Below are 143,671 nucleotides of genomic sequence, written 5' to 3' on the forward strand. Positions count from 1 at the left end.
ACAGTCGACTGGCTTGGGCTCTCTGTCCAAGCCAGAAACCTTTGTTATCATTCTTTTCTATTCCATTCTTAGCTAGCCTTCTGATGAAACCTTTTCTTCTATTCTTTTAGTATAGTTTTAATGTAATATATATTATAAAATAACAAATCAGCCTTCTGTAATATGGAGTCAGATCCTCGTCTCTTCCCTCATCCTGGGACCCCTCTGAACACAGTCACACAAAACCATCTCACCCTGACCCCACACACCTCCTGTCAGACCTGCATTCAAGCACCTGCAGGTAAATTCTGCTGCTGGCTCACCCTGAGCAGCTTGTGTTCATTTGAAACAAACAATATTCTGGAACCTCATCTCACTCTTGTGTGTAAACCTGGGTGGAGAGCTTTAAAGGCAAGAGAAACCCAGAGCTGTCACCCCAAGGTGCAGAATCAAGCCTCACCCAATAGCTCAATTCCTCCTCCCTGCAGAAGATGAGTGCAGAAGCGTTTTCCTTGGAGGGAGGTGAGGGTTTGGCAGTGTGTGGGAAACCCAAACACCTCATCTGCGTTGGGATCCCTGCTCAGCCAGAGCTGTCAGACTGCTCCCACCTCCCCTCCAGGATGAGCATCCCAGCAGCACCAAAAATAGACACTAGCGCTTAGGTTTTATGCAAATGACAGCTGGAATAAGACAGGGTTTAAACACAGAACTTTAGATCTGCCAGAGGAGAGGAAATGCAGTGAGAGGATCCCATTTACCCCAGTCAGGGCACCCCTGCTAAGCTGGGCCTTTCCCATGTGTTATTTAATTCTATGGCCTTTAGAGCAGGTGTCTGTTGCAGACATCTTTTATGGAAAATCCTTTCCTTAGGATTTTTCCTCCTGAGAAGCTGGAGACCTCAGGAACAAAATGTAAACAACGGTTATCTGCTGCTGTGAAATACAACAGGTGCATCTGGGATTGGTCTCATGTGGTTGTTTCTAATTAATGGCCAATCACAGTCAGCTGGCTCGGACAGAGAGTCCGAGCCACAAGCCTTTGTTATCATTCTTTCCTATTCTATTCTTAGCCAGCCTTCTGATGAAATCCTTCCTTCTATTCTTTTAGTATAGTTTTAATGTAATATATATCATAAAATAATAAATCAGCCTTCTGAAACATGGAGTCAGATCCTCATCCCTTCCCTCATCCTGGGACCCCTGTGAACACCACCACAGGTGTTTTCTGCTCTCACCCAGCCACAGCAGAGCCTGAATCCTTCCAGCACCCCCCATGCTGCATTCCTGCTCCTGTGTGCATTTGTAGGGGTGGAACAGCTCATTGCTTCAGCTATTACCATTCTATACCGACCAGATTCTGAACTGAGATCTGCTTTGCTTGGACAATTTGTGCATCACTGGCTGGGAGAAGAAAGCTGGGCCACCCCAGCAGTGACAGCTGTGGCTCCCAGCCCCACTGAGCCAGCTGGGCACCCCTGCCACGCCTGGATCCCCAGGGATCACCCCAAATCTCACAGCATTGGGCAGTGCCATGGGGCTGCCCAGGGGTCAGATGGAGGAGCCCCCCTGCCCTGCCCAGGACACCCTCACTGCCCCAGGGAATTTCTGCCCCTACAAACAGCTGGGAAAACTGAGAGGAATGAAGGATTTGTTTTTCCAAACAAGCTGTGGGGCTGCTGATAAGTAAAACCAGCACTGGGAGATAAAAGAAACAATGGGAAGGATTCCACTGATTGATGAATGGAAAAAGAGATTTGCCTTTACAAATAAACTTTAGATTTGCTGATAAATGAAATTAGACATTGAAAGATGAAAGAAACAATGGGGAAGAAAAACCCCTAACTTCAGTAAGAATTAAAAATTAAAAGGGAGGGTTATACATTAGAGGGGAATCTGGTATCAGGTGTTCTGGGAAGTCTGAACCTCTCAAGTACCTCAGAAATGGGGAAAGAGAGAAAGAGGGAAATGCAGCAGGGAAATTGGGATAAAAAGGAGGCTGCGTTCCCCAAAAAACTGAGAGACCCCAGGGGATGCCCCATGGCCTCTGCCTTTATTGGAGCAAAGTCAAAGGACTCCTCTGTCTCCTTTTTGGACATAAACCTCTGATGTTTGTGGATTAATTTTCCTGACAGCACCAACCAAAGGAAAGGAAAAACATCACAAAAGTAACAAATCACACAAACTCTGCATAGGAGCAATCAGTGCAGCAGTGACCAGGGTCAGGGATGCTCCATTGCACCCATCAGCACAGGGCTGGCACCTCGGCCTCTCTCCCACCCTGTGTCAGAACAGCAGACATTCTTCTCACTGCAATAAGCTGTGCCAGCCTTTGTGTCTCATTCCTCAGCTCCATTCCCTGAGCCATGGCCAGCCTGGAGCCAGCCCAGCCTCCCCTCCAAGCTCACAAAGCCACTGCCAGCACCATGCCCTGCTTCCCTCTGTGCTCCTGCAGGGGATGCTGAGTGGATAAACACTGATCTGCTTTTGACCTTGCAGGCGTGCAGGAGCACAGGGAGTCCTTCTCCCTGGATTTTGAGTCCTTCTTCTCTAGCTGTAGGATTGACGGGGGGTAGGACAGTGGGGATGGACAGAGATGAGGGATCTCTGCAGCTAGGTTGTGGAACTTGGGGTTTATTGCGCAGGGCCTGGGTGCAGGGCCCTGCTGGGATTTGGGGTTTATTGCACAGGGCCTGGGTGCAGGGCCCTGCTGGGATTTGGGGTTTATTGCACAGGGCCTGGGTGCAGGGCCCTGCTGGAGCTGCCAAACACAGCTGGAGCAGGACTGGGAGAAGAGAGGGGCAGAGAGGGTGAGAGGGTGAGAGAGTAAAAGGGTAAGAGAACTAAGTTCCGGTTACAATACCCTAAATCTTCTTCTATGTTGAATATTCTAATTCTCACTAACCAATCCAGTACAAGATACAAATCCTATAGCATTTACATACAGCCTATAAGAATCATTACATTACCACACTGTGTTACATTTCAAACCCTAAAAACTCCTCTTTGGGCCCTTCTGCCAAGCTGTAGGGTCTGCTCTGACCCTTGGGCCTGTCTGCAAGCAGAGGGTGTTGTTCCATCACAAGGGGATCACCTTCAGCTGGCCACACCATTGTTTTCCAGGTGTTCAGTGACTGAGGGATCTGAGAGCTTGCTTTCATTTCAGCTCACTTATAGTTTCCATATTCTCAAAATCTTTTGCCAGGCAACCATATTGATAAGGCTTTCCTGTTTCATCTAGCCCCAGCAAGGTGAAGCTTCACTGAGCTGGAGCCATGGGCAGAGGGAGGTCCCCCCAGCTCATGATGAGGATGTGCTGATGCAGTGCCAGGGGCAGAAGCTGCTGGGGATGGGGAGGAAAGCAGCAGCAGGGCTGCTATGAATCACTGCCAATTGCCAGGGTATCTAAAATTACACAAAACATCTACACAGAGTCTGGAGAATCACAGCACCAGGCAGTTCTCTCCCTGCTGCCAGCAAGTTACAGATGAGCTGGTTTGGTTTTATCCTTTCCAAGGAAAATATATTGTGGTTGCTGTGCCTGGGTTGTGACAGCAAAAGCCTCTCCAGGCTGTGGCCACCAGCCTGGGACAGGGACAGAGGTTTCTGTCACAGGGTTCTTCCTCTGCATTCACTCCTTTTCCTTGGGCCACCCTCATGGTTCTCCCTGGTGTGATAGAAATGTCTTTGCTGAGCATCCAGGTGCCTTTTTTGAGCCTGTGTTTTGGGGTCTAATGCAGACAGACTATTCTCTGATCTGGTGAACCCATGAACTGCCCTCACTGGCAAAGAGCACCCTCAGACCTGACCAGAAATGCAGATTTTTCATATTGGCATTCACAGCTGCTCCCTGGGCAGTGCCCAGCCCTTTTGCCAGAGAATTCCAGATTAGGGCTATAATAATTTGCCCCACCCTCAGAAACAATTCCACAATAATGAGACAAAGAAGAACCTGTTTAATAAAATAGCATCTCTTTGCCAAGGAGAAGAAACACCAGTGTTTAACATGCAAAATCAATTACACCATGGAAATAGCAAAGCTTCTGACTGCAGTGTTGTTAAGAAGTGTTTTCACATACCATGTGAAGTAACTGCAAAAGCAGATTGTGAGTTTTTAGCAACATGGTTCTTAGCAGATGAAATCTCAGCCAGTAGCAGGCAAGAGCCAAGAAGTAGGAGCATTACCACCATCAACCCTAATTTAGGAAAACATGCTTGAAAGAATTGCTCCAGCCAAATGTTCATAACATTTGACTGCGACTGAAATCTCACCTAAACCAATATGTCACAGGCAAGGCAAGGCAAGGCAGGGTGGAGCTGGAGATCTTTGGTCTGAAAACAACGGAGCAGGAGCTGCTCTCAGGCAGGCAGGCACCCTCCGTGGCTGCAGGAGGAGATGGTGGGAGCTGAGTGAGCTGGGCTGGGCTGGGGGTCCATGGGCCATTTGGGCCCTGGTTCTTCTCCAAGGCAGGCTCAGGGATCTGGTCCTGTGTTGAGTTTGTAAGGGTCCCCAGGATGAGGTGAGAGATGAGAATCTGACTCCATGTTCTCAGAAGGCTGAATTATATTATATTATATTATATTATATTATATTATATTATATTATATTATATTATATTATATTATATTATATTATACATTAATATATAATGAAATATTACATTTTATTCTATTATATTCTATTATGCTATACTAAAACTATACTAAAGAAAGAGAAGGATACAGACAAAAGGCTTGACAAGAATGAATAATAAAAACTCATGACTCACTCCTCAGAGTCCGATGCAGCTGATGGTGATTGGTCATTGAGTTAAAACAATTCACATGAAACCAATGAAACAATCCCCAGACCACATTCCAAAGCAGCAAATACTGGAGAAGCAATCAGATAATTATTATTTACATTTTTCTCTGAGGCTTCCCAGCAGAATTAATCCTGGCGAAGGGAATTTTCAGAAAATGTGACAGTGAGAGCCCTGCTGAGTCCCTCCAGCCTAAGAGGGGTTCTGTTCCCAAAGTCCCTGCTCTGCTGAGTCCCCCAGCCCAGCTCTGTGCCCTGCACCCTCAGCAGAGGCTGCCTTGGCTCAGGCTTCCCCATGGCTCCTTCTGGCTTCCAGCTCCAGCTTTGAGAGCTTCCAGCAGCTTTCATAGCTCCAGGACAAATTTAGAATTTTTTTTTTCGTGCTTTGCCACATTGCAGAGCAATTAAACATTAAACATCAGCAGTATGGCAAAGGCAAATCTCCAGCTTCTGTCTTGGGCACAGACAGCATTTCCCCACCATTCCAAGATGTTTTGCCACACATGGCTCCTTCCCAGGAAAACAGCTCTGTGCTGCAGCCCAGCCTTTGGGGCACAGGGGGCATTTCCCATCCCATCCCATCCCATCCCATCCCATCCCATCCCATCCCATCCCATCCCATCCCGTCCCGTCCCATCCCATCCCATTATCCCATCCCGTCCCATCCCATCCCGTCCCGTCCCATCCCATCCCATCCCGTCCCATCCCATCCCATCCCATCCCATCCCATCCCATCCCATCCCATCCCATCCCATCCCATCCCATCCCATCCCATTATCCCATCCCATTATCCCATCCCATCCCATCCCATCCCATCCCATCCCATTATCCCATCCCATCCATCCTATCCCATCCCATCCCATCCCATCCCACCCCATCCCGTCCCATCCCATCCCATCCCATCCCATCCCGTCCCGTCCCATCCCATCCCATCCCATCCCATCCCATCCCGTCCCGTCCCATCCCATCCCATCCCATCCCATCCCATCCCATCCCATTGCAGCCCACCCCATCCCACCCCATCCCGTCCCATCCCATCCCATTATCCCATCCCATCCCGTCCCATCCCATCCCATCCCACCCCATCCCGTCCCATCCCATCCCATTATCCCATCCCATCCCATCCCATCCCATCCCGTCCTGTCCCATCCCATCCCGTCCCATCCCATCCCTGTGCACACCCCACAGCTGCTGCTCCTCCATTGACTGTCCCAAGGAGAGACACAGGGTTAATACAGCCGTGGGGTCAGGGACAAAATTCTCCAGGGCAATGAGAAAATTTTGTGGCACAAAAGTGTTTATGGCAATTCTTACCAACAATTATGCATGAGAGTCACACACATATGGGGATCAGAGAATGCCAGAACTTCACCTCCACCAAAACCATGGGCTGGTTACGTCACCCTTTCATGTTTGGTTCTGCCTATCATTTTTGACTTAAAAATACATCATATCCCTGTAGCTCAAAAGAACTCTCAAATCAGGGGAGGAAGCAGGTTCTAAAGTGTTAATACATAGGGAGCTCTTTGTGACATATAATTATCAATTTGTGCAGTGACTGCATAATTAATATGTGGTCTCATCTCATTCTCTTTTAAATGTATTCCCACACTGCCTAGAAGTTGTTGGCTAATGAATTAAACAGTTTGATGTTGATGAATCACAATTTTGCCTATCAATATTAAAATATTGCCAGAGGTATGTTTTCAGTTTGGGTCATGAAAGTTTAAATTGTAATATTGTCAGAAATGCAGCATCCTGTCTTCCCAAGCTTTGCTGCAAAATCAGAAGAGTCCAAGTTTTGTTTTCAGATTTGAGGGTTTGAGCTATCTTTATTTGCTTTCTTCCATTGAAGAAATGACAGGAACATAAGGTATCTTGCAAAACTTCAGACTTATCAATAACAGCATCTAAAACAGAGAAATCCAGTTACTCAGGAAACCTCAGCTCCAAACAAGTTTGTTCCTTGGACTATGATTAATGTGGTAAGTGAGACCAGATGGTGAGCACTTTGAGAAGCCTCCATGCTCCCTAGAAGTGTTAATTACCTCCAGAGCTGCAGCAAAAGGATAATGGGGAAGAGCAGAGCCCAGCCTTGCACCAGAGGGACGGGGAGCTACGGGTGCCTTGGCAAGGGACTCAGAGGGCAGGGATGGGTGGGACATTGGGAATTGGGACATTGGGAATTGGGAATTGTTCCCTGGCAGGGTGGACAGGCCCTGGCACAGGTGTGGCTGCCCCTGGATCCCTGGCAGTGCCCAAGGCCAGGCTGGACACTGGGGACACTGGGACAGTGGGAGGAACAGGAGGGTGTGTAAGGTCACTTTCAAACCAAACCATGATTCTACTAAAATACCCCCATTCCCATGTGGGGGAGCAGAGCCCTGCTCACCTCCCAGCCGTGGTCACTGCAGGGACAGGGACAGGACCCTGAGTGCAGGGACAGGACCTTGAGCACAGGGACAGGACCCTGAGTGCAGGGACAGGACCCTGAGCACAGGGACAGGACCCTGAGCAGCAGGGACAGGGACAGGACCCTGAGCACAGGGACAGGACCCTGAGCAGCAGGGACAGGGACAGGAGCCTCAGCACAGGGACAGGACCCTGAGCACAGGGACAGGACCCTCACTGCAGGGACAGCATCCTCATCTGCAGCCACCCCTCCTGCACTGCTCTGCCATGTCCCAGCCCTGGCTGTCACAGCACCAGCTCTCCCTTTGTTCTGGTGCCTAACAAAGACATTTCTTGCACACTCACAGGTCACACGAGATCAGACAGAGCTTCTGAGGCCCTGTGGATGGTGAAATGCCCAGGAGAAATCCTCTGTGATCACAGAGCTGTGCTCAGAGCCCTTGGGAGGGAAGGAGGGGAGCCAACTCAGGCAGCAGCTGGGGAGGGCAGGGCTGCACTGCACAGCTCTGGGATAACAAATGCAGGGTTGCAGCTGGCTGGGCTCAGAGCAAGGGCCTCATTCAGGGCAGGGGTAAAGGCAGAACATCCACGGTGGGCAGGAAACTGGCTCCATGGAGATCCCAGCAGGCTGCAAGGGAGGATGGAGGAGTGGGAGCAGCTCATGGCACCTGGGGTGAGAAAAACATGGTGTGGGTGAGCTGAGATTCCCTCCTGCCTCTGTGGCCCCTGGGGGCACAAGCCTGGCTCAGGGTCAATATTCCACAAGATCAGGTCTCCCAAAAGGCTTGTGTCTCTGTGCCTCATTCTATGGGATAAATGAAAAGAAAACAAACCCCAAGACAAGATAAAGGACGTTGAGAACATGATCACTGCCCCTCGGAGCAGCGCTGGTGTTGTGTCAGATGGAAACTTCCCAGAGGTACCAAATGAGCAGCCCAAAAGTAAAGGTTGCCCAAGGTAAAGCAGATTGCAGCTCCACAGCACTGAGATTTTGCTGTTTCACCATGGATTTCCTGTAAGAGAAAGGAAACACAGAACCCAACAGCCTCGTGAGGTATCACAAATAAACCACGGGCAATAAACGTGAGCTGTGAGGCCTCGTGAGTTACCACAAATAAACCACAATAAACGTGAGCTGTGAGCACTCAGCTGCCCTGACAGCAGCTCTGGCTGCCCCAAGGGTGGCCCATGGCACCTCCAGGCCCAGGTCAGACACTGTCTGCCTCTGCAGATCCATCAGCAATGGGCAATAAACATGAGCTGTGAGGCCTCATGAGTTACCACAAATAAACCACGGGCATTAAACATGAGCTGTGAGGCCTCGTGAGTTACCACAAATAAACCACAATAAGCATGAGCTGTGAGCACTCAGCTGCCCTGACAGCAGCCCTGGCTGCCCTGTGATGCCCCACAGCACCAAGGGCACCTCCAGGCCCAGGTCAGACACCAAATGTCCCTGCAGATCCATCAGCTCACAGCCCCCAGGCAGCCAGGGAGCTCCTTGCAGTGATTTAAGACAGAAAATGAAGAGTTACTTGGGTTATTTTACAAGCAAAAAGAATAAGTCTTAAGAAGCAAGTGTGATGAGAGCTGTGCTGCTTCGGTAATTTCTCAGCTGGAAAGGTCACATTGCAGAAAAGGCAGTTCTTTTAAAAACCCCTTCAGAGGTGAGTCTGGAGAGAGTGCCCAAGGAAAGTGGCTGTTAATGTACACTTAACCTCTGCACAGCTGAGGAGGTAATACCTGAGAGCAGCTGCACCACCAGCAGCCTTAGAAACATGAATTCAGCTCCACGAAATGTCACTGGAAACTGGAACAGTCCAATCAGCACCGCTGGGGCTGCAGGACTGCCCAAAACCTGTGAAAGGAAAAGCTCTGCAGGAAGGAGGGAGGTTTTGCAAGGGCAAGCAAGCCACATGACAAGGGGAAATAGCTCTGAACTGAAAGAGAGGAGATTTAGATGGGATATTGGGAAGAAATTCTTCCCTGGGAGGGTGAATCACAATTCTGCCTATCAATATTAAAATATTACCAGAGGTATGTTTTCGGTTTGGGTCATGAATGTTTAAATTGTAATACTGTCAGGGGAGGCCCTGGCACAGGGGCCCAGGGAAGCTGTGTCTACCCCATCTCTGGCAGTGCCCAAGGCCAGGCTGGACAGGGTTTGAAGCAGCCTGGGACAGTGGAAGGTGTCCCTGCCAGGGCTGGGACAGGCAGGAAAGAACCCCCATGCCAGGACCAGGACAGACAGGAGCAAACACCCATGCCAGGCTGGGAGAGGCTGCTCCAGACTCCAGCTGGGGGCTGCTCCCAGGGACCCTCACCAAGCCCAGCTCTGGAGGCAGAGCCCATTTCATGCTGGAAGTAGCAGCAGGGCAGCTGCATCTCCTGGACAAGCAGAGGAGGGAATGGTGGTGCCTCATGGCACTGGAGAACCTTTGGCATGGGCACCCCAACCACACATCCTGCCAGTCCTGACCCCTAGCAGGGCAGGAGCTCTCCTAAAGCCCTAGAGATTTCCCACATAATTAATCTCACAAGGAGTTTTACCAGTCATGGATGAGGGATCACTGAACAGTTTGTTCTGATGCACGTTTCAGCTATCATTCAAAGATATCCTCAGCACTAATTATTGTATACTATAATGCTGTATACAGTAGATATAATCTAGTATTGTAGCATATATAGTGTATATAGCTTGAATTGTATTATACAATTAGTATTGTATAATACAATTGTATTAAAAATAGATACTAATTGTATTATACAATTAGCATTGTATAATACTAATACTCATTATTGATCCCTTAACCCAAGGAGAGAAGGGAACAGTGAAAAGCAAAGTACAGATTCCTCTACTGACCTTTCACAGTTCAGTATCATTAATTCATAACCATTAATTCAGAATCATTAACTTTGGAAAAAAGCCTCTAAGGTCACCAACATAGTCCCACCACCACCACGCTCACCACCAAACCACGTCCTCAAATTTGGGTCCCAACAGCCCTGAACCCCACAGAAATGACATCCCAGCCATCCACCCAGCTCTGCCTGTGCTCTCCTGCCTGGGTCCGTCAGCTTTGAGCCCTCACTGGCTGGCTTCTCTAGACTTTATTTCTGCTGGATTAAAAGAGCTGTTAGGAGCTGTTTGTATTTCTGGCTGCCAGCTCTGCAAACCTCTCCAAGGCTCTGACAACTGAGCCAAGTCTTTTCCTGGGAATAGGGGAAGCATGAGCTCCAAATAATAGACTTCATATGCTAAACTTAATCTTCAGTGACACCTGTGCAAACAAAATGCCTTTGAAGGCATTGCTAAAGTATAATTGACCAGCCAGATGAGCAGAAACCCCTGGAGATGCAGGAGACAGCTCAGCTGGCTGCTCCCGCTGTGGCAGGGCTGCAGGAGGAAAAAGGAGCTCAGAAAGGTTTTGTGTCACTCAGACATCAGGACACTCCTCACAGGAAATAAATAACTCTAAAAATGCCATTTCTAGCGTGCAATTCCCTGCTCAAGTGGTGATCCACAGCCAGCAAGAGGTGGGACCAGCACTGAACATGGGGTGTGCAGAGGATGATGCAGCAGCAGTGTCACTGGAGAAGCAGGGGACAGGTGTAGGAGAGACAGGGGGTCACACAGTCAGTACGGACGGACATGAGAGATCTCAGCAGCCAGGTCAGGAATTTGGGGTTTATTGCACAGGGCCTGGGTGCAGGGCCCTGCTGGGATTTGGGGTTTATTGCACAGGGCCTGGGTGCAGGGCCCTGCTGGGATTTGGGGTTTATTGCACAGGGCCTGGGTGCAGGGCCCTGCTGGGATTTGGGGTTTATTGCACAGGGCCTGGGTGCAGGGCCCTGCTGGGATTTCGGGTTCATTGCACAGGGCCTGGGTGCAGGGCCCTGCTGGGATTTGGGGTTTATTGCACAGGGCCTGGGTGCAGGGCCCTGCTGGGATTTGGGGTTCATTGCACAGGGCCTGGGTGCAGGGCCCTGCTGGGATTTGGGGTTCATTGCACAGGGCCTGGGTGCAGGGCCCTGCTGGGATTTGGGGTTCATTGCACAGGGCCTGGGTGCAGGGCCCTGCTGGGATTTGGGGTTCATTGCACAGGGCCTGGGTGCAGGGCCCTGCTGGGATTTGGGGTTTATTGCACAGGGCCTGGGTGCAGGGCCCTGCTGGGATTTGGGGTTTATTGCACAGGGCCTGGGTGCAGGGCCCTGCTGGGATTTGGGGTTTATTGCACAGGGCCTGGGTGCAGGGCCCTGCTGGGATTTGGGGTTCATTGCACAGGGCCTGGGTGCAGGGCCCTGCTGGGATTTGGGGTTTATTGCACAGGGCCTGGGTGCAGGGCCCTGCTGGGATTTGGGGTTTATTGCACAGGGCCTGGGTGCAGGGCCCTGCTGGGATTTGGGGTTTATTGCACAGGGCCTGGGTGCAGGGCCCTGCTGGGATTTGGGGTTTATTGCACAGGGCCTGGGTGCAGGGCCCCGCTGGGATTTGGGGTTTATTGCACAGGGCCTGGGTGCAGGGCCCCGCTGGGATTTGGGGTTCATTGCACAGGGCCTGGGTGCAGGGCCCTGCTGGGATTTGGGGTTCATTGCACAGGGCCTGGGTGCAGGGCCCTGCTGGGATTTGGGGTTCATTGCACAGGGCCTGGGTGCAGGGCCCTGCTGGGATTTGGGGTTTATTGCACAGGGCCTGGGTGCAGGGCCCTGCTGGGATTTGGGGTTTATTGCACAGGGCCTGGGTGCAGGGCCCTGCTGGGATTTGGGGTTTATTGCACAGGGCCTGGGTGCAGGGCCCTGCTGGGATTTGGGGTTTATTGCACAGGGCCTGGGTGCAGGGCCCTGCTGGGATTTGGGGTTCATTGCACAGGGCCTGGGTGCAGGGTCTGCTGGGAGGTGCAGCCACAGCTCAGAGCAGGTCTGAGAGAAGAGAGGGGGAGAGAGGATGAGAGGGTGAGAGAGTAAAAGGGGTAAGAGTGTAAAAGGCAAGAGCTAAGAGACAAGAGCTAAGAGTAAGACAGCGAGGTTCCCATTACAATACCCTAAATCTTCTGTGTTGAACGTTCTAATTCTCACTAACCAATCCAGTACAAGATACAAATCCTGCAGCATTTACATACAGCCTATAAGAATCATTACATTACCACACTGTGTTACATTTTAAACCCTAAAAACTCCTTTTTGGGCCCTTCTGCCAAGCTGTAGGGTCTGCTCTGACCCTTGGGCCTGTCTGCAAGCAGAGGGTGTTGTTCCATCACAAGGGGATCACCTTCAGCTGGCCACACCATTGTTTTCCAGGTGTTCAGTAACTGAGGGATCTCAAAGCTTGCTTTCATTTCAATCTCGCTTATAGTTTCCATATTCTCCAAATCTTTTGCCAGGCAATCATATTTGTAAGGCTTTCCTGTTTCCTCTTCCCCAACAGACAGAGTCCCATGGAAGGCCCTGCCAGGGAGATTCCCCACACTCCTCACACCCAGGTTGGCCCTGGCAGCTGGCAGACAACCCCGGCAGTGCCAGGGTGCCCCAGTGGGCTCACAGCTCCACTGCAGCACCACTGCAGCACTCGAGGCATCAGTCCCACACTGGATCCCAGGATTACCCAGGAAAGTGCAGTGTGGCCAATTATTCTGTGGCTGTGGCTGTGTGAAACACTGCTTAATTGACAAATTGACCAGAAAAACAAGCAAGGAAATTGTCCCCTTCCCACACCTCCCAGCACCAGCTGGAGCTCTCCCGAGCAGGGAGAGCAGCCTGTGAACAGGGAGTGAAGTCTCACCTGCTCCTAGGAGAAATCTTAATTGGATATGAGAAAAGATTGTGTATATTGAGTGTAAAGGAGACTGAGCCACTTAGAGAGGGATCAGACAAATCCTCTGAAGTGGGTCAGTGTCATCTGAGCAGCACTTGGGTGACACTCAGCAGAGATCTCCCCTTTGGCTGGGAAGGAGGGGATGCAGGGACACAGAGGGACAGCAGGGACACAGCAGGGACAGCAGGGACAGCAGGGACACAGTAGGGACACAGCAGGGACACAGCAGGGACAGCAGGGACAGCAGGGACACCGAGGGACACAGCAGGGACAGCAGGGACAGCAGGGACACAGCAGGGACAGCAGGGACACAGCAGGGACACAACAGGGACAGCAGGGACAGCAGGAACACCGAGGGACACAGCAGGGACAGCAGGGACACAGAGGGACACAGCAGGGACAGCAGGGACAACAGGGACAACAGGGACACAGTAGGGACACAGCAGGGACAGCAGGGACAGCAGGGACAACAGAGACACAGTAGGGACACAGCAGGGACAGCAGGGACAGCAGGGACACAGCAGGGACACAGCAGGGACACAGTAGGGACACAGCAGGGACACAGCAGGGACACAGCAGGGACAGCAGGGACACCGAGGGACACAGCAGGGACAGCAGGGACACGGCAGGGACACAGCAGGGACACAGCAGGCACAGCAGGGACACAGAGGGACACAGAGGGACACAGCAGGGACACAGCAGGGACACAGTAGGGACACAGCAGGGACACAGCAGGGACACAGCAGGGACAGCAGGGACACAGCAGGGACAGCAGGGACACAGAGGGACACAGAGGGACACAGCAGGGACAGCAGGGACACAGCAAGGACACAGCAGGGACAGCAGGGACACCGAGGGACACAGCAGGGACAGCAGGGACACAGAGGGACACAGCAGGGACACAGCAGGGACAGCAGCTCCAGCCCAGCATCCCTTGGGAACAGCTGCAGAGCCACCAACTTCTGTGCCAGCCACTGTTCCTCAGCATCATCCCTACAGGGGCTGCTGCCAGGGCCAGAGCAGGGAGAGGGGTCCCAGGGCAGCAGGAGGGTCCCAGAGCAGAGCTGAACCCAGCAGGGCAGCCCTGTGACATTGCTGTGGGACACAGCCACCCTCCCATGGCCCCTTTTCTTTCACTCCATTGCCCATCCTGACCATTCCACAGTCCCTGCATGTGCCAGCCCCACACTGTGCCCAGGGCAGGGCAGGGGAGCACAGCTCCTACAGCCAGCCCATAAACCCATTTGTCCTCCCTGTGCTTGGCACCAGAGCTCTGCTGCTCGCTGGGCCTCTCCTGTGCTCTGGGCAGACATGGGGAGCGCTGATCCATGGCAGCTTTGGTGCAGCCTGATCACAGGGTTTACATCCACAGCAGTGGAAAGATTTACAGGGTTTGCAAAACATTGGTTCATTTGTTTGGCTGTGTCTGCTTCTTACATGTTCTCTGCTTTGCATTTGTTTTCCAATCAAAAACCTTCCACAAAACCAGGGTGAAACACCCCCAAATGACAAATTACTTCTCTAAGGGCTTAGTCTTTACTTAAGTCAATGTAAATCAGGTAGTCAATATGATTATTCATACCCTTAAAATGTGCTGTATTTTAAATTCTTTCTTTGCTGAAATGCCAACAAGAAGAAAAAAAATAGAAGTGCCATCTCAAAGAGCTGTGCCCCCGGTACAGCTGTCACACCAGCCTCTGAAGCAAATTCCAGTTTTTGTTTGTTTATTCCACGAGTATAAATTTACATTAATGTTTACACAATGCTTTCGGTGGAGGGTGTGTGGATTCCAAACCAAAGCTGCTGTGGGCTGAGGAGAATTGTCCTTCTAGGGAGTGCTGGGGCCACGCGGCTGGGGAGTCCCTGCAGCTCTCTGGGTACCTGGCACAGACATCTTTTATGGAAAATCCTTTCCTTAGGATTTGTCCTCCTGAGAAGCTGGAGACCTCAGGAACAAAATGCAAACAATGGTTATCTGCTGCTGTGGAATGCAACAGGTGCATCTGGGATTCGTCTCATGTGGTTGTTTGTAATTAATGGCCAATCACAGTCAGCTGGCTCAGACAGAGAATCCAAGACAGAAGCTTTTGTCATCATTCTTTCCAATCCTATTCTTAGCCAGCCTTCTGATGAAACCTTTTCTTCTATTCTTTTAGTACAGTTTTAATGTAATATATATATCATAAAACAATAAATCAGCCTTCTGAAACATGGAGTCAGATCCTCGTCTCTTCCCCAGTCCAAGAACCCCTGTGAACACGGTCACAGGTACCTGTCCCAGGTGTCCCCAAGCCAGGACAGTCCCCAAGGGCCAGTGGAGGTGGTTGTCACCAGGAGCAGTGAGAGGAGACAGCAGTGACAGCAGTGACACTCTCACCCCAGCAGCAGGAGCAGGGCAGGAATGCCACAGAGCAGCCCTGGGTGTGCAGTGAGGATGTCTGGCAGGGTCCTGCCATGAGCAGTCACTTTCCATGCCTAAAAATGCTCATCACTTCCAATAACAGCAGAGTTTTCTCAGTAATGAATGCAAGGACAATTAGGCGGGCTCACCCAGTGAAACCCAAGGTACCTCAGAGGAGGTGTTATGGCTTGGCATGAAAGCACATCCAGGAAATTGTCACACTGAGGGGGTCAGGGCAGTGCAGTGCTGGGTTGGGTTTGCTGCTGCTCCCATGAGTGTTTTACCAGCCCCACTGAAGTCAGAGCAGCAGTTATCATTAGTCCAGTTACAGCAGCACTAACATTACACTCCACACTAGCTAACCATTATTTAAAAGTGATTAAAACACAGCTGAAATCCCCCCAGGTGAATTCCCTGGTGTTTCTGGGAGCAGGAGCTCCTGGGGCTGGGGACTGGGGCTGCTGACCCCTCCTGCACTGTTTCTCCACGTCCCACTGGCATGGACTGGGGGTCACAGAGGGGTCCCAGCACTCAGCAGAGCTCCTCATTAGCATCAGTGAGTCTGTCATTAAAGGGAGTTAACTACAGCCAAAGCAAACCGTGGCAGCAGGGGTTGTTCTGCCCCAGGGCAAGGCACTGCCCTCAGCTCAGAGCTGACACTGGGATAGACCTCCTGATGGGCACAGAGCCCACAGAGCTCTCCTAGCAACAGCAACATTAAAACTGATGAGATATTGGGTAGCTCATCTGGTGAGGAAAAATATCCAAACCAGCTGAGCCATTATAAAATACTGGGGAGGACGCTCAGGGAGCGGGAGGCACCCTGGCAGCAATGGCCAGAGGTACCAGAGCCATGCCCATCATCCCATGAACTCACTGTCACTGCTCCATGGACACTGCTGGGGTGAGGGCAGGCCCTTCCAGCTCCCCACATCTGCTCCTCAGTGACAGCAGAGAGGGACAGAGCACAGCTGTCTGTAGGAGCGTTGTGGGGTAGGACAGTGGGGACAGAGATGAGAGATCTCTGCAGCCAGGGCTTGGAAGTTGGGGTTTATTGCACAGGGCCTGGGTGCAGGGCCCTGCTGGGATTTGGGGTTTATTGCACAGGGCCTGGGTGCAGGGCCCTGCTGGGATTTGGGGTTTATTGCAAAGGGCCTGGGTGCAGGGCCCTGCTGGGATTTGGGGTTCATTGCACAGGGCCTGGGTGCAGGGCCCTGCTGGGATTTGGGGTTTATTGCACAGGGCCTGGGTGCAGGGCCCTGCTGGGATTTGGGGTTTATTGCACAGGGCCTGGGTGCAGGGCCCTGCTGGGATTTGGGGTTTATTGCACAGGGCCTGGGTGCAGGGCCCTGCTGGGATTTGGGGTTTATTGCACAGGGCCTGGGTGCAGGGCCCTGCTTGAGCTGCCAAACACAGCTGGAGCAGGACTGAGAGAAGTAAAACAAATGGTAAAGAGAGAGAAGGCAAGAGCGTGGTACAGAGGATGAGAGAGTAAAGGAGGCTAAGAGATCAAGCTTCCAGTTACAATACCATAAATCTTCTTCTGTGTTGAATATTCTAATTCTCACTAACCAACCCAGGATAAGATACAAATCCTATAGCATTTACATACAGCCTATAAGAATCATTACATTACCACGCTGTGTTACATTTTAAACCCTAAAAACTCCTCTTTGGGCCCTTCTGCCAAGCTGTAGGGTCTGCTCTGACCCTTGGGCCTGTCTGCAAGCAGAGGGTGTTGTTCCATCACAAGGGGATCACCTTCAGCTGGCCACACCATTGTTTTCCAGGTGTTCAGTAACTGAGGGATCTCAAAGCTTGCTTTCATTTCAATCTCGCTTATAGTTTCCATATTCTCCAAATCTTTTGCCAGGCAATCATATTGGTAAGGCTTTTCTGGTCCATCATCCCCAGCAGCTGTCCCCTGTCACTACACACGCCAGTACACAGCCCCTGGCACGGGGGCGAGGCTGGGGCAGCACAGGGAACAGGGATGTCCCTGGCTGGGCAGTGCCCTGCTCTAGGGCTTTACCCACCCTTGGTGGTGGAGAACAGTCCCACAGGTGAGCAGCAGGAACAAGGATGTCCCTGGCTGGCCTCTCCCTGGGCTTTACCCACATTTGATGGAGGAGAACAGTCCCACAGCCAGCCCAGCCTCGTGGTGTGAGCAGCAGGAGCTCCCACAGCTCCTCGCGAGCCCGCAGTGCTGCAGGGCTGGATCTCACCCCGAGCTCATGGCTGGAATCTGCAGGAGTTCCCTTTGCTTTAGAACCTTCCAAATGCAGCAGCACACTCGCATTTCTGGCCCAGCTGTCTCCCAGCAGCTTTTCAAAGGACAGTCTCTGTGCAAAACAAGTTGTCACATGCCAGCACAGCCCCCAGAGCTGCCCAGAGGAACCTGCTCCAGCCCCAGCTCCAGCTGCCAGCCTGGCTCTGGGCTACCCACAAACGCTGGGCAAATTCAAATTTCGTCTTTTAAGAAATTCATACTGTCTTGTACCATTGATATCAAAGCAACTGGATGCAAATTTGATACTCAGTACACATTTTCTTATAGAAAACAGCTCCAAAGGGATGACTAAATTACTTCTCATTCCAGCTTGGATTTATGATTTTCTTAAACATCACATGGATGCATTTGCCTGCCTTGTTTTTCACCTTTCCAAGGTCAGGAAACTTCCTTAGCCTAAGTTTATGGGCAAGCAGCCAAGAATGCAGCATGTTCAGTGTTTTACAGCAAAATCTCCATAACAAACAGCAGGACTGCCCAGAGTGTCTGAGCAAAACTGAAAGTAGAATACTGAAGGGATTCATCACAATCAGTTTGCAGCTCAGAGCATTCAACCCAAGCCCTCAAGAGGCTGCAGGCCAGTGGATGACCCAGGCCCTGCCCCAGCTGAGCCTGGCACCAAGGATGCACCAGGGGCTCCTCTGCACTCACCTGCCCTGACACTGGCACCAGGGGGAAACCTGGGGTTCATTATTGGACTCGAATGCAGCAGGATGGGCTGAAGCTGTGCAGAAAACAGCTCCAGGAGCCATGGCTGGCTGTGTCCCTGTGCTGGAACATTGAAATAAACTGGTGATTTCCTCAGGAACTATCAGAACTCAGTGCATCCCTCTGGGTGTCCAGAGTTGCCAAGGACCCCGCCGGGGGGCTCAGAGACCCTGGCACACAGCCCAGAGCACCTGGGGATTTCATTATGACCCGTGGAACAAATTACCAGCTTTGCGTGAGGACCTGAAAGCCACAGAAGTTTAAATAGTATAATAATAAAATTTCCACAGGGTGAAAATGTAGATTTTAGGATTTTTTGTATGGGGGTTATGGGGACAAGATGAAAGAATCTGGGCATGCCCAGCCTTTCTTTCTTCTTCTTCTTCTTGTTCTCCATTTTCTGCAGTGATGTTGGCACTTTGGGATTGATTTAGAGTGGAAGTGCACTGTCTAACATGGGTGACAGGTATTGGGAATTAAGTGTAAATGTGTTATACATAGTTTGTAGTATAAAAGGACAACAAAGAGTGCTCATGGCTGCCCTGCTGAGCAGATCTCTGCTGGGCAGAAAGAAAATTTTATAGATAAGAATTAATAAACAACCTCAAGACCAAAAAGTGAAGAGCTCTGACTCGTTCTTCAGACGTGCGGGCTGAAACAGAGACGCCCTGCACATCTCAGGGCAGCAATTAACAACCAAAACCCAAGAAGGGCTGATGAGCAGCCCCAGCAGCCATGGCCTGGTTGTGTCCCTGTGTTAGGACATTGAAATAAACTGGTGATTTCCTCAGGAACCACGGACAGCAGCTGGTGAGCAGCCCCAGCAGGCAGGCTGCATTCCCTGCCCAGGTCCCGCTGCTCAGGGATGTCCATTTCCCTAGCCCCTGAGTGGCCCTGGCAGGGCAGGTGACAATGCAGCACCCACAGGGTTCCCTCTCTCCCATCCATCACCGCTTTTCCTGGCCTGAGTCCCCTCTGCCCGGGGAAGGAGCAGGGGAACACCTCACACCCCTTAATGGAACTGCAAAGGGAAACCTCACACGAACAACCCTTCCAGAGGTGATTTGTTTCCTTAGCACATTTGGATGGGGAAAATGTATCTGAAATTACTTTGGTACTGGCAAGGACAACAGTGGGAAATGTATGAGAATTCAAGAAGTTCCAGCCACAAGAGGGACAGGAGAAAAAGCAAGTTCTTAAAAAACTATACAAAACCAAAACCAAAATAAACAAAAAGCCCTCATAACAACAAAAACCTAAAGAAAAGTAAAATCAAACCACCCCCCAAAAAACCAAACCAAAACCAAACCAACCAAAACACACCGGCACTCTGAGGGCACTGCTAAAACACACATTCTTTCTCATGCAAATCCTCCTTTTGCACCACTTCATTGATTCTGAATAGGGTAAAGACAAATGGCACTAAGACTAAATGTAAAGCAAAGGCAGAGATACTAGATAGTGAAAAGTAAACAAACTTTTTTTGGGAGGATGGGGGAAACCAACAACAAATAGATGAGACGAAAAGGAGCCCTTAAAGACAATGTTTTTGCCCAAGCCAGTTACACTCTTGTAGCCGTACAAAAGATAATTTGGAACAGCGAGGGGGAACAGCAGCTCCCCCCATCACTCCCTGTGTTAACTCCAGGTGTTTTTATTGCCCTTCATCACTCCCTGTGTTAACTCCAGGTGTTTTTATTGCCCCCATCACTCCCTGTGTTAACTCCAGGTGTTTTTATTGCCCCCATCACTCCCTGTGTTAACTCCAGGTGTTTTCATTGCCCCCATCACTCCCTGTGTTAACTCCAGGTGTTTTCATTGCCCCACTGTCACTCCCTGTGTTAACTCCAGGTGTTTTTATTGCCCCCATCACTCCCTGTGTTAACTCCAGGTGTTTTCATTGCCCCCATCACTACCTGTGTTAACTCCAGGTGTTTTCATTGCCCCCATCACTCCCAGTGTTAACTCCAGGTGTTTTCATTGCCCCACTGTCACTCCCTGTGTTAACTCCAGGTGTTTTCATTGCCCCACTGTCACCCCCTGTGTTAACTCCAGGCGTTTTTATTGCTCCGGACACAGACTCACAGCCCGGGACAGGGGAAGGGGCTCCATGTGGGGCTGCAGCTGCGGGTGAGCAGGACCCGGGAGGGGCTGGTCCAGCCCCGGACACAGCTGGGCACAGCTGGGCACTGCTCAAAGGGGGTGGGCGCTGTCCCCACCGCCCAAAGGGCCAAGGGCAGCACCGCGGCCCCGGGGATGCTCCAGGGCAGCATCCAGCGGGGCTGGGGCTGGTCCTGCCCCGCACACCCTCGGGACACCCCTGAGACACGGAGATATAAATGAATCACCCTGCTAATCACCCTGCTAATCAGCCACCCCGCAGCGCTCGGGCCGGAGCTGGCCGGGCACCGGGGGGACCCAGACCCCCAGGCCCTCCCAGCCTCCCCCATCCCGTGCTCCTCCTCGGGGCTTTGCTGTGCTCCAGAGCACCCAGCTGTGCACAGCTGGCGCATGCAGCGCTATCACACCCCCGCTGGGATAAAGATAATGAAGATTTAATGTGAAACCCTGTTAAATGTGTTGCGGATTCCCTTCCCCTCCCCTTTTTTTCCTTTCTTCAAAGCATCAGTACATGCTTGGGAACTACAAAGGTTTGCCTGGATCTGATCAGGGCTGGGTTTTATTATTTCACAATGCAAAGATGAAATCCAACAGAAAAAAAAAATAAAACCAAACCAAAACAAAAACAACAACAAAAAAAAAAAAAACTCTAAAGCATATCTTGCTGTATCTCTAATTCCTCTAAATAAAAAAAAAATACCAGCATAGAAACATCTGCTCAGCTCTGTTCCACTCCTTCCTTAATTCACCTTGTGTTTTTTTGTTTTGTTAAAGGAATCGTGGGGGTTTGTGTTTCCCAAGGCCCCCTCCACCCCAGCCAGCTCAGGAGAGGGAAGGCAGAGGAAGGCAGGTCCTGGGGGTACCCTGCCAGCACCAGGCTCTGGCAGAGCTGGAGATGCAACAAGCCTCAGATCCTTTTAAGGCAGTTTTCAGGGAGTTTGTTAACAGAAGCGCCCTCAGCACTGTAAATCTGCTGAGTGACAGCACAGCCTGCCCTGGATGGGGTACCCACCCAGCACCAACTGCTGTGGGTCTATCCACCATGGCCAGTGCTGCTGTGGATGGCAAATTTCAGCAATGACAGGGATTAAACTATAGGGATTACACATCAAATCAACTATCAAATTACAGGGATTTTGTCCTCAGTCACTGGCCCTTGCTCCATGCCACGAATGCGCCGAAGGAAGGAAGCAGAAGTGCCTGAAGAGCAGCATGTGCCTTTGGAGCAGATTCCCACAGGACCCTGCCAAGGACAGTGTGCTGGCTCTGCAGCTGTCACTGCCATCAGAACCGAGTGGAAAGAGAGACTGGGGCACAGCAGCCCCTCCCCAGTGCATGCCAGGGCCAGGGGCTGACCCAGTGCGAGCCAGGGAACGCCAGGAACCCACACCCACCCTGCACCCGTCCTGTACCCACCTGCCCTGCCCAACACTCCTGCAGCCACCCTGCAGCCACCCTGCAGCCACCCTGCACCTACCCGGCACCCAGCCACCCTGCACCCAGCCACCCTGCACCCTCCCTGCCTGGTTCTTCCTGGGCAGCAACCCCAACCCAGCACACCCTGACCGCAGGAGCAGAGCCTCCTCTCTCCACTGGTATCATGTTCTGGATCTTATTTAAGCATCTACATTCAGATCTCTGATCAGTAAAGACAGGAAAGAAACACACGATCTGCCATTAACTACCTGGCACAGGGATATGTGGGGATATCCCTTACTTACAAGGGATAAGTAAGTTTTTTGCAATGAAGAGGGAGACGCCCTGATGCAGGTGCCCAGAGCAGCTGTGGCTGCCCCTGGATCCCTGGCAGTGCCCCAGGCCAGGTTGGACAGGGCTGGGAGCCCTTGGGATGGGATGAGCTATAAGGTCCCTTCCAGCCCAAACCCCTCTGTGATCCCAGGAACACAACCTTTGCCACCTGCTGCAATCGATGATGAACCAGGGGGTGCCCTCTGAACCCCAGCACCCTCCTCCCTCCCCTGTCCCTATCCAGGACAGCCTTTGGGGAGCAGTGCCAAGGCTGCCAGGAGTTTGGACCCAGGGCAGGCACTCCCACCAGCACAGCCCAGGCACACCATGTGCCTCTGCAATGTCGGTGCACCATCAATAACCTTCCTCTGCGTCCAAATGAGAAACAGAGCCCCAGCTCTCACATAGTGCAGGAATCTTTTGGAGCTCTGTTTATTGCAACCTGTCAAGATGCTCTCTGCAATTTGTACCCTGCTGCATCACTCCACAGCAAAAGCAGCAGCCTCCCAGCCAAGCTCCACCAGTCATTTGTTCAGTTAATGTGAGGCAGTAATGGGGACAGAAAGGACACTTGTGCACCACATTTATCCACTGCATCAGCAGAAATCACAGACAGATCTCAGCCCTGTTGGAGAAGCAGCACTGAGGCTGCACAGAGCTCCAGACAGGAGTTTACCCTGCACAGTAAGCATGCAGCACGGGTTCGAACAGCAGTGTTCCCTCTATGCTCCTGCAGCACCAATTTCCACCAGACACCTTTTACTGTATAGTGTCAGATACAGTCACTGTGTGAGGAGCTCAAAACCCCCCAGCACTGCTGGCCAAGCCTGTGGAGCATCCCAGGGGGACTGTCACCATCCCATGGGAACCGTCACCATCCCATGGGGATTGTCACCACCCCATGGGAACTGCCACCATCCCATGGGGATTGTCACCACCCCATGGGGACTGTCACTGCACCATGGGGACTGTCACCATCCCATGGGACCGTCACCATCTCACAGGGACGGTCACCATCCCATGGGGACTGTCACCACTTCACAGGGACTGTCACCATCCCATGGGACCGTCACCATCTCACAGGGACGGTCACCATCCCATGGGGACTGTCACCACTTCACAGGGACTGTCACCGCACCATGGGGACTGTCACCATCCTACAGGGACCGTCAACACCCCATGGGACTGTCACCACCCCACAGGGACCGTCACCATCGCATGGGGACGGTCACCATCCCACAGGCACCATCACCACTCCAAGGGACTGTCACCATCCCATGGGACTGTAACATCCCAGGGAGACTACCACCATCCCATGGGACTGTCACCACCCCACAGGTACCGTCACCACCCCATGGGGACTGTCACCACCCCATGGAGACTGTCACCGCCCCATGGGGACTGTCACCACCCCAAGAGCCACACACTCCTCAGGTGCCCCCCTCCTCTGTCCTGTGACACTGGTGACCCCCTGAGCCCCGACCTTCAGGGCAGCCCCAGCCCAGGTTTGGACATGTTACAGCAAGAGCCTCCTGGAACAGTTACACCTGACTCCTTTCTCTTCACAGAATGGCTTTTATTGTAACTACAAAATAAATGCTCTCTAAGGGTTTGCCTTCCACCTTCTTCTGTAAGAGGTTTCAACTCTACAAAAACACTAGACAAACATGCTTGGCTTTAAATTTTCTCTGGTTTCACTGAAGTGCACAACAAGCAGCACACTTGCAGGGAGGATGTTCCATTGGAGGCTGATCTCACACACACGCGCACACACACACACACACACACACACACACACACATCCCCACCTCTGCACACAGCAGAGCCACCCTCCAGCCCAGCTGCCATCCCTCCCTGGCACAGCAGAACTGCTGCAGGGCCCCCAGCCCTTACCCCAAAGGAGAAGCCATCCCAGCCACTCTTTCTCTTCTTACAGCTGCCCTTTGATCCCAGCAAAGCAGGGAAATCTCTGCCTGTCACTGCTGTGGGGTCATCCTGCTGCCCCTCCTGGAGCAGCTGCACCCCGAAACCCAGGAGCAGCCCCTCGTCCCTCTCTGCTCCCCCAGTGCCTGCCAGCCCCAGCTGGGGCAGCCCCACACCGTGGCTGCTGTGCTGGGCTGGGCTGAGCTGGGCTGGGCAGTGCAGCTGGTTCCCTGTACCCTCATCTCCCCTGCTCCTCAGCTGGCACTGGCTCCATCACCCTGGATGTGGCACGGGAGCATGGAACACCTGGAGAGAAAGGAGAGGCAGTTTGGCATCTGGCAGGTAACTCCAGTGCCACCTGAGCCCCTGAGCTCCCACAGGCAGTGCCATTCCTGTTCTGCAGGGTTTGGGTGAACCCCCATTGCCATGCTCCATGCTGAATCCAAGACACATGGCCTGCCTTGCTCCATGCTCAATCCCAAACACAGCCTGCCTTGCTCCATGCTCAATCCCACAAACATGGCCTGCCTGGCTCCATGCTCAATCCCACAAACATGGCCTGCCTCGCTCTATGCTCAATCCCACAAACATGGCCTGCCTTGCTCCATGCTCAATCCCACAAACATGGCCTGCCTCGCTCTATGCTCAATCCCACAAACATGGCCTGCCTTGCTCCATGCTCAATCCCACAAACATGGCCTGCCTTGCTCCATGCTCAATCCCACAAACATGGCCTGCCTTGCTCCATGCTCAATCCCACAAACATGGCCTGCCTGGCTCCATGCTCAATCCCACAAACATGGCCTGCCTGGCTCTATGCTCAATCCCACAAACATGGCCTGCCTTGCTCTATGCTGGATCCCAAACATGGCCTGCCTTGCTCCATGCTCAATCCCAAACATGGCCTGCCTTGCTCCATGCTCAATCCCAGACACATGGCCTGCCTTGCTCCATGCTCAATCCCAGACACATGGCCTGCCTTGCTCCATGCTCAATCCCACAAACATGGCCTGCCTTGCTCCATGCTCAGTCCCACAAACATGGCCTGCCTTGCTCCATGCTCAATCCCAAACATGGCCTGCCTTGCTCCATGCTCAATCCCAGACACATGGCCTGCCTTGCTCCATGCTCAATCCCAGACACATGGCCTGCCTTGCTCTATGCTGGATCCCAAACATGGCCTGCCTTGCTCCATGCTGAATCCCACAAACATGGCCTGCCTTGCTCCATGCTCAATCCCAAACATGGCCTGCCTTGCTCTATGCTCAATCCCAAACATGGTCTGCCTTGCTCCATGCTCAATCCCAAACATGGCCTGCCTTGCTCCATGCTCAATCCCAAACACGGCCTGCCTTGCTCCATGCTCAATCCCAAACATGGCCTGCCTGGCTCCATGCTGGATCGCAGCAACATAGCCTGCCTTGCTCCATGCTCAATGCCACAAACATGGCCTGCCTGGCTCCATGCTGGATCGCAGCAACATGGCCTGCCTTGCTCCATGCTCAATCTCACAAACACGGCCTGCCTTGCTCCATGCTCAGTCCCACAAACACGGCCTGCCTGGCTCCATGCTGGATCGCAGCAACATGGCCTGCCTTGCTCCATGCTCAATCCCACAAACATGGCCTGCCTTGCTCTATGCTCAATCCCAAACATGGCCTGCCTTGCTCCATGCTCAATGCCACAAACATGGCCTGCATGGGGGATCCCCGGGGTCCCTGCCCTGGTCCCTGCTCAGAGCAGAGCCATTCCTGGGCTCAGCCAGCTCACTCACAGCTTTACCCCCTTGGCTCCCACAAGCCCCCATGGACAGAGCAGCCCCACACTGCCCTCCCTGCTCCTAGCACCCACCCTGAGCAGCAGCTGGAGAGCAGCAGCACCAGAGTCCTGATTCTCCCCTGCCTCCTCAGCAGCCCTGGCACAACATGCTGAGGCACAGAAAACTGTTCATGTCCCTAATGTCCAGGGAAGGTTCCAGCCCAGCACTGAATTACCCACACTGTCCCTCTGAGACACTGCCAGGAAGGCAGCCCAGATACAGATTAGATTCCATCCATTTCAAATTTCAGCAGGGCTGTAGGACTTCGGGAGTCAGAACATTTTTCAGGGATGAACACTCCTAAGTAATGAAGACGAATATGAGGCCACTCAGAATGAATGTTTCTGAGCAGTGCAGTCACTGCCCCTCAGCAGCATGAGCTCACACGTGGTAGCACATATTGCAGCCTGAAATCACTCTGCAGGACTGGGCTGTTCCCAGTGTTACTGGGAAAAGGGATTGCTGTGCCTTTAGGCACACAGCGCTGTGCTGCCATCCTCCTTATCTCACCCAGCTTTTCCTGCCTGGTAGCAGTGGCCCCACAGACCCTGGGGCAGATGCTCCATGTCCATCCAGTGACGAATGCCATGCTGAGGGGCACTGCAAGGGGAAAGCCAAGGCTTTGGTCAGGATTGGATCATTGCTCTTTTCCTCTGGAAGCCTGAGCAGTGATGTCCTGCACTGCACACAGCCTGGGTTGGTTGTGGATTACAGGGAGCACCAGGAGAGCCCATCTGGGCAGCCCATCCTGGTGACAGGACACACACACCAGAGCTGGGATCTGAAGTCAGGTCAAGGCTGGGTGATTCACTGTTCTGAGAAAGCTCTAATTATATCTGTGAGCCAGATGGAAGGCTGACAAGGGAGAAAAGGGAAAAAAATCCCAAAAACCCCTTTGGTCTTGTCAGAGAAGCAAGGCAAGGCTGTGTGGATGGAGGGACTGGGGCAGTGTGAGAGTGCCAGGCCAGTTCCCAGCTGTCCCCCCAGCCCAGGCTGTCCTGTTAGGGCTGACAGTGCCCCAGAGCCCCTGGCACAGGGCTAGAGCAGCCTGCAGTGCCCCTGGCACCCTGTGCTGTGTGCTCTGCCTGCCCCATAGCACCATGGGATCCCTGTGGGCACAAACCCCGGGCACCATGGGGTGCCTGTGTGGGCACAGACCCCGGGCACTATGGGGTCCATGTGTGGGCACAAACCCCGGGCACCATGGGTGCCTGTGTGGGCACAGACCCCGGGCACCATGGGATCCCTGTGGGCACAAACCCCGGGCACCATGGGGTCCATGTGTGGGCACAGATCCCGGGCACCATGGGGTGCCTGTGTGGGCACAGACCCTGGGCACCATGAGGTGCCTGTGTGGGCACAGACCCTGGGCACCATGGGGTTCCTGTGGGTACAGACCCCGGGCACCATGGGGTTCCTGTGGGTACAGACCCCGGGCACCATGGGGTCCATGTGTGCGCACCGACCCCGGGCACCATGGGGTGCCTGTGGGCACAGACCCCGGGCACCATGGGGTCCATGTGTGGGCACAGACCCCGGGCACCATGGGGTTCCTATATAGGCACAGACCCCGGGCACCATGGGGTCCCTCCGTGGGCACAGACCCCAGGCACCATGGGGTCCATGTGTGGGCACAAACCCCGGGCACCATGGGGTGCCTGTGTGGGCACAGACCCTGGGCACCATGGGGTTCCTGTGGGTACAGACCCCGGGCACCATGGGGTCCATGTGTGGGCACAGACCCCAGGCACCATGGGGTCCCTCCATGGGCACAGACTCCGGGCACCATGGGGTTCCTATATAGGCACAGACCCCAGCACCATGGGGTCCGTCTGGATCACCCATCCTGCCAGGCACAACCCCTGGATCAAGCACCATGCCCATGCCGTCGTAGTAAAACATTTATTTGTTCAGGTGATTGAAGCTACCATGTTTACAGCTCGTGAGCTCACCACTGGTGACATGGAACATGACTGGGACCAGCTGCTGCCACCAGATTCTTCGTCGTCATTTTCAGTTATAAAAAACCTGGACACCAGAAAAAACAGGAATTTCAGACTTGGAGTGGCAGATGGGAATCCTGTGAGGGGAAGACAGTTCCTCGAGGCAGCTGGCCTGGGGGGCCTGGGCTGCAGCTTCAAGTAGAGGTTCCGCAGGGAGAGCCAGAGGTCAGTCCTGGGAGAGGCTGAACCGGAGCGACTTCTGCCGAGGAGCAGCGTCTGTGGCAGTGTGTTCAGGGAGGGCACTGGGGCTGGTGTCCTGCAGAGGGGCCCCGGCTTCTGCACAGAGAGAACACACACAGTGAGGGCACGGCGAGCAGCAGCACCCGGCACGGTGCCCTGGCCTCTGCACAGAGAGAACACACACAGTGAGGGCACGGCGAGCAGCAGCACCCGGCACGGTGCCCTGGCCTCTGCACAGAGAGAACACACACAGTGAGGGCACGGTGAGCAGCAGCACCCGGCACGGTGCCCTGGCCTCTGCACAGAGACACAACACACAGTGAGGGCACAGCGAGCAGCACCTGCCCTGCCATGGCCCAGGTGACACTGATGTGGGACCTCAGCAGGAGCTGCCCTGGGGCCAGCATGGGCACTGCACCCACCAGGAGCTGCCCTGGGGCCAGCATGGGCAGGAAGCAGCAGCAAACCCTGCCCTCAGCCCTGGCACCCCCTGACTTGGTGCCATGTGCCCCGCAGGGGCTGGGCAGCACAGCATGGCAGGGGACAGGGGACTGGGCTAACAGGGGACTGGGTTGAGACTGGGATAACAGGAGGCTGGGATAAGAGGAGACAGGGCTAACAGGAGACAGGGATAATGTCCCAATGTCCCCACCCACACCTCTGCCACAAGTTGTGTCACCATCAGGGAGTGCAGCACAGCACTGCTGCTGCTTCTGCTTCAGGGAAAATCCCACAAGACAACACCCAGAACGCCCAGCAGAACCAGCAAAGCTCATTGTTCCAGAACCAGAGAGTTCTCCACTTTCTAGATTTGCTGCTGCCATTGCACAGGCCAAGCCTTTGCCCAGGGCAGGGTCCCCAGCTCTGCACACTGCCAGGGGGTCACACAGAGCTGGGGACACCAGGGCACAGCAAAGGGGGACACAGACACAGCACCCACCTTCCTGAGGTCACTGCAACCAGGGTGTGCCACATGCCACTGTGCTGCCCAGAGCACATGGACAGCCCATGGGACAGCTGTGCCACCTCCTGGCACCCAGCACAGTCCCACTTACCTGGGGGATGGCAGGTGTGCCACTGCCATGTGCCAACACCAACCAGGCACCACCCAAACTCCTCTGTGGGTGTTGTGGGTCACAGCCCCTGTAGGGGACACAGTATGGGTAATGCAGAAAGTGATCTTATCTCCTCTGTGGGTGCTGTGGGTCACAGCCCCTGTAGGGGACACAGTATTGGGTAAATGAAGGTAATGTAGAATGCAATCTTATCCCCCAACGAGCTGCAGCTGGACCCTATTACTAAGTATTGGGAGCAGGCTGGATGATAACAAGCAGCACCTGTAGCCAATAAGAACAGTATTATAAAAGACTGGATTGGTGGGATCTGGAGTTAGAGGGTTGCTGCAAGGACTGGGAACAGTCAGTGCTCAGAGTTTGCCTGTAACAAACATTGAGGAGGTATGAGACTCTGAGGATATGGAACCCTTGCACTACAATGATAATAGAACTCTTGATGTATAAGACACCATATAATGATGATAGAACTGTTGTGATGCATAAGACAACAAGCCCCCACAGCACAGACTGGCCCCAGGCCAGGCGGGGTCCCTGTGTGCCCATGAGGGGCTGGGCTCCAGCCTGGCTGGATTTCCTCATTCCCAGGGCAATTTCCCTGCAGAGGAGGTGGCACAGCTTGCACACAGCACCAGAGCAGCAGCCTGGCACTGCAGGAGCAAAACCAGCCTGCACCAAGGCAGGCACAGCAGCCTGGGCTCAGCCCTCACCTTCCTGACCCAGACCCTGCTGAAGTGCAGCTCTGCAGCCACCTGGGGTGACACAGCAATCCAGCACAGCGGGGTCGGGCAGCCCAGGCTGTGCCCCAGGCCCGGCACACAGCCAGGACACATTTGCAAAGGGCAAACAGCAGAACCACGTTATTGGTGAGCAGGATCCTAAGGACTGGCCAGTTTGGTGCTGTTAAACCAGAACTCTGACCAACATTAGCATCACTGCCAGGAGAAGGCACTGTGCAACTGGGGTCGGCTGCTGGTGCAGCTTTTTGGCAGTGATGGTGCCCCTGAGGGGCAGCAGCAGCTTTTTGGCAGTGATGGTGCCCCTGAGGGGCAGCAGCACCAGGAGCAGGGAGGTGAACATTCCTCAGTGACCACAGGGCTGACAGACAGCTGTGCCCACGTGTGAGTGGCACTGCTCAGGCTCCAGTGCCCCAAAGCCCCAGCGTGGCTCAGGCTCTGCCCTTATGGCTGATGGGCAGAGAGGTGACTGTGGTGCCGGTGCAGCCTTTATTCCTGGTTTGAAGCCACTCCCAAGGCAGCAGCGTGCCCCTCTCTGTGCTGGTGCCCACCGTGGCTTCGGGCACGCTCTGCCATGGCACAAGGGCCCTCCTGCCCTTCTTGGAGGGCACACACAGCTGCTCAGGCCTGCCCACGGACCACAGCTCCGTGCCACTCTGCTGGTCTGCGGCACTCCCAGAGCAATGCCAGCAGGGCTGTCATGGTCCCAGCAGGCAGGAGCACCCTGTGCTGGTCTGGGGCACTCCCAGAGCCCAGCCCAGCACAGCCCCAGCAGGGCCATTCTGCAGAGAGGGCCTGGGCACACGCTGTGCTCCAGCCACTGCAGACAGAGCTCAGAACTTCCTGCAGCAGTTCCTCCTCCACCAGGGCCTGTGAACAGAGACCCTGTCATGGCTAAAATCCCGATAATCCATGGCTGAGCAGCAGCACACAGAGCCCAGCCGGGCAGGCCATGGCCCAGGGCAGGGAGGCTCCCTGGGCTCAGCCCCTGCACCGCCCTCCATGGCTGAGGTGATGCTGGGCCACAGCACATCACCCATCCCATCACCTGTGCTGAGCAGTTATTGCAGCCTGGGGGAAATAACCTGGAGTTATTCTGACCCAGGGGCATCTCAGCACTTTCTGTCTCACAGTTGGCAACATATGGTTTTTGCAGAACAGAAAGGACAGAGAATTCCCTCCTCCATGGGGCTTCCCACACTTCGAATTGAGCCTGAATAAACCCAGCGTCCTACTGCACAGTTATTCCAGTGGGAACAGCTGATTCCATGCCCAGGGCACTCCCAAGGGATGAATGTCCTGTCAGCCAGGAGAGAAGCTGGCATGGGAGGAGCCCCTGGCTGCCCAGATCCCCTTTCCTGCATGCCAGCAGAAAGGAACCAAACACAGGGCCATGAGGTCCCTGCACACAGAGGCACCGTGGACAGAACATCAGCTGCAGTGCTTAGAAAACTATTCCTCTGAGTGAAAAATTACAAATATATAAAAATAAACCTCCTTAAACCACAAGACACCATTAGTATTTTAGCACTTTGACAAAACATCACACAGATTTAGGTCCAGTTTTAGACAACATAGAAAAGCATTTTCATTGGGTGTTTTGAAAATGCATGATCAAACCCAGCCACTCCACAGCAAACCTGTGACACCCTCCTGTACCCCAGAATGAGGATAAGGTGCTTCTGCCAGCACAGCCCCTCACTGGGGCTCAGACCTTCATGTTTGACCCACACTGGGCAAAGCCCTTGGCATCAGAGTGCCAGGCCCTGGACAGGCACCCCTGTCACCCACAGCATGTTATTTAATAGCTCCCTTCTGTTCATGCACTGCTGATGGGCTGCCAGCGCAACCCAAAGAGGGATTTATTGCATTTTTTTAAACTTTTCCAGCAGGAAGCAGGGTTTCTCATTTTGAGGCTTTGTTTCCTATTTGGTCTCTGCATTTCCTGAGGGAAGCAAAAAGGGTTCCTAAAAAAGAAGCAGCCTCTTCCTTTTAGGTCCTTTACACCACCCTCATTGACTTTGTCCTTCCGTGACAGGCAATAGAATCACCCAGAGCAGCCCACTGCAGAGCCCCAGGGACACAGACGGGTGCCAGGGGCTGTGCCCCACTGTGACACGTGCTCGCAAAGTGCCCTGGGGCTGGCTGCAGCCAGGCTGGCCTCAGGCACCTGCCTGAGTTACTGTGCCCCAAGAACAAGCACAGGGTATTAAATTTAATTGTTCTCTCTCTTTTATGGCCACAAAGCCCATCATGAACCTGTTATTTGGCATCTGAGAATGCACAGTACTCAGATATTCAGAGTTAAGCTGTCTCTAATTTGAATATGATGACCATGTGAGTTTAATTAATATTAACTGCATGCTTCCCTTTACAGTGAGCAGAGCAGCTGCCATCCATACAACGAAATCTGCACCTGCTGTCCCCTGCTGCTGTGGGTTCTGTCCCTGCAGAGTGGCCCAGAAGCACTCCATGCCACAGGCACAGCAATTAGGAACAGCTCAAAGGTGAGACCACCATCTTTGCGGCCTCAATGCACTCAGGGACTGAGGAGAACCGGACCAAACCATAAAGTTCTGAGGAAATATGGCTCAGGAGTCTAGGACAGCAGGAGATGGCCATCATCACCCAACCAGCCGAGGTGCTGAATGGCCACAACCCTGCTGGCTGCAGCCCTGCCTGCCCACTGCCTGCCCACCTGCCTAGACACCTGCCTGCTCATCTGATTGCCTACCTGCCAACATGCCTGCCCACCTGCCGGATACCTGCCCACCTGCCTGCCCACTTGCCTGCCCACCTGCCCACCTGATTGTCCACCTGCCGGCCCACCTGATTGCCCATCTGCCCGCCTGCCTGCCCACCCGCCTGCTCACCTGCCCACCTGCCTGCCCACCTGATTGTCCACCTGCCTGCCCACCTGATTGCCCATCTGCCTGCCTGCATGCCCACCTGCCTGCCCACCTGCTAGCCCTGCCCACCTGCCTGACCACCTGTTTGCCCATCTGCCCACCTGCCTGCCCACCTGCCTGCCCACCTGCTCACCTGATTGACCACCTACCTGGTGACCTGCCTGCCCACCTGTCTGCCCACTGCTTGCCCACCTGCCTGCCCACCTGATTGCCCACCTGCCCACTGCCTGCTCACCTGCTTGCACACCTGCCTGCCCACCTGCCTGCTCACCTGCCCACCTGTCTGCCCACCTGCTCACCTGCCTTCCCACCTTCCCACCTGCCCACCTCTCTACCCACCTGCTTGCCCACCTGCCTGCCCGCCTGCTGTCCCTGCTCACAGCCCTGCTCAGCTGTGCCAGCACCCTGAGGTGCCCCAGCCCCGCTCCCTGCCCAGGGCTGCAGGACAGGGCACTGCCTGCACCAGGTCTGGGTGCGGGATCCCAGCTCGGGCTGTGGGATCCCAGCTCAGGCACCTCTCGGGGAGAGCCACTGCAGGCTCCCAGTGCTCCCCAGCCCAGCCCCAGCCAGCCAGAGCCAGCACAGGGGAATGGCCCCGTGCCCTGGTGCCTCCTGGTGCTCCCGGTGCCCCGTGGCAGGAGCTCTGCAGCAGCACCGAGGCCCAGCCCGGCAGGGCAGTAACCCGAGGCTGGCTGGCGTACCGAGTGAATATTTTATTTTACACAACATAACAACACAGCGTTGTTGCTCCTGTACAGCATCTGCCTAAAAACAAAGGCAACACCATTGTCACGGAAAAGAAATGTACAGTCTGACCGGTTTAAAAAATATCATTTTACTGATTGATCCAGAAGTGGTTATTTGTTAGCTTGGAGGAAATTGCATTTCCTTTATAAAAGGCTTTTTCTGTGAAAACTCTCTCTTTTGTTTTCTGCTACCGCAGAACCAGGAAGCCAGTCCTAGAGCAGGGAAGGCACTGGTGCTGTTTCGTGCTTTTTTTCGCCCCTTAATCTTTTTTTCCTTTTTTTTTTTTTTTTAATCTCTGAATGTTGCCTTCGGTTTTGATATTAAATAAAACCAAACGAAAACTAAATAAACCCCCGTGTGCACTGGGTGGCTTATACAGAACCCCGCATGAACAAGCCATTAATCAGCGAGACAGCAGTGGACATCCAAATCCAATTCCCTGGGAAAGGGAGTTTCACACAACGTTTGGTGGTTTTAGTTAAAACAAAACTTAAAAAAAAAAAAAAAAGAAAAAAGAAAAAAAAAAGCAGGTCACACAGTGCTTTCCAATATCCACTCAGAACTGGAGAAAGGTGCCGTTCCGCCCTGGGCGCAGTCTGCCTGCAGCAGCATCCCGTTCATGGACATGCTGCGCTTGGAGCGCAGGCCGGCGGGGCCGCGGGGCTCCAGCAGCTCTCCGCCCAGCGAGCGCCGCCGCTTGGCGCGGCTGGCCTCGGCCGGCAGCGTCAGGAACTTACTTGGCTTGGATTGTGCTCTTTTGTACGTGGGGGCCGCCTCGGGGCCGCGCCCGGCCAGCGCCAGGGCCGTGGAGTTGTTCCTGTTGGAGTTCTGGGGCTCGGCGCCGCCACCCGCCTCGCCCTGCGCCTCGCTGCCGGCCTTGGGCCCCGACTTGCGCTTCTGCTTCTGCGGCAGGGGAGAGCTGGAAGTCCAGGCGGGAGGCAAAGCCGAGGTAGTGGTGGCCGAGTCCTGGCCGGAGCCGGCGTCCGGCGACTGCGCGGCGCCGTCGGCCGCGGCTTTGCAGCACTGGACGCCCTCCTCGTGCCCGAGAGCCTGCTTGGACATGGACTGCGACAGCGCTCCGCCGCAGCCCTGGATCTGAGCCCCGTTGGTCTGCGAGTACACGTTGCTGACCTTGGTGGCCTTCTGCTGCCCGTTGTTGTTACACACCTTGTAGCGGATCATGAGGATGATGATGAACACGAGCACAGACGCCACAATGATCCCACCGATGATGATGATCATGGTCCCGCCCAGGAACTGGGACTGCATGAAGTGGCAGCGCACGTAATCCTGCTCGGTGGTGAACTGCGTGCAGCCCACCACCCTGGTGGCCGTCAGCGAGGTGATCCCGTCGTCGTAGATGGCCAGCACACACAGGTCGTACATCGTCCCCGCGGCCAGGTTGTTCACCAGAAAGGTTTTGCTCGTGGGAGGTATCATTCTGGGGGATAAGGAAACCAGTGTGAATGAACCTGCGGACAGAGCGGTGTCTTCCCACACTGCGGGGCAGCCCAGGCCGTGCTGGGCACCACCACGGCTTGTCCACTGTCCCCGTGGGGCTCATCTCCATCCCCAGCAGCTCCTGTCCGGCCTTCCATGTAGCAGCAGTCACTGCCAAGGCCCCTGGCACGGCTCAGCATGGCACAGCCCCCCATTAGAACCACCACACCAAAAACATGGAATCCCAGGATCACAGAATGGCCTGGGTTGGAAGCAACATGTAAAGACCATCTAGTTCACCCTCCTGTCATGGGCAGGAACACCTTCCACCAGACAAGGCAGCTCCAAGCCCTGTCCAGCCTGGCCTTGGACACTTCCGTGGATGAGGTACCCATAACTTCTCTGAAGCTGTGCCAGGATCTCACTGTCCTCATAGGGAAGAATTTTTTTCAGTTACCTGATCTACATCTACCCTCTTTCCGTTTAAAGCCAGCACCCCTTGTCCTAGTAATGGATAAAGAAATGCACAGAAGAAATGACCGAGCAAAGCCAGTGCTGAAGGGTGCAACAGCTATACCTGGCAGCACAGAGCCCCCCTGCACTTCCCCAGCACGGGCATCACCAGAAAGTGCTGTGAGGAACATGCTCACACTGTCTTTCCTGTGCTTCTACAAAGCTGAGCACATTAGGCACCATTTAATCCATCTACCTTCACAACCTTTCTCAGATCAGTTCAGAGGATTAGAAGTCCACTTGGATTACCTAAAAATAACACTGTTCTAGGTAATTTTCCCGTTTGTGAGTAGAAATGGCATGAGTCCTCCCTGAGGCTCCCACCACGAGCTGCTGGGGCTGGGCTGTGCTCAGCTGGCACGGCATGGCGCAGGAACTGCGGCACAGGGGTGCCCGGGTCAGGGCCACACGGCAGCACCACACACCCAGCACGGTCCCACCCAGGTAGGCTGGGGCTGCCTTACCTGTAAACAAGGGAGTCATCGTAAGTACCATTGTACTGGATTTGGAACATACGGATCCCAGGTATATTCCTCTGGAAATTGAATTTCAGCAGAGCCGTGGAGGACGTCGCTTCCGCGACAACCACCTTCTTATCCTGGCTGACTTTAGTATCCCCGTTGCTACTGCTGGCGTTGGAGCCCGACTTGGTGGATGTGGAGATATCCGAGGAGCCCGGGTCAGGCTCGTGGATGTGGTTTGTGCTGTTGAGCAGGTGGGGCAGTTTGATGATGTGCAGGTCCACGGTCTGCGTGGCCTCCCCCGCGGGGTTGGAGGCGATGCAGGTGAAGGAGCCCGTGTCCTTCACCGTGGTGATGAGGATGTCGAGCGTGCCGTTGTCGTACACCGTGGACCTGGTGGCGTTGGAGATCAGCTTGCCCTCGGGCGAGATCCAGTGGATGGCCGGCTCGGGGTCGCCGCGGGCCTTGCAGCGCAGGGCTGCGCGCTGCCCCTCCAGCACGCGCAGCTCGTGCGTGTGCCGCGTGATGAGCGGCGGCTCGCACAGGAACTCCTCCTCGGGGATGGACCAGAAGTACCGGCCCGACAGCAGCGTAGGGGAGGCACAGGTCTCCAGGTCGTCCTCCCTGGAAAGGCGCCTCAGCCACAAGAGCTCACAGTTGCAATGCAAGGGGTTCCCACCAAAGCTCAGTGCGAACGTCGAGGGGCTGATAATTCCTGAGGTTGCCAGCACCTGAGCGCGCTGGAAGAGCGGGTCAGGCGGCAGCTTCTGCAGTTTGTTGGACGTGACGTCCAGCCTGGTCATCTTGTGCAGGTGGGAGAAGGTCCCCTTAGGAATATGGTCAATCATGTTGTGGTCAAGACTGAGAGTGTGCAAACTGACCATTTTCTCCACGGCATCCCAAGGGATGGTTTCCAGATTGTTGTAAGACAAATCCAATTCCTCGAGAGCTAAAACATCGTCAAAAGCTGTGGAAGAAATTAAAGTCAGCTGGTTGTTGTTCAGTATCAAGTGGTGGAGATTGGAGAGCCCACTGAACATGTCGTTAGTGATCTTAGTCAATCGGTTGCTGTTCAAATGCAGAGCCCGCAAATTGCGCAGGTCGGCAAACGCGTGAGGTGTGATAAAACTGATTGTATTCCGGGACAGCGTCAGGTCCACCAGGCTGGTCATGTTGGCAAAGTCTTTCCTTTTAATGTTTGTAACAAAGTTGTCTGCCAGCCGCAGCTCCACGGTCCTCCTGTCAATGTTGGGAGGAACAAACAAGAGCCCTTTCTTGGCACACAGGGTGGCGAGGTTGGGAGACAAGATCTGACAGACGCAGCGCTTGGGGCAGATCTGAGCTCGCACCGCTATGCCAATGAACAGCAGAAACAAAAGCAGTTTTTCCATTGTAGAACAGATTCAAGAGCCTGCAAGGGAGAGCACACAGCAGTTAGTCTCTGTGAGTTAAGACAGGCATAATAAAAGAGCCAAGACAGACAGTCTGAGGTTGAACCATGGAACTGAAGTTCAGGTGGCAACGAGCTACCCTCCCTGTGTTACCTGGTCCTTCTCCATCCCCCCATCCCGACACAGGAGTGCCTGCCAGGAGTGCAGCTGAGAGTCAGGGATGTTTGCAGCTCCATGGGTACACACTGACACTCATACAAATGACAAAGCCACTGGGAAGCTGCCCCTCGAGCCCCTCCTGCTCGAGCCCATCCTGCTGCCCAGCACAGCTCCACATCCCAGCAGAGCCCCTGCCCTCCCAGGCTGCTGGCCATAGTGACAAATGTCCAGGTACACAAAATGAGGAGTGGCTCATGTGTGCTTCCCTTGCCAAGCTGAAACTCTCAGCGGCCTTGAAATCGCAGCAGCTCAATGGGTTTACAGCCATCTCCACTGAACATTTAAGCTCTTAATGCTATTTTCAGAATAAACTCAGAAGGAGCTGATTTTATGTCATTCAAACCCCAAAAATGCAAATAAAACAAAATGAAACAAAAAAACCCACCCAAAAAACAAAACAAAACAAAACAAAAAACCAAGAAAAGCCCCCACAACAGAGATCTAAATAAAAACGGATCTTGGGCTAATTTTAGCTGATCACAGCTTTCCGGCTCCCCCTGGAAAGCCCAGCGGTTCAATCAGCTTTATTGCTCACACTGCCAGCCCTGCTCCTCGTGGTGAGTGGGAGCAGGGCTGCCAGCAGCAGTGCCCACGCAGCCCAGCGAGGTCACCCAGCAGAGACTGTGCCAAGGGCTCCCAGCGTGGGCGGGAGGCTGGGGATGGGAGGCTAGGGCAGGTGAACAGGTGGGAGGCTCAGGGTGCCCCTCCCTGGGGCAGGTGGGAGGCTCAGGGTGCCCCTCCCTGGGGCAGGTGGGAGGCTCAGGGTGCTCCTCCCTGGAGCAGGAACAGGTGGGAGGCTCAGGGTGCTCCTCCCTGGCACAGGTGGGAGGCTCAGGGTGCTCCTCCCTGGAGCAGGAACAGGTGGGAGGCTCAGGGTGCCCCTCCCTGGCACAGGTGGGAGGCTCAGGGTGCCCCTCCCTGGCACAGGTGGGAGGCTCAGGGTGCCCCTCCCTGGCACAGGTGGGAGGCTCAGGGTGCTCCTCCCTGGGACAGGTGGGAGGCTCAGGGTGCTCCTCCCTGGAACAGCAGGAGCAGGGTCCCTGGAGAAGCACCCAGCACGTGTCTGAGGGAATTGTGCAATGGCTTCAGGCTCAGAGGGGCTCCACGCTGAGACTGAAGCACTCAGCTCCCTTTGGGACTGGCACAGTTATACGTGCTCAGATCAGATTACTCAGACCCATTACCACCCCAGAGATGCATTAATGAAGCTCAGCTGAAATGCAGTTTCACAGCTAGCCAGAACCAGAGCTCCTGCATCGTCATTGATATTTAAAGACATTTAACGTCAGAACAACAACAATTGCTCCTGTTATCCAGCCCATCCTTAAACCACACCAAATCTGTGGTGCCGTGCAAGCAGAGGCAACAAAATGATTAGTGAAAATGCCAGCCCTAAACCTGCTTTGCAGCACAATCAATGTACTTTTTCCTGATACTTCTGGGGACTGCAAGTATTCAGGACTACTCCAGCTTTTGAGTTCCCACTGGAGAAACCAAAGCCTGCTGCTGTGGGCCAAAGCAGGGTGTGCTGCCATGGGCAGTGCTTGGAGCTGCTCCCAAACCACCATAACCAGCACCATTCTCACTGCCATGACCTGCAGCAGAAAGCAAAGTGCCATGCAGCATTCTGTTATGCTCTGTGCACTCATTTCATGACAGCACTGCAAATCAGAGTGGCCCTGCAGGTGACAAGGACCTGGAGGAGAATGGCAATGCCAAGCAGTGAAGGACACTGCCTGCTGCAGCCCCCAGACCCACTGGTGTCACCCACCAGCCACCTCCCAGCCCAGCAGCTGCATTCATGGCCAGGGACTGTCACCTGTCCTTTCCAGGTGGCCTCTGCTCCTTTTATGCACATCTGGTAGGGACTGGATGGGAATGGGAACGGGCTCAGCAGCTCAGGGCACCTGCACACAGCCATGGGGTGCATGGACTGCCTTGCCTGGGGACCCCACACTCATTAAATTGGGTAACCTAAGGCTGCCAGTTTAGGTTCATGGCCATGAATAAACTCATGTGCCTGGATTCAGCCAAGTCCATTGCTACAGCCACCCAGGACTAACACAGGTCTGAACCCAAATCTGCAAGTTCATGAGTTTGGAAATACCATTGCAAGATGAAATGACTTAAACAGCAGCTGGGATGACAAGGTTCCCACAAAGTTACCTAGCAGCAGAGGTGGGTTTTTGGATGTTAAGAGTTTTGGATGTCGTCTGTGCCAATATCCTGAGGCTAAATAGCCAGGGCTGGATGCAAGGCCATCAGTGAACATCAGGCTCAAACGGCTGCAGTAAATGGGGCAAGAGCAGGCCCCTGGCAAGGCCAGTCCCCAGCACTGTGCCCCACGCCCTGGGCTTAGGGACAGTCCTGGCCTGTGACCCTCCCAGTGACCTGGGCAGGGAGGCGAGTGCACCCCACACACACCTGCAATGACACTGAACAGGAGGAGGGACTGAGCCCTCAGAGCCTGGGGTGCTGATGGAGAGGGGCTGGTGATCAGAGCTGAGCACCCCCAGCCCTGACTGACACGAGGACCAGTGAGGATTTGGCACCTGGATGCCCCAAGCGATGGAAACAGCAAAGGCACACCTGGATCTGCATGTGGCAGCTGGTGGCCCAGGCTGTGCAGGGATGGGGACAGCCCATCCTCCCCATGGGCATCATCCCTGGCTGCAGGGAAACATTTCACCTCCTTGCTGAGAAAACACAGAGCAATTCCTCCCAGAGTGCTCAGTGCCCCACCAGAGACATTCACCAAAATCCACAGCTGCTGAAAGTCAGCCTGCACAGGTGTCCCCTCCTCTCCCAGCACACCTTATCCCCCACACAGATAATTTTATAGAGATAGCAGTGCTGACATGGCTGAGAGGTCATTGCAGAAAACACCTTTTGGACTAATGAAAGCAATGTGTGATTCCCATTACTTGCTGGGAAGATAACAAAACAGAAAGGAAACTGCCTTCATACATAAAACAAATGCCAGCTTCCTGGGAAGGTGGGCACTGCTCAGGACAAGGGTAGCAAGCTCTTTATGTGACATTTGTGATTCACAAAAAAAGCCTCTCACACATACTGCTCTTTGCATCCATCCTGTTGCTACATTTGATCACTTTGAGTTATTCATGTCTGCAAAACCTAAGCTGGAGTTGCTGTGGGCTGCGTGGTCACACAGGGTGGGAACTGTGTCTCCAAATAGAGAAACCTGTGAGCCCCAGCACACTGTGGGAGCTGGGAGCCCCCCTGTTCTCCCATCAGCTGCAGGGGACAGACTGGAGTCCCCAGGCTCTGCTCCTGTCTCTGAGCAGAGGAAGATGAGGAAGACTTTTCCTCCCCCATTTCTCAGGTGTGGAGCAGGCCTGACAGTGTTGGGCAGGGCCAGGGCTCATGGAGGCAGGGACCCCTCCAGCCCTGCCACCCCTGCCCTCCTTCCCCTGGCCACTCTGAGGTGAGATGTCCCCTCACAGTGGGTGACACTCCCATGGTCCTTCCCCTGCCAGGTGTGTTCCACAGGTCTTCTGGCCTTCACATCACCCACAGCCCAGCCCTGGAACACAGAGCCCCATTCCAGCCCATCTATGGAACACAGACTTCCATTCCATTCCAGCCCAGATCTAGAACACAGACCCCCATTCCAGCCCAGCCCATCCGAGCTCTGGAACACACAGCTCCATTCCATTCCATTCCATTCCATTCCATTCCATTCCATTCCATTCCATTCCATTCCATTCCATTCCATTCCATTCCAGCCCATCCATGGAACACACACCTCCATTCCCGCCCAGCCCAGCTCTGGAGTACAGACCTCCATCCCATCTCATCCCATCCCATCCCATCCCATCCCATCCCATCCCATCCCATCCCATCCCATCCCATCCCATCCCAGCTCCCTTCCCAGGGATGCCAGGCTCATGCCAGCCCCAGCCCTGGCAGCTGCAGAACAGCCATCCCTGCACAGAGGAGGCTCCCTGAGCTGGCCTGGGACCGAGCCCACGCACGGGCAGGGTGCAGGGACAGCTGGGGCACTCTCCAGCTCCAGCGCCACACAGGGCTCTGTGACACCCACTAGAGGATCTCCAGCACTTCCAGAGGAGCCACCTGCTCCTGGTGACACCCCAACAGCCCCTGGTGCACCCTGGGCACACACAGACCCAGCGGCCAGCATTCCTCAGGGCAGACTGCCACCACAGAGCTGTGGCAGGTGCTGGGAATGGCAGAGTGAGCCCAGCCCGGTGGGCACAGCTGCTCTGAGCCCCCAGCAGCACTGCCAGGGCCAGCAGCGGGCACAGACTGGCACCCAGTCAGCTGCAGGCTGTGGGGACGGCTGCCCACCTGTTCCAGCAGCACACAGAGGCCAGGGAAAGTGCTAATGAACTCAAAATCCCTGCCTGGAATGGATCCAAGGAACCCAGGACTGAAATGCCACATAACGTGATGGCTCCTTGTGCCCAGCATACTGCATGCTGGGGCTTTGCCTCCTCCTCTTTGGGACACAAAGTGCAGCATCTGCCAGTGCTCCAAAGGGTCGTTTACACACCGTGGATCACACAACACATGGGAGCAGAGGAATCCCTAGCACAGCCATTAATTAACAAACAACATCCAGTTCCTGTTTGCATGGCCAGCATGGCAGGGATGCCCAGCGGGCACACCGGGGGCTGCTGGAGCAGCTGCCAGCTCAGGGCCTGCCTCAGACATCACCTGGCACTGCTGAGGCCATCACAGAGCTCCTGGCTGCCCTTCCAGGAGGATGGGTGGGAAGGAATCCACCCAGGGCTCTCAAAGTCTCTGCAAATTCAGTGTCGTGATGGAGGAAAAAATAGTCTGGGAGCTGATGATGTTCATCTGCTGGGGATGGAGGAAGGGAAATCTCAGCCCAGCCACCACAAGCACCCCACAGCCATGCCAGAATATGTGAAAGGAGATTCTGGGATCTGGGGCACTCCAGCTGCTGGGAACAGTGAAGTGGAGAACAAGGAGCTTCAGTTTCACCAAGGTCAGTGGTTTGCAAACAGGTCGGGGGTTTTGCTGAATTGAAAACAAAGTACCCGAGAAAAAACCATTTGAATCAAAGACACCCACCCGGAGGTTTGGTCTGGGGCTGTGCCAGCACCCCAGTGCTGAGCTGGCCAGGAGCACCAGGCAGGAGCACCAGGCAGGAGCACCAGGCAGCTCCACAATGCCACCACGTCTGACCCTTGCTATAGGACTGGAGAGGTGAATGCCCACGGGGAGCCACGAGACTGGGAAATCCTGAACCCTGGTCCCAGTTAGAGGGCTCCAAACAGCCACAAAGCCCCAGAGCCCAGGGGAGCGCAGAAGCAGGAGCAAGGGGCCCAAAGTGAGGGCCAGGGGCAGCGCTGCCAGCTCACACATCTCCTGACATCACGGATGCTCCTTCCTCAAAGGCTCCATTTCTGGGTTTGTGCTGGCTTTCCCCTGTCCTCTACACAACAAACAGCTCCAGCATTGCCCTTGCAACACACAGCTTAAAAACATGCCCATAAAGTTCAGAAATCGAGGAGAAAAATAGAATATCCTTTTTAAAGCACTTTATTTTAGAATTGCTCCATATTGTCTGCAGCAGACAGCAGTAACAATGCCAAGTGCTCAGAAAGGTAAAAATCCCACAGGGCTCCTGCAGCAGGGCACATGTCCCAGCAGAGTGTTTCTGTGGGACATGGGCACATCCTGGGCATTGCCCTCACTGCTGCTGGCACAGCAGACTGTTTCTGTGGGACATGGACACATCCTGGGCATTGCCCCTCACTGCTGCTGGCACAGCAGAGTGTTTCTGTGGGACATGGGCACATCCCGGGCATTGCCCCATTGCTGCTGGCACAGCAGAGTGTTTCTGTGGGACATGAACACATCCCGGGCATTGCCCCTCACTGCTGCTGACACAGCAGAGTGCTTCCCTCTGCAGCAGCCCCACAGCCACATTGAGGGCTCCTGCCATGCCATGCCATGCCGTGCCATGCCCTGGGGCAAAGGCAGAGGGAGCAGAGCCCAGGGGCTCCCTCACTGCAGGGCTGCAGTGCAGGCAGCTCGCCAAGGCTCTGGTACCTCACACAGAGCCCAGAGTGATCCAGGGGATGAGTCAAGCAGCAGAGCAGAGCACGACTGCAGCTCGGTGAGGTATTAATAGATGTGCGTGCGGAAACAGCCGGGCTGGGGCACCTGCTGCTGCTCCAGGGATGGGGAGAGGGGCCTGAGCTCGGCACTGAGACAAGGACTGAGACAAGGACTGAGCCCAGCACTGAGCCCAGCATTGGAACAAGATGGACTTTAAGGGCCCCTTCCCAACCAAACCATTCTGGGATTCTATGAGTCTGTGAATAAAATTGTTCTTAGGGTTTCCTTTGCCTACAGATGCCACCATTTTAAAGCACCAACACTCTCATTCCCCAGTGGGAACTGGAGAGGGATGAGGGTGAAGGGGGAGCCAGACACTGGCCAGGGCACTGTGGGCAAAAGCAGCATGCCCACCAGACACACACAGTTTAACTGGGGGCAATCAGAAGCAGAGGAACCAGCACTGTGGGCAAACCCAGCATGCCCACCAGACACACACGGTATAACTGGGGGCAATCAGAAACCAAGGAACCACAGGGCACTGTGGGCAAACCCAGCATGCCCACCAGACACACACGGTATAACTGGGGGCAATCAGAAACCAAGGAACCACAGGGCACTGTGGGCAAATCCAGCATGCCCACCAGACACACACAGTTTAACTGGGGGCAATCAGAAACCAAGGAACCACAGGGCACTGTGGGCAAATCCAGCATGCCCACCAGACACACACAGTTTAACTGGGGGCAATCAGAAACCAAGGAACCACAGGGCACTGTGGGCAAATCCAGCATGCCCACCAGACACACACAGTTTAACTGGGGGCAATCAGAAACCAAGGAACCACAGGGCACTGCGGGCAAACCCAGCATGCCCACCAGACACACACAGTTTAACTGGGGGCAATCAGAAGCAGAGGAACCAGCACTGTGGGCAAACCCAGCATGCCCACCAGACACACAGTTTAACTGGGGGCAATCAGAAACCAAGGAACCACAGGGCATCGTGGGCAAACCCAGCATGCCCACCAAACCCAGCATGCCAACCAGACACACAGGTTTAACTGGGGGAAATCAGAAGCAGAAGAACCAGCTCTGTGAAGGGTGACACTGCAGCACGACACAGCAGAGAAAACAGGGATTAACCATAAGCAGATTGCCAAGCCTCAACAGTCCGCAGGTTTTATCAAGCACTGTAAACATAACTTACTTCTTCCATGGCCTTGCTTCTGCACAGCCCACCAAATGAAATGAAAAGTAAACTAACAATGATTTACTGCAGATGGACATTTATTATCTGCGTAATGATATCCTGCAATCGTCACAGCATTAACTGAGCCAATTCTGTTCTTAGTCACCGTACCCTTACATAAACATATAGTAAATTAAACACTATCTAAAACCAGGCATTTATTAGGGTTGTCTCTACACTTGCCTGAACATCACTTGAGGATGTGAGTCATAAAACAAGCTGGATTTTGAGTTCCAAAGTTTAATTTAATGTCAAGGAGTACTGGGTACAAACTGTAGATCGCTCTCATGGAAGAACACCTATTTAGTATTTAGGTCTGCCTTGTTAACTGGTAAATCAAACAGATGTGGCCAAATTAGCTGCTGAGATGATCTAAGATGTGCCATGTCTGCAGCAGCCCTGCCACTTCAAAGGCAGACCCCGGGAATCTCAAGGAGATAAAAGACTTCCATCACAATAACGGGTGACACGCGCCGGCAGGATACATGTAATAGAGGAAGGACAACAAGAGATGAAATGGAAATTTGTTTTGCAGAAGCCAAGAATAGAACATGATTTATATGCACTTATTTTAATTTATTTCAGGCTGAATGCAATTTATCTAAAGTCATCAAAAATTAATAGGCCATACAGAAAGTAGTAGTAATAAATCCAAACTCGGGGCACACAGCAAGCACATCTCTTTTCAATTGCTATTAGCACTTCACTATCTAATTAATCCACCGAGTTATCTCGTCTGGAAAGCCAGGCAATGCAGCCTGGCAGGACAGGCACTGGCTGCTGTGGGTGGCCCCTGGCGTGCTGTGGAACATTTAAAATACCGAGGCTAAAGCTGAGACCAGCCCAGAGAGGGAGCCCAGCAGAACCCACTGCCCTGCCCTGGGACTGGGCACCCCAAAGCTGAGACCAGCCCAGAGAGGGAGCCCAGCAGAACCCAGGCACCCCAAAGCTGCTGCTGCTGCAGCCCCCAGGGTCCCACAGCACGGTGCCACAGCCAGAGCACCCTGTGCCCCAGCAGGGAGCTCCCCAAGGGTGACCAGAGCACCCCAAGGGTGACCAGAGCACCCCAAGGGTGACCAGAGCACCGTGCCCCAGCAGGGAGCTCCCCAGGGAGTGACATGAGGTGACACTGCCTCACAGGTGAGCCCCTCCAGAGGCTCTTCCCCGACCCAGAGAACATTCCAAGCCCTTCCACCAGCACCCACAGGCTGTGTCCAGCACCCACAGCACCAGGGTCAGGGCCAGGGCAGTGCCAGCCCATCCCCAGCCTGTCCCCACGGGCTGGCCACGCAGCAGGCAGGAGGAGCAGCACTGCCCTACCCAGGGCCCTGCTCTGTGGCACCCGGGGGACACTGGCGGTGAGGCAGGAGCAGGGGCTGCCTCCAGTCCCAACCAAAGAGGGGCAGAGCCCCCTCTCTCCCCCTGAACATTCTGCATGTCCGTGCTGAAGGGGCTCAGAGCCAGCACAGGCAGGGACAGGCAGGGTGTGAGCCCAGCACAGGCAGGGACAGGCAGGGTGTGAGCCCAGCACAGGCAGGGACAGGCTCTGGGCAGGGTGTGAGCCCAGCACAGGCAGGGACAGGCTCTGGGCAGGGTGTGAGCCCAGCACAGGCAGGGACAGGCAGGGTGTGAGCCCAGCACAGGCAGGGACAGGCTCTGGGCAGGGTGTGAGCCCAGCACAGGCAGGGACAGGCAGGGTGTGAGCCCAGCACAGGCAGGGACAGGCTCTGGGCAGGGTGTGAGCCCAGCACAGGCAGGGACAGGCAGGGTGTGAGCCCAGCACAGGCAGGGACAGGCTCTGGGCAGGGTGTGAGCCCAGCACAGGCAGGGACAGGCAGGGTGTGAGCCCAGCACAGGCAGGGACAGGCTCTGGGCAGGGTGTGAGCCCAGCACAGGCAGGGACAGGCAGGGTGTGAGCCCAGCACAGGCAGGGACAGGCTCTGGGCAGGGTGTGAGCCCAGCACAGGCAGGGACAGGCAGGGTGTGAGCCCAGCACAGGCAGGGACAGGCTCTGGGCAGGGTGTGAGCCCAGCACAGGCAGGGACAGGCAGGGTGTGAGCCCAGCACAGGCAGGGACAGGCTCTGGGCAGCCCCTCCACCTGCCCCAGCAGCTCAGGGCACAGTCTGAGCACAGAGCCAGCCTGGAACAGCTGCTCAGCACCTGCACAGATCTCTCTGACCACAGAGCTGCAGCAGGAACCCGACAGACCTCAGCCCCTATTTAGATCCAAAGGAAATCAATGGCCATACCAAAAGGAATATTTTCCTTTACCAAGAATGACAGTTTAAGTGAAATACTGGGACTCATATTTTTTAAAACTTCAGATACATCTGTCAGGGTTGGGCAATTTCGCCTAAAAGGGAAACTTTCAATGTGCCATAAGGGAGAAACTATTTTTGCAATCTTCCCTTTGGCTCAAAATCTGCTGCTGGGATTTTTCAGGAGGCAGCACTCCACACGCTCGAAAAAACTGACGGCTCTAAAATACATATTTATGGTTTCCTGATATAGGGAATAAGAACAGAGGAAAGTAATGGCAAGCTGCAGGAAACATTACAGAGCCTGGCAGCAGGACAGACAGCAAGCTGGGATCAGCAGCAGAGTCAGGGGAGGACAGGAGTAAAGGGAGGTGAAGTGGAGACCAGGCACTGCCCAGGGACCCTGGCCAAGGATGGCACAGGCTCAGGCACGGGCTGCTCAACCCCAGTCAGACACAGCTGGAGATGGAACCAGGCCTCCATGTTCAGGGAAACATGTGGGGAAAGCTGGGCTGGGTGGGATGGAGACGGGAGAACCTCAGAATCCTGTGAAAGGATTGCACAGCCCTGGGATGGGGCTGGTGAGTCAGGATCAGGAACACCCACCTGGCTCTGGTGCCTGTGACCGTGTTCACAGGGGTTCTTGGATGGGGGAACAGTGGGCATCTGACTCCATGGTTCAGAAGGCTGATTCATTATTTTATGTGATATGTTACATTAAAACTATGCTAAAAGAATAGAAGAAAAGATTCCATCAGAAGGCCAGCTGAGAATAGAATAGAAAAGAATGATCACAAAGGTTTGTGGCTCAGCTCTCTGTCCGAGCCAGCTGACTGTGATTGGCCATTAATTAGAAACAACCACATGAGACCAATCCCAGATGCACCTGTTGCATCCCACAGCAGCAGATAACCATTGTTTACATTTTGTCCCTGAGGCCTCCCAGCTTCTCAGGAGGACAAACCCTAAGGAAAGGATTTTCCATACAAGATGTCAGTGGCAGGTGTCCCCACGCTCAGGGACAGAACTGCTCAATTGCTGGTCAGCCCCCATCACGCAGTCACACCCCACAGCTGGCCAGCTGGCACTGCCAGGCTGGGCACACCCGGGGCTGTGGCACTGCCATGGAACCAGGCTCCAGCAGCAGCATTGCCGCACAGCCTCTGGTGGCATCAGCACCAAACGTGCCAGGACAGGCTGGAGAGAGGCTGGCACGGCTGTGCTGTGCCAGCAACACCCAACAGCAGCAGGCAGGACAGGAGACGTCGCTGCTTTATTGTCCACGAATGCAGGAAGAGCCAGTGGCGCAAACAGTGAGGGAGGGGAGTGGCAGAGGGATCCAGCCCAGGAGGAGCAGATGGCACAATTCCCCCTAGACTAAATCATATTTAATTTTTCTATCAATTTTCATTAGCCTTTTCCCATGCCTCTGGTTCATCTTCAGCATTTCAGGATTTGTTAAAAATAAACCATTACTGTCTCAGGGAGCTCCTCGGCCAATTATTTTAATACTCCTGGGTACCAGTTATACAGCTCTGCCACTTTTAAACTGCCTTACTTAAACTTTTTAACCTTTTTCTTAGCTCCTGCAGCAGTAGAAAACAGCTGCCATGAGTCTGCACTTTGCTACTCCTTTGCAAATGGGAAACAGAAATAATCATAGAAAACTTTTGTATCACCCCAAAGTATTTCCTGCTTTGCTTTGTGAGGTGCAGCCCTTAACAGGCTTGTGTTTGTATCGCGGGTGTAGTTCTCCTCCTGCTCCTGGTACCTGACCTGAGGATGCTGAATGTGTTCATAACAAAACTCCCACCAATCTCAGAATACAGATATTTAGGCACAAAAAAGGCCCTCAGTGTGCAGATGCATTTCTGGGCAGTGGGGCAAAGAATTAAACCCTTGGGCATAGGAGGAATTTCTTCATGGAAAGGGTTGTCAGCCACTGACGGGGGGCCCAGGGAGGCAGGGAGTGCCCATCCCTGGAGGAGTCCCAGGCATTCCTGGAGGTGGCACTCAGGGCTCTGGGCTGGGACACGACTCGAGGCTCTTGGGAAGCTCCTGCAGCCCCGCTGGTTCTGTAATTCAGTGTCTGGCAGGATGTGGGCATGAGAGGGTGGTCAAAGGGCAGCTGCAGCAGAAACTCGGCCCCTGAAACCCCCCTGCAGCCCCCCTGCAGCCCCCCTGCAGCCCCCTTGCAGACCCCTGCAGCCCCCCAGCCCAGTGCTGCTGGCTCCCAGCAGGTGCTCCCCACCCACAGCTTTGAACAAGGTGCCAGCAGGACACTAACAAGCACGTGCCTCATTATTTCACCTGTTAATTGGCCACTTCTCCACCCCTGTCACCTCACATTGCTAAGGCCTGCAGTCAGGGCCTCTGGGGCAATGCTGGCACTGGTGTTTGCAGTTGTTGGGATGGAAGCTCTGGCCAGAGAGCACTGCTCAGAGCTGAGCTACTCCCATCAATGAACCACAGATCCCAGACTTGCATGGATTAGTGGGGCACAGCATCACTGCCACCAGGAGAAGCTGGACCAGGACTGTCTGTGACCTCACCTACATCAGAATGACAGCTGTGAAAAGCCTGTGAACAGCGGGGCAATGATGGTGTGAACTGCTCAGGCCAGGGCTGACACAGTGCCACTGTGTCCTCTCCTCTGCTCCCAACACCTTGTGGAACAGAAAAAGTGACATAAGCAAATAAAACAGGTTTCCCTTCAGCTGGACGAGATCAAACCACTTTACACAGATTTCTGGAAAAAGAAAAGACAGCCACTTCCAAAACTTCTAGCCCTGAGAAATTATTCTGAAAGGTAATTTTCCTCCTCTACATCTCAGTGCATGAAGCAGACACCATCAGATCTGCCACATGCGATCCCATCAGTTTGCAGGATTTATCTCCTTTGTCTGTGCCAGAAAATTTAATGGGTCTCTTGGTCCTAATGTTCTTCACTCAGCAAAGAGTCTGAGCGTTTCAGATAAGAGACATACTTAAGGCTTTGGCAAAGAAATTTAGATTTTAATTGCTGCTTCAAAATGTGATCAATCGTGCTGCTATGGCAAGAATTACACAGAGCTCAAGAAACGGGTGCCAACAGATGGCCACCCACAGCCCAAACAATCCAGCTGCACAGCTGGGGCTGGTCCTGCAGCGATGCCTCACAAGGGCTGCAGGTGTGCTGTTCACACCCAATCCAGCTGTGGCCAGCTGTGCAGGAGCTGCTCAGGACCACGCCAGGCTCTGCCCATTGTGCTACATGCCTGCAGCCCTGCTGGAGGAGCCTTCATCTGGCATTCCAGCCGTGGCCTGGAGAAGGCAAAGATCTTGGGAGGTCCTGGTGACCTTTTCCCATATTGACCCTCCCAAACCCCCTCCCCAGGGCTCTCAGGAGCAGCGTTCTCCTCTGAACCAACCCAAGAGGCAGCTCAGAGTTACACCCACCAGGTGCAGGCAGCACTGGCCAGGACTGCCCAGCAGCCTGCAGTGTGCCCATGTGGGACACCAGAACCCTTCACCCTTCAGCAAAAGGGAACCCAGCACCGCAGCTCCCCCTGGGCACTGCCAGCTCCAGCACCGCCTCCTCCAGCCCTTCTGGCCAGGAATGGAGCTTGGGATGGAGCCTGCAGGGGCAGCACCTTCCCCCTGCCCTTGGGCTGCCCTGCCCAGCACCAGCACAGCAGGGCAGCAGCAGGAGCCCTGCTCTGAGCATCAGGGGCAGCACTGGCACAGGGTCAGCAGCTCTGAGCATCAGGGTCAGCACACAGGGTCAGCACACAGCTCCAGAACACAGGTGTGGCACTCAGAACTGTCACACAGCTCCAGCACACAGCCCACAGCTCCAGCACACACAGCTCTGGCACACAGCACACAGCACACAGCACGCACAGCTCTGGCACACAGCATCTCCTCACTCACCCCCAGCGCTCCCACCACGAGGGGATGGAGCCCATGGGGTGCCCCACTTGGGCATGCACAGACCCACTCCAGCTCATGGTGCCCCAGCACAGCTGTGCCCTGCGTGCCCCCCTGTGTGACCAGACCCACCTCAGACCCACTCCAGCCCTGAGTGCCCCAGCACAGCTGTGCCCTGAGTGCCCCCCTCTGTGAGCCTTCCCCAAACATCACATTTCCAAAGGCAAACCAAGCCCAGGTGGATCCAAGCGGCACCACAGCCAGACCCCTCAGCCCCACAGCTGCTCCCACAGAAGCCCCTGCTGGGCTGCCAGGCCAGGCACTGCCATCTGGAGCTTGGGCATGTTCTACACTTATTTATTTCCCTTTTAATACATTTTGGCATAATTGTCTCTTATCTTAATTAATATCAGGAGAATTACACAGTTTCCCTCTCACAAGAGGAGGCAGGGCAGCATCGTGCAGGGAAATGCGTGTAGAAACAAAACAAGGAACCTCAAACTCTTACCCTGAGTAAATCAGCATGACTTTACTGCAGCTAATTGAGTTATCTTCAAATTATGCCCAGAAATCAAAGCAGAGAGGGAGAGACACTTTGCCCTCCACACAATGTCCTCTTTAAAAATATATCACTGCTCCTCATCTGGGATAATTCACTAGTGGGGAGTTCTGAGTAAGTTAGAGACAGGACCTCTGAGTCGTTTTGGATGATGTGGTTTAGTTTTGGTTTATTTTCTTATCTTCTACGCAGGCAGGAAGAGTAAGTTCAGCTCACATCTTCACTGCATGGCTCAGAAGGTCACAAGAGTCTTAGTTACAAGACTTTTTAATGAGTTATTGACCAAAAGAACACTGCCAACAAGGATATTTATGTTTTTAACCCAATACTTAAATATTTTGTCTTATGGACCCGTGCTACACTGTGAGCTTCCTTAGCACCTATGTTATGGCACACAAACCCACAGTGCTGCATTCTAAACTCCTTGTTTACCTCTGGAACTACTTTTATTTTTATATCTTAAACTCTAAAACTCTAAACTTCCCTTTCCTTAGCTCGGTGTGCCTCTGCTTTAAACTATAAATCCACATTCCCACTTCTAGCAGTGCCACATTTTCTGAAAAATCCTCTTTGCCCAGGATTTTCTCCTGGGAATCTGAGAAGCCTCAGAGAAAAAGGAAAACAATTCTTATCTGATTTGCTGCTCCTGTGTTTTGCTGCTCTGGAATGTGGTTGGACATTGTTTATCCAGCAGGTGATTGCTTCATTGTTTTGACCTAATGACCAATCACAGTCAAGCTGTGTTGGGACTCTGGAAAGAGTCAGGAGTTTTTCCTTAGTATCTTTTTAGCCCTCTGTATCCTTTCTTTAATATATAATATAATATAATATAATATAATATAATATAATATAATATAATATAATATAATATATAATATAATATAATATAATATAAGCCTTCCAAGAACATGGAGTCAGATCCATCATTTCCTTTCTTCAGTGGAGGTCCTCAGAAAATACCACATAGCACCTCAGTTTGGGAGCCTTTCCCAAGGGCTCAGATCAAATCCTGGGTTCTATTCTCAGTTTTGGCTGACAGGCCCAGAGTTCTGGGAGCTCTCTGCATTTCAGATTCCCACACTCCTCTCCCAGCTCCGTGGCACAGGAATGGGTCAGTGTGACCTGTCCCTGTCCCAGCCCAGCCCCCAACCCCAGCTGGGCTGGCAGGAAGGGACAAACAGGGGGAACGGGGGACACAGGGGACACAGAGAACCCAAACACCATCCAGGCACTCCTGCTGCTCAGACACTCCTTGGATTTGCACAGGGAGATGAGAGAAAGTGAGAGGCAAACACAGAGATGATGGCAGGGAACACCAGTAGGGTTTTTTTAACTTTTGTTTCACTCTGGACAGATCAAGAATCCATCTTCCTCCTCAGAATTATTTCTGAAGAGCCCAAATCCCCAGGCTGATGGGCTTAGTGCCACCAGCAGTGCCTGCAGTTGTGACCGTGTTCACAGGGGTCTTATATTGAGAGAAGAGACGAGGATCTGACTCCACGTTTCAGAAGGCTGATTTATTATTTTATTATATATATTAGATTAAGACTATACGAAAAGAATAGAAGACAAAGTTTAATCAGAAGGCTAGCTAAGCTAAGAATAGAATCAGAAAGAATGATAACAAAGGTTTGTGGCTCAGACAGAGAGTCTGATCCAGCTGGGCTGTAATTGGCCATTAATCAGAAACAACCACATGAGACCAATCCCAGATGCACCTGTTGCATTCCACAGCAGCAGATAATCAATGTTTACATTTTGTTCCTGAGGCCTTTCAGCTTCCCAAGAGGAAAAATCCTAAGGAAAGGATTTTGCATAAAACATGTCTGTGACATGCGGCGACAGGGAACCAGCCAGGCCCAGGGTGCCTGGCTCAGCACCACTCACCCCAGGGACCCACAGAGCCCCACCCGGGCAGGCCACACCAAAACCCGCCCCAGTACAGGGAAACATCATCAGGTGGGAAACCCTCTGAGAAGGGCACTTTGCATTCCAAAACAGGCCATGTGTAGCAGAGAAGCTTTCCTCACAATGTGCTGGTTGTTTGCTGACACAGGAGCAGCTGCCCCTCGGTCACAGCTCAGGAAGCACCCAGAGGTTTGAGCTCAAACATGGATGCAGCGGCCCCAGGGAGGGGGACAGGTGACAGCAGAGGGGACAGGGGCAGGCCCTGCACAGTGTGAGGGGACAGCAGATCCCGGTGCCAGACAAGTACCACAGCTATCTGCCAACATTGAAACAGTTGTGTTCTTGTTGATTGGCTTTTAAACTGTTTCACCATTGTTTTAATTCAAGTTTTCTTATATTAAAGAAAACAACAGAAAAGCAAAGGCATTATGCCCTTCCTGCTGTACTGTAGATTCTTGAGATACACAAATTCTTTTGCAGGCACTTAATTTCTACTGCAAAGATCTGACGCCAATTGCATTTCTTTTAATAAGAAAACCTTTCACTGGAAAAAAAAATCTTTCTTTAAGGAATCCATAACTTTTATTTTTCATTCTCAGCTTTGCTGTCTAAGCTCTCCCTTGCCTATCTCTTTTGCTGTCTAGCCCTCTCATTCACTTATGTAATTAAGAATGAGGTGGGGGAGCTGGAGAAAACTCAATTACTTCAGTGTCCAAGCAAGGGGGCAGAGCAGAGCAGAATGATGCCCTGGGCAGCACTTCCAACCCTGCTCACAGCACTGGCTCATTTCCAAGCCCTTCCATCAGTCAGCAGCTCCAGCACTGCTGGTTCTGTGGGCACAGTGACCCTACACAGCTCCCATGAACAGGACTGTGTGTCGCAGACATCTTCTTATGAAAAATCCTTTCCTTAGGATTTTTCCTCCTGAGAAGCTGACAGGCCTCAAGAACAAAATGTAAACAATGGTTATCTGCTGCTGTGGAATACAACAGGTGCATCTGGGATTGGTCTCATGTGCTTGTTTCTAATTAATGGCCAATCACAGTCAGTTGGCTTAGACTCTCTGTCTGAGCCACAAACCTTTATTATTCATTCCTTTCTATTCTATTCTTAGCTAGCCTTCTGAGGAGAACCTTTTCTTCTATTCTTTTAGTATAGTTTTAATGTAATATATATCATAAAATAATAAATCAGCCTTCTGTAATATGGAGTCAGATCCTCGTCTCTTCCCTCATCCAAGAACCCCCGTGAACACGGTCACAGCCTGGGGCAGTGCCAGGCACAAGAGCAGCTCCTCCTCTGCTGCTCTGGCACTGAGGGGTGACATGGGGACACTGGGTTCCCCTGCAGCAGCTCTGTCCACAGCCTGTCACAGCTCAGGACAGCTGGGAAGGGACAGGGCAATGCCCCAGTGCCTCACCCATGGTAATTAGGGAATGTGCCACCAGTTAAACTCACACAGAAAGAAACAAACCAATCCCCAGATCTCCCAGAGCAGGGTCTCCCAGAGAAGGATCTCCTCACTCCCAGGCAGCCTGTCCCCCACACAACCTGAGTGAGACACAGCTGTGCTCATGTAAGTACTCCCCAGTGTCAGAGCCACCTCTGCACTCTCCTCACCACACCTGGGCACTCCACACACACACACACCACCAGAGCACAGCTGGAGTTATACTGAGACAGAGGTTTTGCAGAGCCAAGTGATGCTGTTTGGAAGGCTGGTGTCCTCATAACCTAGGGTGACAGACAGCAGCCCAGCCCACAGGCAGAGCAGAGGCTCCAGCCACCAGCCCCGTGCCCTGTGCTAACCCTGGGGACACTGATAGAGTGTGACAAACCCGCTGTGTGACACGGGCACTGACATCAGCCATGAGGCCCTGATGCCTCTCCCTGGTTTTACACATTTGAGAGCACATACAGCTAAGGGATAAGGGGTTTTTATCTCAGTATTTTAATGAGGACCCTTACTGGTATACTACTGCACCAAGGTGGAACACAATGCAATGCACGCACACCATGGGTCACACATGCCATTTACAGAGCTCAAAATGAGCATATCTAGCAAGGATGCCCCAGTGGGAGGCCTGGATGAATGGCCTGACATTCCCCCATCTGTGGAATTCTCCCCTGGGTGGGCCAGATCTCCAATTCACAGGATGTGTTCTAGAGAGGACCTGGGTTTCCCAAGATAGTGTAAGGTTTATTAGGAGACCTTTAGGATGTTTGGTCTCCTGGCCTAACAGAATACCAGGACTATGCCAAGTTATCAGATTTAAGGACTTACAAGCATGCATGCTAAGAATACTGAGGGTACGTAAAAGTCACAGAAAAGGTATAGAAAAGAAAAGGCAAACAATCTTCCTGGCATCAGTCCGACAAACACAGCTTCCTGCAGGACTCATTCCATGCCCAGCATGGGCAGGACAGGGACACAGGAGCACATTGTCCCCAGCACCGTGCCCATACAGCATTACAGCCTTCCTTCTCCTGCCCACAGCCCCAGCACCACTGTTCTGCAGGCAGCCCAGCACCACTACTTGTGTGCTGCAGCCCAGCAGCACTGCTCATGTGCTGCAGGCAGCCCAGCACCACTGCACGGGTGCTGCAGGCAGCCCAGCACCACTGCATGGGTGCTGCAAGCAGCCCAGCACCACTGCACGGGTGCTGCAGCCCAGCACCACTGCACAGGTGCTGCAAGCAGCCCAGCACCACTGCACGGGTGCTGCAGCCCAGGAATGCCTCCTTCTCCTCCCCCCCGTTGCTGGGAGGCTGCACCCTCCATCAGCACAGGCCCAGCCCATGCTGAGCCTGCCCCTCAGCCCTGCCCAGCCCCAGGAGCACAGGTCACCCCATACCATGCAGAGGAAGCCAACACCTGCACGGGTCTGCACCAGCTCCAAGTCACCAAGACGTGGCAGGTTGTTTCCATCACTGTGTTCATGTGCTGGGACTGGACATCCATGCCTCCAGTGCCTCCTTCCCCTTCCCTGAGCAGTACTCAGCCCCCTCCCATCTCTCCAGCCCCATGAGCTCCATCCTGCCCTGTGATGGAGCAGGGGGCACGGCAGGGACTGCTGCTCCTGCCTGCCCCCAAGTGCCAAACCGCAATGGAACCCATTGGGCACAGCGGCTGTGCACCGACACAAACTGACGCTCTGAAGGACCAAAACTGCCTCCCACAGCCACACGACCCAGCTGTGCCAGAGCACAGAGCCCTGAGGCTGGAATGGCACCACCTGGGAGCAGAACAGGGCACAGGGGAGCAGCCTGGCACTGCGTGGCACCAGGACAGGAACAGGAACCACACGAGGAGAGGATCACTGATCACTGTCAGCCTGAGCGTGGCAGGAGAGCTGCCAGCCTGGCACTGGGCACAGGGAGCTGCCAGCCTGGCACTGGGCACGGAGAACTGCCAGCCTGGGAATGAGCACACAGAGCTGCCAGCCTGGCATTGGGCACAGGGAGCTGCCAGCCTGGCACTGGGCACACATAGCTGCCAGCCTGGCACTGGGCACACAGAGCTGCCAGCCTGCACTGGGCACAGGGAGCTGCCAGTCTGGCACTGGGCACGGAGATCCTGAGCTGCCACTGCTGTCCCCAAGAGCAGCAATTCACATCTCGTCATTTCGGAAGGACTGGAAGGAGCTGCTGGAGCTGCAGTGATGGAAGCAGCACCTGAGAGGTCTCACAGTGTCACAGACAGGCAGGGGCAGCCCCTGGAGCAGCACCATGCTTCAGGCAGCCTGTGCCACCGTCCAGGAGGGTAGGAACCCTCAGTGCCAGTGCCCACGAGGGCAGGAACCCTCTGCCCAGGGCTGGGGCTGCCACTGCCCTGCAGGGGAGAGAGGGCCAGGGCAGCTCCCCCTCTGCACACCCTCAGCCCCTCTGCCAAGCTCACCCTCCTGGCCCCTTCACCTGGCACCTTCTGCCAGGCAAGGCGTTCTCTGCCAGGCTGTGCCCTCTGCCCAGCTCAGAGCTCACTAGCTGCCAGCCCCCAGCAGCCCAGGGCTTCCACCTGACAAACAGGAATTGCCAGACAGGCAAAACCCTGTGAAGTGCAGCTGAGCACATAAATGCTACAAAATAAGAGCAATTTATTCCACAGTTTACAAGTCAGTCTGTGGTCTTCAGAGATAATTCTGCTGTCAGGTGCTTATTTTCCTCCAGCAGTGCCAGGCTACACGAGCTGCTTTTGTGCCTCTATTAGCTCACACATGTGCAGATCCTCCTTTCCCATATTATATTTGCATTCAATTTTGCTTGATATGTGCAGCAAACTAAGTGCAATTCTGTCCTAAGATTGCACAGAAAACCATAGCAGGCTTCTGAGCAGCATTTATTATTCAGGACAATGAAACATACTGATCTTTCTGGAAAGGTCTGGCTGTCTGGAAACACCTCTTGCACCCAGTTGTTCCCAGCCACACTGGTGGTGTGCTGTCCGAGTTCCACTGTCACTCACCTAGGGGCAAACCACCACTCACTGAGATGTGAACTGTAATTTATTCTCCAAATCTGCAGAATCAGTCATGTTCTACCCCAGAGTCACTCCTGCACTGCTGTACAGGGTGTGTTACACTTCTTTTCCTGCCCATCTCTCCTGGCAGACAGGTGCCCAGGCAGTGCCAAGGCACCACGAGCCACCCAGCAGCCCTGACCTCCCCTTTCCAGAGGGAAAAACACCTGGAGCCCTCGGCCTGCCCCGGGCTGTGCCAGAGGAACAGAGCACAGGATCCCCATGGGGACAGGGCTCTCTGCACTGAGGGCCTCACAGGGCCCAGAGCACAGGATCTCCCTGGGCACAGGCCCTGACCAGAGGAGCACAGGGATCTCCCTGGGGACAGGACCCTCAGCACTGAGGGCCTCACCAGAGGAGCAGGGCAGAGGGATCTCCCTGGGGACAGGCCCTCACAAAGCCCAGAGCACAGGGATCTCCGTGGGGACAGGATTCTCTGCACCGAGGGCCTCACAGGGCTCAGAGCACAGGGATCTCTCTGGGGACAGGATTCTCTGCACTGAGGATCTCACAAGGCCCAGAGCAGAGGGATTTCCCTGGGGACAGGACCTGACCAGAAGAGCAGAGGGATCTCCCTGGGGACAGGACTCTGCACTGAGCACCTCACAGGGCCCAGAGCAGAGGGATCTCCCTGGGAACAGGACCTCACCAAAGGCCCAAGGCACAGGGATCTCCCTGGGGACAGGATTCTCTGCACTGAGGATCTCACAAGGCCCAGGGCAGAAGGATCTCCCTGGGGACAGGATTCTCTGTACTGAGGATCTCACAAGGCCCAGGGCAGAGGGATTTCCCTGGGGACAGGACCTCACCAAAGGCCCAGAGCAGAGGGATCTCTCTGGGGACAGGACCCTCAGCACTGTGCACCTCACCAGAAGAGCACACACCTCACCTCTGCAGCCCGAGGCACTCATGCAGCCCAGAGTGCTGCAGGAACAGGGAGCAGCACATGGCAGAGCCTGAGTTGGGGCCAGGGAAGGCACTGCAGCTACCCACAGCCACCCAGAGGGAGGCACAGGGACATGGGCTGTGCCCTGGACACCGTTTGGTGACACAGGGCTTTCTGAGCCACGACAAACAGTACACACTCAGCTCAGCCTGAAACCATTCATAATAATAAACCATTTCATTTCTATGGAAGAACTTCCTCCCTCTGAGGGTGGGCAGGCCCTGGCACAGGTGCTCAGAGCAGCTGTGGCTGCCCCTGGATCCCTGGCAGTGCCCGAGGCCAGGCTGGAGTGGCCTTGGAGCAGCCTGGGACAGTGGAAGGTGTCCTTGCCATGGCAGGGGGTGGAATGAGCCATAAGGTCCCTTCCAACCCAAACAATTCTGGGATTCTGTGACTCTGTAAAGGAAACACGTCAGCAAAAGCCATAACAAACTCCCACGGCTCCTGTTGGGCACAGGGAGCTATAGGAGGGGCAGCTGCTCCCCTCAGCTCCTGCTGCTCCCATCTAGGGGGGCAGAGCTTGAGGCCAACCTGCCTGGCATCCACATCTGACATCAGCAGGTCAGTCTGTCACTAATTGAATTATACCTGCATTACTTAATAAACAAAGAACACTCTCCACATTACAAGGATGTAATCCTTTAATTGGTTTATGAGCACAGAATCCCATGGGAAGTGTCACAAATCCATCAGGATGCCCTGAGCACTGCGTTTCTGAGCTGCAGAGATAACGAGTGTCATATGCCAGCAGTCGGCTCTGGGCTGAGCTGGGCAGGGAGCTGAGCCAGCACTCTGCTCTCTCCACAGGCAGCAGCCCCAGCACTGCTCCTGAGGCTGTGGAGCTGCCACCAGCACCACCAGCACCACCAGCAGCAGCTGGCAGTCAGACCCTGTCCTTCCAGCCCCCAGCCCTGCTGCCCACCCCAGTGTGCAGGGCAGGGTGACCACACCAGTGCCCCTTCCAGGCACAGCATTGTGGGCAGGGGAGCACTGCAGCCCCCGCAGTGCCTCCATCCACACTCAATTCACCGGACCTTGCCCACACGGTCCCACCTGAGTGCCCTGACACACACGGAGGGGAGACAGCTCTTCCTCGTCCATCTTCTCACCCCAGAAATCCCCTTCTGCTGCCTCACACAACTTGCTGCTGCAGATGTAAACCAGAACCATATATCTGTGAAAGTCAGCACACTTCAAAAGCCTTGGCAGAGGGAAACCATGCCCTGCAGCAGGCAGGTATCTGCTCCATGAGGCCCCATGCACACACAGCCCAGCTCAGGACTAGGCCTCTGCTGTACAAAATCCACTCCAGCACCCAAACCACCATCCCTGCTGCTCCAGCTGGCACTGCTGGCCATGCTGAGGGCAAGGATGGAACACAAGGATGGAACAGGACACGGACACATGCTGGCCACACAGCACTGCTGGCCATGCTGAGGGCAAGGATGGCACAGGGCACGGACACATGCTGGATTGCCACAGGGGATGGCACAGAGACACAGCACTGCTGGCCATGCTGAGGGCAAGGATGGAACACAAGGATGGAACAGGGCACGGACACATGCTGGCCACACAGCACTGCTGGCCACACCAGCAGCATGGAGGGCACCGAGCATGATGCATGCAGTGCAGCTGGGACCTGCATGCTCTATCCTGTCCCCACAGGGACACCCAGATTGCCAGATGTGTGTGCTGCTCCCCAGATGCCTGGGTTAGATTTTCTGTGCCTGCCATCACAGGAACAACGTGTGCTACCCCTGGAGAAGGAGTGATCCCTCTGATCTGTAACACTGCTGTCCTTCACTCTCATCCTTTAGCCTTCACGTCTCCTCACATCCCCAGTACAAACCAGGGATGCATTACTGAGCATTGGGGAAACATTTGGATACCTTATCAACACCTAAACCCAAATTCCAGATGGCAAGGAGCAAGTCCAGCCTCTCCCCAGCATTCCAAGTCTCGCATCCTTCTGGCCACACAATTTCATTCCTCGTTACTGTTCTTTATTTATTGTTATAACTTTCCAGATGGAATTTAAGTGCAGTCACAGACTCTGTACATTGATTGGCTTCTTTAATGCTCCTTAGAAGAAATGAAGCTCACTCAGCGAGCCCTTTGTGCCTGTTGGGGACACCACGGGAGGCCCTGGCAGAGCTGGCGGAGCGTGGCAGGGCTGAACAGAGCTGCTGGGGCACACAGTACCACAATCACAGGGCACTCACCTGGGTAGCTCAGCTGGCACCCACCTGGATACCAGCACAATGCTCATTTAAACACACTGTCCTCATCTGTTCCCCTAGAAATTACAGAGTGCTCATCTGGCAGTAACAGCAGCTGCCACCACCCACCCTGACCTACCATGCCTTTTCCCACAGCGTTTATCATGTTTCCCTTCTAGGACAGGCAAGGATAGGGCATTGCTTCAATCCACAGAAGCTGCATGTATGCAGAATGCTTCAAATAACACATGCTAGGTGTGGCCAGCTCAGGGCAATAATGAACACAACAGGAATGCCAGCCCTTGGGAGGCAACTCATTTCAGCCATATCAGGACACCAGATGGAGGGATCCTCACAGATCACCAAAGGGGGAATGCAGAGAGGGGGTGCATTGGGACACCTGCAGGACCCAGCTGCAGATGAGTAGGGGGCTCTGTGCAAGAACATGGACTACTAGAAGGGAGGCTGCACCCCCCAGTCACTAAATGCAATCCTTGCCATGTACTTGGGGACAAGGACACATCTGTTTTCAGTGGCCCAATGTGCCAGGGCAGCAAGCGACAACTAGCCCACAAAGGAGTCCCCATGCAGGCGCTCTGCTGGCTGAGCCTCTGAGGCCACATGTCACCAGGGTGGCTGATTGTCCCCATGTTCATCCCCATCCCTGGTCCTCAGCACAGCATATGGGGCCTGAACGTTACCACACCCACACTATGAGGACAGGTGGTCACCTGGAGGCACTTGGAGCACATCTTTAACCCATCACAGCCAGGTCAAGGACCCCTGCACAGGACCTGCTAGGACAGCACTGGAGCCTAGACTGGGGCCTGTGCTGTTATCCTGGTTCTTTACACCACAGCAGCACTGGAGCCTAGACTGGGGCCTGTGCTGTTATCCTGGTTCTTTACACCACAGCAGCACTGGAGCCTAGACTGGGGCCTGTGCTGTTATCTTGGTTCTTTACACCACAGCAGCACTGGAGCCTAGACTGGGGCCTGTGCTGTTATCCTGGTTCTTTACACCACAGCAGCACTGGAGCCTAGACTGGAGCCTGTGCTGTTATCCTGGTTCTTTACACCACAGCAGCACTGGAGCCTAGACTGGGGCCTGTGCTGTTATCCTGGTTCTTTACACCACAGCAGCACTGGAGCCTAGACTGGGGCCTGTGCTCTTATCCTGGTTCTTTACACCATAGCTGAAAGATGCTCAGCTGTCTATGTCAGCTTGCCCAGGCTTATGTGTGGCATTCAGGGCGATGGTGCTCTTCTGCCCAGGGTACTGTTGGTGTGCAGAGCCCTCCCTGCCCTCCTGTGACACAGCAGAGTGTCCCCAGAGGCAGCCAAAGCTGAGGCTCAGACACAGGAAGGCAGCAGTCACTTCTAGGGAACTGCAGTTTGGAGCCTGGTCCCCAAGAGCAGCGTCACTGCAGCTGGGCACCGGCAGAGATGAGACACGAGGCTGACGTCAAGAGGAGCCACGAGCACAGCAAAGCTGCCCACGGCACAGTGACACCCAGCCTGCCCACGACACAGTGACACCAAAGCTGCCCACGGCACAGTGACACCCAGCCTGCCCACGGCACAGTGACACCAAAGCTACCCACGGCACAGTGACACCCAGCCTGCCCACGGCACAGTGACACCCAGCGTGCCCACAGCACAGTGACACCCAGCCTGCCCAGCCTGCCCATGGCACAGTGACACCCAGCCTGCCCACAGCACAGTGACACCAAAGCTGCCCACGGCACAGTGACACCCAGCCTGCCCACGGCACAGTGACACCCAGCGTGCCCAGCCTGCCCACAGCAGCGCCCGGCTCTCGCAGCAGCAGCAGCAGCAGCAGCAGCAGCAGCAGCTCACGCAGCACAGCCGGCAGCACAGGCTCCTGCCAGTGAAACACCCCTACCGGCAGCAGCAGCACTGACTCACGGCTCACAGGGCGACACATCCCGCTCGCCTTACTCACACCCGCTCCCACGGGCCCTCTCAGGGAGCCTTACATCAGGGCTGGCACAGCGCGGTGCAGAACACGGCAACGATGGCACAGCTCCTGCGGGCCCAGCGGCGCTGCCGGCGGCACCTGCCTGTGCCAGTGACTGCTGACTGTGCCAGTGATACCTGACTGCCTGTGCCCACAGCACCTGCCTGGGCCAGTGACTGCTGACTGTGCCAGTGATACCTGACCGCCTGTGCCCACAGCACCTGCCTGTGCCAGTGATTCCTGACTGCTGTGCCAGTGATACCTGCCTGTGCCAGTGATACCTGACTGCCTGTGCCCACAGCACCTGCCTTCCTGTGCACATGGCACCTGCCTGCCTGTGCCAGTGACACCTGCCTGCACCCATGGCACCTGCCTGCTGGGCCAGTGATACCTCCCTGCCTGTGCCCACAGCACCTGCCTGCCTGTGCCAGTGGCAGTGGCACCTGCCTTCCTGTCCTGACGCCTCCCTGTGCCAGCGGCACCTGCCTGCCTGTGCCAGTGATACCTGCCTGCTACGCCCATGGCACCTGCCTGCCTGTGCCAGTGGCACCTGCCTCCCTGTGTTGGGCATTTCACATGGCAGGCAAACTCTTAAGCCTGGCTTAAGCACAAAGAACTAGCACGTCAGCCATGTGCAGCAGAACGTCTCTGCATGACTGCCCAGAGGTGCTAAGGCAATCGCATCCCAATCCCAGGAGCAGCAGCACCAGGGAACTATGAACACATCCTGGGCATTCCTCTCAGTGTGGCTTTCTCCAGCGTGCCTTTTCCTCTTTGTTTGTGCTTTCCCTGCACACTGCTGTCCCACAGCTGGTGAGTCCTGCTGCAGGACTCAGCTGTCACAGCTCGCTGTGGTGGGCTCCTGCTTCTCCATCCCCCATGGCCAACTACAGAGACCAGGAAGCATAAATAATTGGAAATAAATAACACAGGGAATATCAGCTCTCTGGCAATGAAACAATGCTGAGGCAACAAAAACTGAAGAGTTTTATCTGTCTGCAACCCAAAAGAATTCCAACACGATCTTGACAGAGAAGCCTAAACAAAAACTTCAAGGGAAAAAAGATATTCCACTTTAAAGCAAAGCTACCTAATCATATGTTTTCATGGAAATGTTTTGCCATGAGACAGTTCCTCGGGAGAAGCTTCATCTACAAGAGCAAACTCAAAACCACAGCATTGGACACGAGCTCTGCAGCATTGGGAACTGGCTCAAATACTCTGAGGTCACGTGCCACACAATTAGAGGCACCCACCAAGGCTGCCATCACTGCCTCAGTTAGCCCTGTGACAAACCACCTTCTGCATCATCCAGCCTGCTCGAAACAAACAGGACTTGTACAGCCATTTATCCCATGGAGACATGCTGCCCAGCTCCCAGCCTGTGCCTCAGTGGCCAGGTGGGATGGGGCACACAGCCCTCAGACACCTCAGGCAGCATTCATGGTGTGCCCAGCCTGTGCCTCAGTGGCCAGCGAGCCACGTGGGATGGGGCACATGGGCAAGGAGCCCTCGGACACCTCAGTCATCCTCACACCAACCTGTGCCCACAGGGCAGGACACAGCTCCTGGCACCACAGCATGCCACCACAGCACAGACCTCTGGCTCGTGGAGCCCAGAGCCCCAGCCAAGGGACCTGGGGTGGCCCAGGGACCAGCACCTGTCTTTGGCTCCAGGGGCTCAGGGCCAGGGCCCTCTTCAAGAGCCCTGCCTTCTCCTCTCCTCAGATCACCCACTCCCCTGTGAATACCAGCCCCCTTCCCTTCCTCTGCAGGCTCTCAGCTCTCAGAGAACCGACAGCAAGAGCTGCCACAGAAAACAAAAGGACGGCCATCACTGTTCCATGCTGGGCTGCAGGCATCAGCCAGCCATGTCTGTCCCCAGCACCCAGCCAGGCAGCCCATGGGCTATGGGGGACACAGCCAAGGTCTGCACCCTCCTCGGGAGCCCACTGAGAGCCACAGCAGCTCCAGAGACCTGCACCCAGCACGCAGACCCAGCCCTGCAGCACAGAACAGCCTCCCAGCCTGGATCTGGGCACTGCACAGGAATTCCATCACCTACCTTACTTCAAGATTCGTCATTCTGTTTTCAGAACGACATCTCAAACTCCAGACTACCAGAAGGTATATCTGACTAATTTGAAGCAAATGTTTCTATTTTGCTGCAAAGTGCATGATTATTTGATACAAACTTTCTAGAAAGAATGGTTCACTCTTCAGCAACAAAACCTTATACTTTGGATAAGGTTTGGATTTGATTTACCAGGCTTGAGCATGTCTCCAAGCACTGCTCCTGTTTGACTAAATTTCTCCCTGCTACCCAGCCACACAGACAATAAGCTTTTGTTTCCAAAGCATTTTAGGTAACTACCTCAAGAATAGTTTTTATTTAAAACAAACACACACACATAAGCCTCTCCCAGCACAAACTTCATCAGATAGTGTCAGCAAGCGTGGTTTAATAGCATGATATTGAAAAGTAATTTTACTACTAGCTAGAAAAGTCTGAAGACTGCAGAGGATATATTTAGATGCGTATAAATAGACAACACTCAGTGATGTCTGGTCCAAAGAGTACAAATCTTCTCTAATGCATGGAATACGCCTGGCCCAAAACGCTTGAGCAGCACTTACACAGCCTTTTCAGCCTGGCTCGGGTTCTGAGCCCGCTAATAGCGAGGCCATTAGAGCGGCGCTCGGCCCAGCTGCTTGTGCAGGGAATATGCAAAGATTGCTCCATAAAACCCAGCCTCACCACATCTGAAAGCACAGGCAGATCGATCAGCAGTGCAAAGCCATTAGCTCTCCAGCCTCTGAACTACCCTACGTGCCCCAGCAGAGGGACAGGCCCTCCAGGCACCTGGGCATGCTCCACCTACCCAAGGCAGGCACCCAGTGTGCCAAGGCCATCCTTCCAACGCACCCGCCTTCGCATGCCCTCCAGTCTTTCTCAGAAAATTGAGGAAGTTCTGTTTTTCCTTGCCATGCTGCTCAGCCACATCTCTTCTTGGGTTCCCCACATTCCCAGCCAGCCCCGATCCTGGGCTGGGAGGCACCTCTCAGCCTCCTCCCCCTGGCCCCACTCACACCTTCAGTGGCCAACAGGAGCCTCTCCAGACAACAGACCTGCATGAAACATTCAAACCGAGCCCCTGGGGCACCAGCCCGAGCAGAGCTGCAGTGAGTGCAGCTTCTCTTGGCTGTAAGGATGACACGAGCACTCAGCCCACCAGCTCTCACTGGGACAGGACAATCTGGAGCCCACTTCCATATCTGCATGTCTTTGGTGGAATGGGTCAATCTCAAGTCTCCTCCTGCACCTGGAAGTGTCTGCTGAATAGAACTAGCTCAGCTTTAACTTGCACTGGGTACCTGACATATCCAGGATCTGCTTCCACTGACTGCCCTGCCATGATAAAACCAAGAACTGCTCTTTCTGAAAGCAGAAAGATGAGGTAATATGCCAGGAGATGTATCTTAGAGAGGCTTGTAACTGGAGGCCAAACTGGCAAGCTCTGGTGTGCATTATGATCCAGCCTTACGCATTTAAACACATTTATTATGCATTTAAACAAATGCATAATCCCTTGAGTACAGTATATATTTAGCAGCGTGGATTGGGAAGGTGTTGGGCACTGAGAACACTCAGTCTCTGCTACGGCTGCTTGTGCAAAACCAAACCTGACTCCCAGACCAGCAGTGGAATTGCCAGGCCTGGCACACCTCTACCTGCCAGGACTGACTCTGGAATACCAGAGCCCACGGGCCAGCTCCGAGGGGTGGCTGTACACAGCACCAGGGTGCCCTTGGAGCCCTTGTCAGCACACACAGCCCCGAGCACCCAGCCCCAGGCAACTGGGATGCAGCCCTGCACAGCTGGACAGACCAGAGCCAGCACACACCGTCCATCTGGGCAGCACTGCCCCATGCTCCTGGACACAGCCACGGCCAGGATCACTGCTGCCAGGCCAGCCCAGGCCCTCCATCTGCAGAGGCACAGCTGGAGCCAAGCAGGCTTCAATTCCAGCACGGATCCACCTTGCCCCGCCAGCCCGGCTGTGCCGGCCCGAGCAGCCCTGAGCACGCAGGCTCGCCCGAGGATGCTCAAAAGGAGCGAGCTGGCACCACGTGTCACACAGGAACATGCGAAATGGAAGCGTGGGTGGGGAGCATCACCACCAGCACGACAGCGCGATGGCCAAGGGCAGGGACACCCAGCCTGTCCAGCTCCACGGCACTCAGCCAAAGGCCACACGGGGCTGGGCTTGACTGGGGGCACCTGCTGTCCCACCCCTGGTCTGCAGGACTGCTGAGGCCGAGTTCATGACCACAGCTGGAACCAACACATGCCTCTGTTCCACACACACAACATAATGAGTGCCCCAGAGATGCAACAGACTGGAAGGGAGGAAGGGAAGAGCTGCGCTCCCAGGATGCAGAGGAGCCGCAGAGCCGTTGTTCCCCGGTCCATGCTGGGAAGGACCAGCCCGGGAAGAGGCTTCCCCGGTGCACCTGGCCCAGACATGCCGGTTCCCGCACGGCAGCCGGGCTCCCCGAGCCGCCGGGGCTGATGCTCCGACACCAACATGGCTGCGGGGCTCCGCCGGCTTCTCCGCCGCTGCTCTGCCATCTCCCCAGCGGGAACCTTCCGGCGGGGAAGGGCCATTCTGTCCTACATTCCTTCTCCCGCACACGGCGGCGTTCGCCACGGAGGGGGCAGAGGGCACGGAGGAGAGGGGGGCGCACCGCATCCCGGGACGCAGGGGACCGCGGCGGCCCTGGGGACAGAGCCGCGGGGAGAGCGGGGTGCGTGAGGCGGCCAGGGGCGGTGGGACGGGGCGGGAGGACCGGGGCGGAGGAGCCGCGGGGTTCCTGCGCCCTCCGACAGAGCCCCGCGCCCCGCGAGAGCGCCCCGGGATGGCTCCGCGAACAGCGGCGCCTCCGCCCGCTCGGGCAGCGCCGCAGCGCCAGCGGTGCCGGTAACCGGGCGGCGGCGGCAGCGCGGCGCGGAGGGGGCGGCGGCCGCGGCACGGGCGGCCCCGCAGCATCGCAGCCTGGCAGCATCTCCGGCCCCGCAGCATCCCCAGCCCAGCCCAGCTCAGCGCGGGCGGCCGCCGGCGCCGTCCCGCGGGCAGCGGCGGCAGCGCGGCCAGGCCCGGCCCGGCCCGTCCGCGGGCACCCGCCCCGCCGCTCCGCGCTCCCCGCGGCCGCCGCCCTCCCGGGAAGGGCGTCGTCCCGGCGCCCCCGCCGCGCCCCGGGGTCGTCCTGACCGGGACGTTCGGCACCGGCCGGGCCGCCCCTCACCTCCCCCCCGCCCCGTCCCCTGGGCCGGTACCGCGGTGCAATGCAGATGTGCCGGGAGCGACTCCCCGCGCGTTACCTGGTGCCTCCGGGGACGGGCGGCGGCCGGAGCGCGTCCCCTGCGGGTGCGGCCGCGGCCGGGCCCCGGCGGGCTGCGGGCGCTGGCGGCAGGCGGGCTGCCCGCCGCTCCGCCCCGAGCCGGCGCTCACCCCCCGCATCCTACCGCGGCTCCGCGGCGGAGCTGCCCGGGCCGGGACGGGCACGGCGGCCGGGGGACGGCCCCGCGCGGCGGCCGGGGCGGGCGGCGGCACATGCACACACGCGCGGCGGGGGCGGGAGGCGCGGGACAACCCGCCCGCATCGGCCCGCCCGCATCGCCCCGCACCGGGCAGCCCGCCCCGCTCTGCTCCCGCCGGCGCTGACCTTGTCGCGTACCTGCGCCAGGTTAATCCTCGCCAAGCGCTGCCGCTCCGCACCCCGCTGCGGGATCCTGCGCGCCGGGCGCTGCGCTGGACGGACGGACGGACGGATGGACAGACGGACGCGGCCGAGGCGCGGGCAGCCCCGCCGCCGGGCCGGCGCCTCCCGGGTGCGGGTGCCGCTAGCGCGGGGCGGCCGGCGGCAGGGCCATGCGGCTCCGCGCCGCTCCGCGCCGGGCGCGCTCAGGCGGAGCAGCCGCGGCGGCGGGCGCTGCGGCGGGGCAGAGCGGGGAGCGCGGCGCCCGCGGCTCGGCCCTCCGCGGCGGCGGCAGCTGCGCCCATCCTCCGCGCCGCCGGCCTCCGCCCGGCCCCGGCCCCGGCCGCGGGCAGCCGCGCCGCTCGCTGCCGCATGGAGCAGCCGCCGCCTCCCCCGCGCCGCGCCGCGCCGGGGCGGGCTGGAGCAGCCGGGCCCTCCCCGCCCCGCCGCACGCACGGCTGAGCCGCAGCCGCCCGCCCGACCGCCGCCGCGCAGACGTGCGGCCGGGCCGCCCCCCGCCGCGCCGGGCTCGGGGCTGCGCGCCGCCGGGCGGGACCAGGCGCGGGCACCGGCGCGGAGACGGACACGCCTCCGCCTGCCCGCCACGCCGGGGCCGGGCTGCGGCGACGGGCGCCGAGAGCGGCCGCGGCCCCCGGGGCACCCCACAGCCCTCCCGGGGCCACAGCCCTGCCCCAGGTGCGGAGCGGGCGGGGGCGGCGCGGCCGCGGGCGGTGCGCGGAGTTTGAGCTGGCGATCGGTCCGGTGGATGAACCGGCGGAACCGTCCCGCGGGGTGGGAGCGCGGCCGCAGCTCCGCTCCGCTCCACCCTCGGGGCACGCAGCTGCCCGCATCCTGCCCGTGCCCCGCCGGTCCGCGGGCACGGACTGCAACACCGCCCTTCTAGGAGGGATGGTCCTGGCAGCAGAAGGAAACGCTGGGTCATCTGTGGGGGCAGTAAACTGGAGCGCTTTTGGGGATTGCGGCATCGTTACCTGTCTCCTGGATCTCTAACAGGGAGGAGGAGAGTGCATTTCGTGCTATGGAACACCGGCACCCTTTTCTAGTGCTCTTTTGTGGGAAAACGCCGGGGATGTTGCAGGACCCGAAGAAGAGGAGCGCTGCCGGCAGAGCCTGGAAGAGGAGCTAATTAACGAACCTCGTCAGCGGGCAGTGACCCCGCACCTGGAGGGATGTGCAGGCGCTGCCCTGCCGCTGCCGGGCAATGGCCCCGTCTGCCCCGACACTCTTCCCCTGGCACGGGAGGCATTGCCGGCTCCTCCGGGGCTGCCCCGGGACTCTGCAGCCGCCACCGCCGCCGAGGGTGCGGGAGAAAACCCTCGGACTGCTCGGCAGCTCGGAGGCAGCGGGAGCAATGCTGCCGGGACACATCTGGCTGGAGATGCACGTGGTGGGAGCCCCGTTCCAGGAACGGGAAGGAGCTGTAGCAGTCCTCATGTCTCTCTGCTGATACCATGCCAAAGTTTTTTGGGATATAGTGTCTGGCTGGGTAAGGGTGAGAAGAGGGAGCGCAACGGTATTCCTGGGCTCAGGGCTGTCCGTGTGACCTGAGAACTTGGAAGTGGTCTCCACAGCAGCCCGTGACCCTGGTCTCACAAGGAACACAGAGCTGCATCATCCTCTGTCCTCCTGGCAGCCTCTGAAGCTGTCCAGGGCTGGGCTGCCAGGATGAGCCTCTGTTAGTGTTTATCTCCAAGTGTCAGCTGCTGTTCACAGAGCTCGTTTGAGCTGTTACGGGAGAGAGGGGCTGGCAGGAGGAAATGAGTCTAAATCTTCTCTCCCTCAATGAACTCATGTCAGCTGGCTTTGCTGGGGCGGTCCTGCCCCGCACTCACTCCGAGCACCGGTCTCCTTTGGAGCTGGAGGCACTGTCGTGCACAGCCCTGATTTGGCGTTCACAGTGTGCTCCCCTGTGGAGAGAGAAGAGAGACAATAAGATGCTCCCTGGTAAAGCATCCGTGCTCTTGGCTGGCATCCACCAGCGTCTTGGGCTTCAGGTTCAAGCATTTGCTGCTCTGTCAGTTCTCTGGTGCCCCAGAAGCAGGGGGGCTGGCATGCCAGCGATGCCAGCAGTGTGGCTGCTGTTGGCAGGGGAGGCAGACATCGGGGTACAGCTTCCCTGGGCATAGGAACATGGAGAAGCTCGGTGGAAACTCAGTGGAAGCATGTGCCCAGAGCCTAGTGTGCACTGGGGGTGCACTGGTTTGCACCATCCGGCACAAACACGCTGTGAGGGCTGGTTCAGACCACTCTGAACTGGTACCAGTCCAGGAGCTGCACATCCTTGCAGCCAAAGCAATGTCCTGTGCTCTCTGGCCTCAGGTGTTCGAGCAAGGGCTGCTGCATCTTCTGTCAGCCTGAAATCCCTCCTGGACATGAGACTGACACCAGCAGCTAGTTACTGTACCCAGTGGGAGAACTGCCCCTCCCTGGGACACGCAGGAGGGTGGGAGCTGTAGGTGTGTGGGGAGGCTCGCTCGCTCCTGGCTGGGATGGAGAGCCCCTTGTCTGATCCTGGAACCACACTGAGGGACAGTGTGTGGCTGCTGTGCCAGGGTCTCACCCAAAACTGTTCTCCTCCCTCTTGTTCCCCCCTCCCTGGGGCCTCCCCTGGGCTCTCTCCTGGGGTGTTCCTGGCTGCCCCAGTGACTCTGTGGGGTGTCTGTGCCTGAATGCTCCCTGCCATGCCCAGGGACAAGGGGACAGGCTGTGCTGGACGAACCTCAGTGCCCTGGGGAGGGCCAGCTCTGTGTCCTGGCATTGTTATTCCCAGTGCCTGGCAGTGTACCTCATGGGCAGCACTGCCCTTCATGGCACTGGCACTGGGGATGCTCAGGATTACTCAGTTGAACTCCCACCCAGCTCTGGCCAGGATTCACTGTGCTTTGGGCACCCTCACCCTGCTGGGGCTCAGTCACCTCCCCTATTACCCTTCTGAACAAGCTGGGGGTTTTGTCTTGCTCTCTCCAACTAGTGTTAAAATGCTTTTTTACTGGCAGAGCTGGTAACTCCTTAACCTGAAATCTTTTTCCCTCACAGGTATCATTTTAAAATGATTTCATCATTTCTTTTTTTTTTTGGGTGAAATAATGAGACCTGGAGGAAAGTGCTTTGTTTAAATAACACAGAGAGCTCTTTTGTGCACTTTCTAACCCTCAGTCACCTCCGGAAGGAGGGATCTGGGGCCTTGGCACAGTGCCACCGTGCTGCAGCTGCTGGTGACAGGGTGTCTGAGCACCCCGGTGCCACGGGGTCTGCTGTCCCTTATCCCTTCAGAGCTGCTCCCCAGCCCCTGGCCACAGCCCCGAGCAGTGCTCTGAGCTGTGCCGGGGCCAGCAGTGTCCCTGGGAGCTGCTGCTGGACCTGGGGCACCGGAGGGGCAGGGTGCCCGTGGCGGCGGTGGTGGCAGCTGTGCCAGGAGCTGTGCCAGGAGCTGTGCCAGGAGCTGCTCAGAGATAATGTCACTGTGCACTGAGCACGGCTCTGAGCTGTGCTCCATCCCTGTGCACTGAGCCTGGCTCTGATCTCAGCTCCATCACTGTGCTCTGATCTCAGCTCCATCACTGTGCTCTGAGCACAGCTCTGATCTCAGTTCTCCATCCCTGTGCACTGAGCACGGCTCTGATCTCAGCTCCATCACTGTGCACTGAGCCTGGCTCTGATCACGGCTCTCCATCCCTGTGCACTGAGCACGGCTCTGATCTCAGCTCTCCATCCCTGTGCACTGAGCACGGCTCTGATCTCAGCTCTCCACCACTGTGCACTGAGCCTGGCCCTGAGCCCGGCTCCATCACTGTGCTCTGATCTCGGCTCTGATCTCAGCTCTCCATCACTGTGCACTGAGCCTGGCTCTGAGCCCGGCTCCATCACTCCGCTCTGATCTCGGCTCTCCGGGCCCTTCCCCAGCTCGCAGCCGGTACCGTGTGCCGCGTGTACACCCTAAAGGAGAGCAGCAGCACTGCAGGGCAGCGGCGCCGGGATCCGCCGCTCCCGACAGCGCGGCGAGAAGCACGGCAAGAGGCAGTGCGTGGTGCTGCTTGAGAGAGACCGTGGTACCTCATCAAAAGTGTCTGCGGCCGGCAGTGCCTGTTCATCCTCACGAGGAGGAAATTCGCTGCCCTAATCACCGAAATGTCAAATGTCACATTGTGTGAAGTGCATTTCTCTTCCCTGCAGCGCCTTGGAGACGAGCACGCCTCAGGTACCGTGCGCTGCCAACATCTCCTCCAGAGAGCGGGGGAAGCTGCAGAGTGAGCCCAGCCCTCCTTTCCTGGGGAGGCTTTTCCACTTTGAGTTCTTGAGTCTGTAAGATGGGGGAGCTGTTGCATTGTACAAAAACGGAAGGGAACGATCCTGCTCCTCGGGAGCCCTCTGTCTCCTTGCTGCCAGGCCAGAGGAGAGAACGCTGTCCTGGTGCCAGGCCAGAGGAGAGAACGCTGTCCTGGTGCCCGGCCAGAGGAGAGAACGCTGTCCTGGTGCCAGGCCAGAGGAGAGAACGCTGTCCTGGTGCCAGGCCAGAGGTGGGAACACTGTCCTGGTGCCCGGCCAGAGGAGAGAACGCTGTCCCGGTGCCAGGCCAGAGGAGAGAACGCTGTCCTGGTGCCCGGCCAGAGGTGGGAACGCTGTCCTGGTGCCAGGCCAGAGGTGGGAACGCTGTCCCGGTGCCAGGCCAGAGGAGAGAACGCTGTCCTGGTGCCAGGCCAGAGGTGGGAACGCTGTCCCGGTGCCAGGCCAGAGGAGAGAACGCTGTCCTGGTGCCCGGCCAGAGGTGGGAACGCTGTCCTGGTGCCAGGCCAGAGGTGGGAACGCTGTCCTGGTGCCCGGCCAGAGGAGAGAACGCTGTCCCGGTGCCAGGCCAGAGGAGAGAACGCTGTCCTGGTGCCCGGCCAGAGGTGGGAACGCTGTCCCGGTGCCAGGCCAGAGGAGAGAACGCTGTCCTGGTGCCAGGCCAGAGGTGGGAACGCTGTCCCGGTGCCAGGCCAGAGGAGAGAACGCTGTCCTGGTGCCCGGCCAGAGGTGGGAACGCTGTCCTGGTGCCAGGCCAGAGGAGAGAACGCTGTCCTGGTGCCCGGCCAGAGGAGAGAACGCTGTCCCGGTGCCAGGCCAGAGGAGAGAACGCTGTCCTGGTGCCCGGCCAGAGGTGGGAACGCTGTCCCGGTGCCCGGCCAGAGGAGAGAACGCTGTCCTGGTGCCCGGCCAGAGGAGAGAACGCTGTCCTGGTGCCCGGCCAGAGGAGAGAACGCTGTCCTGGTGCCAGGCCAGAGGAGAGAACGCTGTCCTGGTGCCCGGCCAGAGGTGGGAACGCTGTCCTGGTGCCAGGCCAGAGGTGGGAACCCTGTCCTGGTGCCCGGCCAGAGGTGGGAACGCTGTCCTGGTGCCCCAGCTCTCACCCTCACGGCCAGGCAGGCTCAGGGAAGCAGTTCTGAACCTGGCCAGGGCACACAGACCCTCAGCACTGCTTCTGGTTTTATTTAAGGTGTGGCATTGTCCCTGGGATGCCTTGGTGGGTGGTGAAGCCCCAGCATGTGGTGGTGCCCTGGCCTTGGTGTGCCAGCCCCACTGCCACTGAATGAGACCTCACACCCAAAACCACCACGGGCTGGTGACAGGCTTGTCCTCAAACGGACTCGATTTGTCTGGTGGAACCAAACCAAGATAATAGAGTGCACTCTTTTTTGCATTTTTAATCAAAAAACAGATTTAAAGTCATGAGCAAAGTAATTGCAGTGTCTGATTACTTAATCCTTTAACAGACTTGTTCTTTGAGAAATAAAATAATGTGCTAATTTTTTTTTAATTTCTTGCATTTGAAGGCTTCTAGCTGTTGGTATCTGGCTTATTTAAAAAGTGCTTTAGCTGTGGTGGATGAGCACAGATGAGCACCGAGTGTCCTGCAGGGATGGCACCCCTGCCACAATTCTGCATTGCACGGGCACAGCTTTGCCTGGGAAGGTCCAGAGGCACAACTGGGAAAAGCCAGCTGTGCTGGCAAGGAGCCTGCCTGCCTCAGCCCACACCCCATGGGCAGGCTCTGCCCACCAGCTCAGGGCTCTCTTCAGCCAGCTCTGTGCCCCACACCTTGGGTTTTCTCACCCCCATGGTGGCCTGGCAGGGACACGGGCTCGCCCAGAGCATGGATTGCTTAATTTGGAAACGGGGGTGGAGGAAATATTATGGGAAGAAACAGATCTATTGCAGGGCTGTGAATAAAAATAGAGACTAAGGCCAGTGATAATTTAGAAAAATAGCCTGACCCAAAAAACCCTGTTACCTGCAAAAGGCCATTTCCTTCTGAGAGGTGTGGCTGTCACCTGCAGGCACTGGGGCTTGGTGTTCCCAAGGCAGGCAGGGTCAGAGCACTGGGGGCTGCCAGGGGCCCACCGTGGCTGGCAGGCGGTGCTGAGGAGTGGGATGGAGCTGGGGCAGAGCTGACATGAGGAGAGGGCTGCTGACACCCTGGACAGCCCCTCATTCCTCCTCTATGAACAGACACACTGGTGGGTTTGAGTTCTTGTGGATTTGAGGGGCCCAGCACAGCTGGACATGCAAGGCAAAGCCAGGGAAAGAGCCAGGGCTGTGAGCAGGGCTGGGCTCTGATGAGCTGGGTCAGGGCAAAACAGCTCCACGTTGGCTTCTGAAGGTGACATTGAGCCTGCTGGATGGAAGGACAATGATTGCCAATCCCTGAGGGCAGCTTCCAGTCGCTGGACAGCTGGAAAGCACTGGGAGGGTGGCTGGACCCGATGCTCTCAGAGGGGTTTTCCAATCTAGATGATGCTGTGGTTGCATGGTTTCAGCAGCCAGAAATGCTGGTGCCATGCAGATGGATGGGCACCACCTGACAGGCAGCACAGGTACCCAGTCCTGTGCCAGCAGGGCCCAGTGCCCCTCCCCTGGTCTGTTTAAACACTAAGATGTGCTGCATTGCCTGTCTCCTCCTTCATTCTGGAGATTTAATAACATGTTCCCTTTACACCTGCACTCTCTTCACGTTGGAGTTTTGGGTCTCGATCTCTTAAAGTTCTTCCTTGTTCACATTTATTTCTTACACAATTTATTCCTTTTTTTGTTCAGATGACTTCTCAGTCTCCATCAGCAGCCTGCCCCAATTCCCCCAGCACTGCCCGAGCCATGTGCAGAGCTCCTTTGCAGAATAGACAGGAATTTGTTTTTCTACCAGCTGCTGATTTAAGTATTTTTCTTAAGCCAAATTTTGCACAGAAAAGTGTCTCCAGTAATTCAAAATATTACTCTTCTGGATATTCCATCTCCTCTCTTCTATCCAAGCAGCATTAGCTGAGGGATAATGCTCAACTCACCACGGTGGGACAATGAAGAGCTACTCTACACCTCATTTGTACACAGAAGAAAGAATAAACTTTTATTTACAGCCTTTTTAGTTTTCAATTTATAATGTTTACAGTCTCTACAGTTGCAGTTTAGAGTACACAGGAGCTCACCACTGCCATAACCACAATGAAAAGCTTGCACCAAAAATGAGTTCATCTTCACTTCAAAAATGGCTCTGGAATGCAGGCTGGAGTGTTGCTCCAGCAGAGACAAGGAATGCAATATTCCACTGCAACGGGAGGAGAAAGTGAATTCAGTGATTATTATGCGTAAGCATCCCAAACAAGCAGAACCACGGAAATAATAAGATAACTAATATTTTTTAGAAGCTGCTAATTGGAAAAAAAATAGAGACACAGAAGCAAAAGAATTCTGGTAATAACTCTTCAAAAAAGAGAGAACTGGCGTCTGGCATGGATCCCCACTGCTTCTGAGCTTGTTCAATTAAAATCAACACTGAATGGGTTTTCTTTCACTACCAATGCTCAAGCTGCATCCTTCAAAAGGATAGCAAATGATTGATATGCATATGAAAGAACTACAGAGTATGAAATTACAGAATGATACAGGGTTTGGATATTTGCACTTTGAAATATTAAATCTTCTGAAGGAAAATATTTGAGCAAATTCTGAATAAAGAACCCTACAGAGGAGGAAGAAAGAGCAGCAAGATAATCTAATAAGGCAGAGACAGAGCAATTTCCAAGTGCTGAATTCCTCAGCTGAACCACAACACGGAGTTTCCAGCCCAGGATCTGCTCGTCTCTCTGGCCTGGCCATTCACTACCAGGGTCTTGGGCATGTTCAGAACACAAACCAGGCTCAAGGTCCTGAGCCAGGCTTGGATTTAACCCCTTCTAGAGACACAGAGATGCTAACAATCACTTCATTGCTCCTGCTGCCCACCGCTCTTTTGTTTTTGCAGGCTCAGTGATGCTGGCACACCTCTCTGAGCAGGTGGAAACCCTGAGTGTCCCAATGGGCTCGGTGGCACAGACAGCCCCTGCTCCTGAGGGCACCCCTGCTCTGGGTGCCTGGCACAGCCACCCCTCCTCACGGCCGGCAGAGGAGCCAAGGGAGGGTCTGCTGCCACCTGTCACAGATATCTTGTATGGAAAATCCTTTCCTCAGGATTTGTCCTCCTGAGAAGATGGGAGGCCTCAGGAACAAAATGCAAACAATGGTTATCTGCTGCTGTGGAATGCAACAGGTGCATCTGGGATTGGTCTCATGTGGGTGTTTCTAATTAATGGCCAATCACAGTCAGTTGGCTCGGACAGAGAGCCAAGCCACAAACCTTTGTGATCATTCTTTGCTATTCTATTCTTACCCAGCCTTCTGATGGAATCCTTTCTTCTATTCTTTTAGTATAGTTTTAATGTAATATAAACCATAAAACAATAAATCAGCCTTCTGAAACATGGAGTCAGATCCTCGTCTCTTCCCCAATCCAAAAAGACCCCTGTGAACACGGTCACAGCCACCCTCCCTTGCATCTCTCACAGGAAAAAGTGCTCTGTAATTAGGCTTTTTTAATGAACTCATCAGGAGATACAACAACCAAGCACAACAGCAAGGGCTCGATCCCCTCTGCCCAAGGGATTGACACGAATTCACCCATTCACCCCTCAAGCCAATGAGATTCCATCATGCATGAGCCAGGACTGAATCCCACAGCTCTGAGCAGAGGAGACCCCAGCCCAGGGGTGAGTGTTCATTCCTCCCCTCCATCAGCATGATGTGGGCATCCCCTGCAGCACTAAAGGAGGATGAGGAGGGAAAGCTCAGCATCCTGCTGCTGTGGGACCCACTGCATGGGCTGTGGGGTGAGCTGGCTTTTCAGCATCCCACTGCTGTGGGACCCACTGCATGGGCTGTGGGGTGAGCTGGCTTTTCAGCATCCCATTGCTGTGGGACCCACTGCACGGGCTGTGGGGTGAGCTGGCTTTTCAGCATCCCATTGCTGTGGGACCCACTGCATGGGCTGTGGGGTGAGCTGGCTTTTCAGCATCCCATTGCTGTGGGACCCACTGCATGGGCTGTGGGGTGAGCTGGCTTTTCAGCAGCCCCATTGCTGTCAGACCCACTGCACGGGCTGTGGGGTGAGCTGGCTTTTCAGCAGCCCCATTGCTGTCGGACCCACTGCACGGGCTGTGGGGTGAGCTGGCCTTTGTACCCCCAGCTCGGTGTGCTCTGCTGCCAAGAGCCAGCAGACCCAGCTGAGCTCCTGACAGGGATATGTGGGGATGCTGCTACAGGGATGGGGAGCAGTGGCTGCACTGCAGACCCTCAGCATTCCTGGCCACCTCCTGCCACTGTCCCCTCTCGCTCTGCCCCGGTGATGCTCTCCCAGCACACACCAGGCTGCTGGCTATGGGCTGTGTTTGCCAAACATTTGACCAGGAGACACAGGAACACTCACAAGGTTCCAGGGATCCCTTTGATTCTGATTTTTGAGAGGTGCAAGAGCAGGACTTGGGCTATCTGCTGTGTCTCAGTCTGCCAGCCTGCTTTATTTTGATAATATTATGTGCAGATTAAACATCACTGAAAGTCACCTGTTTTGCACGAAGCATCTTGTCAGGAAATGCTGCATGGACACCCCTCAGACAGCTGCCTGATGGTCCCCAATCACACAGCACTTCCTCCCTGTGCTTAAAATCTCGGGATGCCATGGCTCCACGGTAATTAGCAGTAATTGAAGGCACAGGACTTGACTAACAACTTCCTTTAGAGGAGTCAGAGATCAGAACGCCGGGGTCAGGAGCTGGCACTGCTAATTACCCTCTCACTGCTAATTACCCGCTCACTGCTGATTACCCTCTCACTGCCGTGGCCACAAGGAGCTCTCTGCAGCTCCCGTGCCATTGTCCCCTCCCAAGGACAGGATCCTGGCTCCTGTACCACTATCGCCCCTCATGGACAGTATCCTGGCTCCATCCCTTCAGGAGCAGTGGCAGGTGCCTCCTGCCAGTCTGGCCTGCCACAGGGCACAGACCTGGAGCCCCTGGGTCTGGGGTTTGCTGCTGTTTGAAATTCTCTTGGAAATGAACCCAGGCTGGGCTGAAGGAAATCAACTTCAGCAGGCAAAACTCGCCTGGCCCCTTGGGTGAGCTGCTCCAGTCTCTGCTGTCCTCCACAAAAATGCTTGTTTCACTTCTGGTCTTCAGCTTCCCACTGCAGCTTCCACACACAGGTGTTCTTTTCCTTTTTATTTTAAAGTCCAGCCCCAAAGAGGAATGTTTTCCTGCTTCTCCTGTGTTTCTCAGCTCCTGGTAACTCCCCCTGCCAGTGCTCTATGGATGGGGAAGCTGAGCCCTCACTGCTGCAGCCCTGGACTGATTTCCAGCCTGCTTTCTGTCAAGCCCATAATTAGATGCATTCTCTAAGGCCTTTACAGTGTTTGTAGAGTGAGCAATTACCAAATGCTACATTACAATTGTACAATTAGCAGTGCTGCATTGTTAATAATGAATTTAAGACTTGTGTAACAAGACTGGAGGGCTTCCATGTGGAGGGCTCGGGAGAATCTCGTTTGCATTACAAAAACCAGTCTGTGCCCTGGCCTGTGGTTGCCGACTTTGCATCTGAACAGGGGCAGCGTTTCAATCTCAGTCAAACTCAGTGACTGGCGCCTTCTCATGAGTGGGGAAATCTCAGTCCACTCCCATGGCTGAGATGATGAGGATGGAAGCATGTCCAAGGGAATCTTGTGGAAGCAAATAAGGCAGCGTTTCTGAAGAAAATGGCACTCCAAATGCCATTACAGCCTGGCTTTTTATTTTCCTCAAGCAGTGTCTCAGAACCCCAGATTCCCTATTAGCTCCTCGGAGCAGGTTTGTGGGCAGTTTGTGGTTTGTTTAAATAACCCACCATGATTGTTACTGTTCTTTGATGCTGAGGAGGTTGACATTGAATGAAGTTTAAATTAAGGGATTTTCTTCCAATTCCACTCTCCCCAAACCTAGCACTAACAAAGAGAAGAAACCCAGCCTGAGGTTGTACTTCTCTCTTCTCTCCTGTTTGCTTTCTCCCCCCATTGTTTCACACAGCAGATGGCAATTTCTTCCCTAAGAGTTGCTTGTTGCCCTGTTCAGTGATGAGTTTGGGAATACGTCCATTAGCACTGTGAAATACAAAGCTGTGTTTCGTGTCAGGTACAAACAGGCAATGTGTGTATTTGTGATTGTGAGATGTGTGGGGACCGACCATGGGACAGTTGTGAATTCCAATAATAACTGAGGAAAGTGAAGCATGGAGGAAGGCCTTTGGACCTATCTTTTGTTTGCAATTAACCCTGGTTGATTTAGGAGCATTGGAATTAAAGCCTTAAAGATGTTGCTCTTTGTTTGTAGTTAATCCTTGAAGAGTTCTGCAATAATAACCTTTTGAAGTATAATTTTAGACTATTGTATCCTTGAAACTATAGCTTTGGAATAAATATAAAGGAAATATGCTTATCTCATGCCTTAATAAATCAGAAAAAACCGACTTGAGAAAGGAAGATGAACATCACCTTAAGGATTTATGGTCTCGACCAAAGGGAAGCTGGACATCACTGTAATGAGATTTATAGTCTCTGCAATTAAAAGGTGGACACACATCTGGGGAGCTGGACCCCACCAGATGGGATTCGTCTTTCTTCTTTTGGAAACTGGACCATCACCATCTGGGGATACTCCTTTGAGATACATCCTGAGAAATTAAAATCACAATAGTGTATGGAATTGCGACGTGAAAATTTGGAACAGAAACTGCTGATGAGTAAAAATTGGAATAGAAACTGCTGAGAAAGCTGATGAGTACCCCTATAAATACCTGTGAGCCTCAGCTGTTGGTGTGCAGTTGGAGGGAAAACTTCCCCCGCTGTACGCAGCACTGTTTAGCTCATACTTTACCAGATTAATTAACAAATTGATTGCTGCTTGAATATTGGCCTAGTCAAGCTTCTCATTCACACCAGCACCCAGGGAGGGGAGCAGCAGGGCGGATGAGGAGCCTGGGTGGATTCAGCTGCAGGAGCCACCACTGAATCCCTCTCAGAGCCTCTGGCACTGCCTCCATCAGAAAAGGGGGAGCTTCTGGCAGCTCCTCACAGAGCCACCCTTGTGATTCCCCCACAGCCAACCCCTGGCCATGAAAACCCCATACAATTTACACTTTGTTTGTGCGTTTGGTTTGCAGGGTCATTTTTCTTTCAGAAAAATGGTGCATTTCCAAGCAGCCCTGGTGGCTCATGACTTATGTTCAAGGCAAACACAAGACAAATGAGGCACCTCCAGAGAGCCAAACTCCAGGCAGAGCTCACTGCCAGGCGATCCAGTGCTAAATAATGACCAGTGCTTAGTGCAGACTGAATAAATGCATGAAACCCAGGAAAAAGACACATTGAAGGGAATACCTGAACAAGCCAAACCCCACAGAACTGGGGCTTGTAAACTGGGCTGTGAGGCTCGAAAAATGCAGAGGGCAGGTTTGCAATGAGGAATGGTTTCTCTGACAACGTGTCACGTGTGTGTGATGTATCAGTGACACACGGCTCCTCAGTGTGCCATTAATTATGGCACTCCCTCGTCAGACACTTAGCATTTGCATGTGGCAAATGGTGGTTTCTGCAAGGTGAGGGGCCCTGCAAGGCTCCCCTTCTGCAGGACCTGGGGCCTGGGCAGTCCCAGCAGAATGGTTCTGCCACCCCTTGGGGCTGGCACAGGTCCCACCAGTGTTCATCCATTCTGGGCCCTCTCCTGCTTGAGCTCCTGGCCAGCATTCCTTGCCCCTGGTACATTATACATATATATATATATTATAATTCCTGCCAATGCCTCAAATAGCTCTGCAGAGCCACAGCAGCCCTGTCCCGCTGCCAGGAGGAGGGCAAGGGCTGTCTGTGCTGGGCTGGTGCAATATGGCACAGGGATGTGCCATGGGGATGTGCCATGGGGACGTGCCACAGGGATGTGCCCCAGGGATGTGCCCAGGCAGGAATCCAGCTGTTATCCACAGGGATGCGCACAGGGATGTGCACAGACACTGCTCCAGCTGTTATCCACAGGGATGTGCCCCAGGGATGTGCCCAGGCACGAATCCAGCTGTTATCCAGAGGGATGTGCCCCAGGGATGTGCCCAGGCACTGCTCCAGCTGTTATCCACAGGGATGTGCCACAGGGATGTGCACAGACACGAATCCAGCTGTTATCCACAGGGATGTGCCACAGGGATGTGCCCAGGCACTGCTCCAGCTGTTATCCAGAGGGATGTGCCACAGGGATGTGCACAGACACGAATCCAGCTGTTATCCACAGGGATGTGCCACAGGGATGTGCCCAGGCACTGCTCCAGCTGTTATCCATGCCAGCTTTCCCTGCCAGTAATGCTCATGGCCCCGTTGGTGTGCCCTGGGCCAGGAGCACCTGTGCAGGCACCCACCCAAGCCCCCCAGGCTTTCCCCTCTCCCTGCAGACCCCAGAGGCTCCAGCTGCTGCTGCTCCCAGTGCCAGCCCAGCTGTGGCTGTGCTGCCTGCAGGCCAGGCTGCAGGAACTGCACTGGAGCCCCACCCTGCTCTCCCAGCAGGTTTTCAGGCCAGGCTGCACCCAGAGCTCCCCATTCCTGTGGCTTCTGACATCCCCTGGCAGGAGGGGAGTCTTCCTCTGAGAGGTGGATGAAGGAGAAAATGTTGTAAAAAATACCTGAAATATTTTATATTTCTATTTTTTATTTATGTTATTTTATTGTTTCATCCTTGTTGGCAGTTGAAAGCAGCCTGGAGCACGTGGGTAGCCAGAGTAATCCTCCCTATGTGTCCAGCTTGCCTGCATTTCCCACAGCTCAGTGCAGCACCAGGCGTGCTCCTTCCTGACGCTTTGCTATGGAAATCCAAGGCAAGTCTCCATTTTATAGGGGATTTTTTTATCAAATTACCTTTTACATAAGCAGCTTAGTGAGCCTATTTTTAAAACTGCTGCTTGGGGGGACTCCAAGCCTGCCATTTTTCCCTCAAAGACAGGAATTATGTTGCTCATCTCTCACAGCTGGGGTGGTGCTGCAGCCACGAGGCACTGAGGGTCTGAGCAAGGGAAGTTTATGGAGATTCATGGCAGAGAAGATGATCCTCCACCTCAACACCCAATGGAGGAAAACACAGTCATTCAAAAACCGGAGCTCTTCACATCTGAGACTTCACCTATCATATTTCTATTAAAAATATAACCTCTATCTACAAGTTTTACCTTAGCTATACAGATTATCAGGGCTATAAGTCTATTCTTTCAGCAAGATGAAAGATAATCCTGTTTCCCACTGTGAGAGATACAGCAGAAGACACAAGCAGCCATTAGGTCCAACCAAAAGTCCATATAACCATTTATCCAGTGTGCCAGGAAGGAGTGTGCTGCCAAATCCCAGATCCTAAAGCTCTGTGCAAATCAGTTACTCTATCATGAACTGAAGCCTCATGCTAGGAATAACAGACCAGGTCTGAAAACACAGGCTGACTTTGCAGATAAAATCCTGTGGCCAGAAAATTTGGCAGTCTGGCAGAAAATGTGCCAAAATTGAAGTAAAATGCATTGTGCAGGAACGAGACAGACCTAAAAGCAAAGATGACAGACTGGCACGCTGGCTGACAGCATTTAACTGGGAAGGAGATCAAAGCCTGCCATCCTCCAACGCTCTCCAGTTTCTGGTGACTAGTGGCTGAAGGGGTTCTGCTTAAAATAAAAAGGCAGGATTGTTCTTTCTGTGATGAATGTATTCGGTCAGTTTTGGGTTCAGGTGACCCTTCAGTACCGCAGCAGCAGCACTGGCTCTGCAGCTCATGGTGCTCTCGCCAGGGCTGTGCCATCCCAAACCTCCGCAGCCACACGGAGCCCAGCTCGGTGCCTCGGAGCTTTGCTGCCTCCAGATTTTCTGTTCTCAATTCAGGTTTGCAGGAAGCCTCTGGCCCAAGGGCCCCTGGTTTGCTCTGGGTGAAAGCAAAGGAAAACCATCCAGAAAACCTTCAGGGGCTGTGTCACTGTCACATTTCCTGGAAACATCCCTTCGCCAGGATTTCCCTTCTGGGAAGCTGAGAAGCCTCAGAGAAAAATGAAAACAATAATTATCTGATTGCTTCTCCTGTGTTTTGCTGCTTTGAAATGTGGTTGGAGATTGTTTATCCAACAGGTGAATGGTTTTTACTTGATGACCAATCACGGTCAGGCTGTGTTGGGACTCTGGAGAGTCCCGGGTTTTTCATTAGTATCTTGTTAAACCTTCTGTCTGTATCCTTGCTCTATTCTTTAGTATAATGTAGTATAGCATTTTATAACATAATATAATATGATTGATAAATATGATATGGTATGCTAGGATATGATATATAACATGTAACATATAACATATAACATATAACATATAACATAATAGATAACATATAATATATCATATATCATATATCAAATTACGTACTGTACCGTAACGTAACATATAATATATTATACTATAATATAGTATAATATAGTATAATATAGTATAATATAATATAATATAATATAATATAATATAATATAATATAATATAATATAATATAATATAATATAATATAAATGCAGCCAATGCCTTTTATATTTCTACATATAAATCACACAGTTATAGAGCTCTGGTGTCCTGACTGGATTTCTTTGCATTCAGGAGAATCCATAGAATTATTTCAGCTGGAGTTAACGGCTATAATTCAAACATGTTTTTTCTTAAGTGATAAACTTAATTTATCACAGCTTGCCATCAGCAGGGACTCCATGATCTCATGAGCACATGGAACATTGAGGAGGGCAAAATGAGGGCAGGTTTGATGTTATAAAATTAAGTAGGAAATTTACAGTGATGTTTGGAAAAGCCTGATATTGTACGAAATATCTGAGATTCCCCCTGGTGAGCGGACTAAGCTGTTCTGTCGGGCAAGTCTCTCATTTGCTGCCAGCTCCACATGTTCCCCAAAGCTCAGAGAAACCTTGTATTTGCACAATGAGTTCAGATTCCAGCCCAAGTTTTATCATCTCAGGTTTTATATGAGATCAGGTTTGCAGTTCTCCACATCACCACTGGAATTATTTAAGAACGAAGATGAGGTGGACTCATTATGGAAATTTAGCAAACCAGATCTGTTGGAAAAGGACGTGGAAAGAAATTTCTTTCTCCTATTCCAAGCCAAAATGAGTTTGAAATACTGAACTCTTTTACTAAACAATTTACCTTTCTCCTCATTCATCCAAATTTTTATCCTAATTCTTTAAAAATATCATTAAAACTGAGAGTATGTTGGATTCCATCATTATCCAAGCAATTAGGGGCATTTCCCTCACAGGGAGACACCAGCAAACTTCCTATTACTGCCTCCCATTTGTCACTACATCCAGTTATTTCTGGCTTCCAACTTTGGTGGTCACACTCAAACTCTCACAATATGGAACAAAGAAACCAGAGCCAGCTGTTCTCTTTCCCAGACCTGTCCATACTGGTGTTTGCACATTCCCATTGCCGTTCTGGGGTGTCAGGGCTGCCCAGCCCTGTCCCCGTGTGCGCTCCATCCCCAGCAGTGTCACAGGGACAGCGCTGGGCACCATCTCCTCCCGTCCCGGCGTGGTCCCTGGGAGCAGAGCCAGGCTGAGCCTGGCTGCAGCCTCCTGCCGGGGGCCTGCAGAGAGCAGCAGGGCCCCGGTGGTCGTGTAATATTGGCACCAGTCATTACCCTGCATTGTGCTCAGCCCCAGAATCTGACCTTGCCCTGGAACGGGGCTGCGCAGGGAGCATTAACAAGTGATCAGGGGAGAATGGCTTGTTTTTGGATGGGATCTGGCCCTGCAGGTTTACTGGGTGCTCAGTGATCACGAATAAATACTCAGGAAATAACAATTTGTTTCTGGGTTGGATCTGTCCCTGCAGGTTGGCTGGTGCTGCCAGAAGGGTCCCCAGTGAGAGCAGTGGTGCCACTGGCACCGCTGTGACTGGACATGGCCAAGCCCTGTCACAGCACTGCTGAGGGAGCCCAGCACATTCTGCGAGGACATTTTGGGTTCTAAGAGCATCCAGAAGCCAGGAAGGCTCCCCACAATGAGCAGCTTCCCAAAGCTCTGCAGCCGCAGCCCTGCCCTGCATCCCTGCACATCGGCACGCCTGGAGTCACAGGGTCACCTACACAGAGAGCAGCTGGTGTTCATAAACCCTGCTCATTATGCAAATTCATTGTTTACAGACACTGCTAGGCTGAAGTGGATGTGAGAAACAGTAATAGGAGCCCTGCTTTTGGCAGGAGGGAAAAACATTTGACAGAAGATGAATTAAGGCTTGGCCAAATGAGCAAAAACCAATTTGGAGAATGGGAATGCAGAGTGCTTGGTCGAAGCAGAGCTGGGAGAGGGGAGAAGGTGGGAGCTGCTGCCGTGCCAGTGGTGCCTGCTGGCCCTGCAGAGCCCCTCATGGGCTGGGGCAGCCCTGGCTCCCCCCACGGCTCACCTGGCCCTGCAGAGCCAGCTCTGGCTCTCACCCATGGCCCTGCAGAGCCCCTCATGGGCTGGGGCAGCCCTGGATCCCACGCATGGCTCACCTGGGGCAGCCCTGGCTCCCCCCATGGCCCACCTGGCCCTGCCAGCCAGGGTGGTGCTGGCACAGGGCACTGCCTGCAGCACCCACCCTGTCCCTGATGCACCCTTGGCATCTGCACCGTGCCAGGGGGTGACATGGGTGCCTGCCAGAGCTCCCCACCTCCCCTGCAGATGCACATTCCGGTGCCCACATCTCTACAGATGAAATGCATAAGCCAGTAAATTAATTTCATTTGAGGCAGCCTGTAGCTTCATGGTCCAGGAACTCAGTCGTGGCTTCGCCTCCTCAAAGCAAATATGTTTGCTGTTCTGCTGTGCTTCTTATTTGTTCTTTGGCTTCTAATCTGCCTTCTGTAGGAGAGCAGAGTAGAACTTATTTATTCATTCAGCATAAATCCATCGGCTGGAGCCTTGCACAAAGGCTGGCAGACACTCAGGGGCTGTTCTTTGGCTGTGGTGCCATCAGATACAGCTGTGGGTCCCACTCCCAGGGAAGCCTTAGGGTGACACACATTGCACACTGCAGGACACTGCAGGGACACGCTTTCGGGGTTTCCTCCAGCAGCAGTTAATGCAGGCTGGCACATATTTATAATATATTGCATTATTTCAGTGGCGGTTTGTCATGTTAGCTCCTTGATGGGCCAGGGGAATGGAATTCCTGATTTAGTGCTCTGTCAGTGGTGTGAGAGACAATGCTCCAGCTGAGCAGGGGCTGGGCACAGCCAGCATCACTGCTCAGGGGGTGCTTCTGCATCCTGGGCCTGTCTCTGCCACCTTTACTGGAAGGGACCCAAACCTCACTGTCAGGTGTCACAGATCTCTTTTATAAAAATCCTTTCCTTAGGATTTCTCCTCCCGAGAAGCTGGGAGGCCTCAGGAACAAAATGTAAACAATGGTTATCTGCTGCTGTGGAATGCAACAGGTGCATCTGGGATTGGTCTCATGTGGTTGTTTCTAATTAATGGCCAATCACAGCCCAGCTGGCTCAGACAGAGCGCTGAGCCACAAACCTTTGTGATCATTCTTTGCTATTCTATTCTTACCCAGCCTTCTGATGAAATCCTTTCTTCTATTCTTTTAGTATAGTTTTAATGTAATATAAATCATAAAATAATAAATCAGCCTTCTGAAACATGGAGTCAGATCCTCGTCTCTTCCCTCATCCTCAGACCCCTGCAAACACCGTCACAAATGGTGACCCTGAGTGACTGGAGAGAAATTCATCATTGGTGAGACCCCAGAGGAGCAACACTGCCACCTCTGCCCCCAGTGCTGCCAGGTGTATTCAGGTGCCCAGGGTGTGCCTGCCAAGTGCCAGACACAGGCAGTGAGTGCTTGTCCCTGCTGGGTCAGTGCCAGCCAAAGTCCTCTGGGCACACTCAGGAGTTGGACTGTCACCCTGTTCTTCTAAGTCCTTCTGATGTCTACATTCTTGTAATGGAGTTTCTCAGGCACTTTTATGTAAATAATGATTGTTTTTGCATTTTTTTCTGGAGGAGGAGGAACTTGATAGACTGTTGGTTTGTCCAGTGTAATTGGAGAAGCAGCAATTTCATCCTCCAACCTACTGTCACTTTTGAAAGTCTATAAATATTGGAGTTAAGAAATAAACTTCCCTTCTTCTTACCTTAGAGTTCCAGTGTCCATGTTGGTTTATTTTGTGTCCTATTGCAACATCAGACCAGGCTCCCAGGCTCTCCCTGCCCAGCACTGTGAGCCAGCAGCACAGACATCAGGAACCTGAGCGATGGAATTATTGATAATGGCTTGGTATTACATCTATTATTAACTCCATCATGTTTTTGCCTTGCTGGTGCTGACACCTGGACTAGAAGCAGCTCCTCTGCCTGTGCTAGCAGTGCCCACAGGATAACTCACTGTGGGAGGCAGCAGGCTGTTAACCTCCAGGGGAACATAAAACATCCTTTTTGTATAAATGTCAGTGATATTTTTGAAAGCTTAGCAAACAAAGAAAGAAATCCCTTCCCCAGAAAATCTCCTGCACCTGTTACAGAATCATTTTGCATCTTATCTCCTTTTGCTTTCCTGTGTGCCTTGGAATTGTCAACATGCAGAACAACAGGCTATGCACAAAATCTTATTATAATCTCCTACTTAGGATCCACTGGAGAAAAATGAAATTTTCCTGTCTGGGTGTGCAGGGGTGTGTGCACTCAGCTGAAGTGCCAGGTAATGTCTCACTTGTTCACAATTTCCTTTTCACCCCCAAAGCTGAGCAGCTCCTGCCCGGCTGTACCTCAGGGATGTGCCTGCAGGGTGTGTCAGTGCCACAGGTAACCCCAGTGCCACAGGTAACCCCAGTCCTGTGCCTGCAGGGTGTGTCAGTGCCACAGGTAACCCCAGTGTCACAGGTAACCCCAGTGTCACAGGTAACCCCTGTCCTGCCTGCAGGGTGTGTCAGTGCCACAGGTAACCCCAGTGCCACAGGTAACCCCAGTCCTGTGCCTGCAGGGTGTGTCAGTGCCACAGGTAACCCCAGTGCCACAGGTAACCCCAGTCCTGTGCCTGCAGGGTGTGTCAGTGCCACAGGTAACCCCTGGAGGACAAACAGCACCTGGGCTCACAGCAAGCCAGGAGTTCATGATGTTCAGGGGATCCAGCGCTCCGCATTTCATTACCCACCACAAACCCTGGGGGGAGGCTCTGAATGCCCCTTGGCTCCAGCAGGGTGGAGCACAGCACCGTGGGCAGGATCCCCTCCACCTGTCTCAGGTTTTGGTTGTTAATTGCTGCCCCGGGATGTGCAGGGTGTCTCTGTTTCATCCCATGCATCTGAAGAATGAGTCAGAGCTCTTCACTTTTCAGTCTTGAAGTTGTTTATTAATTCTTATCTATAAAATTTTCTTTCTGCCCAGCAGAGATCTGCTCAGCAGGGCAGCCATGAGCACTCTTTGTTGTCCTTTTATACTACAAACTATGTATAACACATTTACACTTAATTCCCAATACCTGTCACCCATGTTAGACAGTGCACTTCCACTCTAAATCAATCCCAAAGTGCCAACATCACTGCAGAAAATGGAGAACAAGAAGAAGAAGAAGAAAGACTGGACATGCCCAAGTTTCTCCATCTTATCCCCATAACCCCCATACCAAAAATCCTAAAATCTATATTTTCACCCTGTGAACTTTGGCACTATTCAAACCTGTGTGACTTTCACATCCTCATACAAAGCTGGCAACTTGCTCCAGGGGTCACAATCAATCCCCAGGTGCTCTGGGCTGTGTGCCAGGGTCTCTGAGCCCCCCGGCAGGGTCCTTGGCAGCTCTGGACACCCGGAGGGATGCACTGAGTTCTGACACACCTGCAGCATCCCCACAGCAGCAGAGCCTTTCCCTTGCCCATCTCCTGGGACACTCCTCCCGGCTGCAGCCACTGCCAGAGCTGGGGCAGGCTCCAGCCCCTTGGCTGTGTGACACAGCTTTGGTCCCCAGCACTCCCCCAGCTCCTGCCTCGCTGCTGAGCATTTCATTCTCTGGCTCCCAGTCAGTCTCTTTGTTTCTTCAACCAGATTTAAAAGCTTCCTAGAACCAGACAAGCTTTCCCTTGAAAACACACACCACAGTCAGGATTTTGCTGTGTTTCAGGGAAGATAATCAGGTGGAGCCCTTCAACCCTTGCCAGACAAGAACTCTTTTCCTATCCCCAAAAGGTTTTGGTGATTTATTTGAAGCACTTTTCTGTAGGGCACAGACCCAGAACACTACAGAAGCCAGTCCAGTGTGAGCCTTACAAGAGGAAAAGTGGCCCCACTCCCTCCCAGTGCCCCCCAGAAGCCCAGGGCAGTGGTGTCCCCAGGGCAGTGACATCCCCAGGGCAGTGGTGTCCCCAGGGCAGGCTGCCAGCCCTGCTCCCTGCACAGTGCCCCGTGCTGGGGGCAGTGCCTTGGGGCTGGATTTTGGGGTCAGGTCACCGTGGGCTCCAGGGCACTGCATGGCTGGGTCACAGCTGTGCTCACAGGGGCTGGGTCTGTGTCACACCCGAGGCACTGAGCACAGCACTGAGTAGCCAGACCCTTTCCCTGCGGGGTTTGGCCATTGGGGCACAGCCAGCCCCTTTCCCTGCGGGGTTTGGCCATTGGAATGGAGCAGAGCCCCAGACCCTTTCCCTGCGGGGTTTGGCCATTGGGGCACAGCCAGACTCGTTCCCTGCGGGGTTTGGCCATTGGAGCAGAGCCCCAGACCCTTTCCCTGTGGGGTTTGGCCATCCTTGGCCATCGGAGCAGAGCCAGACTCGTTCCCTGTGGGGTTTGGCCATCGGAGCACAGCCAGCCCCTTTCCCTGCGGAGTTTGGCCATTGGGGCACAGCCAGACCCTTTCCCTGTGGGGTTTGGCCATCGGAGCAGAGCCCCAGACCCTTTCCCTGCGGGGTTTGGCCATTGGAATGGAGCAGAGCCAGCCCCTTTCCCTGCGGGGTTTGGCCATCCCTGGCCATTGCCAGGTCCCAGGGCATCCCTCCCTGCCCTGCCTGCCCCCTGGCCTTGCCTGCCCCCTGGGTGTGCTGCCCCTCATTCACGGAGCTCCAGGGAGCCCCAGGCAGGGGCTGAGCCCACAGGAGGGTCCTCAGCCCCGCACCAGGGTTTGGGGGCTGCTGTGGCTGCTCCAGCAGCTCGTGGGGCTCTCACTGCTCTGCAGATCCCACCTGGAACGCCCCTTGGGAAAACAGCAGCTGCCCAAAGATCTCACTGGGGGCTGGAGCTGTGCTGTGGGGTGGCCCCAGGGCCTCTGTGACCTGAAAGGACCAGCACTGGCGTTTGATGCTACAGGGAAATGCGCTTTCCACTTTCACACAGCTTTCACCTGTAATTATAACCTCAGCCATGACAGGTAAATTGCTCTTTGTCACTGGAGCAGAAAACATCTCCACTTCATTTTGGGGCATGGTAAGTGCAGGCAAGTTAAGTGTGATTTTCAAAATGCAATTTTGACCATGAGCTTTAAAGCCATCGTGGCACCTCTGGGTTCATCCAGAAGCACTGAAGTCAGTCCAGAGTGGAGGCAGGAGCTGCCTTTTACCTCCTCAGACAACACACAGATGGGTGTACAGCTTCCTTTAACGCTGCTGTGTGTTCTTTTCTCCCTTGGAATTCCAGGTGTACGATCCTGGCAGTGAAACAGGCACAGAGCTCTCTCTGCAACATCCACTAAAAATAGAGCAGGAATGGCGCTGCTGCCTCCTGCAGACTCGTTAAAAAAAGAGCTTTCAAGTCTATCATCCCCTAATACAATCAAACACAATCAGAAGCAAAATTATGCATGCTGACTTGATTAGTACAAAGAGAATAATATGCTAATGAGGCAGCATCTCTCCCTGCATTTGAACGTGGCACTGCAGCTCTCTGGGCACTGTGGGGAAACAGCACCTCCTGCCCTTGCTCTCAAAACCGGCTGCTGCCTGGAACACAGGTGTGTATATTTATAAATACAGGTGTATATCTGTATACACAGGTGTATATCTGTATACACAGGTGTATATTTGTATGCACAGGTGTATATTTGTATATACAGGTGTATATTTGTATACACAGGTGTATATTTGTATGTACAGGTGTATATTTGTATACACAGGTGTAAATTTGTAAATACAGGAGTATATTTGTATGCACAGGTGTATATTTGTAAATACAGATGTATATTTGTATATACAGGTGTATATTTGTAAATACAGGTGCATATTTGTATATACAAGTGTATATTTGTGTATACAAGTGTATATTTGAGCTGTTCCTTGCCAGGGCTGAGGCTGGTCTGAACTCCCAGACCAAAGGAAGGAGAAAACACAAGGCTGTGCCTGGGGACAGGTGAGCAATGGCACTGACCCAGGTGAGGCTGTGCCTGGGGACAGGTGAGCAATGGCACTGACCCAGGTGAGGCTGTACCTGGGGATGGGTGAGCAATGGCACTGACCCAGGTGAGGCTGGGCTCAGAGACAGGTGAGCAATGGCACTGACCCAGGTGAGGCTGTACCTGGGGATGGGTGAGCAATGGCACTGACCCAGGTGAGGCTGGGCTCAGAGACAGGTGAGCAATGGCACTGACCCAGGTGAGGCTGTACCTGGGGATGGGTGAGCAATGGCACTGACCCAGGTGAGGCTGGGCTCAGAGACAGGGGAGCAATGGCACTGACCCAGGTGAGGCTGGGCTCAGAGACAGGGGAGCAATGGCACTGACCCAGGTGAGGCTGGACCTGGGGATGGGTGAGCAATGGCACTGACCCAGGTGAGGCTGGGCTCAGAGACAGGGGAGCAATGGCACTGACCCAGGTGAGGCTGGACCTGGGGACAGGTGAGCAATGGCACTGACCCAGGTGAGGCTGGGCTCAGAGACAGGGGAGCAATGGCACTGACCCAGGTGAGGCTGTACCTGGGGACAGGTGAGCAATGGCACTGACCCAGGTGAGGCTGTACCTGGGGACAGGTGAGCAATGGCACTGACCCAGGTGAGGCTGTGCCTGGGGACAGGTGAGCAATGGCACTGACCCAGGTGAGGCTGGGCTCAGAGACAGGTGAGCAATGGCACTGACCCAGGTGAGGCTGTACCTGGGGACAGGTGAGCAATGGCACTGACCCAGGTGAGGCTGGGCTCAGAGACAGGGGAGCAATGGCACTGACCCAGGTGAGGCTGTACCTGGGGACAGGTGAGCAATGGCACTGACCCAGGTGAGGCTGGGCTCAGAGACAGGTGAGCAATGGCACTGACCCAGGTGAGGCTGTACCTGGGGATGGGTGAGCAATGGCACTGACCCAGGTGAGGCTGGGCTCAGAGACAGGTGAGCAATGGCACTGACCCAGGTGAGGCTGTACCTGGGGACAGGTGAGCAATGGCACTGACCCAGGTGAGGCTGTACCTGGGGATGGGTGAGCAATGGCACTGACCCAGGTGAGGCTGTACCTGGGGATGGGTGAGCAATGGCACTGACCCAGGTGAGGCTGGGCTCAGAGACAGGGGAGCAATGGCAGTGCTCTGGGTGAGCCTGTGCCTGGAAATGAGGTGAGGGATGATGGGGTCTTTTCCTTGGCACCAAGGGAGAAAACAAATGTTTCCCATCTGCTGCACAATGAAGGGGTTTCTCCAAGACTCGCAGCTGGTTTCCTGCTGCACCAGGCCCTGCCCCAGCTCAGAGCCCAGCGTGTGCTCTGCCCTCGGGAGCCCACGCTCTGTGCAGTGAGTCCCACACCCGAGCAGCTGCTCTGGCTCGGGCACTGAGGCACGAAGGGACACCTCCATGGCTGGGACAGCAACTTCTGCCTGTTCTCCAGGTAAAGCACACCTGCCTGTGCAAGACAGGGGAGCTCCGCTTGAGCTGGACAGCAGCCCCTGGCAGGGCTCGCAGGGCTGCTCTGGTCACCAGCAGCCCCTTGGAGCACTCCCAGAGCTCTCTCTGGCCACCAGCAGCCGCTGGCAGGGCCCCGAGGTCCCCCTCTGGTCCCCAGGGCCTGGCAGCCCTCCCAGCTGTGTCCCTGCCAGCCCAGCTCCAGCCCGAGGCTCCCATCTGTCTCCCAGGGGCAGTTTGTCTGTGCCCAGGAGGTGACTCTGTCCTGTCCCTCCCAAGGGGACATTTCTGCTGCCCTGTCCCTCTCCAGGGACGTTGCTGCTGTCCTGTCCCCAGGCTCAGCGGGGCCCTGGCTGCACCCCAGGTGTGCTGCTGCCCTGTCTGCAGTGAGGGCCAGGCTCCGCTGGGGCTGCTGCCATTTCTTCCTTTCCAGCAGGATTCATCAGCTCTCTCTGCCCAGAGCCTGGATATCCCCTGCAGATCAAAGGCATCATTTTCCTCTCTGTCAGCAGGGATTCTGCCTGGCTATGTAGGTCAGAATCAGCCTTTTCATCCCATTGTCTGCCATATCTTTCATTCTTCACAGAAGCTAACATTTCTCCTCACTTTTTTGAAATATTCCGTGTGCACCTTTTTTTCCCCTCAACTTGGCTGCATCCTCCTGACATCGTGGCCTCTCTCCATTCTCTGTCTGACACCAGAGACAATGTACTGGGCAATATTTTATACATCATCTAGAATTTCCTTAAGCCTTTGAGCCTTCTGCTCCAATATCCTTCTGGGTTTGTCAGACAGATACTGCCATTACACAGCTCAAATGCTCAATAATAATAGGTTGGATCTTTTCAAATATCAAAACTTACTCCCACTGGAAATCAATCATCAGACAAGAGACAAGTCAGGTAGTTGAGAATTGCCTGCCAACTTTGCTTCGCTGTAAAAGCTGATGAAAGCAGGCAAACTCTAAATGACTTGTCAAAGACAGCTTGAAGGGAGAAACTGAGAGCGTTATTATGGCCACACAGAAACAGTGTTTGCACAGACACACAGTGCTGGGGACACGGGGAGGGCAAGGTGTGTCAGAGGGACAGGTGCAGAGCCAGCAGACTCCGAGGGATGCTCTGAGGTCACAGCAAGGGCAGACGAGGGGGTGGCAGCCTTGGCAGTCCTGGCAGCGCTGTGTGAAGGCCATTGTGGGTTCCAGGATGCCCAGCAGTGTCCCTGCCTGGCCCCAGCCCTGCTGGCCATGCCCAGTTCTGGGCCACACAATCCAAAAACAAAGCAGACTGGAGAGTGTGGGAATCCACAAAATCAGAGGGTTTTGGGGAAGCTGCAAAAGGCCTCAGAGACAGCAGAACTGTGAGCAGAGCCAAGCAGCAGCCATGAGACTGGTCAGCAGAAAATTATTTAAACTGTAGAAAAGCAAGGACAAATAGAACAATGGTCTGTGTATTAACGCTTGTCTAGAATAACTCCCTTAGCTGCAGAAAAGTTTATCCAGTGAGATATTAGGGAGTTCTAAGCTCAATAATGGAGCTGTGTGCATTGTGTTTGAAGGCTCACAAGCAGGTGTTGTATTTGAAATAAGCAAGCATTGTTTAACCAAAGGTACCTGTGCTTACAGTGGTTGGATAGAACTACTGTCAATGTGCTTTTGCTTTGTGTGATTGGGCACAAAACTCATAAAGTGAGCTGTGACATTGAGTTCTGTGTCTGCTGCCTGGGATGTGAGCTGGTGACATCTTCCCATTGCCATAGCCATGGAATGGGGCTGATGCTGGAAAATCAAACAGCCCAAGGCACGTTCCCAGCAGCCCCGTCTCATTCCTGGTTTGTAAATAACCCCCAGCCAGCGTCAAAGAGGACCCAAAGTAGGGCAGTGCAGGTGACCCAGGAGAACCTGCCCTGTGAGCAAAGACTGAAGAAGTTCAGTCCCTTCTCCTGGAGAGGACTCGGGGGACCCCAGCCCAGCAGCCCCGGACGTACAGGGCAGATCTGAGGAGGATGGAGGGTCTCTCTGCAGGAGGAGCCCCATGGGGAAGGCAGTGGGTGGTGGGTAAACTGTGCCAGAAGAGGTTTCATCTCACTATAGAATAAATTTTAACAAGGAGAGCAGTCATTGACTGGAACAGCCTTCCCAGGGACGGGCCCCCATCACTGGAGGGCTCTCCTGTGCTCTCTCTATCCCAAAGTCATGTCCAGTGCAGTAAGGCTCAGTGTGTATCTGTCATTAAATGTCTTTTTATTTATGCATGAACAGTTGAAACCTTGCATTATTAATGTTTTAATTAACCTTTACACAAGGTTTGCTGGTTTTAATGCCTCCTTTCATCTCCCTGAGCAGTCTCTATAATGTGTTTAACTGTTGACTTTATGTCCTGTCAATTGTGTGAGGTTTTTAGCTGCAGCGTGTGCACAGATCATCTTCAGACAGAAGTCACTGCTGAAAGGCATGGAATTGACTCCTCATGAAAATCCTTCCCCATTTGTGATTGCTGCCATTGCTAAGCTATCTCTTGGAAAGGCTGATGCATTTTGCCCTGTGCTGCTGCAGCTTTTCCTGTCTCTCCCTGCACAAGGAATGAATCTGGGTCATTGTCCTGACTCGGAGCTGGCAGCAGAGAGGAATGAGCACATGCTTTCCTTTGGGAAGCCAGGCTGGGAGCTGGCAGATGCCCTGGCTGCAGGGGGCTGCATTATTTACTATTTTGTTTAATGTTGCTGCCTCAGGTGTACAAAGGCGCTGATGAATCCACGGTGAGCCTGTCTCTGTCCTGTGGGTAGCACAGCTCTCCCAGCACAGTGATAACCCATGGGACATGGAGCTGGAGGACCTGATCAATACAGAACTCAGTGAAATAAGTAAATAAATAAAGCAATGCCATTAGGAAGGCATAAAGGGGCTCCAGTGCTTGCTCCCCTGACCTGGGACAGCTGTGTTTACTCCTACCTTCACCACCATCTTCAAGAAAACTCTGACCTTGCGCTCAAGAAATCACCTGACCCCACCAGAATGAAGCTCTGGCTGATCCCACCAGTGTGAAGCTCTGGCTGAGGTGGAGCCAGGTCCCCCCTGCAGGTTCAGGAGGAATCATGAACTCAGGTGATGCAGGAAAAGGTGCAAACAGATCTTCCAAAGGGAGCCCAATCTTCTGCTCACTGTTCCTGTGATGCTGCTGCCTCACAGCCCAGGGCAGCTGTGGGAATCTACAAATCCACACAAAAATGCTTTAAGCAGGTAATAAGCAAAAATATTATAGTAAGGGTATGAAACACAAGTAATAAACGACATGATTATTACTGTTTCTTTTTAGGTAAACAGACTGGGGGGATTGTGGGAATCCACAAAATCAGAGAGTTTTGGAAAGCTGCAAAAGTCAGGCCTCAGAGACAGCAGAACTGGGATTGGAGCTGAGCAGCAGCCATGAGATTGGTCAGTAGAAAAATTATTTAAACTGTAGAAAAAGCAAGGACAAATAGAACAATGGTCTGTGTATTAATGCTTGTCTAGAATAACTCTCTAAGCTACAGAAAAGTTTATCTAGCAAGATATTTGGGAGTTCTAAGCTCAATAATGGAGCTCTGTGCATTGTGTTTGAGGGCTCACAAGCAGGTGTTGTATTTGAAATAAGCAAGCATTGTTTAACCAAAGGTACCTGTGCTTACAGTGGTTGGATAGAACTACTGTCAATGTGCTTTTGCTTTGTGTGATTGGGCACAAAACTCATAAAGTGAGCTGTGACATTGAGTTCTGTGTCTGCTGCCTGGGATGTGAGCTGGTGGCATCTTCCCATTGCCATAGCCATGGAATGAGAGTGATGCTGGAAAATCAAACAGCTCAAGGCACGTTCCCAGCAGCCCATCCTGTTGGGGATTTGTAAATAGCCCCCAGCCAGGGATAGGCAGTGACCCGGGCAGGTGCTGGCACTGCAGGAGCCCCATCACCCTTGGAGCACCCAGCCCTCACCCCACCTCACACCTGTCCAGGTGTGTTCAGCTGCCCTGCCTCCTGCTCAGGGCTCTGCCACAGCTTTGGTGGCACCTGGCTCATCTTCTTCTTTTGGGCTAATCTTCTACTAAAATACCAAAATCCCTCCTGTCTGAGCCTCCAGAACTCAGAGATGCTCGGGGGTGTGCTGGTGTTCACAGGGGTCTCAGGCTGAGGGAAGAGACGAGGATCTGACTCCATGTTTCAGAAGGCTTGATTTATTATTTTATTATATGTGTTACATTAAAACTATACTAAAAGAATAGAAGAAAAGGTTTCACCAGAAGTCTAGCTAAGAATAGAATAGAAATGAATCATAAGAAAGGCTCTGTCTCGGGCTCTCTGTCTGAGCCAGCTGACTGTGATTGGCCATTAATTAGAAACACCCGCATGAGACCAATCCCAGATGCACCTGTTGCATTCCGCAGCAGCAGATAACCATTGTTTACATTTTGTTCCTGAGGCTTCTCAGCTTCTCAGGAGGAAAAATCCTAAGGAAAGGATTTTTATAAAAGATATCTGTGACACAGGGGTATCTGAGAAGATGAATAAAAGTTAAACAGTGTTGCTTGGGGAGCCCAGCCCTCCTCGCCCAGCTGCACTCCTGCACGTGGCTCTCACTGTGTCAGGCACAATAATGTCTGTAGAAAGCACCAAACCAGTAATAGTGGCTGTGACCCGGACCAAAGGGATTTTCCTCTGCCCAAATTACTTTATTGCCAGGGACAGCAGCATGTTGGCTGCTGGACACACTGCTGAAGCCACAGACTGCTGCTTAATGGGGAAAATAACAGGACAGTAATTAATAATTGGGATGAGCAAGGTTTTCCATTAACTGATCACATATGGCAAGTAATTCAGCTTAAAATTTGTCATTGTCACTTTTCCAGCACAAACTCAGAAAGAATGGTGCTTCATTAAATCTGTAAGGCTCTTCCAGAGTAGGCAGCTACTGACCATTCACAATAAGCTAATTAAAACCCTTTCACAAGAGAAAGAGCAAAGGTTGGTGGGAATAAATTGAATTCCTGTTAGCATGTGCTCAGCACTGACTGATGTACCGGAGATGCTCTATCTGCATCCACTCCATCTCAGTCAAGTGCAACCTTTAGCATGCAACTATTGTCACCTTTTCATTAGTAACTGCTGTTAAATGCCATAACAATCCAAGCTGTAGTTCCATTTTTTTCTCAGTTTATCATGCAATCTCCTGGTAATAGTTCCTTTTATACCAAATTGCACTTAAAGAAAAAAAAAAAAAAGAAAAAAAGAAAAGGGAAAATAAAAGAATAAACCTGGTGGTAAAACCTGATAATTTGATTTATTCACATTTCTCTCTCATCTTCCTCTTATTATTATATTTAATATAATAATAATAATATATTTAATATATAATATAATATAATATAATATATAAATAATAATAAATATTATATATTTTATATGTTTCTATTTATTTATGTAATATATAATCTATAATACCTTTATAATAATATATAATATATAATGTATAATATATAATGTATAATATATTATATATTATATAATATATAATATATACTATATACTATATACTATATATTATATACTATATACTATATGTTATATAATATATATTATATATATAATAATATATTTAATAAGAAGAATATTATATTAAATATATATTAAATATATATATAAAATATTATATATACATCATATTCAATAATGCTCAGGCAGTGAGCACTAACTGTTTGCCCTTCCTAGGTCACCTCTGGGCTCAGAGGACAGGTGCCTGGGTGTCTTTGTGCAAACAGGAGTAGAAATGTTCAGGGAACTCCTTTTCCTCCCTTTTGCCTTTAAGCCAATTGGCAAATGCGGAATGTTTCATGCAGCCGGTGCCTGAGAGGTTTCACTGTCCGACAAGGACATCTCTAATAAACACCACTGACCCTGCCTGGGGCTCTGTGCCCTTCCCTTCCCTGCGAGGGCATCCCAGGGCCGCGGGAGCAGGGGCGGCCTGGGCACGGGCTGCTCCCTGCACCATTAACTGCCCCTCTCTCTCCTGGCCCTCGGGGAGGCAGTCACAATAAATAACCAGCGCCCATGGAGCTTGAGCACCAGACCCTGTCTGCTCTCTGTGGAGACCTTCCCCACTCCACCTCCACAGAGCCCTGCGGCTCAGCAGCGCCTGCAAGCATTTAATCAACAGCTCTCTGTAAAGCAGCAGTTTGTAAAGAACCGTTCCCTCACCGCCCAGCAATATCTGCTCTGAATTTTTTATGAAACAATTCATTGATTTCAGGAGTGCAAGTTCAAGTGGAGTGGAACTGTGAGTAAATTCTGATGAAATGCAGCAGTGAGTTTGTTTCTAAAAACAGGGTAAAAGTGGAAAAGATGAAATGTTTCCTGAGGGAGTTGAAAGAGCTCCAGCACTTGCTTGAAGATCAGGTTTTGGGGCTGAGTTTTACAGACAGAAAAGGGGCCTGCTGTGAATGGATGAAGGCTCTGGGGCTGAAGGGGGCACAGGCTGCAGAGAAATTCTCACAGCTCAAGTGCTCTTCTCACTTATGGGCTCAACAATACAAATGGGGAGAATTCTGTAATGCCTGGAGCATGCTGTACCCTGTAGAAGTTTTCTGTAAGCTCTGAGATCTAAAGGCCCTTTTGGAGAGGGGACAGAACTGTTTGCATCGCTCCTGAAAACTGTTTGGCTTTTATTAGTGTGCAGAATGGCAAATATTATAACTGCATTATTACTGTGTTAAGTTCCTCCTTTAAAGAACAAACAGCTGTGTAACTGCAGCAGTGAGTTAACACCTTTGTGATTAAGGTGTTTATTGTATTCTCCATTTCCAGCTGCTGCTCTCCTCTCTGGGAGCACAGCCCTGGATGCCAAATGTGTACACCCTTAGTCTGGAAATTAATTTCTGCTCTAACTTTGCAGGGAGCACAGGGAAATCCTGAGTGTGCCCAAAGCTGTGCTGAGGCTCTGTCCTTTGGCCACCTCCCCTGTGCCCCCCAAAGGCCCCCACAAGAGCCAGCAAACCCTGCAGCTGCCCAGGGCAGTGCCAGCCCCCCGGCTGCCCCAAGGGGTGGCAGGTGCCAGGTCCCAGCTCTGCCTCCGTGCCTGAGTTTGGGTTTATTGTCACCAAAGGTGAAGCACCCCGGGTGTGGGCTCACCGGTGCTGATGTGAGAGGGTGTCTGTGATTTCCCATGAACCAGTGACATGTGCTTGGCCTGCCCACCTGTATTGCCAGCTGTGGGCTATTTACAAACCACGAACAGGACAGGACTGCTGGGAACGTGCCTCGAGCTGTTTGATTTTCCAGCATCAGCCTCCTTCCATGGCTATGGGAAGATGCAACCAGCTCACATCCCATCAGCAGACACAGAACTCAATGTCACAACTCACTTTATGAGTTTTGTGCCCAATCACACAAAGCAAAAGCACATTGACAGTAGTTCCATCCAACCACTGTAAGCACAGGTACCTTTGGTTAAATAATGCTTGCTTATTTCAAATACAATCCCTGCTTGTAAGCTTCAAACACATTGCACACATCTCCATTATTAAGCTTTAACCTTCTTAATATCTCACTAGGTAAACTTTTCTGTAGCTTAGAGAGCTATTCTAGCCAAGCATTAATACACAGGCCATTGTTCTCTTTGTCCTTGCTTTTCTACAGTTTAAATAATTTTTCTGCTGACCAATCTCACGGCTGCTGCATAGCTCTGCTCACAGTTCTGCTGTCTCTGAGGCCTGCCTTCTGCAGCTTTCCCAAACCCCTCTGATTTTGTAGATTCCACAACCTGCTCCCCATGGCTGGAGCCTGGCTTTGCTCTGGGATGGAAATCTCAGAGCAGCCCTTGGGGGCTCTCTTCCTTCCCCCAGTCAGCTCCTCCTGTCTCACAAGCATCAGAGAGGGGCTGTTTCCCCTCTCAGGCTGCCCCTGCAGCCCCTGGGGGTGGTCACTGTCCCAGGCTGGCCCTGGGGGGCTCTGCTCCCCCCTCTCACAGGGCTCCTCTCTGTGCCAGGAGCCCAGCATGCACACAGGGAGCAGCAACAGCACAGGATGAAGCACTGACACCCCCATAGGAATCACATTTTCAAATGAAATTACATAAGAGCTCTGCCATATGGCTTAGCAGTGAAATTACTCACAGCAGCTGGTCTAAGAGGGAAAGTTTCAATGACTCTGTCCACAAACAGTGGTAATACAGACCTTCAGAAATAATTTGTGTATCTGGCAGAAAATTTTGGTGATGAGCTCTCCATCCTAGTGAACATGTCAGATGTACACTCAGGAACTCCCTGTTCTCTGAACCTGGAGTGACTCACCGGGCTTTGATGGGTGGCAGCTTTGGAAGGAGCTGCTGGCTGCCATAGCTGTGGCCACACAAAGGTTCTGCTGGGCTTTCTGCATGCTCTGTCCCACAGGCAGGAAGCCCTGACACCCTCGGGTCCTGCCCTGGGCACTGGGAGGCCTCACACAGGGGTGCCTTTGTGCCTTTGTGCCTTTGTGCCTCTGTGCCCAGCGCCAGGGGCTCTCACAGGTACACGAGCAGCAGACAGGGATGCTGGAAGCAGGGAGGAGGAGGGAATGGTCCCTCCTGTCAGTGTGTTGGCACATCCACCAGCCACCTCAGCCCCTCTGACACCCAGGGAATGCTTTAGTGAGAAAGGATGGGAGGCCCCAGTCAACTCTGTCTCCTTTCAAGGCAGAATTGCTCTTGCTCTGACTAAAAGCAGATTTTCCCAGGTAACTCCTGCCTTCCTCAGGTTTGTGTCTGAATAACAGAAATCCAGCTGATTTCAGGAACAGGAGCACCAGCAGGGCTGGCACAGGGGGTAGCAGGTGCCAGTCATTGCTAACTCACAAATGCACTGCAGGGATGGGCAGGGGCAGGGAACAGCACCCCTGGCTGTCTGTCCCCCACCTTGTCCTGCTGGGAAAGGGACGCTGCTGAGGCCACAGGGGTTTGGAGACTGCCTAGAAACAAAATGGATAAAAGGCACCTTGCACAGCATGTAAAATAATTGTCCAGATGAAAGCAGGATAAACTATAGCTGGGAGGCTGAATGGGATTTTCTCCTATAAGGAGGGGATTCAGTAATGCCATGTTATGCAAAACCCTGACAAGTGTGGGGAGCCAAGGGGCAGAGAAGGAGCAAAACAAAGTGAAGGGTCAGAGAGGGCACACGGGGAGGGGGAGAGCGGAGGAGGAATTTCTCTGTGTCACAGAGTGTGGGACCAACGGGGGGTAGGACAGTCAGGATGGATGGAGCTGAAAGATCTCTGCAGCCAGGTCAGGAACTTGGGGTTTATTGCACAGGGCCTGGGTGCAGGGCCCCGCTGGGATTTGGGGTTTATTGCAAAGGGCCTGGGTGCAGGGCCCCGCTGGGATTTGGGGTTTATTGCACAGGGCCTGGGTGCAGGGCCCTGCTGAGATTTGGGGTTTATTGCACAGGCCTGGGTGCAGGGCCCCGCTGGGATTTGGGGTTTATTGCACAGGGCCTGGGTGCAGGGCCCTGCTGGGATTTGGGGTTTATTGCACAGGGCCTGGGTGCAGGGCCCTGCTGGGATTTGGGGTTTATTGCACAGGGCCTGGGTGCAGGGCCCTGCTGAGATTTGGGGTTTATTGCAAAGGGCCTGGGTGCAGGGCCCTGCTGGGAGCTGCCAGACACAGCTGGAGCAGGCCCCAGAGAGAGAGAGAGGGTGAGAGAGGATGAGAGCAAAAGGGTGAGAGAGCAAAAGGGTAAGCGAGTGAGGTTCCCATTGCAATACCATAAATCATCTTCTGTGCTGAATATTCTGATTCTCACTAACCAATCTAGTACGAGATAAAAATCATATAGCATTTACATACAGCCTATAAGAATCATTACATTACCACACTGTTTTACATTTTAAACCCTAAAAACTCTTCTTTGGGCCCCTTCTGCCAAGCTGTAGCGTCTGCTCTGACCCTTGGGCCTGTCTGCAAGCAGAGGGTGTTGTTCCATCACAAGGGGATCACCTTCAGCTGGCCACACCATTGTTTTCCAGGTGTTCAGTAACCGAGGGATCTCAAAGCTTGCTTTCATTTCAACCTCGCTTATAGTTTCCATATTCTCAAAACCTTTTGCCAGGCAATTGTGTTTGTAAGGCTTTCCTGTTTCATCTTCCCCAACAGCTGTCCCCTTGTCACTGCACACTCCTGTACACACCCCTGGCACAGCAGCAAGGCTGGGGCAGCACAGGGAACAGGGATGTCCCACAGCTGGGCATTGCCCCAGGGATGCCAGGGGGGCTGCCCATGGCTGGGCACTGCTCCAGGGATGCCAGCACAGAGGGATGGCAGCCAGGAGTGGCAGCAGGATGGGCTCCTGCCGCAGGGGAGGCTGTGTGCAGCCCAGGGGACAGGATGCAGCTCCCTGTGCTGAGGACAGCTGGCACAGGCACTGCAGGGTGTGCCAGGGAACGTGTCCCTTCCCCAGAGTCGTGTGGCTCAGAGTCTCTGTGTTCCTCTCTGGGAGAGCTGTACCAAGGCACTTTGCCAAGGGGAATGTCTGTGCTGGCACAGGGGCTGCCACCACCCAAGCACACTCAGCTGGGAGCTGAACTGAGCCTGCACTGCGCATGGTCTGAACAATTATGATTATTTAAGAAAATCAGGATTAAACCTAAACCAATAATTCAGAGCTTCAGGCAGAAGGGACCTCAGCACAAGTTTAAACCAACTGAAGGAATTACTGTTCATCTCCCAGTTCCACTTGGGTTTTTTCCTTCAAAACAATGAGATACTTCTCAAGCTTGGGAGCATTGTAGCATCAGTCTTCCTGACAAGAGCCTTCCTTCAGCTCTATTTTAGTCATCACAGAAACTGTGAGCCTGAGGTAACCAGGCTGAAGCCCTTTGAAACGAGAACCCTCCTTTATGGTCTCATTCCTGATCAGAAATGCCTCCATGGAAGCCTGCAGACCTCTCCACTCCTGAGAGCGAAATTGTGAAAAATGCATGTATTTTATGATTGGCTTTTTGCAAATATTAAAATTAATATTATGTGTGTTGTGTTAGAAAGTTATGCTGTGTCAATTCTCTTAAGTACTGTGTTAAATATAGTTTTAGGTTATAAAAATTGTTAAAATAGTAACGATGCTATGTAGGATACTTTTTTAAAGAAAGGACTCCCATTGAGATAGCAGCCACAGGACACCTGAATCTTTCAGAGAAAGAGAATTTATTGCTCCATTATCAGAAGAAAGGAACTTCTTCCCACCTCAAAGGCGCTGTCAGGATCCAGAGGAAGAAGCTGAAACTGCCCAGACAGAATCCTGAGTTTGAATGGAATTTATGCATCATGGATGAGCTGTATGAATATGCAACAGGCTGTTGCTTTTAAGGGTTAATCCTCTGTTAACGTGGGGCCTTTTTTGGGTTGTGCTGCCCAGAAAAGGTACCTGGACTGTCCATAACTCTTTGTATTTGTTGCCTCATATTGTCTTAATCCAAATTGTCCAAATTATTATTACTCTAATTATATTGCTATTTTTATAACTATTTAATTACTATTAAACTTTTAAAATTTTAAAACCACGTGATTGGCATTTTTCACAGTAATGACAGTGCCGTTGCTCACTGCAATTTCCTTTCCCAGAGGAGGAGAGCCCTGGGGGATCAGTGACACCCAGTGCACACCAGCAGGGATGGTTTGCCTCACCCTGGGCTGGCTCACAGGAGGGCTCCTGACAGGAACCCCAGGCTGCAGTGCTGAGCAGCTCCATGGAAAGCCAGGCTGGTTTGGGAGCGTGGAGCAGAGCTGCATCCTGGCAGGATCAGCAGGATTTCCAGGTCACTGGCAATCAGCCCTATTAATAGCGCTCCTGATTGCTGCCCCCAGAGCTGATTTGCTCTGCTCTGTCCTGCCCGAGGCAAAGCGGGAGGTGAATCAGGAGAGCTGTCAGAGAGCTTCCTCGGGGAGAGACAGAGAGTATCCCCTTCCACATGGGCAGGCACATCCCACCCTGCGGGCTGGGCAGCTCTGGGACACGGCACGCAGGCCAGGTGGGTGCAGCAAGGACAGGGAGCAGAGAGAGCCCTGGATTTTCTGTTCAGGTGTCCCTGATTATTAACCAGGAGCTGCTGATTAAGGGATGCAAGGTTTGATAATCAGTGCAAGGCACCGACAGACTCCTGGTCAGTTCTCAGTGTCAGGGATGGTAAATGAGAGGCTTGGGAAGAGTCCTGAGCCCCAGGGAGCTCCATTCCCCTGGCTCAGGCAGCAGCTGCTGGCAGCAGAGGGGAAGGGAAGGGTCCGGGCAGACAGACACCATGGACAGGCACCACAGACAGACAGACAGACGGACACCGCAGGGAGCTCTGGGGGCAGCAGGTCCCAGAAGGGCACAGCCCCCACCAGCAGCAGGATGGGCCCAAGCTCTGCCCAGCTCCCCCTCCAGTGCAGGCACAGTTTGGGGTCATTGGGACTGGGGCTGGGCCAGCCCCATCCCCATGGGTGCAGCTGTGAGGAGCAGCTGAGCAGCAGTGACAGCCATGCAGTGCCCAGGTGAGCAGCACTGACAGCACTGACAGCTATGCAGTGCCCAGGTGAGCAGCACTGACAGCACTGAGCCATGCAGTGCCCAGGTGAGCAGCAGTGACAGCCATGCAGTGCCCAGGTGAGCAGCACTGACCAGATACCTCCCAAAGGGAGCAGAGGGCACACAGGTGCAATGCATGAACACGAGGGGATAAAGGGTTGGACTGAAGAACAAGAAGGGCAGACACATCATTCTGAAGAGGTGTGGGGTTACTCTGAGTGGGTTTAAGCCTTCTGGTATCGTGTGCTGGTGCTCTGTGTGTTGTGGCTGTCTCAGCTGTGATGTATGCAGTGACACACTGTGAAGTGGCCTCATACTCCCCACCCCACTGCCCCACACTCAGCAGGCATCAGTCAGGGCTGAGCAGAGCCCCATTTCACTGCAGCTGTACCCTCAGAGAATCTCAGATGTGGGAATGTTCTGCTGAGGACACTGATTCCTGCTGCAGCTGGTGTCTGCACCTCAACAGCAAGAGCTCCCCGACACAGAGCATCGATTCTCTCTCCAGCCCACTTCCATACACCCCAGCTGTATCCAGTCCTGGGTGCACCAGCCTAAGCTTAAGTCACTTTAGGTGCTCAGCTGTGAGTGCACACTTTACACCTGCACACTTTATTTCTCAGGTTATTTGTAAATATCTGAAAGCTGCTCCATGAGTCCCTGCCAGGCACTGGCCCTTGGAGAGCAGCCAGCTCAGAGCTGATCCCCTGGATCCCTGAGCCTCTGGGAGCTGTTTCAGGCTCTGCCCTGAGGGGTGGGTGGCTGGAAGGAGCAGGTGCTGTGGGGTGCTGTGGGGTGCTGTGCAGCCCTTGGTGCTCCCCTGTCCTCTCCAGTGCCCCTGCAGGCATTATCAGGTGTCATGGTGAACTCCAGCCCCTCAAAATGCCATTTCCTGTGCATGCCCAGGAGCCAGGGCACCACCAAAACCTGCATGGAGCAAAGGCCACTGTGGTGGTGTTTGCAGGGGTCCCAGGATTAGGGAAGAGACAAAGATCTGACTCCATGTTTCAGAAGGCTGATTTATTATTTTATTATATATATTATATTAAAACTATACTAAAAGAATAGAGGAAAGGATTTAATCAGAAGGCTGGCTAAGAATAGAATAGGAAAGAATGATAACAAACGTTTGTGTCTCGGCTCTCTGTCCGAGCCAGCTGACTGTGATTGGCCATTAATTACAAACAAGCACATGGGACCAATCACAGATTGGTGATTGGTTATCAGTTATTTAGTGGTTGCATTCCACTGCAGCAGATAATCATTATTTACATTTTGTTCCTGAAGCCTCTCAGCTTCTCAGGGGGAAAAATCCTAAGGAAAGGATTTTCCATAAAAAATGTCTGTGACAGGCCACCAAGAGCTGGCTTCAGGTGAGGCAGATGCCCTGCTCCCAAGCACAGGGAAGTTTTTGGGTTTTTGGTGTTTTTTTTGCTTAAAGTATTCAAAAGGTGTTGCTAATGGGGAGCAGAAACAAACCAGGTGTAATTAGCTGTAGAGCAAATGAGGCCATCCAATTCAGAAGAGTTTTGATTTTCACTTTCCAGGAATGCAGCACTTCATCTCTCTTGAGAACAGTTCAAACTCTGTGTTGCAGGATCCAGCTGGGATTTGGCAACTGATTTCCATGAGCTGATTGTCCACAGTGGTGGAATTAATGACGGTGCTATGAACAATCCACATCTGCACATATTCCTGTGATGTGTTAGGCATGCACGCATCACACTTGTGATGAAATTAATTACAGAAGACACAGGATCCTCCTTTCAAATACACATCAGGCAGCCCTGGCAGCTATTTAATGTGTGTCACAGTCTCAGCAAACCCCTTTCTTTCAAGAATTTGCAACTTGTTTCAACTCGTTAAACACAACCTTTCATTTAACAGTTTGTACAGTTAAAGGAATTGACTTTAAAAGTGTAAAACTATTTCTGCTCCACTGACAGCAGCATTTCCTTTGCTTTCACATTCTTTTGAACAGTTTATTGTAAAGCCTTCCCCCACTGCAGTGCTTATTGCTTCACGATTTCTTGCAGTTTCCTTATTACTTGAATTATTTTCCTTTTTTATCCCTTGCTTTCACAAGTATCCAAACAAACTGCATACATTCCAGAGCCTGTGATTAGACATGTTTGCTACAAGATGGAAAAAATGGTGGTATACACCAGCCCTCACCTGCTCATGTTACCTGTGAGTTAGTTATCCAGTTAAAAACATACAGTCAGCCTTCATATAGAATTTAGGCATAGAATTATGCATGGCTGTTTGACATTGCTTGATGGGATTTACAGGGTATCACAGCCATACTTGATGGGGTATTGTTGAAGATGGCAATGCAAGATATTTTCAATTACCATCTATATGGCAGATTACCTTTGTCAAGTGGGCAGTTTGCCTTTGAGTGATCACATTCACACCTCCCTGGGAGGGGACACCTGCTGATAACAGCCATTGAATGTCCCCGCATGGCTGATAAGAACTACAGCATCTCATTGGGAGATGTGAGCCCAGAGGGAGGAGCCAAGCATTCCTACCTGGATATAATCTGGAGATTCTGGAACACCAGCACGGCTTCTCCACTGGATTCCCCAGAGGAACAGCAGCTGCCTCTCCTTCCCCTGGATCTTCAGAGGAAGAGACTGCACCCTTCTCCAGGATCCCTGCTCCAGCAGAGCCACCCTGACACTGCAGGAGGGCTGAGCCACAATTGCAATGGGACTGCTGCCACCAGCCTGACCCACAGGGTGTCAGGTTGGGTTCTGACTCTGGCAGTGTTGGTTTAGTTTATTGCATTGTTTATTTTATCATTTGATTTTTTTTCCTTCCCTATTAAAGAACTGTTATTTCCTGCTCCCATATTTTTGCCTGAGAGCCCCTTAATTTCAAATTTATAGCAATTGGGAGGGGTGGAGAGGGTTCACATTCTCCATTTCAGGGGAGGCTCCTACCTTCCTCAGCAGACTCCTGTCTTTCCAAACCAAGACAGGTATCACAGGCATTCTGCCTTGTCTGAAACCTGCAGCACAGCACCCACACAGTCCCTGGCCCAGACTGCTGCTCAAATGCCACTGCCAGGGAGGTGTCCCCAGCTGGCACAGCCACAGCAGACCCCGAGCCCAGCCTGGCACCCTGCTCCCAGCACAGTTCCCTGCAGTGCCCACAGCTGTGGCATGTTCCCCTGGAAGCCAGTGAGGAGGTGCCAGGAGCTCAATGTGAACAGCTGGGGAAAAATCATTCATAGAGCGAAACCAGCACAAATGAACAACAGTTTCAGTTGAGAAAGGCAGAAAACAACTCCCGTGCCAAGTGGGGTCGGGTGAGATTTGGATCCAGCACTCACCCTAGGAAGAAATGAGACTTAAAAAAATTCATACATCAAAGTCCCAGGGGTCCAGGGAGAATTTCTTTCCATTTTGTCATTTTCTGATCTAGGTCTCAGTGGCATCACAAGCAAAGCCAGTGAACCAGCTGGCAGCAGCCCAGGCCTGTGCCAGCATGTGCCTGGTATGACCCTGGTGAGGGCAGCTCAGTGCCCATGCCCCTGCCAGCACCACCAGCCACAGCACACACTGTGCAGCAGCTCTAGTTCTGGACACCATTATTATTTCATTTGGCACAGGATGTTTTTCCAAATGGCTCCCTTTAGAGGGTCTTTTCAGCCTCAATTTGTGCTGAACAGCAGGAAGCAAAATCCCCTTGTGTGCAGACTTGCCCTGCCCAGTGTCACAGCTGTCCCCAGTGCCAGCACACCTGTGGGGCACACAGCTCTGTCCCCTCCACCTGCCCCTGCCCTGTTTCAGCTGGGTGTATTTCATGCTCCAGTAGCTCCACACATCCCTCTGTCTGGGAGATAAACTGTGCAGGCAGGCAGGAATGTGTGTCAGTGTGTGTGGGGGACCATCCTCACACCCCAAAGCTGATACCAAAGAATCAGGAGTACTGGTTTGCCTCTCCTCACAGAGCTGTGCTTCTTGAGTGAGTTATTGGCTTAAAAGAGTGCCTGCTTCCATGCAGTCTGTCCGTGTGCGACATGGAGACAGGAGGGACAGAGGGGAGGGCTCAGTCCTGAGGGCCTGGGGCTGTGACAAAGGTCTGCCCCTCTTTTGTGTCCATATAATGTCTGAGCTACAAAAAGAAACAGATTCCGGTGAAGGCCCTGTTGTACCATTTTGGTTTTGTGATGACAATATGTGGTGTGCACATCACCAATATTTTCTCTAAACCTTTATGAAGAGTGTTAGCTTGTAAATAGATCAACATTGTAAGCCCCAGGCTCTTGGAGCTTTGGTGGCATTGATGTTGCTCTCATTTTCCATGCAAGGATTACAGCAATCCAATTACTCCACAATTGCAATTCCACCCAATGCTCCACATTTACACAGCAGAGAAGTAGCACAGAATTTTGGTGATTATTAACATCTCAACACCAGCGTTTGTGCCCATCCTCTGCAGTGCATTAAATGGGACAAGGGGGCAGAGGTAAGTCATGGCTGATGCCCCAGCCCTGGTTGGGATGAAGGTGAAGCAATCCTGCTCATTCTCCACATGCTGCACAGGCAGGGCTGGCTGGGAGCTGATGGATGAGGACCCAGCACCAAGGGGTGCTGGATCTGCTGCACCAAAGGAGCACAACCCAAAAAGGAGCAGCGAGGCTGAGCCAGAGGAAAGGGCAAATCTCAGCCCACGGAGGCACTAAGCCCTTCCCAGGATCAACATTGCCAAGTTGGTGTCTTGAATGTGGCCTGAGCAGTCACAGCCATGCTGCAGGGCATCAGCAACAGCCTCAGCAATTCAGCTTCTACCAAAATACTAAACACTGTCAGGTCTTGAAAAGAAAATGAGAGCATCACCCCCTCCCAGCCAGAGAGTAGAGCTGGAAGTCCACCATGAGCTAAAAGCTTAATTCTCACAATTGGCCAAATCATTAAATCCTTGAGTGTTAAGTGTCCCAAGAAAGGAAAGCAAAGCTGCTATCAATAATTCCAGTGGCTAAAGAGAATATTATTCCCAAATGGCTTGTTTAACAGCTTGGGGCCTGCCCACAGCTACTGCCATCAGTCACTGGCACCAGGAGGAACAGGTGTCTGAGTACACAACGAGACATTGAAGGGAGCTGGGATTGCTCAGACTAAAAGGAAGTTAACAGAAATTATTAACCAGCTTGGCCAAAAGCCCTGGGAGAACATGTGAATATGACAGAGGAGAGGAAAAGTCTTGAGCAGAAAATGCTTGTGAGTTCTTAAGACTGGCACCAGAGTAGTGCCTGCCCCATTTCTAGAAACATTCAATCTCAGCTTGGATGGGGTCTGGACCAAGCTGGTCTAGTGAAAGATGCCACTGCTCGGGGCAAGGCATGAGATTAGATGGCCCCTACAGGTCCCTTTTGACCTAAACCATCCTGTGATTCTGAGATTCCCATGCAAGGGCAAAGGTTCAAGACTTCCCCATAGCACAGGACAGTCTGCTCTGCTGGACAGACTTTTATATTTATATTAGTGTGGTCCTTCTTTACCTCCAGCTGAAAATCCAGCCAATTCTTTGTGAAGCGAGGTAAATTCCCTAAAGCTTTCCTGTCTAAAACTGGGGAGTTTCTGGCTGACTGTCACACTTAATTTATGTAAGTGATTAACAGGAATGTGGCGTGGCCTGGCCATGTCCCAGTTTCCACCTGCACAGCCCAGCAGCTCCCCAGCCTCACTGGATGTGCCTCACTCAGTGACAGTGGGTCAGGCTGGCTGGCTGTGACATGAGTAACAGCAGCTCTCAAGGACTCTACAGGACAAGGAGCACTTCTGGAGGAGTAAAGCTGTTGTAATAAATAGCAGGGCTCATCCTGCCTGCATTTCTCAGTCAGTGCCTCAGTTCTCTGTGGTATGGTCAGCTCCAGGCCCACTCAGGGCAGACATGCCTGTCAGACAGATGTCTTGTCTTCCCTCTCTGTTCTGAGAAGATCACTGATAAATGGCTGTCCTGGTAGGGCCATGCCTCAATAAAATTCTGCACTGGCATTTATTTGTACCCAATCAGACTAGTGAAGGGTTTCCCAATGTTTTCACCACCCACTGAGGGTAGTGCTTCCAAAAGCTGCCATGAAGGTGTTCTTCTTCTCCGCTCCTACCCCCAAAGCCTTGGCAGCAGCAGCCTCAGCCCCAGCCCTGCCTGGTGGCAGCTGGGCTGTCACTCTGTGTCCCCTCTGCTCCTGGCCAGCTCAGACCCATCCTGGCAGGGCATAGGACACCACCTGTGCTCAGGTGGGCACAGGTGAATGATGGCCACAGCAGCCTCCAGGGGAGTCATGACAGACACGAGCACAGGAAACACCACCAGGCAGCAAAGTGCTCCCAGCACCCTCTGAGGCACACCGGGTGAAATTCAGTGAAGATGAGCATTAAAATGATGGGCACGCAGGAAATAAAATCTGGGTTGTACAGAGACCCTGATGAGCTGTGAAAAGTAATCTCTGCCATTCAGGAATGATGATGTGAGTTAAAATAGCAAAAAAAACATGTCAGCTCAGTGCTCTTCGGCTGCTGAGAAGAAAGCTCCCTGCCAGAGCTCATCCAAGGGAATACCGTGCGATTACAGATGTGATGGGACGAGCCGTGGTGCCGGTGTGTCAGGATCTCTAGCTTGTCACAGTGACCCCGAGAAAAGTTCAAAAGTCTCTTTTCCCAGCCCAGCGCTTGAAGAAGGAGTCAGGGCTCTTCATTTCTCGGTCTCAAGGTTGTATATTTTATCTTATCTATAAAAAATTTTCTCCTGCCTTGCCAAGGTTTGCTCAGCAGGACAGTCAGAGGCACTCTGCCTCCCCCGGGGCAGTGTTATGTCTTTATACTAAAAACTATGTATACAGTGTTTACAATTACTTCCCAATATTTATCACCTATGTTAGACAGTGAGCTTCTGCTTTAAACCAATCCAAAAGTGCCACCATCACAGCACAAGATGGAAGCCAAGAAGAAGAAGGAGAAAGGCTGGACAGGCCCAGTTCCCTCCCTCTTGCCCCCTGAACCCCCATACCAGAAACCCTAAAATCTACATTTCCACTCCGTGATAACTTCACTAATATTCTACTTAAACTGTTGTGGCTTGCAGATCTTCATCTAAGGTTGGTAATTTGCTCCATGGGTCATAACCAAACCCACAGGGGCATTTTGGGCTCAGTGCCAGGGTCTCTGAGCCCCCCGGCAGGGATCTTGGCTGCTCAGGACAGCCAGAGGGATGTCCTGGGTCCTGACACCGGTGAGCGGCACTGCCCGGCTGTACCGGGAGGTACCGAGCCCCGGTGCCGGTGAGCGGCACTGCCCGGCTGTACCGGGAGGTACCGAGCCCCGGTGCCGGTGAGCGGCACTGCCCAGCCCTGCCCGGAGGTACCGAGCCCCCAGTGCCAGGGAGCAGCCTGGCTGTGCCTGGGCAGGCTGTGCCTGAGAAGCCTGAGAGCTGCCCAAGGGGACAGGGCTGTTGTGCGGGTGAGGGAAACCATGAGCAGTGAGTGTGGCTTGTCCTGGCTTCAGCTGTCCCCAGCACGGCCTGGGAAACCAGGGACACACACACCGCACTGGGGAACAGGCAGTGTGCAGCAGGCTGAGCTGCTGCTGGTACACTCCAGCGTAGGGAAGCAGAAAGGGCCTTTGCATAACATCCACCAATGATTAATTCAGCCACGTGTGAGATGATCGGGTCCCAACACCCACACGCAGAGGGTCTCGGTTTCTCTCTCAGGGGCCCAGGGGCTGACCCTGATCTGGGGGCTTTACAAAGATAAGGGACAAGCAGGGAATAGGGAGGAGTGGTTTAGGAACATAGGAACAGACATAGGAACAGGGGAAGGAGCCAATGGGGTCTAACAGCTTTCTGAGGGAAGCTTCTTGTGTCTCCCAAAACCATGCAATGACCCCCAGGGTCAGCAGCCTGACTGTGACAGTGCCCATGCTTTGAGCAGGCAGCTGAGTCAGAGCCTCCAGACATCCTTTTCAACCTAAATTAATCTGTGGTTCAAAAAGGGGAGCAGAGAATAGGGCTAAATAATGTGTAAATGCAACGGGATTCCTCAAACTGGCAATGAGGAAAATGTGTGCCAGGAAGTGCTGATGGTCTGGAAGAAATAAGGTGGCCTGGAGAAAGCAAATCATCTCCTTGCTCTTTCTTCAGTGCAAGAGCTGAGAAATAAAAATACCAGATAGAATTCTGAAGCAAGAAAAGAAATGTGTAAATAAATGGGTTTTTTGCCGAGATGGACTGTTACAGAGATCAAAAATACAGATAACTGGGAAATCACTAAGACAAATTCTCAGAAGAAAATAGCACCAAGTCTTTAACCCTAAATGCCCTGAGCACAGAGTGGTGGAGCACAGGAGATCACACTGCGGAACACAGACAACTTCTACCCTTCCTGTCCATCGTGGCAGGCTCACCACCCTGCACATGAGGGTCAGCTGTGGGCCCCTCTCTGCAAGCTGTGCCCATCCATGCACTGGCTGGGCCTCTCAGACACTGAAGTGTTTTGGTTTATGGCTCAAACATTTTTACAAAGCACTGTTGCCTATTATAGAAAAATTGTATAACAAAAACTACACAGAAGACACTGCGCCCTGAATGGGAACACAGCCCCTGCAGACTCCACTAATTCTGTGATTCTGTGACTCTGTGGCTCAGTGATTCTGTGGCTCTGTAAGTGACACAGCCTCCTACCATGGGGCTCAGGCTCCGATGCAGGGCTGCAGCCATCCCACCCAGGGACCTGCTGCTGCCCCACTCCCTTGCAGCTCACAGGGACACTGCAGCACTCGAGGCGCTGGAGACCAGCTGCAGGTGTGCATTTGTGCATTTGTGCATTTGAGGATTTGTGGATTTGAGTGTGATGCTCCCCACGTGCTGACTGCCCAGACCCTGCAGTTCACCCTCTCTGGCATTTCAGGCTGTAGATTTGGGCAGTCACAGCCCATGTGGGCCAGAGCTGTGGGAGGTGCTGGACCCTGGGCAGGCAGCTCCCTTCTGCACATGGAGGTGGGAAAACAAAAGACAAAACTCGGGGTATAGATCTTAAATAGTTATGTGTGATAATTGTTTTTTTTTTCCTGCATCCCCTCTCTACATGGATGTTTTATAATTCATTTGCATGCACTCAGTGAAAGCAGGGTATGTTTTTGATGGCTGGCATCTCTTCAAATGAGATTTTTTCACTAAACTTCCTTTAATGAAACTCAGGAAATCAGGGAACACTGTAGTGCCCTGATGTGCACAGCTGCTGGAAGCTAACTGGCCAGCCCCTGCACTTCTGCAATGGGACTGAGGAGCTCAGGTGTGCAGGTACGCTGCTGATTACTTGTCTGTTATTACTTGTCTGTTAATTAATACTCCAGGCAACACATTTCCTTTAATTACACTACATGACAGCTGTTGCCATCAGCTCAGGACTCTGATATAAAACACTCAGCACTTGTCCTTATTTAGTCATATTTTGAGTCCAAGGGCTGGAGTTTTACAAGTCCACGCACACACAAGGAAATTCTGTCACTGAAGGAAAGGCAAATCTGTCCTTAAAATGCAATGGCTACAATGTCCGTGTCCTCCCTCTCCTTTTATCCCATCCCTCTGGTTTCACACCAGGATCTACTGCTTTGCTTGGCTGCTCGTGCAGAGCTCCTGCTGGTCACAATCTGGGGGGCACCAAAGGATCTCACCCTGAGCCCTGAGGTCCCCGAGGGAAACCCAAAAAGCAGAAAAGTCTGTGAGGAAAGGCCTGAGCCAGCAAGAGGAGCTGGGCACTGCCAGAGGTACAGCAGGGTCCTCACCACTGTCTGCAAAGCCTGCAAGGGCAAGGAAAGGGGTTGTACATCAGCTGCCCTCCCTCCAACACCTCCCAGGCCAGCCTGACACAGCTTTTGGGGGCTCAAGCTGTCCCCACAGTGCCAGGGTCCCTGTGGCTCCCCCCCATGTGGGCTCTGGGGCCTCTCTGCCCCATCAGGGGCTCCTGCACAAGGGTCTCCCTCTGCGAGCAGGTTCTGAGCAGGGCAGGGCTCATGGGGGCAGAGTTCCCTGATGGTTCCACTCTGGGCTGCAGGCAGAGTCCTGGGCTGGTGTAAAAGGGACCAAAGCGACCAAAGGAACTAAAGTGACCAAAATGACCAAGGTGACCAAAGTGACCAAAAAGTGACCAGAGTGACCAGAGTGACCAAAGTCACCAAAGTCACCAAAAAGTGACCAAGGTGACTAAAGTGACCAAAGTGACCAAAAAGTGACCAAAGTGACCGGAGTGACCAAAGTGACCAAAGTGGCTAAAGTGACAGGGCACCCAAGCTGGCTCACACAGAAACCCCAGTACTCTGTGGAGAGGCACAGCAGGCCCTGTACCCAGCAGCTGCAGCTCAGTGCCAGGCAGAGCTCCCAAACACCCTGATAGGCTGCAGCAGCTCCATCTCCTGCTCTGCTCTGGACAGGCTGTCAAGGTGCTGACTGGAGCTGCTGGTGCCACAGCAGCTCAGGACAAAGATTGCTTCCAAACCTCAAGCACCATGCCAGGAACAATTATTGTTTTATCACTAGAAGTATCATCTGGGCCTGGAAATGCTTCTTCACACCTGCAAAACGAAAGAACCCCAGAACTGCAGAGTTAAACCTGATCCAATGAGTTACTTATTTGCTACAAGCTGCTGCAAAGCTTGTGCCAGTCTTCAGAAAATGAGCTCAGTGTTCCATCTGTGCCTGGGCTGCCCTGCCCAGTTCTGCAGCCACAACCACCCCAGCACCACCTTTTCCCTCAGTCAGGCTGACCATGTGCCTGATGTCCTTAGCAGTAGCCAAGAAAAGCAGCAGAGAGCTTTCTGGGCTGCCTTGTTAGTCCAGCGTGCCTCTGTGTGGAGACATTAAAGAATTGCTCCAGATGGAAACATCTCCGATGTGAGCAAGAGGGAGACTCCTTCCATCACCTCCTCCTCCTCCTCCCCCAGACTCCTGCATGCTCTGTGGGACCCAGCAGGGCCCAGAGCAGATGCAGCATTGTAGCAGGCAGTATAGCATGGATGGCAGCTCATCCCTGCTGCACGCTGACATTTGCTGTCTCGGCTTCACCAGGTGTGTTCCAGCTGCAGCAGAACCAGCCCAGGCTGTGTTTCTGTTCATTTTAAACCAGGTTCCCTCCCCTCAGTGCTCTGAGACTTCATAGGGCTGTGAACATTGCTCTGAGTCTCACAGAAAATTATTTAGTGAAAGTTATTTAGTGAAAGTTATTTAGTGAAAGTTATTCAGTGAAAATTATTCAGTGACAATCCAAACCCATTTCTCCTGAAGGCAGCAGCAAGGAAGGGGCTGGCAGTGTGGAATGCTGAGGGCAGCACTCGGCTGCAGTGTCATCTGAGCAAACCCAAGCAGACCCCAAGAGTAAGAAAACTTCAGCAGCCGCAGCAATGCTGCAGAGACACTTCAGGATTTCAAACCAGTGCTGCTTTTGTCACCCTCCTGTCACCATCAGTACCAGATGGGACACTGCACCTGCCCTTGAATGAACCCATGAGGAGCTCTGCTGGGAGCCCTTAGAGCCCAAGATAAACACTGATTATCTGGACACTGTCGTGAGGGATGGGGCTGCTCAGGGACTTGTGGCCATTTCCACAGCCTTCCATGGGGGTTCCACAAATCACAGCAATCGTGACCAGTTAGAGGCCATAACCAAAGAGGTGAGGACTAGCTTTAATGAATAAAACTCACAAGGAGTGACAGTGGCAGCTGCCTCCTGGCACAGGGCAGAGGGGGTTGGTGCAGTGGGAAGATCTGAACCATGAGGTCCATGCTAAGGAACTCGTTCATGTGAAGATGCCACAAAATAAGGGAGGGACGCAAAGGGCTCAGTACTGGGACTGCAGGTGTAGGAGGATAATGGGTACACTCTGGGAAAGCTGCGTCCTTCAGGACTTTTCTCCGGGGCTTGAAGATAGCACATAGAAATGAAATTAATAATAAGAAAAGAAAGAGAGGGAGATACTGGCTACTTTCACAGAGGGGTAGAAAAAATCGAGTGAGTGGGAATTTAGCCATGGGAACTGGAACATCAGAAGGTAGAAGGATGGGAAGTGGGCAGAAATGAATGTTTAACTCTGGAGAACAGCAGCAGAGCCAAGGATAGGTCAGGGAGCAGGACAGATGCCTGACAGGCAGGGAGGGAGTGCAGGCAGGCACTGAAAGGAATGAGTGGGATGTGTCTCTGCAAACAAACCATGGGCCTGCTTGCATGTAAAGCCAGATACTGAGAGATGAGAGAAGCCATGGGAGAAACCATCAATTACAGAGGGATCCCACTAACTGACACAGACTGTTGGTCACCCAAGGCCATGCTAAATTCCTGGACTTAGAGAAAAAGAGCCGAGACACAAAGAAATAGAGGATCTGTATTAGGCAATTTGGGAAGTCTGTACCTCCCAAGCACCTCAGCCAATGGGGAGAGAGAGGGAAATGTGGCTGAAAAATTGGGATAAAAAGGAGGCTGCATCCTCCAGCAATTTGAGAAACTCCCTGGGAAATGCCCATAGCCTCTCCCTTTATTCAAATAAAGTTACAGGATTCCTCTCTTTCCTTTTTGGACAGAAACCTCTGGCACAGTGGATCAATTTTCCTAACAGCAGGAGCATGGGAACGTTTGTGCCCCTCTGCCAAGAGCAGGGACATCAGGCTGCAGACACCTGAAATTCTGCAGAGCTACAGGAGGGTTGGCCCTTTGGGTAGAAGATATACAATAGAAAAGTTCTAATGGCATGGCTGGGGCACAGCCTGACTCAGAGGCACGTGAACGAGTGGTGTGAGTAGGATAAACTACTCCACATCAATACAAGTTCCATTTTAAAAAAAAGAATCACTTGTATCTTGAGAAAAGACAGCATGCTGTAAACCAGGAGTTTGTGGGAAGTGCTGTGTAATTAATGCTTGCAATACTTATTGTGTAGGACAATAGTTCCAGGAAAAGCTCTCCACAGGACCTACTCAAGTTTCAAGGCATCAGAGGAATCAAGTGAAGCTGCCATTCAACTAAGGAAGACAAAGATAAAGTAAAGGAATACATTCCAAAGCACACTCTAAATTCAAATCCCTTTCAGTTCAGACAGCTTAACAGAGTTTCTCTGCAAATTCAGACACTAAAACATAACCAAAGCCACAACGCAGCTGTGCTAAGGAGTAAGAATAAAGAAGGGGAGTTCCTCGAAAGCTTGGCTGACTCATGCCTGCTTTGATAGCAGCTGGAGAGCTGATGCGAGTGTGGATGGCAATGAGCACCTGTGGGACAGCCAGGGAGACAGAAACAGCAGCTCTGCCAGGATGGATGTGCTCTGGTGGCCATGCTGTGCCGGGGAGGAAGGGGACTCCAGTCCAACACAAACTATTCTGTGATTCTGCTATGCTGTGGGGCAGAAAGAGGCCCGGGGGCAGATGCAGAGCCAGGCAATGAAGGTGCTCGCTGAGTCCTGCTGAACACACAGCCTGAGCTGGAGAGAATTCCAGGTTTGTGTGAAAAGTTGGCAGTGGTGCTGCTGGTGCCCTCAGGAGCCATCTGAGATGGGAACTCAGATGTCACTGGCGAGGCAGTGACACAGTGGGGACTGGGGCCAGCAGCCCTCTGCATGGGACAAGCAGCTCATGCTCCATGTGACAGGAACACGGGCTCCAGGACAGGGATTGAAGGAGAGATTTCACAGGGCTGAGGGGGAAAGGCTGGACTGGGCACACTGCACCCCAAAAGGTGACAAGGAGATGAAAAGGATCCTCCAAAGGACCTGTATGAAGGGGTCACCTGTAAGGGGAGAGCAAGGAGCAGGCAGAGCTACAGGAGATGAAATACCAGAAATTGTGATGTGGAAGAGACTACCTGCCAGTCTTCAGGGTGGCTGAATAGTAATGGAGGAAAAAGCAGGAAAGGGCTGAAAGGTTACAGTGGCTTTTAAGGGCTTTCAGCACAGTCTCTCTTACTTTGGCCATCAAATAAAGATACTCCCCCATAGACACCTGAGCAGGGCTTGAACATCTCCCCCGCTGATGCTCTGTGCTCTGGTTCAGACGAAGAATTTAACAATCTCCCTCTCTATTCTTTAGAGATCCACCTTTACAGATGGCTGGGAATGCCATGTGTAATGTGTGCTTTAAGTGTTTGTTTGTCTTATTTGAGTGGAGCTTTTGATGTTGGACTATCCATTACTTAAAAGCCAATAAGTCAGAGAACCAGGAAGGAAAGTGAAATGGCCTGTATCATTTAGTTCTGCACAGTATTTGTGTGTGCTGAAGATTTCATTTTTTCTGTAAGATGCAGATGGTTTGAAATTGAAAGGCTGGGCTATTCCAGTGGCAGTCCTTTTGTTCGTGCAATGTGCTTGGCTTGTTGAAGCAAAGCAGGAGAGCCTGTGATTAATGGCAACATCTATCTTTAAGGAAAAAGGTTGCCATTAGACTGAGTCACTGTGCAATTCTGAAATGTTTTAATATTGTGCTTTACATGACAAGAGCTTGAAGAGATTCTTCTGTGGAGATTAAATCCAGTTGGTAAGGTCATCATTACTGTCTTGGTGGGGTGGGGAGAGCCCAGGAGCACTGACAGCAGGGAATACTGAACAAGGCGAGACCCAGGGGGGCAGCTGGCCTAGAGATACACCTGTGAAGGCAGATTTGATACTTAGCCTCAAAAGAATAATATTCCAGCTGGAAATGAGAGGTTCTGGTTGGTTAATGAGGGAAGGGAATAACCAGGTGGAAGGTGTGATGGGCTGGGGCAGCGTGTAAGAGCATGGGCCATGGGCAGCCCCAGCCAAGGCCAGAACTGCAGCTGGAGCCAGAGAAAACTGCTGTTCCTGTTCCACTGCAGCTGCAGCCAGAGCAGAGCTGCTGTTCCTGTTCCACTGCAGCTGCAGCCAGAGCAGAGCTGCTGTTCCTGGAGCAGGATTCCCAGAGCAGGATTCCCAGAGCAGGGCTGTGTCACTGTCTGTCCCTAGGGCAGGTCCTGGGCAGGATTCCTGTGCAGAATTCCCAGAGCAGGGCTGTGTCACTGTCTCTCCTGCCCCAGGAGCTGCAGGGGCAGCAGAGCCCAGCTCCCACTGCCCCACACCCAGCCCCATCCCAAGGGCTCCTTCAGCCCCAGCCAGAGCCGGGCACTGTGTTCAACCCTCTCCATAGTACCCCAACTGCACCATCACTTCTGCTACAAACATCCACAGAGCTCCCTCAGCAGGGGATTTCCTGCACCAGCTCAGCCTGGCCAGGATGCCATCTGAGGGGCAGCAGGTACCCCACTGCCACCCTCAGCAGGTGCTGCCACCCTCAGCAGGTACCTCACTGCCACCCTCAGCAGGTGCTTGTTGGAGAAGATGAAACAGGAAAGCCTTATCAATATGATTGTCTGGCAAAAGATTTTGAGAATATGGAAACTATAAGCGAGATTGAAATGAAAGCAAGCTTTGAGATTCCTCAGTTACTGAACACCTGGAAAACAATGGTGTGGCCAGCTGAAGGTGATCCCCTTGTGATGGAACAACACCCTCTGCTTGCAGACAGGCCCAAGGGTCAGAGCAGACCCTACAGCTTGGCAGAAGGGCCCAAAGAGGAGTTTTTAGGGTTTAAAATGTAACACAGTGTGGTAAAGTAATGATTCTTATAGGCTGCATGTAAATGCTATAGGATTTGTGTATTGTACTGGATTGGTTAGTGAGAATCAGAATATTCAGCACAGAAGATGATTTATGGTATTGCAATGGGAACCTCGCTCTCTTAGTTCTTAGCTCTTGCCCCTCTTACTCACTTACCCCTTTTTACTCTCTTACACTTTTACTCCCTTACCCTTTTACTCTCTCACCCTCTCACCCTCTCTGCCCCTCTCTTCCCTCAGGCCTGCTCTGGGCTGTTTGGCAGCTCCCAGCAGGGCCCTGCACCCAGGCCCTGTGCAATAAACCCCAAATCTCAGCAGGGCCCTGCACCCAGGCCCTGTGCAATAAACCCCAAATCCCAGCAGGGCCCTGCACCCAGGCCCTGTGCAATAAACCCCAAATCCCAGCAGGGCCCTGCACCCAGGCCCTGTGCAATAAACCCCAAATCCCAGCAGGGCCCTGCACCCAGGCCCTGTGCAATAAACCCCAAATCCCAGCAGGGCCCTGCACCCAGGCCCTGTGCAATAAACCCCAAATCCCAGCAGGGCCCTGCACCCAGGCCCTGTGCAATGAACCCCAAGTTCCAGACCAGGCTGCAGAGATCTCTCATCTCTGTCCACCCCAACTATCCTACCCCCCGATGCTTCTACAGGTGCTCCCATCCTCAGCAGTTGCTGCCCAGGGCACCGTGACCCCACATCAGATCCCTGTGACCCCACAGTAGGTCCCTGTCACCCCACATCAGGCACATCAGGTCCCTGTCGCCCCACATCAGGTCTCTGTGGCCACCCCAAACCCGGGGCCTTGCCATGGCGTGCACAGGGGCACTGAAGGGGCTGTGAAGGGCTGAACCCATCCCTGCCGTGCTCCTGCTGACCCCAGCCCCAGCCTGCAGGCTTTGAGAGTGTGCTCACTGGAACATTCCTGGAAATCTGCTGTTGTTGTCCAAAACGTGCAGCTTGCCCGAGGTTTCCCAGAAAGGCAGGAGCAGAGCGTAGCTCTAGAGAACAAGCTGCACTTTCCTCTCTCCATGTGCAAAATGGTGGGTGGCCTTGAGAAAAACAATTGAACAGTGGACATTGAAGAAGATAATTAAAAGCCTTTTAACTCTTATGGGGAAAGGTGCATTACAGAGAACAAACAACTGGTGGGTTTTCAAAATGCAACTTTTTCAGGGGTTTTTTTTTTGTTTGTTTGTTTAAACAAGAATTTTTTATTATTGTTATTATTTGAAAATAATATGCAGAACATAGCCTTTTACATTACAGTGATCAGAAATGGATTTAAAAAGCAGACTGGATCAGTGCAGTGCAGGAATGTGAACTGAAGAGACCCAGTCAGGGCTGCTGAGTCTGCCTGAGAGGAACTGGCTAAACCAGACCTGGTGTGTCCATTCTGACCTGTGTGAAAAGGGAAAAGAGGCTGCAGAGGTTGCATTTTCCACCTCAAAGGTTGTACAGGATTTTAGGCACTGTCCATGGGATTTTCCTGAGGCAAAAGCACTTGTACATCTTTGATCTTTTCTAAGATTCTCCAGTCTCTTCAGACACCGGAGCTCAGGAATCTGTTCATAATTTTTTGTGCAAGCTGATGAGCTTCAACTGAGACAAAAGCACAGGTGAGAGGGAGCAAAGGAATCAGGTAGTGGGAGACAGAGTCAGCAGTTTTAGCAGGAATCAGTGGAGAGGGTAAGAAATGTAAACCCACAGGGGCTGGGGATCCCTCACACAGCCAGCTGTCCTGGTCCCCATCCCCAGTCCCTGGGATCCCAGTGCAGGGCCAGGCCAGGCTGCTTGGTGGGCTGCACCCAGCCTGTGGGTTACCCACTTGCTGTTCCTGGGGTGTATAGTATTTTATATAGTATTTTATATAGTATTTTATATAATATTTTATATAGTATTTTATATAGCATTTTATTTCATTTTACACTCTGTTCACTTGGTGCTATATCTGTAGGATATTCTGCATTTTAAAATGTCATGTTTTCATCCCTCAGCTCTGGAGTAAGAACTGAACTGAAATACCTACTCTAAATTCAGAACCAAGGCTCATCTACTGCCATAGGATGTTTTACTCCTTGGCATGGAGCAGACAGGCACAGCAGAGCACAGGCTGTTCCACCTGGGACAGAGTGCAGTGTCCCCAGCCCTGGCTCCTTTCCCACCGGGGAGAGAGTGCAGTGTCCCCAGCCCTGGCTCAGCTCCTTTCCCACCTGGGACAGAGTGCAGTGTCCCCAGCCCTGGCTCCTTTCCCACCGGGGAGAGAGTGCAGTGTCCCCAGCCCTGGCTCAGCTCCTTTCCCACCTGGGACAGAGTGCAGTGTCCCCAGCCCTGGCTCCTTTCCCACCGGGGAGAGAGTGCAGTGTCCCCAGCCCTGGCTCAGCTCCTTTCCCACCTGGGACAGAGTGCAGTGTCCCCAGCCCTGGCTCCTTTCCCACCTGGGACAGAGTGCAGTGTCCCCAGCCCTGGCTCCTTTCCCACCTGGGAGAGAGTGCAGTGTCCCCAGCCCTGGCTCCTTTCCCACCTGGGAGAGAGTGCAGTGTCCCCAGCCCTGGCTCAGCTCCTTTCTCTCGACCACCCAGCATCCTCCAAGGGAGCAGCCACACAGCCAGTCTCACATGTTCACACTGCACAGACCAGCTTTTCCAAACAATTCTGAGGAAATTGAATTGTTCATTCGTCCTGCAACAGCCTCATGATCTGCAGAGGGGTGGTGGGCAACAGGTGAAGCCTGTAGGAAGCTGGGGAGGGCTACAAAGGATTTTCAGAGGAAATCAGCATTCCTTTGGTGCCTCTTGCTGCACAACACCAGCAGAGAATGCTGACAGCCTCTGAGGCTGCACAGGCTCCCATTGCCTCACTTGATAGACCATTAACTTTAAGGACACTGCCCAGACTGCCTGCTCCAGTTGAAGAGTCTCTGATTATCTTTCCAGGCAAAATAATCACTGACATATTTCCTTATTTTATTCTGAATGAACTAATAAATGAATTTACTAGGTGATTTCTTGATTTAATACTGCAGTTTAAATCAACAGACAACAGCAGAAAACTGCTTTATTGAAACTTGCTCATTGCCTATGGCCATTTCCATGGTGCTGGAGTGTAAATCCTCCCTGAGCAAGGCTGAGTGATGCTTCTCAGCTTGAGCCCACAAAATATGGAAATGCTCTTCCAGGAGACAAACACAGCTCTGCAGTGTGCGGTGTAACCCTTCCCATACCTATGCCCCGGACTAAGGGGCCAGTGAGACACTTGTACTGCAACGCAAACCAGAATTTCCCAGTAGATGTTAAAGACTGTTTAAGAGTTCCTAAAGTAATTCTCCTTAGTTCAAAAGTAGACAAAGTAGATATTTATGTGTCAGGAAAGACAGTGGAGATGTTATTTGTACACTAAGGCTGCTAACAATAATCCCATGCAAATAGGAAATAAGCAGAGAGGCACTCATGGGAGAAAAATTTTGAATAGAGAGGCTCTTATTTCTACTCTCAAAATAGTCTTGATTTTACGTACATTAAAATTTCCTACTGAAACTATTTCTGACGTTGCCACCATACCTGTTATGGATCAAAGAGACAGGAGCTCCAGGCTCAGCTGTCAGTGTGTCCTTCCAGCCTCAGTGCCAGCACCCAGCTCCCCGTGGCACTGAGGGCACCTGCCTGTCACACCCTGCACACCCAGCTCTGCAGGCCAGGGCACAGGGACACCCTGCCTCGTCCTGCCAGTGCCCCAGCTCTGTCCTGCAGCAGCCCTTGGGCAGGGGGGCACTGCTCTGGGTTAGGCTATTGAATGTCCCCGCATGGCTGATAAGAACTACAGCATCCCATTGGCAGATGTGAGCCCAGGGGGCGGAGCCAAGCATTCCTACCTGGATATAATCTGGAGATTCTGGAACACCAGCACGGCTTCTCCACGGGATTCCCCAGAGGAACAGCAGCTGCCTCTCCTTCCCCTGGATCTCCAGAGGAAGAGACTGCACCCTTCTCCAGGATCCCTGCTCCAGCAGAGCCACCCTGACACTGCAGGAGGGCTGAGCCACAATTGCAATGGGACTGCTGCCAACAGCCTGACCCACTGCCATCCTTACATCCTTAGCACAGGGCACCACGGGTTGAAAAACCAGTGAACAGGCTCATTTTCCCCTGGCTTCATGTGGCTCAAGTTGCAATAACAGCAAATTATTCCATTATTTATCTTTAGTGGCAGCAGGTGTGGGACAGCACCTCTGCTGCTCTATCTTGTGCCTGTCACTGTAGTCCATGAGTGCCTCAATCTACAAATTTATTATTGTCCTCCTGCACCTGTGGGAAGGATACCAAAAGAACAATGCACAGAACCATTTTTAACCTGCTAGCTGTGATTTTAAAATTCTCATTTCATACCAAGGAAATGAATTTTAAGATGTCATTGAAGCTGCTGACAAAATTGAATCCTTACAGACAAACCTTTCAAATGCACAGGAAAGAAATTCTTCCAGGCAAGGATTTCCTTTGATTTCTGAATGGTTCTTTTGGAGAATATAAAAACAGGCAAAAAGGGGAATATTAATATTTTGATACCCCTTGATTATCCCTCAGTGTTTGGAAGAAGAAACAAATATCAGTTTGAAATAATCCCCATGTGGTACAATCCCAGAGACAGGGACATTTCCTGGTGTCCAGGGCTGCATTCCCCCAGTGCAGCCCTGGGGAGGTGTGGGTCAGGCAGGTCTCAGGGTGGGCAGAAATCCCCAGACACAGGAGTGTCGCAGATATCTTTTATGGAAAATCCTTTCCTTAGGATTTTTCCTCCTGAGAAGCTGAGAGGACTCAGGAACAAAATGTAAACAATGGTTATCTGCTGCTGTGGAATGCAACAGGTGCATCTGGGATTGGCCCATCTTGGATGTTTCTGATTAATGGCCAACCACAGTCAGCTGGCTCGGACTCTCTGTCCAAGGCACAAGCCTTTGTTATCATTCTTTCTTTTGCTATTCTTAGCTGGCCTTCTGATGAAATCCTTTCTTCTATTCTTTTAGTATAGTTTTAATGTAATATATATCATTAAATAATAAATCAAACCTTCTGAAACATGGAGTCAGATCCTCGTCTCCTCTCTCATCCTGGGACCCCTGTGGGCACGGTCACACAGGAGGGGCCATGGGGAGCAGTTCCCCAGCCATGGGACAGCCCCAGTGCTGCCCAGGGTCTGGCTCAGGGGGTGTGCAGCCCCCTCAGATGACCTGACGTTCATCCCTGCAGCTGTGCTCAGCCACTGTGGGCCCTGGAGGGCGAGAGGGATGTGTCAGCCATGGGCTACAAGCAGGCAAGACCCTCTAACCACCCTACAACCACCCTTTAACCACCTTATAACCACCCTATAACCACCCTAAAACCACCCTCTAACCACCCTGTAACCACAGAGCCTTGTCTTTTAGAGCTTGGCTGTTCCATTCACAAATGATAGCATGGATGACAGTGTGCACAAAAACCCCGGGACACAAATACAGCTCAATGGATGACAAAGGTGTTTTGTGCAGACAGAGAGATGCATCCCACAGCCATCCATGGAACTTCTGTCACAGAGCCAGCCACCCTTTGTCTTCACAGGCAGGGAGCCCTGGACGCTGCCCTTCATCAGGTCAGAGTGGAGCTGCTCTCCCTGAAGCACACTCCAGACCTTTCTGGTAATCAGATGTCACCCACTGCCACCCTCCTGGCTCACCCTGCCACACCAGCACCCTGCCAGCTTCCCTGTACACTGAGGGTGCCACAGAAACACCCCTGGGGATGTGCATTGGAGGTCAGACAGTGCCAGTCAGGCTCATCCTCAGCCTCACGGCAATTCCAGGCTGAAAGGACACAGCAGGAGAGTCTCCTGTTTGCAGGGATCCTTCTGGGCACTGCCAGGCCCAGCGCTCCAGCAAAAGGCTCAGAAGGGGCTGGCATGCTGCACCTTTCTTTGGGTGTCCAGCAGGGTGGGGAGGGACTGGTTTTGGCAGTGGTGGTGCCCTCATTAAAGAACTGACTGTCCTCCTGTCCACCCCTTCACCTGCCCTCTGGGCACTGGGCCAGGTGCCATGGGGCCAGCAGAGTGTCCCTGTGTCACTAAAGAACTGACTGTCCTCCTGTCCACCCCTTCACCTGCCCTCTGGGCACTGGGCCAGGTGCCATGGGGACAGCAGAGTGTCCCTGTGTCATTAAAGAACTGACTGTCCTCCTGTCCACCCCTTCACCTGCCCTCTGGGCACCGGGCCAGGTGCCATGGGGCCAGGAAAGTGTCCCTGTGTCACTAAAGAACTGACTGTCCTCCTGTCCACCCCTTCACCTGCCCTCTGGGCACCGGGCCAGGTGCCATGGGGCCAGCAGAGTGTCACTATGTCTCTGCCCCTGCTGTGCCACGGGATTTTTGCACAAGTCACACAGCATTTCAGGGCTTTCATTTCAGTAAATCAGGGGTACAGCAGCAGAGCTGCACTGCTCTGTCCTCCACAAGCCCTGGAGGAAGAACACTGGGCCCATGAAAGTCACAAATTCTCTGAAGTACATGAGCAAAACAGTAAATATTTCAATGGTGTATTAACAGTTGGCTTATAAAAGATTGCACTAATCTTCAAAGAGCAAGACAGCTATGTCTGCTTACACACAGGATTCTAGTCTTCTAATTGTCCTATAATTTTAGGTAAAGACTATTTCCAGAGGATTAGCAATTGTCTTTCTGAGGTATTAGTTGTAGAAGGTTCTCAAGAGCCCCACATGTATTTCAGCAGAGCTGAGTTACACAGAGCACACACCCTATTGTCCTTGTGGAGCAGGGAATATGGGAGTGCAGCACCTGAGAAATTGTATGTAAGTGTCTCAAATTCTGAGTTGCTACATAAGTGTCTTCCATGTACCTTAAATATTTGTAAATAACTTCTTTAGTCATCACTACACATTTAATACTGGTGTTCTCCCTGATGTCTGTTCCAGGAGTAATAGAACAGAAATTCTCACAATAAAATATAAATTTTGGCCATATATTCCTAATCTTGATATAGTTAATGTTTTGTAAAAAAATATAGACATCATTTATTACACAAAGTGAGCCCCAAAAAGAAGATATGGATCAAACACAGAATATAAGATAGCATATATCTGTAGTTTCAGTCCATGAAGATCTACCAGTTCTCTCCTCCTTTCCTGAGGATATTACAGGGGTCATTGTTTCTTTAACAGGCCATACAAACCCTGGCTGGAGGGAGCACCTGCTGCTGACACCAAGGCTTTCAACCAGGTGAGACATGGCTCTGTCCACCCAGAGCCCTTCAGGGATATTGACTCCACAGTCCTCTCTAAACCACCCGGATTTTTCACGGGTGATGCAAAATAGCTCCCAGTTGCATTGGCCAACCCTTTTGGCATCTTCTGTGAGACCCCACCAGCTCCCAAGTGTGTAAAAACAGAACTCCTGCTGCTGCAGCTCCCCACTCCTGCCCTGTCACAGCGTCTGTCCCTTTCCCCTCAGCTCTTCCACAGACGAGGAAAACACATCTGGAGTCCAAAGAAATTGCAATGGGGGTTAGCAGTGGATTTGTGGGATGTTTGGAGTGTTGGTGTTGTGCTGAATGAGCACTGGAGCTCTGCTGGAGCCTGGGAGTGTCACACACAGGTGGGACCAGCTCTGGGCAGGGATGGGGGATGCAGGGATGGGGGTGCAGGGATGGGGGATGCAGGCTGGGGACTCAGCCAGGCCTTGTGCAGAGGCTGGGCTGGCCTGGCACTAAGCAGACTCCTCTCTCCAGTGACATTTGTGTGAAAAATGCATGTGTTTTATGATTGGCTTTTCGCAAATATTAAAATGAATACTACATGTGTTGTGTTAGAAAGTTATGCTGTGTTAATTCTCTTAAGTACTGTGTTAAATATAGTTTTAGATTATAAAAATTGTTAAAATAGAAATGATGCTATGTAAGATACTTTTTTTAAAGAAAGGACTCCCATTGAGATAGCAGCCACAGGACACCTGAATCTTTCAGAGAAAGAGAATTTATTGCTCCATTATCAAAAGAAACGAACTTCTTCTTGCCTCAAATGTGCTGTTAGGATTCTGAGGAAGAAGCTGACACTGCCCAGCCAGAATCCTGTGTTTGAATGGAATTTATGCATCATGGATGAGCTGTATGAATATGCAACAGGCTGTTGCTTTTAAGGGTTAATCCTTTGTTAATAGGCGTCCTTTTTCGGACTCGTGCTGCCCAGAACAAGGTACCCGGACATCTGTAACTCTTTGTATTTGTTGTCTCATATTGTCCTAATTCAAATTGTCCGAATTATCATTACTCTAATTGTATTACTATTTTTAAAACCATTTTATTACTATTAAACTTTTAAAATTTAAAAACAAGTGATTGGCGTTTTTCACATCTGGCACGGACGGATTTTCTTTCTGAGTGAATAAATCCCAGGCGGGCAGCGTGAGCGCCCTGGGAGCTCTCGGAGGCAGCGATCCGCGGCGTGCCCGATGTGCGAGCACCCGGCTGAGCCCTGCAGCCCCTGCTCGGACCCCGCATCCCCAGCTCCCGCACCTGCGGCCACAACAGCGGGGCCAGCCCGAGTGCCCCGCAGGAACCGCATTTCCCTGCAGAAATTCCGCCTGTGACATGTCACGAGTGCCATCTGCTGTCGCTTCCCCGGGCCCGGGCTCCGGCAGAGCGCGCGTGGTGCAGAGGAGATGATGGCAGCCCGTTGGGTACAGGAGATGATCCCGATCCTCGGCTACAGGAGATGATGGCAGCCCGTTGGGTACAGGAGATGATCCCGATCCTCGGCTACAGGAGATGATGGCAGCCCGTTGGGTACAGGAGATGATCCCGATCCTCGGCTACAGGAGATGATGGCAGCCCGTTGGGTACAGGAGATGATCCTGGTCCCTCGGGCACAGGAGATGATCCCTCGGGTACAGGAGATGATCCCAGCCCCTCGGGCACAGGAGATGATCCCTCGGGCACAGGAGATGATCCCTCGGGCACAGGAGATGATCCTGGTCCCTCGGGCACAGGAGATGATCCCTCGGGTACAGGAGATGATCCCAGCCCCTCAGGCACAGGAGATGATCCCTCGGGCACAGGAGATGATCCCTCGGGCACAAGAGATGATCCCAGCCCCTCGGGCACAGGAGATGATCCCTCGGGTACAGGAGATGATCCCAGCCCCTCGGGCACAGGAGATGATCCCTCGGGTACAGGAGATGATCCCAGCCCCTCGGGCACAGGAGATGATCCCTCGGGCACAGGAGATGATCCCGGTCCCTCGGGCACAGGACATGATCGCAGCCCCTCGGGTCCCCACCAGGGAGGAGGGACCTGCCTTGGCAGTGGTCCGGTGGCCGCTGTCTGTCTGTCTGTCTGTCTGTCTGTCAGGGGCAGGTGAGGGGCACAGACCCCTGGCAGCAGGGTCACAGCCCCAGTACTGGGCATCCAGGAGGGCCAGGCCAGCCTCTGCTCTCCCATCACAGCCAGGAGGGCCAGGCCAGCCTCTGCTCTCCCATCACAGCCAGGACAGGCAGGCCAGCCTCTGCTCTCCTGTCACAGCCAGGACAGGCAATCCAGCCTCTGCTCTCCCATCACAGCCAGGACAGGCAATCCAGCCTCTGCTCTCCCATCACAGCCAGGACAGGCAGGCCAGCCTCTGCTCTCCCATCACAGCCAGGAGGGCCAGGCCAGCCTCTGCTCTCCTGTCACAGCCAGGACAGGCAGGCCAGCCTCTGCTCTCCTGTCACAGCCAGGACAGGCAATCCAGCCTCTGCTCTCCTGTCACAGCCAGGACAGGCAGGCCAGCCTCTGCTCTCCTGTCACAGCCAGGACAGGCAATCCAGCCTCTGCTCTCCCATCACAGCCAGGACAGGCAGGCCAGCCTCTGCTCTCCCATCACAGCCAGGAGGGCCAGGCCAGCCTCTGCTCTCCTGTCACAGCCAGGACAGGCAATCCAGCCTCTGCTCTCCCATCACAGCCAGGACAGGCAATCCAGCCTCTGCTCTCCCATCACAGCCAGGAGGGCCAGGCCAGCCTCTGCTCTCCCATCACAGCCAGGACAGGCAGGCCAGCCTCTGCTCTCCCATCACAGCCAGGAGGGCCAGGCCAGCCTCTGCTCTCCTGTCACAGCCAGGACAGGCAGGCCAGCCTCTGGCCAGCCTCTGCTCTGCCATCACAGCAGACAACCCCAGATCACCCCACAGCTGCACTGCTGTCTGTGCCAGCAAAGGGGGTGCTGCTCTCACAGAGGGTCCTTTTGTTCCCCCAGGTCACCTTGTCCTGCAGGGACAGCAGCCCAGCAGTGATGGCATGGCCAGCCAGGCTCAGTGACAGTGCCTGTTTCCAGCTGGATCCTGCAGCCATGGTGTGAGCTCTCAGGAGCTGGACACCTCTGAGCAGCACTGACATCCTCCTCCAAAAGCAGATTCCTTCACAGGTACTGCCTGTCCTGTCTCCAGTGCCTCATTTACCCCGAGGGGATGTTAAATCAGTCACCCACTCACCTTGAGCGACCTGGGCAGGTTTCCCTGCCTGGACATCCAGTCGTGGGGACAGAAGGGGTGCCTCACTGTCACCATGCAGATGGGCAGTCACTATGGGAGCACACTGAGGGTCACAGGGGAGCAGAACCACATGCTGGGCAGGACACCACAGCCCCCAGGTACCTGCAGCAGGCCGAGCTACACAGCCACTCTTCAGACCCTCAGTGGATGGAGATTGAGCTCCAAATTCTTTCGCCTTTGCTCTGCTGCAGTCTGTGCTCCTGGTGGCTCCTGCACCCATTCACTGACCTCGGGAAGGAATGGAGGTATTGGAGACTGGCTGGGCAGAGAATGGCAGCAAAGGGCAGGGGGACACTGGAAATTGCTCCCTCAGGATGCAGCAAAGGCCACCCCAGTGCCCCCTTCTGTCGCAGACATCTTTTCATGAAAATCCTTTCCTTAGGATTTTTCCTCCTGAGAAGCTGGGAGGCCTCAGGAACAAAATGTAAACAATGGTTATCTGCTGCTGTGGAATGCAACAGGTGCATCTGGGATTGGTCTCATGTGGTTTTTTCTAAATAATGGCCAATCACAGCCCAGCTGGCTCGGACAGAGAGTCTGGGACAGCTGCCTTTGTTATCATTCCTTTGATTCTATTCTTAGCTTAGCTATCCTTCTGAGATGAAACTTTTTCTTCTATTCTTTTAGTACAGTTTTAATGTAACATATATAATAAAATAATAAATCAAGCCTTCTGAAATATGGAGTCAGATCTCTGCCTGTTCCCTCATCCTAAGACCCCTGTGAACCCCATGACACCCTTCCACTCTCTCACTCCACGAGGATGCTGTGCCCACCTCCACAGACCACCACACTGGCCCTGGGAGCACAGAAAGTGGAAAGAGAGATATTTAATGGGGTTCATCACAGCCCTGCTCCCCTCAGTCAGGGACATGTCCTGTGACAAAGGCTTCTGCCCCCAGCCCCAGCACGGGGGGACTGATTTGGTGTTAAACCCAGCTCAGCACTGCTGCCACTGCAACAACCTGCACTTACTGCAGTGAACTAAGTCTAGCAGTTACAACCATAAAATTCAATCTTTTCTCTCCAGAAATAAAATTAAAAGGGGATATTTAAATTCTACCTAAGAAGGAGAAGGAAGTGAAAGTGATGAAATAAGTAGCAGCTAAGTAAGTGGTACTACAAAGCAGCACTTTGTAAAGGTTGGATACCAAAAGGTCAGTGCCTTTAAAACAGACATTCAGGTGTGGAAGTAGCACTGTGGCATTTAGTTTGCACAGACTCAGTGTTTAACTGAGCAATTATACTGCAGGTTGCTAAAATGATGGGATGCAGAAGAAAAATGTGCTTCCATGTCCATGATCATTAAGCCTTTGTACTTCTGTGGAGATACAGGTAGAATAAGCATTAAAAAAGTAAAAAAAAAATTGTTGTGAACCTCTCCAATAACATACTCTATCATTCAGATAATCCCAGCTGCAATGCCTTTCAGAAGTGTTTTGTGTTCCAATTTAGAGCAGAATAACTGGAAGACAGGGTGCCAGCTCCCAGACCACCAGAGAAACTCCTCTGGATCCTATTCTAAAATAGATTTTTTTTAAAAATCAATTTAGAAGTCTAGAAACATTTTTTTTCTTGATTCTCACATTACTTTTGTTATATTAGAGAAGTAAAGTCCATTTTGGTGGTATAGGTTCCACATAAACTTCCAAAAGCTGAGTATTCTGCAAGATTAATGCTGTGGAATGAAAACATCTCCATGCCAAAAGCCTTGCAGTGCTGCCCAAGGAATCCATCAGCTAGAGATTTCTCGCTGCATTTGCGTTCTGAGATGTGAAATATTCAAGACAAACACCAAAAAAGAGGAAGTGCAATTCCCCAGTAAATGGAACAGGAGTACCATAACAGCCGTACAGAAACATTTGCTCTTGAGGACACAGCAGTGAAGGACAGCTACTGCTTTCAAGGTAGTGGGTTTATAAACAATTTGTGGGAGTTTTCTCAAGCCCAGCACACTGACAGAGCTCCACTGGTGTGTGGGACAGCTCAATAGAACATACAAAAGGCACTTGGAGCCCTGGGCTTGTCTATGCAGCAAATGACACTGGGCAAATGTCTCGCAGTTACCTCTGACTGAAATACAGCTGCAGCACCAATCAGTGTGACACTGAGCATGTTTGGGACAAAAATTGTTTGATTTTCACCTTCTCCTTGAGTGGATCAACACAAAAGCACAACTGAATGGAATTTGGCTTTTTTATCTGAGTGAATGCCACCCTTCTGGCATCAGCCTCTCTGTCCCACTCTCCACTGCCCCAGTGCCATTTAAAGCAGGCCCAGAATCAAACTGGAACAGGCTCTGCAGCTTGGTGGGTTTGAGGGCTGCAGTCTATGGGCCTCCCCCACCATGAATTATTGAGGAACAACCCACTGCAATGGATGTGACTGTGATTCCCTCCCTGCACACTCACTTCAGAGTGCCTGGGAACAGAACTGGAGGAACCCCAAAGAGGCAGGTCCTGAGCAGGAGAGGCATGGGTATGATGTGCTGTACCAGCCAAACCCAGCCCAGTGAACACAACAGATCACTCAGCTCTAATTAAGGGCACCTCTACTTTTTTTTTTTTTTTTCCCTACATTTTCAGGTATTGCAGTGATTAAAAAAACCCAACATATTTTATTAATAGTACCTCAAAACTGCCCAAAATCTATTCAATTTCCATATACATTATTTCTACAAAAATATCTGATTTAACATTCCTGATTTGATTATCCAATATGTGACAGAGCTCGTGAAAACTTGTTATGGAGATTTGACAAGGTTTACATTCAACAGAAAAGTTTAAATTGATTCCTTAAGTTCCTCTCGCCCCCCAAATTCAAATTAATTTCATAATGCTATTATCACCAATCAAATTGCCAAGTAATTTTAAATTAAATTATTTTAACTGCAGTTTGGGGTTTGCATGGCAAGTTTTTGGTAGTGGGGGCTCTGCAGGGGTGGCTGTAGTGAAAAGCTGCCAGACAATTCCCCATGTGCAGTGGAGCCAATTCCAGCAGCTCCAAGAGGGACCTGCAGCTGGCCAGGGCTGAGCCCGTCAGCAATGGGGAATAACAGAGTGAAAAAGGGAAAAAACTCCAGTGCAGTGGCAGCACTGGCATTCAAGTGGGAATATGTGAGGGGAACAGCCCTGCAGCCCCCAGGTCTCTGCAGGAGGGTGTTGAAGATTGCAGTGCAAGATGTTTTCAATTACCATCTGTGTGGCAGATTACCTTTGTCAAATGGGCAGTTTGCCTTTGAGTGACCACATTCACACCTCCCTCTGGGCAGACACCTGCTGATAACAGCTATTGAATGTTCCTGCATGGCTGATAAGAACTACAGCATCCCATTGGGAGATGTGAGCCCAGAGGGAGGAGCCAAGCATTCCTACCTGGATATAATCTGGAGATTCTGGAACACCAGCACGGCTTCTCCACGGGATTCCCCAGAGGAACAGCAGCTGCCTCTCCTTCCCCTGGATCTTCAGAGGAAGAGACTGCACCCTTCTCCAGGATCCCTGCTCCAGCAGAGCCACCCTGACACTGCAGGAGGGCTGAGCCACAATTGCAATGGGACTGCTGCCACCAGCCTGACCCACAGGGTGTCAGGTTGGGTTCTGACTCTGGCAGTGTTGGTTTGGTTTACTGCATTGTTTATTTTATCTTTTTATTTTCTTCCCTAATAAAGAACTGTTATTCGTGTTCCCATATTTTTGCCTGATAGTGCCTTAATTTCAAATTTATAGCAATTGGGAGGGGTGGGGAGGGTTTACATCCTCCATTTCAGGGGAGGCTCCTGCCTTCCTTAGCAGACTCCTGTCTTTCCAAACCGAGACAGAGGGGCAGGAGGTGCTTCAGGTGCCAGAGTAGAGACCCCCCTGCAGGCCCTGGGTGTCTGTGCCACAGCAGGGGGATGCCCAAACCCATGGGAGCCCACTCTGGAGACTGAGTCTCACATGCACTGCTGATAAATTGAGAACCAGTTTATCTTTTATCTAAATCTACTTTTTCTTAGGCATCTCAGAAAAGTTTATATGTGAGAAATTAAAAAGAATTGCCTAGGAAAGGTAATGGACTGGTCTAACCCCTGCTGTAGCTTTCATGGAGTCAACATTTCCATCAGGCAATAAGCAGCCCGCTTTGCCCAGTGCTGGCCTATTGTATAATTCACAAAGTAAAAATGCCTCCCAAGCCCTGTGAGCAGCACTGCACTGACAGGCAGCCAGATAAACCAGAGCAGACACACACAGCATCACATCCCTAATATGCTCTAAGATAGGGAGGAAGAGGTCAGCTAAAGCCCATTCTTGCAAAGAATTAAAAAAATTGAGACTGGATTTCAGTCAGAAAATGCTTTCAAGGAAGTTTAACCTTCACTTTCTTCATTAACCTTCGTTTTCTGGTCCTTTTGAGGGCTTTCTTGAACTGCCATAAAAGCCAAAGCAACAATTTGCTCCTTCAGTCTCACTGAACATAGCAGGAAGCCTTGTTCCAGAAAAAAAACACCCATATAGTATTTCAGCAACACTTTGTAGCACAGGTGTGCCATACATTCAGATTTTTGGGCATTGCCAGGAACACTTCAAATGTCAGTGAAAGCCATTTCCGATTATCTCTGAAAATAATTGTGGAAACGATACTCTTAAGCAGGTATTTGTGGGAGTGTGTGATTTACACATGGGACGTGAATCCACAAAATTCCAAGTGTTCCAGAAAGCTAATTTAAAAAATCAATCTGATATGGTTACTCAAAGACAGGACCATATCAGTAGAAACTCCTTCGCAGCTGGTACAGGGAGAAGGAAACCAGCACGGACAGGAGGTGAACTTTCAGAAGGGCCAGTTTTACAAATACAGCTATTTTTGGCGCCTTACTGACTCATGCCTTCAGCAGTCAGGGGTCAGTGCTGTGTTGAAGCATTTCTCTGAAGTGGCAGCTCTTCAGCAAGGACAGCAGGCTGTCCCCAGGCCGTCACCCAGCTCTGCCAGCACGGGCAGCTCAGGGGGAACCAGGCTGCTGACCCTGCAATGCACCCAGGGTGACAATGCAAACAGGTGTGTTTGTACACCTCTGTCACACCGCAGGGCACAGATAGAAGGAGGCACTGCTGGAGAACTGCACGTTAATGGGCAGGGTGAGGGCTTGGCACAACCCTGAACTCACGGGTGAAACGAGCTCTGCCAGGGTACTGGACAGATTTGAGTCACTGCATCCCCTGGATTGGCATCACTTTGCCCCTGCCTTCATGCCCTGTGACCCAGCGCTGCCACAGCCTGCAGCACACTCACCTCCAAGAGCCTCTCACAAACCCCTGGAGGCTGTGAGACAGGTCAGGGCACAGGAGCTGGGGCCAAGAGACAAGTGGTACAGGATGGGTGGGTCAGATTTGAGGGGAAGTTAGTGACCTTCTGTTGTCAATGGAGAGAGATGGAGAGACCGACTCAGTGACCAGAATCCCATTTTACTGGGGATACAAAGACTTACATATTATTGCAGGGAGACTGGTAATGTGTACTACAATGATTAGATTAAAATCACACACACAAATTTATGCATATAACAACATCTCTTGCTTGCGGAGTTTAATGGGATTTTCTTTTTCTGGTAAACCCATTTGATTTAATCTTCTTGCAATCCAGGTCTAATTTTCAAAGTTCCGTTTGCTTTTGCCAAGGCATCCTGTTGTCAAATCTCTTTTGTTAACCAGGTCCAAAGTCCAACATCTGTCTTGTGTCCCCCAGCATCCCAACAACTTTCCACTATCAGCAGCCCAGAACCACACCTCATACTCCCTCTTACACTGGCCTTTTCCAAGTAACACATTGAACTTCCAGAGAACAAAACAGAACCAATGCTCCTGTCCTGAAATCTGGCTCAAGCAAAAGGTTTGGAGCTTTTTTCACCACAAAGACCAGGACTCTCTTACTTCAAGCTGCTTGTGTCACAACAGAACACTCTGAACACGATGTTGGCCGCAGCCCAAAGCATAGCAACCTGCCCTGCTTGGGGAAGGCACAGCTCATTGTCCTTCAGCTACCAGGTGTGCCGCTTAGATAGCCATCAGCTCCAGAAAGCAGTGGCAGCCAAGGCTCCTCAGCTGGAAGGGAGATCAGATATGGAACAAAAAACACTAAGTGATCTGTGGTCACAGAAAAAAAACATGGAAAGGAAGAGAAAAGGACCAAGGACCTCAGCCAAAGCTACAACACTCAGTACAGCACACTGACAACATGGACAGCGCTTGGCAAACCTCTCCCTGAACTGTAGATGGTGCAGCAGGACTTGTGGGGTTTGGGATTTTTGTGGTTGCTGTGGTTGAGGGTTGGGTTGGTTTTAGCATTGCAAAGGCATCCCTTCAGCTCTCCCTCAGCAGGAGCAGCACATGCCTGCATGAGCGCTGCACCCTGACCCTGGCTTGTTGGTGCTCCCAAGCACTGTGAGGGGTTGGGCTTGCCAAAGAGGGAGCACTGACATCCCCTGGCACCGTCTTTCCTCTTCTTTGGTCACATGCTCTGACACATCCAAAATCCATGTTTCATCCAGCCCTTCTTGTATCAGCATCCATGACAGTATTGTAAAGCTGTGACAGTTGCCAAAAAGAAAAACAAATTCCAAGAGGGATGGCTGCAGGCTCAGCAATTCTCTCCTCTATCAGTCACCAGCCACATAGGGAAATGAGAAGCAAAGAAGGTTGAACCTGATACAGAAAACAAAGGAGGCAGGGAGTCAGCTAAAGGGAGATGGGATGGCCTGTGCTGGAGTGAAAGAAAGAAATCCAAAGAATGGTTACTAATATCAAGGGTCTGGGAGCAAAATTGCTAATTCTCTTTGCATTTGCATTGCAAAGAGCAGTGCAGAGACCTTACTGAAACAGCATCACCCTGCAGCAGCTCAGGGCGGTGCAGGAAACTGTCCCAATGTACAAGGGGTTGGTGCTGAGCAGTGTCCTGGGTGTGACACTGAGCAGTGCCCTGGGTGTGACACTGTGCTGTGTCCTGGGTGTGACACTGAGCAGTGCCTGGGTGTGACACTGTGCTGTGTCCTGGGTGTGACACTGAGCAGTGCTCTGGGTGTGACACTGAGCGTGCCCTGGGTGTGACACTGAGCAGTGCCCTGGGTGTGACACTGAGCAGTGTCTGGGTGTGACACTGAGCAGTGCCCTGGCTGTGACACTGAGCAGTGTCCTGGGTGTGACACTGAGCAGTGCTCTGGGTGTGACACTGAGCAGTGTCCTGGATGTGACACTGAGCAGTGTCCTGGGTGTGACACTGAGCAGTGCCTGGGTGTGACACTGAGCAGTGCCCTGGATGTGACACTGAGCAGTGCCTGGGTGTGACACTGAGCAGTGCCTGGGTGTGACACTGTGCTGTGTCCTGGCTGTGACAGTGTGCTGCCTCCTGGGTGTGACACTGTGCAGTGCCTGGGTGTGACACTGAGCAGTGCCCTGGGTGTGACACTGAGCAGTGCCCTGGGTGTGACACTGCGCTGTGTCCTGGGTGTGACACTGAGCAGTGCTCTGGGTGTGACACTGTGCAGTGCCTGGGTGTGACACTGAGCAGTGTCCTGGGTGTGACACTGAGCAGTGCCCTGGGTGTGACACTGTGCAGTGCCTGGGTGTGACACTGAGCAGTGCCCTGGGTGTGACACTGTGCTGTGTCCTGGGTGTGACACTGAGCAGTGCCCTGGCTGTGACACTGAGCAGTGTCCTGGGTGTGACACTGAGCAGTGCCTGGGTGTGACACTGAGCAGTGTCCTGGATGTGACACTGAGCAGTGTCCTGGGTGTGACACTGAGCAGTGCCTGGGTGTGACACTGTGCTGTGTCCTGGCTGTGACAGTGTGCTGCCTCCTGGGTGTGACACTGTGCAGTGCCTGGGTGTGACACTGAGCAGTGCCCTGGGTGTGACACTGAGCAGTGCCTGGGTGTGACACTGTGCTGTGTCCTGGGTGTGACACTGAGCAGTGCTCTGGGTGTGACACTGAGCGTGCCCTGGGTGTGACACTGAGCAGTGCCCTGGGTGTGACACTGAGCAGTGTCTGGGTGTGACACTGAGCAGTGCCCTGGCTGTGACACTGAGCAGTGTCCTGGGTGTGACACTGAGCAGTGCCTGGGTGTGACACTGAGCAGTGTCCTGGATGTGACACTGAGCAGTGTCCTGGGTGTGACACTGAGCAGTGCCTGGGTGTGACACTGTGCTGTGTCCTGGCTGTGACAGTGTGCTGCCTCCTGGGTGTGACACTGTGCAGTGCCTGGGTGTGACACTGAGCAGTGCCCTGGGTGTGACACTGAGCAGTGCCCTGGGTGTGACACTGCGCTGTGTCCTGGGTGTGACACTGAGCAGTGCTCTGGGTGTGACACTGTGCAGTGCCTGGGTGTGACACTGAGCAGTGCCCTGGGTGTGACACTGTGCTGTGTCCTGGGTGTGACACTGCGCTGTGTCCTGGGTGTGACACTGAGCAGTGCCTGGGTGTGACACTGTGCAGTGTCCTGGGTGCCCTCTGCGAGGAGCAGATGGAATGAAACACACCTGGCAAGGAGCAAATGGAATGACATCCACCTGATGTAGCTCCTACTGTAGTTACTACTGATACCCACCTGATGTGGTTACTAATGACACCCACCTGATGTGGTTACTAATGGCACCCACCTGATGTGGTTACTAATGACACACACCTGATGTGGTTACTAATGGCACACACCTGATGTGGTTACTAATGGCACACACCTGATGTGGTTACTAATGACACACACCTGATGTAGGCACTAATGGCACCCACCTGATGTAGTAACTGCTGTAGTTACTAACGACACTCACCTGATGTACCTGCTAATGGCTCCCACCTGTTGTGTGCAGATGCAGTTACTGTCAGCGCTTCGGATTTATGGAGCACAGTCAGGGAATGCCATAACCCACCAGGCAGAGGTGAGCCCTCATCTGGGGGGGCTGGAGGACCCCTCCCCTGTCCTTGCCGTGGCGATGCCTCCTGCAGCTGCCCCATGGCACTCGGACAGGCTGGCACAGCTGGCACAGGGCAGCTCCATGAGCACAGCCACGGGCAGGAGATGCAGACAGAAGTGACAGAGCTCCCGGCATGGCCTTGCAGCCCTCCAGCATCTCTCACCCAGCTGCCCCAACGCTGTTCTGCTCCCGCTGCTGCCAAACACGCTGGTTTCCCATGGCACTGCTCCTGCTGCTGCCCACCATCCTCCGAGCCCTGCGCCCTGATCCCGGGATGCCCGGGGGATGCCAGGACACAGACAGCACACTGGAGACAAATTTAAATCCAAATAGTCCATTCACACCCCCCCTGAGCACAAAGGGAAGGGCGTTTCTTGTGCAGATCCAAGGCCTTGATGTAACACCCAGACCTGCATGGGATGTCAATCAGCATTTAGCAATCAATACCAGTAAAGAACAAGGCTTTTCCCACGGACATATCGCGTTTATGCTGTTCTCAAAACACCTGCATTTCCTTCAAAGAGAATAGTAAAGAAAATTGATAATATCTCATTAATCAAAAACTTGAGCTTCAGAGCAGAAATAGTTTCTTTGCAAAATATTACATTGATGACTGAAATTTGAAATCTAAGTTGAATTAAAGGCTTAATATGCCTTTATTCAACTTTGCTTTTTTCATGTTGGTCTTTGATCTGATATATTTCTGTGCCATGGAGGAAAAAAAAAAAAAGAAAAAGCCTACAAATGATCTCTCTATGACTTCCAGCCCTCAATTTTAGATTTACACAAAAGCCACAAGGCCAGGAAAGGTCTTCCCATTTTCTGCATCTGATTTTCTGCTTTTATTTTGATAGCTTCTATGCATTACTGAAGACAGAAAATTAACGTACTAATGTCAGAAACAGTGGTGTGTTAAAGTGTTAATTATTAAGGAATCTAAAAGGCTGAATTCATTTGTGCTGAATGAGTGCAAATTATCTGATAAACCTTTGATCATGGCTTTCTGAGCTTCCCCTCCATTGGTTTAGTCTACTCACTTATAGCCATGTCTGAAGTGTAGACCATTTGTGCATCCATATGAAATAAATCAGGCTGCCCAGAAATCTGCTTATTAACCTTCTTTGCAAGGACCTACCAATCCCCAGGTGAGACCAGGGGAATCTGGGAATAAGCTGCTGTTTTCCACAGCAGCCTCACCAGAGGAGCTTTCTGCTCTAGGGAGCTCATGATTTTTATAGGCCCCATAAATTATTTTGACTCAGGGGTTTTAGGGGTCAGATTAAGGTTTTCATATGCATTTCTATGCAGTTCATGTGCAGTTGTGTGAAGTGGTTCTGTGGTTTGGTTTTGGGTTCTGATGGGGTTTTTTGAGCTGCAGGGTGGCAGTGCCAGCCCCTCTGAGCCCTGGAAGAGTGTGACCGTGTTCACAGAGGTTTTCAGATTGGGAAGAGACGAGGATCTGACTCCATATTACAGAAGGCTGATTTATTATTTTGTTATATATATTACATTAAAACTATACTAAAAGAATAGAAGAAAGTATTTCATCAGAAGGCTGGCTAAGCTAAGAATAGAATAGGAAAGAATGATAAAGGCTTGTGGCTCAGACAGAGTCCGAGCCAGCTGACTGTGATTGGCCATTAATTACAAACAACCACATGAGACCAATCCCAGATGCACCTGTTGCATTCCACAGC

At 52.8% G+C, this 143,671-nt stretch overlaps 1 protein-coding gene across 2 annotated transcripts; it reads right to left on the reverse strand.

Annotated features, from left to right (window-relative positions):
- Positions 1 to 28,055: 28,055 nt before the first annotated feature.
- LRFN5 (leucine rich repeat and fibronectin type III domain containing 5) lies at positions 28,056 to 69,248 on the reverse strand. Of its 2 annotated transcripts, XM_058807394.1 has the most exons (4): positions 69,043 to 69,248; positions 36,078 to 37,485; positions 34,398 to 35,101; positions 28,056 to 28,290 (listed from the first exon to the last, which is right to left on the reverse strand). In XM_058807394.1, the coding sequence occupies exons 2-4, from the start codon at positions 37,463 to 37,465 to the stop codon at positions 28,181 to 28,183; spliced, it is 2,202 nt and encodes a 733-aa protein (XP_058663377.1). In that variant the 5' UTR covers positions 37,466 to 37,485; positions 69,043 to 69,248; the 3' UTR covers positions 28,056 to 28,180. The 2 variants fall into 2 exon arrangements, with proteins under 2 accessions (XP_058663377.1, XP_058663376.1); XM_058807393.1 differs by lacking the exon at positions 28,056 to 28,290 and having other exon boundaries at positions 34,192 to 35,101.
- Between the last annotated feature and the right edge of the window lie 74,423 nt (positions 69,249 to 143,671).

The sequence above is a fragment of the Ammospiza caudacuta genome, chromosome 6 (genome assembly GCF_027887145.1).
Source record: "Ammospiza caudacuta isolate bAmmCau1 chromosome 6, bAmmCau1.pri, whole genome shotgun sequence".
NCBI classification, from domain to species: Eukaryota; Metazoa; Chordata; class Aves; order Passeriformes; family Passerellidae; genus Ammospiza; species Ammospiza caudacuta.

Coding starts and splice junctions, on each gene's coding strand:
- LRFN5 (XM_058807393.1), bottom strand. CDS start 37,465: ATGGAAAAACTGCTTTTGTTTCTGCTGTTCATTGGCATAGCGGTGCGA. Junction 35,102..36,077: donor GATGACTCCCTTGTTTACAG/GTAAGGCAGCCC, acceptor CTTATCCCCCAG/AATGATACCTCCCACGAGCA.